Genomic DNA, 144,179 nt, shown 5'->3' on the forward strand with positions numbered 1-144,179 from the left:
GGCCATCTACTCAAGTTCCTAGAAATTTTAGCGACTTTCTGAAAGAAGGCAGTAACAAAGAACAGTTATTTACGCTTCTAGCGGAGCTGCTCATCCAAGAAATATATGATGATAAAGAAGTTGTGAGTACTGTTGGCGAGAATGTTGTGACTTCATCCTTAGTGCTAGATGTGAGTGGTATTTCACCATCATGACATGAGGAAGCAGATGGACGACTTATGTTACACGTCAAACTTGCAGCTGAGCATGGTCACAGAAAAATATGTATTCGAACTGTAGACACAGATGTTGTAGTAATTGCGATAGGTGTGTTTAGCAAGATACAGCATCTTGATGAACTATGGATTGATTATGGATGTGGAAAGTTCAAGCACTATATCGCAGTTCATGATATCTGTTCCCGCCTATGTCCCCAGATCCAGAAAAATCTACCTGCATTTCATGCTTTTAGTGGGTGTGACACTGTGTCAGCATTCTGTGGAATAGGCAAACGAACGGCGTGGAAAGCATGGATGCAGTACAGAGAAATGGATTCAGCATTTCAACATATGTATGAAATGGGTTTTGAGGTAGAGGAAAAGGCTTGCTGTTATTGAGCGGTATGTCGTTCTCTTATATGATAGAATGTCTCCCTTGAATGATGTGAACGAGTGTAGACGGATACTATACACGAAGAAAAATCGCGCAATAGAAAACATAACACCTACGAAGAATGCACTTATTCAGCATATAAAGCGTGCTGCTTTGCAAGAAAAACTATGGCACAATTGTACAAATCATGAATATATGACACCAGATCCAGACAGCTATGAATGGAAACGAAGTGGAGATCAGTATACGCTTATTTGGACAAAAATTCCAGACATATCCAAAAGTTGTAAGCAACTCGTTGCATGCAAAAAGCGCTGCTCTACATGCAAGTGTGTGAAAAAGAGTTTACTATGCTCCCAACTGTGCACATGCGAAGGACACTGCTCTACAGCTGATTTTTCGTAAAATTAAGTTCAAATTCTTCACAACTTTTTTCCTTTATTAACTATTGTAAATGCACTTAATAAATGTAAATGTATTTGTTTCAGTATTAAACAGCTTAAAAATATTCTAATAAACTGAGTCACCTCTGAAACCTATAAATGGACATGAATTGTACACATGTAACGCTTTTCCTTCCTGATTTATGCTCAGCTTGAGCCTTATACGTCGGCCATTTTTGAAACATTGCTGCTTCCGGCAATCAAGCATATGTCTTACCATTCCAAAAACTGTTCCAATCAACTCAGTGACCTCGAAAACCTATAAATGGACAGCAAATTTACACTTGTAGGTCTTTTACTCCCTGATTTACTTCCATAAATAACATTATAGATCCGCCATCTTTAAAAATGGCGACTTTTCATCCATTATGTATTTTACATGTTAAGAAACTATTCCAATCGACTCAGTGTCATCAAAAACCAATAAATAGACACCGATATTGCTCATTTGAGATACTTGCACCTGACTTACACCTACACTTTGTGGTACAGGGCGGCCATTTTGGAAAATGGCAGCCACGACCACCCTAGACCAGGGAAAACCTGTGTCTCGGTCTTTTTCGATTTCTTATGACCTATACTTACTGCGCTGAATAGGACAGACTGGTATCCGGAAGTGAAATAATTTTTCGCTAAGCTATCCCACTAATACCTGCTTAGCACTATATGTAACCCAGTTTCTTCGATTACCTAATATCTTACCTGTTTAATCGAGGAATAATGAAATATTTATAATGCGTAAACTTTTTCTTTATTTTAATTAATCAATCGTCTGTCATGAATCTATTTCTTCTTCTAATAATAATAATAAAAGTATCGGATTCGATTCTGGCTGGAAGAGCACAAAAAATTTTAATATTTTTCATTGTGCATGCTTTGCTTTTAACAGACTTAAATCTGATTTAAACCATTCGCTGAGCAAAACAATACTTTTATTGTAGAAAATAACAGTTTCTGATGAAATCAGAATGGATAGTTGACGAAATTGTTACACGTTAACTTTTACAATAAACGTATTCCTTTTTTTTTTCAGCGAGTAGTTTAAATCAGATTTTTTTAATAGAAAAAATCCTTCCAAAATCATTTACTTTCATTAATCATTCAATTCCTTTACCCTCAGAAGCATAAACGTTGAACGTTAAATTAAAAATCTCAATTCATTTTTTTAAATGATAAAAATATCTTATGTCAGTTATCTCGTTATGGAATTAATTTAAATTTATCATAAACTAATTTCAGATATACGTTGTAAATGAATAAAACATTTTAAAGATTAATAATACGTTAGTACGACTAACACCAAGAAGGATAAAGTGCAGATCGGTTATAATAAGACATTATAAAGGTTTCCTCTATACTTCTCAAGTTCATGAGTAGTGACGAACATTGAGTATGATGGGAAATAATGTTTTTTTATTATATTTTGAAACGGAAAGATCCGTATGTAATACCCTATATAATTGAAGTAGGAAACCTTACAAGAAAATTACCAACTTGCAGTTACCAAACTCAAACAGGCGATGATAAATTGATATTGTTAGTAAGTTTCCAAATAATTTTTAGAAACAATATTCTATACACCAAACATATACTTTCCACTCTCCTCTCTCATGCTTTTTCAATATTTTTTTTTCTTCAGAAGAAAATTACGTCAACTTCCAATAAGATACAATGTAGTTTGCTATTTTATTCACAATTTATTATATAACAAATCAGCAACAGTCTGGTTTCCATCTCCTTGGCAACGTTGCACCATCCCACAGTAAGGAGAGTAATCGGCTCCTGCTACATTTCCCTTCAGTCGAGAGCAAACGGTATAGATATCTATTTTCCACTTTCTGATTGGTTTTCTGCCAAACATCTGCATATTTGAAAAATGTAATAGTTGTCGGATGTTAATAATTATTCAGTGAACTTAGAACAATTATAAAATCACGAACAAGAACAAGGACTTAAAATAATGTAAATAATAGAGTGGGCCGAAAAATTTTTTTCAGATATTCAGGATTGAGTAGTTATCAAAAGTTGTGCATTGGTACGAAATGAAGCCATGTCAAATATGTTAATTTTAAAACAATATTTAACCGGGCCCCCGTGGCCCTAAAGTTCCCAATTATTTGTTCAAATACAATGGTTTTAGGTAATAATAACATTTTACCAGACAATACTATTAATACATAAAACATGAAATACATGGTTTCAATATACGCAAACAACTATTAAGAGCTTAACTAACTTTCATAACTACCATATTAACACACGAAAAACCTTTGTGTTGAGCCCACCTCAGAACTCTCAACTTTAAGAGAATATCACTTTTTCGCATCTGGATGCAAAATGCACAACACTGGCTTTCCGAAGGCGGCGCTTACATTGCTGAATTCAAATAAACTAGAAACAATATGGCTGCGAGCCTCTCTTCCTGTATTTTCTTGACTTCGAATTAAGCATATGATTTTGAATTACAACTCAAAATGCAAAACGATCATTAACCCCATTAAGAAATGAGATATACCCCATTAAGAGCCAAATTAAAGAAATATAAGAACGGTGCTCAGAAGTTATGTGATATTTTCTGTTGCAAATGCCGCGATAGATTAACCTGTAAGTGTGGTAAATCAAATTATATACCGCTTTTGGAGTGGTAGCTCATATTAGACCAGAGAAATCAGAGACAAATGACGAGTTGCAATGTAGGTAAAGCAGAAACCCATAGGCTCAAAAGAAAGCATGACACACAGATCGATTATGATGCTGCGGTACCAATTACAAGAGGGTTACAATCGTTAGCCTCAATCCCGTACTTGGAACATACATTAAGCGCTTCCACCCCGAATTCAGACGATGAAGAGCTCGCATGGAACTATCGTTTAGAGAATAATATCTAAAGTAAACATAAATAAACAATAGTGAGCCCTAAACAAATGAGTACCGCAAAAGATTTTACAGGTATATCGAATAGGTCGGCTGCTAAAATTGTATCCGCTGTTTTAGAAGATATAAATTTACTGAACAAAACTAACTAAGACAAGATAGTAGATAAAAACAAAATCCGTACAAAACTAGCAAAAAAGAAACCGTCTACAGTGTAAAGCTACTAATTTTAAGGGTCTCTATTTTGATGGCCGAAAATACCAAACTATAGTTCTAATTGACAATTGCAATAGGCAAAGCACTGAAGGATATGCGGATTATATCGATTTGACCGATTGGTCAGAAGTAATAGTAACGAAACCTCCAATTTCGGCTAACGTATCAATAGAAGAAACAACCGAAATGATTGTGGTAAAGAGGAGGTTTCAGTTTGTCACGTTCCCCTTCCACACACAGGCTTTGGAGAAGTGTCTAAGGGTAGTAACAGATTCTTCTTCAGAAGTATGCGGTAGTGTTGCACGAGACGGTTATATTCGCACAAAACTGGAAGCACGAAAGTATCTACCAAGCTTCGGACATAAATCTCAATATTTTGTTCCAAGATTCCGCTAAGGAGCTTTAAGTAAGAGGAGGGTGGGTGAAAGGAACTCGCTGTGTAGCCATCTCCACGTGGTGAGTTCTGCTCTGGTTTGGTGTTTGTTGGTCAATTTTTCAACCTTACCTTATGTATTTGTGTCTGTACTATTATATCTACTAAACACCAATCAGGCGAAGAGCTGCACATCAGATCAGAACATTTAAAATCCTGGGGTCAAGTTAAAGTATTAGGAATCTTAACCAATTTTCTATACATACTTAAAATAATGGTATATATATTAAAAAATATAATAATAACACTTTCCGGACCCGCAGGGCCTGGTGAAATATTTTTATCTGCCTCTGTTTTAGGGAAGAAACATAGCATTATACAACTTTTGCACGGTACTCAAACTTAATTTTCTGAAAACAAATATTTCAATAATATTTTCACTACTCACAACCATATTTTTTCAGCATTAACGTTCTTTTGGGCTCCCGGGGCCCGGTTAAATATATTTTAATCCGGCTGTTTTGGTGAGGAAACATAATATAACATTATACAACTTTTGCATGGTACTCAAACTTAACTTTCTAAAAATATATTTTAATAATATTTTCATTGCTTGCTACGTTTTTTTTCAAAATTAATGTTCTTTCGGGCCTCCGGGGCCCGGTTAAATATCTTTTTATCCAGCTCTATTTTGGTGAAGAAACATAACGTAATATTATACAACTTTTGCATGGTACTCAAATTTAACTTTCTAAAAAATATATTTTAATAATGTTTTCATTGCTGGCTACTTTTTTTTTAAATTAACGTTCTTTGGGGCCCCCGGGGCCCGGTTAAATATATTTTAATCCGGCTCTGTTTTGGTGAGGAAGCATAATATAACATTATACAACTTGTGCATGGTACTGAAACTTAACTTTCTTAAAATATATTTTAATAATATTTACATTGCTGGCTACTTTTTTTTTCAAAATTAACGTTCTTTGGGGCCCCCGGGGCCCGGTTAAATATTTTTTAATCCGGCTCTGCTTTGGTGAGGAAACATAATATAACATTATACAACTTTTGCACGGTACTCAATCTTAATTTTCTAAAAAAAAAAAAAAAAAAAAAAAAAAAAAAAAAAAAAAAAAAAAATCGGCCGTTTTCGGCCCACCCTAGTAAATAATCAAATTGAAAATTAAATCTCGGTGAAATAATAAACCAAATTACAGACTAGGGTACAACAATTTTTTAAAAAAATATCCACTGGATCACAGTCTTTCTCAACACGGAAACGTTAAAACAAGTTAAAACAACACGGAAACTTTAGGATAATTCCAATAAAACCCAATATTTTTTTTTAAAGGAATAGTAACACTAAACTCCGAACTTGAACTGGAACTTGAAATTATCTGAAAATTCCGTTATCACATAAAAACCACAGAAACAGAACATAACGAAAGAAAAGGGAATCTTGAGAATCTATATAAATAGGTAGCAGAATCATGTGTGAAGGAGTGTGTTCTGTATAGCATGATATTTTCTCTAGTAATATTGAAACCAGAAGTTCTACCATTTCCGGTTTTATTAGAGATTGGAATAAAGATGGGAAATGTAGAAAAGTATTGAGTGTCTGAATGATTTACAACCAACCAGACTTCCTACATATTAGTTCTGCGCATACTACTTTTTAATTGGAATTGACGTAGTAGTTAGACTCTTAATGTTAGACTCTTAGGCTCTTAATGTAACATTATACTCAGAATATTAGACACTATTAGACTAACTATGCTACTTATATCTTACGTTGTTAGTCTAATCATCTAATAAAATAAACCTGCTTATATAGGTATATCTAATAATCAGCGCTTTTTAAAATTGTTTGAAGTGTAGAATCTCCGTAGTAAAATTGTAGAATCTCCGTGACTAAGAAATATTTTTTAATATGCAGTATAGGTGTTGACGACTAGTTCTACACAGATATATCATTAAATTACAACTTTTGTTTAGAAAGGAAATGTCCATTCTGTGGTAAACTAAGGTTGTTCTGACGTGTGTGCATACGATCAAAAATACTTTGTAGTCTAATGTGACAGCCTCTCCCAGCAGATCAAGACCTTTGATATCGCACGAATTGTGGCGTAGCATGTGTGTGGTTATACCTTTCGTGATATTGTGATGGTCCCATCCATATCTGGTGTTACTACGCCACTAGGCTTAGCGACATCCCCATTTTCCATCGCCACCTGAATCCGAAACCAATTGTTATGATGTGGGCTACCATTAGATTCTATGCCTTTCCCTGCCCCCTACGCAGAAACGACCATTTCAGCAGTCAACAGTTCATTGACGAAGAGTTGATTCTGATCGTATTCCTTTCGATTCAGGCTACATTCCTAGAGTATAATACGTGGTCTTACCTTTTACTTGCTATTCTATACCTCATGGTTGCATACAGTGTTTCTTAGTTTCCTTGAGCGGCACCTTCTCCCGATATGAGAACGTCTGGGAATTGGTTGCACAACGTCACTCACACCCGAGAAGGACATCCGTGTTGTATCCGTTCTGACTCCCCATGATGAGTCCACTGCTACACACCGTCGCCAGATCTATTGTGCTGTGACTAGTGCTCTCAGCGGGTCGGGTCGGGCCGGGTTGAAGACCGACACGACCCGACCCGTGACCCGAATTGACTGACTCGACCCGACCTGTGATCCGATCCGATTGACCTGACCCGACAACCCGACGACCCGAGCTGACCCGACTGACCCGACCAGACAACCCGACCCGACCCGACCCGATCCGTAACTCGACCCGTTTGAGAGCACTATGGTCACGACGCTGGGTGAAGGCCAAAATGCACTCCCATTGGGAATTAAACCCGGACCACGTGTACCGAAGTCTTACATGTTAACCACTAGCTAGATCAAGCGGGAGATTTTATATGCATCTTAATGAATATTTGGCACTTTTGAGATTTGGTTATTTCTTTTTATAACTGATACCAATATCCGACGTGGGAGAAGTTTATTTTTTTCTTGCTTTAGTTCTATGTGACGAAATTTTTCTTCCAGATCAGTGTTCTCACCTGCTCGGACGGCAGGGAGTCTTCTTGGAAGGCAGTAGCAAGAGTCTCTTGGCGGAGACAAAAGGAAATCGTTTAAGCACAATGATAAGGGTTGAGGAAACGGGAGAACACCTGTGATTTTTTTCAACCCTTCAACTTTCATTCCAAAATAGGTTCTTATGATTCTGGGACCCGCGCCACATTGATTTTTCTTTCTCGGTAATTAAAACGTATTTTACAGTATATATAGTCGCAAGTAAGAAGATACATAATATGAATTTTGTAATTTAAAATTTAAAAATACAGTATGATAATTAATTATAAAGTACTAATTTTATTTCATCACTTTCAGCCCAGCAAATGAAATTCAAACAATTCGCATCCTGGGTCTTGGTCATCAATACTGCGTCTTATTCTTTGTCTTGCACAGTCAAGTCTTGGTCGTGCATTTCGTAGTTTTGGTGGTCTTTCATGCTATACAAGAGCCAAGAATGCTCGCCTCATAGGTACAAATGAAGACCAAGTGTGATTTTGATTATGGTCTTTCATACTATACGGAAAGCAAGAAAATATGCTCATCCCTACTTGGTGATCACCAAAACAAGGCCAAGAGCAAGATTACTATGCAATTCGTCTTGCATATCCAATCTTTATCTTGTCCTTGTATCGGTGTCCTTGGGCTTGGTGAAATAAAATGGAATATTCAGTTTTAAGGTCCCTCGATTCTGCACCGAGGCTAATGGATATGGTGACCATGAGAAATGAATCCAATGGTGGAATGAAGAAAGTGGGAGGAAACAGGAGAATCTCGAGAAAACCCACTACACGGCGTTTCTCCACCACAACGCCCACTTAGCACAAGCTGGTATCGAACAATGGACACCATGCATCAGAGATGAATTCTCTACCACTGAGCCACCGCTGCCCTGCTTGGGCTTGGTCGTCCATATCCAATCTTTCTTTTCGCCTTGGTTAAACAACTTCTAGTTTTGTTCTAAATCCAGACTCCATATTGGCGTAGATATTAATATTACAGTCGATTGGTACAGTCGATTAATATTATAATCGTTAAAATCAATCTTCCACATTTAAAAATTAAAGTACACGCAAGTACAAAAATAAGCATTTACCATAAAAACACTAGCTGCAAGTGTTCAAAATAGATTTATGGCTTCTATAAAATCAATTGGAAATTGCTCTTTTTAATTAAGCAGCTAGTGAAAAACAGCAGCTTTCGACTCCAGCCGAGTTTAAGCCCAATCTAAACTCAATTGACCAAAGTGAACTGACCCGACTTGACAACCCGACCCGAGCTGACCCGACAACCCGACCCGAGCTGACCCGATTGACTCGACCCGACAACCCGACCTGAGCTGACCCGACCCGACAACCCGACCCAAGTTGACACGACCCGACCCAACCCGTAACCCGACTCTAGCTGACCCGACCCGTTTGAGAGCATTAGCTGTGGCCACGTTGTGATGCGTCGCAGAGTGGTAAATTTAATTATTTGCTACTTGCACTATCAGATCTCTGCCTGCCAATTTTGGAGGTGCTATTTTGTCTCCTTGATATTTCATTATTAATTGCAAAAAGTGCACGAAATCTGATAATTAAGTTTGTGAACTCGTTTCTTAAAATGCGCATATTGTTGCATACTGGTGTGATCACCTTCAAAGTACTCTAATTGGGAAGCTATACAATGATGACAACACCTTCTCCACTCTTTGGAGCACTTTGGAACTCTATTTCTGGAATGGCCTTCAGAGCTGCCGTAGTATTAGTGTTAATATCATCGATATAATCAAATTGCCTTCCTTTTCTTTTTTGACCCTTGCGTAAAGAAAAAGTCAGGAACGAGATCAAGTGAGTACGGAGGATATACTACCACAACTGCTTGTTAAAAAATTCTAGTATGGACAGTGTGGATTGTGTGGATAGGTGCATTGTCATGATGGAGAAGCCATGTGTGTCTTACAAAAAGTTCAAGTCGTTTCAATCTTAGCTTCTCACGCAATTTTTGCATTATTCTCAAATAGTAAACTTGGGATTGTTTGGTCTCGTGATATAAAATCATGGTGCAAGATTCCATTGACATCAAAAAGCTGTTATCTATTTCATTTAGGTTGATAATCTTGATTGCAGGACCTGTTTTGGTTCTTGAGGAGTCAATTGTCGTCCACTAGGTCTTTCGCCGCTTTGTTTCAGGGTCATACGCGAAAACTCAGGTGTCGTCACCTGTGATTGCTCGGCCAAAAAATTTCGTCCTACCTCTCCAACACATATGTGCACACCTCTAACTTCCTTTGCTTTTGTTCATTGGCAAGGTCTTTTGGCACACACTTTGCGCATGCCAACTTCAATTAAAATTTTCTACACAGTTTTTCTATCAATGTTCACTTTGTCTACTATGAATTACACAGTCAGTCGGTGATTTGTACACACAATTTGACGAACTTTGGCAATGTTTTCGTTTGTTCGACTCATTACACGCCACCCCAATCCCTCGTCATCAGTCACTTGTTCCCTGTTCTCCGAAAATCGTTTAACCCATGTTTGTACACTACTGTTTTCTTCATTTCATGTTCCCGTACACCTGCTCTAACATTTCCTGTATTTCACTGCCATTCTTTCCCAGCTTCACGAAAAACTTCACGTTTATACGGTGTTCAAATTCTGGCTCATACATACACGCGCAAGCATAAAGAATAATGTACGCCACTCTACTTGAAATAAACACGTGTAAACACAAACAGTGTTATGAGACATTGAAATAACAGACTTCTCGAAAAATACAAAACTGCTTGTGTAGTGCTGCCCTCAATCACATTCCGTAAACAGTTCGTAAACTTAATTGTCCGATTTCGTATTAATTATACAGAAGTTGAAACTTAAGAGTTAATTATGCTTTTAGACTATATATCTCACTGAGTGTACCGTAAAGGGGGGGGGGGTACTTTGACATGGTTTGGAAAGTTTATTGAACATTACTCTCTTATTTATTTTTGACATAATATTGCATGTGTGCAGTTACACCAAATGGACCTTCGGCTACAAACCGCTACTAATAACGTTTCCTTACACAAAGTCTTACACCAAAATATTCTGACTTAAATTGGTGACTATGTAGCCCCACGATTTGGGGTTAGTTTGACACGTTACTTCTTTTCATTTTAGGTCAAATTTGGGTGCCTTTTGGGGCTTGTTTAACACTTGATTTTATTTTTAAAAAACTTTTTTGTTAATGGATGATAAAGGCAGATTTTGGGGTAGTTTTGTACTTTTATTTACCCTATCTACATTTGACAACACTTTTAACAAATTCTGAAACTAAAACTTGGCTATCAAACAAAGTGAAACAATAGAAAAATAATAAAAAATTGAAATCGAAACTATAAAATGTGTTTTAATAAGAACTGGTACAGTAACGAGTTCTATTACATATCATCTTGGCAATTTTCGGATTCATAGAAGGATCTCTGGATCCTTTGTTACATATCTCGCAGACCCACAACTTGCATGGCACACAACAAATTCAATCTCTTCCTCGGTAATGGGCGAAATTGCACTTACAAATTGAATAAAAATTGTCGTCTATTTTCCTTTTCTTGGCCACATTGGAACACGCTGGTTCATCCAGTGGGAAGTCATCACTTTGCACTTCAAGTTCTGGAAGTTCTTCAGATTCGATTTCATTGTTGTTCTTGTTGCTTTTGAAAGTAACTGATGCTCCAGGTGCTACGTTCACTTTCTTTCCTCTTCTGTGGCGGATTCTCTCTTTCATCCAAGATCCTTTCAGATGTACCACTGTCATTGCCAGGAAGATTCTTGAGCACAGCCTGCTTATCGAAGGGATAAAGTCCAGTTGTTCTAAAAACACTTTGGATATTTCTTGGAACTTTAGCAGCCAAAGCATGTTTGAGTTTTTTCAATATAACTTGAACTTGCTCCTTAGGTATGATTCCCTTCGGACGCGATTTCTTCCTCCATTTTTCCAAGATCTGTCTCCAGTTTTTTTTTTTTTTTTTTTTTTTTTTTTTTTTTTTTTTTGAAGGGAGCAAATACTCCGACATCTAAAGGTTGCAGAAGAAGCGTTGAGTTAGGCGGCAGACAAATGAAATAGATTCCTTCTTTCACTGCAGCTTTTACAACATTTGGGGAGAAATGAGATCCCAAGTTGTCTCCTATTACAACAATCTTTTATTTTCCATCTTGGTGTGCTTGAATGTGAGTTAACAATATCGTGAAGAACATGGTGTCAAAGTATCACCGAAAATGTCAAAGTTTCCTCCAAAGTTTAAGTAGCCCCCCTCTACGGTACTATATATTGTCGTCCTCCTTATGTCATGACGAAGACCTTATTGAGTTTTTATTTTAGTGTCAGTTTCATCTCTTCTATTATTATTATTATTATTATTATTATTATTATTATTATTATTATTATTATTATTATTATTATTATTATTATTATTATTATTATTATTATTATTGGTTTTGTTAATTTTAAAGTCTCGTTCAGCAGGTAGGCTATGTGAGACATTGACCTACAACTTGACGTGGGATCCATATCACATGAGCTGCCGCAGGGAATCGAACACAAGTCTCCCACGCCAAGGGATCAATTAAGTATCATGATGTATGTATTAAGTATGTATCTCATCTTTGGGTACTTTTCCCTTGAAATGATAATAATATAGTAGTGTTTGGAACAAACTCCTTAAATATACCGTGAAAGGTAAGCTGTTATTTAAATCTATTGTATGTTTTACTTGTTTCTAGTTGTTGTGTCAATAAAAGTAAATAGATCTCTAAAAATAAATAAAGTCTTATTGACGCCTACATATTGTGCTTTTCTAACCTTTCTGGAGTAATTGAAATAATTGAGCTTCCATTATTTCTTCTGGCATCTGCGTAATTAAACTGGAATATTCTACTATCTTATCCACAGAAGCAGTCAATTGTTTCCTCAAGCATACTTCTGTCCCATCGGAAGCCTTTAATTAACGGATCTTCAGCTGCTTCTAGCTAATTAGAGAATTTCCTTCTGGGGGTAGAAGAAATTCTTGCCGACTCTATTAAATTTTCCCTCAATATTGAGAGGTAGAATCTGTGTGCTAATTGAGAAACGAATTATGCAAATATTAGAATGCATGACACTTAACTAATAGTGACTTCCACACTTTATGATTGGTCTGGCTGTCCTTTAAAATTTGATTAGTATTTATCGATATGTTGATATGGCTACATTAAGAGAAAACATATATATATTTACTATAACTGTGCATGAAACAATATTATATTGTAAAACTTTCTGGTAGGTACAATTGGCAATAAAACAAGATCCGGAATCTACTCCCACTACCGGTTTATTTTTATCAGGGCCGTGCTGTGGGGGGGAGAGCGGGGCAATGGCCCCGGGCGCCGAAGTAAGGGGGGCGAAAAATTCGGGAGAGAAAAAGGAAAAAAGATAGGAAAAATTGCTTGGAATGTATGTATGGGGGCGCCGTCGTATACTCTCGCCCCGGGCGCTGATTTTCCAAGGCACGGCCCTGATTTTTATAGAGATACACTAAATAACACTATTTACAGAAAATACTACGAAGTTGTTTTCCTCTAAATTATCAGTTTGAAATTACATAGGCCTTGGCCGTGTGGCCGAGGACAGGATCTCCACAGAGCCACGAAGCAGGCAAAGCAGAGTGGCGAAGGAAACCCCATGCTCCGAAGCAAGCAGTGATGCGGTTAGAAGTCACAGAACCCCAAAGCAGGCTAAACAACTGAGGTAAAGGATACCCAACAGAGCCCTGAAGCAGGCGAAACTAGGAGGAAAAGATAGCCAAGAGTACCGAAGTAGACTAGAGGCTTTAGTATTAGGTTCTCCTTTAATAATAGTAAAATAATGTGGGTTTCTATGTGTCTATCATTAGATTTTATCATAGAAACCAGCAGTGTTTCTTCCAGACACGGCTTTTTTGGGGGGCATTGCCCCCCGGCGTTCTGAGAGTGGTCCCCCGGACGAGACCAAAATAATACGTCTATAATATAATAATAAATATAATAGTACATGCAGTGCCTACGGAATACTACGTGTGCCCCCCTGGAACATTTTTTTCTGAAAGAACGACTGGAAGCGAGTCACTTAGAGCTGAGAAAGTGTTATATATAGGTAGATTTTATACAGCTCTAAGCGCGTATAAAGTCATTTTGTTTTCATTTTCAGCTCGTTTTGGTAATGGGTGAAAATATATGCGAAAATGTATGCACATTTCTTGCAAGTTTTAAAAACACCTTGAATATATATATATATATATATATATATATATATATATATATATATATATATATATATATATATATGTGTGTGTGTGTGTGTATGTGTGTGTGTGTAACCCATATAACACACTGAGAGTGTGCAGGCTTACATAACTCTATAGAATAAATACACGAATAATTGTTTTCCTCTTTTTTTTTTTTATCTAAATTCTGTATTAAGGCATGTGAACGACGGGTGCTTACAACTATTTAAAAATAATTGAACAGATGCCCTTCACAACAGTTTCGAAAATATCACTTCTAAGGTTCGAAGACGATTCTTCCAATAATATTTTAATGCGACTGTCCGCTTTACTTATCCACATGGCTGATCCGTTTGAAATGAATTCTTAAACATACTTAAAATCTACCTGAAACTGTGTTTTTACTATTTCATTTTGATTAAAATGCGTGTCTTAAGATGGGAAAAATATTCAAAATTTATTCCAAAACTAAAGTTTTTTAGAAGTCCCTCAAATCAGAGATAAAACTTCTTACATACACTTCTCGTTAAAAATAAATTTTCCATACGCCCCAGCGTTTTTATTAAATTCCAAATGCCCCAGCGTTAAAATTTTCGACTTTAAGGAGGCTGAAAAGAGGCAATTTCTATAACATTTTAATTTGCAATTTTGTACTCATAAAATGGACAAAATAAGGAAACGATTTAAGCGTTAGAAATTCATTTTTGAAATGGTTAGCAGTAGCACTTGGATCGAACTGGGATTTTTATCATTGCGCTTTGATAGAAATGTATATTCTAATGGGGAAGATAACTTAATTTTTTTTCACAAAGAATAATGATTGAACAGGTGGAAATAAATTTTTCAACATATTATTAAGTATCCCGGTGGAGTTGAACTTTATAATTTCTTTTCGATTTAATTGCGTAACCTAAAGGGCAAAAGAGATTCAAATAAACCTTTCAAATATTTTCAATAGTACAGGGTTTTCATAAAGTCTGGACGGATTTAATTTGCTTATAATTTTCATAAAAATGCTCATAATGAAATCAAATAAAGTGCAAACGGTAGCGGAAGGATTAAATTTTTAGTTGGCAACACTGTTACCGTATCAAAGATGGCGTCGGTGAAAGAGAAAGCGCAATGTGTTCTGTGGTACGCAGAGCTAAAATCACCAATTCTGGTGTGTCGAAAGTTCACCAAAGAGTTCAAAAAGCCGGCACCGACTGAGAGTGCAATCTGAAAGTGGCATGCTAAGTTCTTGGAGACAGGAAGCGTCCTGGACCGTCCTCGAAGTGGGAGGCCGCCAACATCGCCTGCAACAGTGAGCAGGGTAAGGGAAAGCATCATCAACAGCCCACAGAAGTCGATTCCTAGTGGCGTCCAGTTGGAGGTGTAGCGGTGAATGAACTGAGGTGGTGCAGATTACAGGTAAAAATTTAATCCTTCCGCTACCGTTTGCACTTTATTTGATTTCAATATGAGCATTTTTATGTAAATTATAAGCGAATTAAATCCGTCCATACTTTATGAAAACCCTGTACATTATAAATGCATTATCAGCATTGGTAGCTTGATCAAAGTATGTTTTCTGATTAATCTATCCAGTGTATTTCTAATTATATGCCCGTTCCCTCCGGAAAGAAAACCTGCTAGTATATTCACATCTCGGCTGTTATTATCATCAATAATTTCAATGTAGAGTTAATCACTGCTGGAATCATGGTCTGGGATGATTATCGCACGAGCGCCTAATTGCTGTGCCCTCACTTATTTGCTCATAAATAAACATTTTCCCCTCTTTCCACGCTCGCCACACTTCCGCCCTGACCTAAAGCATTGTGAGGCACTCCACATTCACAGAGTGGGTCCACAAAACTAGTGGAACTTCACAGAAGGTTTCATTAAACGGCACACATAAATCTTGTTCAGGACGTATTTTGTATGTATAGGTATTTTTTCTGGTCCAATTATTTAAAAAAAAATGTGAGAGTCTATTATTTCTCCTATGTTTGTCCCATCTCTCAAATGTAGATTGATTCGAATATTCTTGGATGTATTTATGTATAATACAGTCAGTAAAATAAAAGACAGAGAGTTCTCATTCAATATTGCTTTCAGCTTTATTATATATTATTCAACATCCCAGCTGCTGCTAATACGAAAACTAACAGTTTATTGAAAACTATACAGAGATTAATACAATTTCAGTGCACCAAATATTTCGTTCACTCCACTTGACCACTGGGGAGGATATTGAATTTCTCAATCGTGATGTGATTTGAGTTTAGCATCTCTTCAGCAGTGAGGCTATACGAAACATAGACCTACAGCCTAACATGAAATCCGAATCTCGTCGGAAATCGAACTCGTCTTCCGCACTAAGACGTGGATCTACTGTTTAACGTAGAACCACACGCGCTTGTATTGCAAATTGAACCCTGGAATCGCATGCCGAAGACGCATTTGCTTATCGTTTTAACAAAGACAAAACTTCAAAGTATGCATCAAGCTACGTAACTTTGAATAGATCCGAAGTTATTGAACCTCTAGGACTGTTCACCGGCTTAAACTTAACCTACTCAAAAAGACGATAATTGACTCAGAAAGAAGATAATTCTAAACTTTAGGCTAGTAGAAACAAGAGAAAAGTCCATGTTTATGTAGCTTATTACTTAGTAAAATTTGAACTTTTTCGACATTTTGAGATTATCTCTTCATTTGTATTTCGTGGCTATTTATCTAAGTTACAATTTCAACATTTCCACATTTATCTCTTGCTTCGCACACATTCTTAACATAACATTTCAGAGGTAAATCTATTAAAAATGTCATCCAAGAATATTCATTCATTTCGTAAATGCTTGAGAAAGAAAGAAAGAAGAAAAACGTATTCATACACTGTGTTATTAAATTACCAAATCGTAGAATGGCTTAAGAAAATATTTTATGTTTTCCTTCATAATAATTTGTTATAAGGATAAACATTGCACCGAAAACCTGCTGTGGAGCTCCGTCGCACTTGAAGTGATGAGTCAATCTTTCTCCCGCAAGAAGTAGTAAAAAATCCTTCTTCCAAGTCCCTCGTTCCCCCATTCCGCCCCTTCAGCGGGCGTTCAATATACAACTTACAGGTTAACTCCACCCATTTTCTTCCTGTGTCGATAGAAAGAACACAAAAAAAGTTTGCAATTACAGATAGTGTGTGATTACAGTGTAGATATGACAAGGCGTTTAATGGTGTCTTCTGTGTTAAGATACATATTACATAGAATGAAAGTTAGTTTATAAGTGGCTGAGAAGTTATATTGGGTGGGATTTGATCGGTTAATTCCTAAATCTAACTTCAAAACTTGTGTTTGAAACCTGTTATTGTGGCCTATTGATATACTCCCACTTTGAACGATAAGAGTTACGGTATATACTCTAAGGTCATTGATGAAAAAAATAAGACTAAAACCTAGTCTGTAATTATTGAAATAGATTGATATTCAACAATTATGTACAATTTCACACTTTGAACTTTAGTTGCAACCTCATAGTCTAAGCTTATTGGCGGAAAGTTATTTTGATGCAACTTGATTTGCTGATCACTTTTATATCGTCGTTTAAAATTTTTGAAAAGGGTTGTTTAAATTTTTAGCTTGAAAATGAATGATAATGGCTTGAAAATGAATGATAATGGCTTGAAAATCTTGTTTTAATTGTCTTTTTTAGTTCGAGACGACTTCTAATAGTATAAAATCATTTGTGGAAAGTAGTTCTTGGTGCAGTCTAATAGTCTGATTACTTTGAAATTTTAGTTTATATTTTTTGGAAAGGATTTTAAAATTATTAGTTTGAAAAATTTTTCGATCATTGTTGTAAAATTTGTTAAATAATTTCTCAACCTTAGGATTGTAGTTCCGACTTATAGTCTAAAGCGATTGATGAAAAACGGGGATCTAAAACTTGAAACCTGTTAGGTAATCATTACAAACTTTTGATATACCGAATAACAACAACAATCTCACACGTTGCATTTTAAACACAACTCATAATCTAACATTAAAATTTTGAGTCCCCGTATAGCTCAGTTTCTCTGATTGTCTGAGGGACGTCACGTGATCTGATCGCACGGTATGACGTAATAGGGATCAATGCTCTCTTGGGTTTGACACTAGTACGTTGGCCTACCCCCTAAATTTTGTAAGGGGTACTTAGGACCACCCCTTAAATTATGGTAGTAGAAAAATTTAAAAATCTGGCATGGTAGTATAGGACTGGCGTATATATTTCTGTAAGTTTGAGTAGTCCAACTCATTCCTTTATATGGATAAAAGATTATCAAAAACTCAAATTTCTTAGATTTTTACCTATTTTATGATTTTTCGTGAGGCTTTACTAGTTTATATGGTTATATGCAGTGGTGCCCACCCCCCTTATGTCCATGACGCACCCCCCTAACTGTCTATCCGTAGGTGTTCTTCCATGAAAAAATCTTCTTTTCGATTAATTTTACCCCCCCACCATCAAACATATTTATATAGATTTTTAAACCCCCCCAAATATTTCAGTGACGCAGTTTGCGTCATAGCCCCCCCTTGTGGGCACCCCTGTTATATGGATGTGTAGAGGGGTCCATTGCCTTTCATAAAAGACATAGGTGCATTGAGGAACCTCTATTAAATTTTGCTATGGGTATCTAAGAATATTTCTTCAATTTGGCATTGGTAAATTTGGGAATAGACAGAAAAACAATAATTAGTAAATATTTTCTAGAACCTTAATGTATAACAACCGTAAATCTGGGTGCCCCATCTCGTTTCTTTTCATGGGAATAAAATGGCTAAATATTGAAAATTTGTTGATTTTTGAACTAATTTATCCCCTTTGGTAAGGATTTATTATGTTATATCGTTATATTGTTTAGTATAAATGTCTATCCTCTCTTCTAAGAGATGAGTACATAAAAGCACCCTTCTAAAATTTTGATAAGGGTACATAGGACAATCCCATTAATTTGGAATTGTCAAACAATAAAATTTAATAATTATTCTCTACGACTTAAATGTACGATAATTGTAAGCTTGGATTATTCATCTAGTTCCACTTCAAGAGTATCAAATTGCCAAAATTTCAACCTTTGGAAGATTTGGACCTATTTTATGTCCTTTGATAAGACCTTATTATATTATATGGTTAATATGGGCGTGTATAGGAGTCCATTCTCTTCTATAAGACATGGATACTTTGAATATACTTCTCTAATTTTTGGAAGGGTACACTGATATTGATTTATCCCTTAAATTTGGGTATTATAAAAAATGTAAATGTTCTCTAGGACTAGAATGTATACCACTGTAAATTTGGATGGTTCATCTCATTCCTTTTCTTAGGTATATAAGAGTCAAATATTTGCACCATAGTATTGGCACGTGTTCATCAGGTAGTCGGTAATTGACATAGTTCATCTTCTTTGATGAACCTTTAACACATTATATGATTATATGGGTATTCTCTAAATGTTTGAGAAAGGTACATTGACTCCCTCCTTAAATTTGGGAATTGTCAATAAATAAAATTCGGTAAACGCTCTCTAGGACTCAAATATATTATCTTTGTAAATTTGCGTGCTTCTGCTTATCCCTTTCTATTGGTAAACAATTGCCAATATTAATTTTTCTATGTGGTATGTTATTAATCTAATTTTTCATTTTAGATGAGGCTTTACTATAACATATGCTTGTATGGTTAAGTAAAGGGTCAATTTTCTTTTTATAGGACTTACGTATATTGATGCGCTCCTCTTAAAATTTGAGAGGACCCCATTGATCTATTTCTTAAATTTGAGAATTTTCAAAACAGATGTTTGGGGTCCCGGGTTCGATTCCAGCCCCCGCCAAGTGAACTTTGTGGTGGACAAACACCGTGTGCGTGGGTTTTCTCGGGGTTCTCCCGTTTCCTCCCACTTTCTTCATTCCACCATTTCATTCATTACTCATCATCACCGTCTCCTTTAGCCTAACCGGCATAACCGTGGGACGTAAAACTCAAAGATTGCACTTTCATTTTCAAAAACATACAATAGTAAATGTGCTTTAGAACTTGAATATATACTTCTTTAAATTTAATTGATTTTGCTTATGCCTTTTATGGGCGTAAAATTGTCAATAATATATCATAGAAAGTAACACTGGACATTTAGGGAGAAATTTAGATTTTGGCGGGGGGAAAATGAATTAGCATGAGGCACAGATTTTAATATTGTCCTTAATGTTCACTAACATAAATTGTATCATATAGTCATATAGACTGTCTTTCATTGAACACAAGTACACTGAGACAGAAGAAGTAAATTTGGCTCATCCTTAAATTTTGGAATTGTCAAGATACGCAATATTGTTCTCTAAGATTCAGGGAAATTTGAATGGTTCAATTTGTGTCCTTTCATGGGTAAAAATTATCAAAATTCAAATTTGAAGATTTTGATCCATCATTTTAACACTTTGAAACTTAGGGACAACACATAGTCTAACCTTATTGGTGTAAAATCTTAGGACTTGAAACCTGATAGGTAATTATTAAAACTGAACAATAACAAGGACAATTTTACACTTTGGACTTTGGCCAGAATTCATAATCTGAGGCCATTGGTGAAAAGTTATCTTCAGTGGAATATGATTGTTTGATCTCTACTTCAAACTCCAAATTTTGGACTTGAAACTTGATAGATAATTATTGTAATCTGTTGATCTACATAACAATTTCACACTTCGAATCTTAGAGAGTAAAAACGACTCATATTTTAAGATCATTGATGTAAAAATGTTGAGACTTGATACCTGATACGTAATTACTAAACTTGATTGAATGCAACAACAATTTTACACTTTGAACTTAGTCACAACTTACATTGGTAGAAAAATTATTCTTGATTCAATACGATTCGTTGATCACTGGTACGCATTTTTGATGCAATCTGATTGGCTGGTCACTTTCAAGATTTTGTTTGGAATTTTGAAATGTTTTCAAGCTTTTTCCTTAATTTTTCTATCACTGTCTTAAATTTTTTGAACCTTAGGATTTCAGTCACGCCTCTTAGTCTAAATTCATGAATCTTAATACAATCTGATTGGCAGATCAGTGAGAAGTTATTCTTGATGCAATTTATTTGGCTGATGACTTTCAAATCTTTCTTTGAAATTTTAAAAAGTTTTCGATTTTTTCTTAAAGCGTTTTTCGACTACTGCTTAATTTTTTAAATTTTTAGTTTGAAAATTTAGTTTTAAATTTTGTTTCAAAAATTCGATTTGAAATTTTTGTAGTTTGAATATGTTGCTTAGAGATTTTAGTTTTGAAAATATTACTTTGAAATGTCTAATTTGAAAAGTTTGGTTAAATTTTTTGCTCACTTTTAATTTTCTTTTTTGAACATCTTTGTCTAAAATTTTCAAACCTGAAAATTTTTGAACAGGTTCAACTTTTTTGATAAAATGTTTTAGTTTAAAAATTGTTTGCATTTAGTGCATTTTTTTGTTTCAATTTTACTACCTCAGAACTTGAAGATAACAGAAGAAACATTTACAAACCTAAGAAACTGTACCGTTTAGAATAAAAAGTGATAACATTGTTCACAAGATTTGCATCATCATGATGCAATCATACGTGTCAAAATAAGTTTATACGTCAGTAGAATTATGTCACATCCATTTATGATGTGTACATCATTATTCTCATATTAAGTATTGTTCGAAATAGTCTTTATTATAACGCTATCATTACTACTTGTTTATATATTTTTAGTCACAGAAGTGTTTGATGAAATCATTTACCAAGATCACCAATTCACAACTGAATGTACCATATACTATCTTATATATCCAAATTATTTCTACAAAGTTTGGATTAAGATTACTTGTAATTCTTGAAAATGATTTAAAGATGAAAGCCATAGAATTAGAACTATTAAGCTTCTTAAACACCAGGTCTGTATACCTTTTCTATAAAGGATTAGTTGGAAGATGTCATCAAATCCATTTAGTTCATAATACCATGAAATGTCATCAAATCGTAACGTTTAGTGGATTTGTTTTTTGTTTGTTCTATTTTTCATTCCTATTTATCTCCAAAATTTAAAATTCTCACTAAAATATAAAGTGTTATCTACTTATAAGTTCTTTGGCATTTTTTAATCTCACACTAAAACCTTATCAAAGAGAATAAAAACATACAAATTTTTAATTTTTGACAACTCTTTATCCATGAAAGGAAACAAGGAGTATAAACTAAATTTACAAAAAATATATTCGAGTTCAGGCATCATTTACTAAATTTGTTGCTTTTTTAAAATTTCCAACCTTGAGCTTTCTTCTTTTCAACTTGAGTTTTTTTAAAAATTCTAGGGTAAGCCAATGTACGCCTGCAAAAATTTGAAAGAAGTACATCAACGTATCTATTTCCTGTGAAAACAAACTTTGCTTCTGTACTTAATTATATAATCATATGTTGTTGAAAGGCTTATAAGAAGAGAAATTAGGTTAATAACAAGCTATGGTAGGCAGAATGTAATATGAATACAAGCATTTGGGCAACTTTTTACACATAAAAAGGAATAACCAGAACTTCTCACATTTACAAGGTTAAATATGTGAGTCCTAGTGAACGTTTAACATATTTACTTTTTAGACAATTTCCAAATTTAAGAGATAGTCCTATGTAATCCTCCCTAATTTAGAACATAGTGCACCAATGTACCCATGTCCTATAAAGGTTTTATTGTCTAAACGTCTTATACGTAGATCAGTCTCATTAATGCGTTGAGCAAAACTTTGGAACGAATTCTGACTAAGCGACTACACTTAGCACTACTGGTCAACTGCTTATATGTTGCCTGTAATTTTTCTTGGATTCTATGTTGTTTCCTTTATTAGTGGCCACTAATTTCTCTGTAGGTCATCGAATAAATTAATTTCGTTGTGCACTTAGGTGCAAATAACCTTACAGGAAGAAGCTTGGTCGTTCGAAAGACCAAGGCTAAGGTAAGTAATATTTGGCTTCTAGTTCCATGGGGCATGATAGTGTAGCGGTAACGTAATGGAGTTACGATTAATAAAGCTGTCCAGCATAGGTTGAAATCCTGTTCACGCCAAAGTTGCATTTTTTACAAAGTGATAATGAAGAATCGATTTCTCATATTAGACGTGCAATGCTTAAGAATGTGGAAGCAAACACCTTTATCATGATAGAAACGATTTGCGAATGTTGGTTGGGAAAGGGCAAGGGATTTACCAGGATATTCAAAACACTTCAGTGATCTGAAGTAAACACTTTTCGTGTTATCGTTACCAGAAAGAAATATTAGAGCATTTGTTGAACAAAGTTCAGGTAAAGCAATCGGTGGTGTAGTGGTCAAGTACCAGACTTCCAAGCGGAAAATCTGGGTTCGATTCCCCGTCAGGTAATATAAATTTTTCGCATAAAATAATGGCTGCAAACAGAGATTTGTCTTCTGATGGAGAACTTACAAAGCATTACTGGCGAGAATTCGAATAAACAGTGTGTGCGATCTTTATCATACACTGTAATGATATGTATGTTTCATATTTATATTCGTCTCTCTCTCTCTCTTTCTTGACGTTTTCCTATCCTGTCATTGCATTTTTCACTTCTCTCCCCTCTCTGTCACGTACAAAGTTAAAACGGAGCGTGTTTCAAAGTTAAAACGGAGCAAGAGACCGATAGACCTGGTCTGGGAAATGTAATTAATTGGCAACTTCAGTGTCGAGATTTTCGTGCTCTGGGCATAACATCTCCAGTCCTGGTCATCTCTGAAAGAAATACTGTTTAAACGCAATGGAATAAGCAAAATATCTTTTTTATTATCTGGATTACCGAGTCTCAGTCAAATTACCGGGTCACTAGGGGTTTGAATCCTCGACCTAGTGGTGTTCCATAAACATCATCCGACTGACACTATGATCCGTTTGAGCTCTAGCGTGTTCATTCTATCTGTGCAAATTACAACGTTATATCCGTAAGAGATGAAAATGATGCTGGATGTTCGGAACAGATAAATCTTCGGAAAAGACTAGAAAATGGCAACCTCTTTGGTCATTTGAAAACAAAATTTTATTTATATTAGTTCGACACAAATGTGTTTCCATCCTATAATTCAATGTGATTTATTCACCTTGAAATTTGAAACATCCAAGGTCTGCTACATGTATAAGGAACATCTAATTTTCCATTTGAACATTTGTAACTTTTCATTATGATACGGTTTGGAATTTTAATATAGAATATTTCTGATAAAAATTTAACCGTAAAATAGCACATATTCACTTTTATCTTTTTCTCTTTCTTTCTTTTTCTTTTCGTTTTTTGTTTACTTTGCATTAGTAGTCTGGAATGGAAGATATGACCTACTGGGTTTATTAAAATGTAGTTTGCATCAGTACGTCCAATGAACACTAGCGAATTTACAACCGAACCACGCGGAAACAAAGCATATGTGTTAAACTTTTGACATTATCTTAGATGCGTCTGTGAGATCTACAGTTCTACTGAAAGTTGAGTATGCTATCCTTTATTAAAGTAACTTAATGAATGCTTGAAGCATCCTCTATATTTTCGAATAGTCCTGAAAAATATATAAAAAAACAAACGTTATTTCTATATTACTGTTGGATTTCTGGTAACGGAACTTTATAATGTTATGTTCTTTTCTTACTAGGTTTAAAATTCCACATTTTTATATGTTCTCCCTTCTCTTTTTCTTCTTCTCTCGCTTTCTCTGTCTCTCTCTCTCTCTCTCTCTCTCTGCCTCATTTCTGAACCTCTGTGTAATAGACATCCATTGGTTTCAATTTTTCATTGTGTGTGTTTCAGTTTCTCCCTAAATTAACTTATGAATCTTGTTTCGTCTCGGTTTTGTTATTTCATTTTATCGATACTAATACTTGTGTAGTTTGAAATTAGAATTGTGTTCATGTTGTTAGCTAATTTTAGTATGGGAGAGAAGAAAGGACGAGAGAGAGGGGGTCTCTTTACCAGACACGATTATGGGATAAGAAGGTGTATATTGGGTGGCCTAGCTGCACGGAGTTAGTTGTCGAATTTTTTTTGATGCGGAGTGTACATGCCACCGGGCGGGATATCGTGAGTTACAACATATTTTGTAATGTAAAAGCTACAAAAAATTACCTGGGAGAATAGTTTAAATCGAGTCATTTGTTCGGAAGCGGTTGGGTAAATGGAAAACTCGACGAACACGTATTCCATCATTTTCAAGGACACACTTTTCGGAGTAAACAACTTTGTCCCAGGGCTCCCACAGGGTCCAAGACGAGGTCCAACTCAAAATTTTCAAATGACAAGGGGGGTTAATAGCACATCGCTTGAAAGCTGTTGTAAAATGAAAGAAAATGGAGCAAAACTCGACTCTCTACGACAAACCTGTGCAAAATGGCGGCGGGTCAAAATGTAAACAAAAACTTAATTGAAAAGTCACCCTTATAACTCGGAAAGGGTGAGACAAATGTGAAAACAGGAAACGAAGTGTGGCATTATTTTCAAAGTACAACGATTTAAGTTAAAACATCTTGTCCCAGTGCCCCCACAGGGTCGCAAGTGGAATCCAACTAAAAAAGTTCAAATGGCAAGATGGTTTAAGTAGCACATCGTTTGAAAGCTGTTGTTAAATGAAAGAAGATGAAGTAAGTCTCGACTTTCTACGAAAATCCTGTGCAAAATGGCGGCGGGTCAAAATGTAAACAAAAGCTTAATTGAAAATCTATGGTCACCTTGAATCCAAGATGACCGCTTAAAACCTATTTGGAAAGAATAGGCATATCAATCTGCTGAAGCTAGGAAAACCAAATTTGGCACGAATGTTCATCAGTAGGTGACGAAAAGATGCGAAATATTCAAAAATGCGATATCTTGAGTTCAAAATGCCGCACTATGTATCGAACGCATGTCCAGCTCAAACCACTGGTATTGCAGAAGCGAAATGTAATATTTACGTTTATGGTTAATAGTAGATATCCACAAAATATCAAAGAGTATCATCTGTAATCCAATATGGCTGCCAGCGTGAAAAATGAGTTTATATATAAATATGCAATGTTTTGGAATATTGTGAGAAACCAACAAAGTTTGCGCAACTTCATGCACTGAAATGATTACACGTGGTTTAGTACTAATCTTGTAAATGAATGTTTTTTTGTATAGTTGGTATTGCTTGAAATATTGCGATCAAACCAACGAATTTCATACAAATGTAACCAACACGAATACATTACAATAGAGCCCCCGACCTGACTGGTTGAGCAAGTCCTTATGTATGAACTACGTATGACAAAATTAGAAAAATACCCGAATATATTCAACTTTTGTTTAGCACTATGAATAGGAAGTCAGAGTTGTGTGTTCATCGCATATTCGTAATATTCACGTAAATGATATCGAGAGAACCGTAACGAACGTGCATTAGGAACAAAACATATATGTGTTGTTACGGAATGAAATAATAGTTGAAGTGAATCGAAATTCAATTGTTCTTTAGTCTTCCTATTGTTTCTAAATACATAATAGAGAAAAACAGATTTAGATTTGTACTGGTATGAATGACATAGGTTTTAAGCTGCCATCTTGAATTCAAGGTAGCCATAGATTTTCAATTAAGCTTTTGTTTACATTTTGACCCGCCGCCATTTTGCACAAGGTTGTTGTAGAAAGTCGAGACTTGCTCCATCTTTCATTTAACAACAGCTATCAAACGATGTGCTACTTAAACCATCTTGCCATTTGAAACTTTTTAGTAGGACCCCATCTGGGACCCTGTGGGGGCCTTGGCACAAGATGTTTTAACTTAAATCGTTGTACTTTGAAAATAATGTCTCACTTTCTTTCCTCTTCTCACATTTATCTCACCGTTTCCGATTTATAGGGGTGACCATGGACTCTTCAATTAAGTTTTTGATTGCATTTTGACCCGCAGCAATTTTGCACAGGATTGTCGTATAAAGTCGAGACTTGCTCCATTTTCTTTCATTTTACAACAGTTTTCAAACGATGTGCTACTTAACCTTCTCCTTGCAATTTGAAAATTTTGAGTTGGATCCCGTCTGGGACCCTGCGGGAGACCCTGTGGCAGACTTTTTTAATCCCAGAAAGTGTGTCCTTGAAAATGATGGGATATGTGTTCGGCGAGCTTTCCATTCACCCAACTGTTTCCGAACAAAGGATCCGGTTCAAACTATTCTGGCATTTTTTATTTTACAAAATATGTTGTAACTCACGACATTCCACCCGATGGTACGTATAACTTTGGGATTCGTCTAGTTATAATACATCAAATACAAACACAATTGTCTCCTTCGGATCTCAGCGGAGCCACTTCGTGACCCTCCCTTGTCAGTATTCTACCATTATCATATTTTTGTCATATCACAAACATTACGTCCGATCATCCTTCATTCAAATTAATCTGGCACAATCCAATCATTTCATAGTTCGAGAACGAGTGCCACAGGGCTATGTTCTGTCGCACCTATTTTTACCCTATATGTTGCTAATATGCTACAATTGAAACCACCAGTCTATGGTCTTCAGTTTGCTTACGATACGACCTCGCTTTATGTTTCCCTGTGGATCGAATCAACAAAACTTTGAACATTTGATTCGAAAATCGCTCATGATGAATTTTTCTCTGAATGGAAGGAGTATATTACGTCACAGTAGTAATACATTCACGAAGACTGCTTTAATTAGACGAGAGAAGCAGAAGGAATTGTAAACAAGATATAACTAATCACTCGAGAATGTAAGTTGGGTTGCCTATACACCTTTAAAACAACGTCTTTGTTATGATTTCAATGGCAAAGTTTTGTATCAATTTCTGCGGTGTAATCTATATAGCAAACAAATAAACAAACATTGAAGCTTATTTCCAAGATTTTATACATATATCGAATATGACCAACCAAAGTTTGTCATTTTTAATAGTAAACACCTTGTAAAGAACATTATTTTCATTTCGAATGTTTTATACCTTAACTTGAAAACACTCCTCCATGTGTTAAGAAAAAGAAATTAAATAAACAACGTGAGTAATATAATGTTTATTGGTAAAGTGGTGTAGCTTATTTCTTTGCTTATTGTTCTCGCATGACAATTTGCAGTGGTAACGACAGAAAAACATATCTATAACGGTTTATGTGCATAAAACAATAATAAATAACATCGGGTAAACATTGCTTTATCCGTTTACTATTTGGTGTAAAAAGCTAATTGGACATAACGTACAACATTTTCCAACAGAACACCCTCCCGTAAACGTGAACTTGTAATAATGGATGTGAGGTATACTAATGGATGGGTCAGAAGGTAATAAACAACAAACCATAAGTATTGATGAGCGATCTCAACCGCTATTGAGCAAATACTTTCAAGAAAGTTACGAATATAACTACAATGTACGACATTATACGCAGACGTATTACATACACACCAAGTTAAAATCGACACAAGGGTGATCTGCAAGAATACGGAATGAAGAGTGCTAAAATTCTGGAAGTTTACTCCTGTTTAAAACAATGCAATATGTTTTCTCAAGAAATCATCAAAAATCTTAATAAGGGATGATCCAGATATAAACAACTAGTTTAGGGAAACTTGGAAATAACTATGTAATCATTTGAAAGTATCTAATGAACTTTAGTAATTACAATAATATTCTTTGACTCATTGTACTATGCGTTGTGAACATATATTCCCTTCGACAAGTATTTCTTTTCTTTTTTCTTTTTCTTCCTTTTTGAAAAGAATGAACAAGAGAACGGTTTTGTGTTTTCGTAAGTAACCGCTTTTTTTTTTTCGCAATTTCACATTTCCAAAACTTTGACTTTGTTTTGTTTATGGTAGTAACAATAAAATTATATGTAGTTTTCAAATACTGGTAATTACATTTTGAAAAGCTTAGGGTTTTCGAGATTTTTCAGCTTCATAATAAATTTTCCACAATGAAATTATCAAGATTTGTGGTATTCAAAATTAATCATTCTCAATTTTTTTTTTGGGTGGGGATTGTAGATGCAACTACACTTCATGCTTAGTTCTTGAATAAAATCGCCTGACTTTAAAAGAAAAACGTCCAAAAAATTCATCCCCAAGGATAAACCACCCTCGTAGATTTTTCAGGAAAAATGAGTTATACAATATTGTCAGTTATTGGTTAAATATTTATTTATGAAACGTAAACGAAAGTAGCTTGGCTCGTTTTTGAGAAAATGATACGAATAAAATTAACACTTAAGAATAAACTACCATTCGAAGTCTTTTAAAGGACAAATGAGTTATGCATTGTTATGAGGTTATTAAGAAGCAGTTATTTATGAAATATGAACAAAATCACCTGAGTCGTTTTTGAGAAAAGAACGAAAAGAACTCACTTTCGAGGGTAAACTACCTCTTTTCAATTTCTCTAGATAAAGACTTATAATGTTACAGTATAGGGTTGTTGAAAACTTAATTTAAGTAATACAAATAAAATCGCTAGAGCAGTTTTTGAGAAAATAAGAATTTATGATTTTCACCCTGCGAAGACTACAATTACTTTTAGGGTAGGAAAAAAATTGGAAAAAACTTTCTGGATAATTGCATAGAAACCTTAACATTTAATTCAGAAACGTTGAACGTATCTGAAGGCAAGTGTAGGTTAGTACTGACAGACGGACGACGAGCAGATGCCAAGAAGTCAGTTTTTCGTCATCTAGATGTCATGAAATGTAAATCTGTTGAAATTTCAAGTTCAATTTTTCACGATCATCACAATCTTCTCTTCTTTCGTCGCTCGAGAGTAAAACACAAAATAAGAATTTCACAGATTTCTAACTTCAATATTTCGTGCACATTGCATCTTTTAATGCATTTGTTTTCCTCTTGTGATAACAAAACTTTATTTTTATCTTAATACATGTTCTGGAATAGAGGGAGAAAAGCCCCATATTCTACTTGAAGTTATGTACTGAGTTAGTAGTAGGCCCCCGCGTATATTGAGCCGAGTCAGCAAAAATTTTTGTGACGTCAAGGGTCAAAGGTCAATGACCTTGGCCCGGGGTCAATGACCTAGGGGTACCTAGGACCACCCCCTCTAAATTTTGGCAGGGGTACCTTGGCCCACCCCCTAAATTTTGGCAGGGGTACATAGGACCACCCCGCTTAAATTTTGGAAATTGCCAAATTTAAAAATTGGGTATGGTAGCCTAGGACCATAGTATGTACCTCTATCAGTATTGGGTGTCTATGTCGTTCCCTTTCATGGGTAAAAAATTGCCAAAAATTGAAATTTCGGGGTTTTTTGACCTAATTTATCCCCTTTGATGAGGTGTTATTACCTTATATAGTTATATGGGCGTATACAGGGGTTCATTACCTTTCATAAGACATGGGTATATCTGTGCACCCCTTGAGAAATTTGGGAGGGGTACCTTGGCCCACCCCTTCAATTTTGGAAATTGCCCAATTTCAACATTTGGTATTATAGTACAGGACCCTAATATGTATTATGATAAATTTGGGTGGTCCACCTCGTTTCCTTTTAGGGGTACCAAATTGCCAAAATATAAACGTAAGCAATACGTTGTACCACGTGTTTGGTTTTTGGCTCAATTTATCCCCTTTGATGAGATGTTATTACCTTATATGGTTATATGGTCATGTATAGGGGTCCATTACCTTTCATAAGACATGAGTATATTAATGCACCCCGGGAGGGGGTACCATGGCCCACCCCTTAAATTTTGGAAATTGCCCAATTTCAACATTGGGTATTATAGTATTGGACCCTAACATGTATTATGATAAATTTGGGTGGTCCACCTCGTTCCCTTTTAGGGGTACAAAATTGCCAAATTTTAGTACAACCACATGTTTGGTTTTTTGGCTCATTTTATTCCCTTGGATGAGGTCCTATTACCTTATATGGTTATATGGTCATGTATAGGGGTCCATTATCTATTATAAGACATGGGTACATTGGTGCACCCCGGGAGGGGTACCTTGGCCCACCCCTTAAATTTTGGAAATTGCCCAATTTCAACATTTGGTATTATAGTACAGGACCTCAATATGTATCATGATAAATTTGGATGGTCCACATCGTTCCCTTTTAGGGGTACAAAAATTGCCAAAATATAAACGTTGTACCACGTGTTTGTTTTTTTGGTCCATTTTATCCCCTTTGATGAGATTCTATGATTACAGGGGTTCATTTCTTATCATAAGACATAGGTACATTGGTGCATCCCTTTCAATTTTAGGAGAGGTACGTACCTTGGCCCGCCCCTTAAATTTTGGAATTTTTTTGATTTAAGCATTCGGTATTATAGTACAGGACTTCAATATGTACCACTATAAATTTGGATGGTCCACATCGTTCCCTTTCATGGGTACGAAATTGCCAAAATATAAACGTAAGCAATACGTTGTACCACGTGTTTGACATTGGTTTTTGGTCGATTTTATTCCCTTTGATGAGGTGTTATTACCTTATATGTTCACATGAGCGTATACAGGAGTCTATTACCTTTCATAAGACATGGGTATATTGATGCACCCCTTTAAATTTTTGGGAGGGGTACCTTGGCCCAACCCTTTAATTTCGGAAATTGCTTGATTTCATCATGTGGTGTCATAGTACTGGATCCTAATATGTATCATGATAAATTTGGATGGTCCACATCGTTCCCTTTTAGGGGTACAAAATTGTCAAAATATAAACGTAAGCAATACGTTATACCACGTGTTTGATTTTTGACCTAATTTATCTCCTTGATGAGGTCCTATTACATCATATAGTTATATGGTCATGTATAGGGGTCCATTCCCTATCATAAGACATAGGTACATTTGTGCACCCCCGGGACGGGTACAATGGCCCACCTCTTTAATTTGGAAATTGCTCAATTAAACATTTGGTATTACAGTATAGGACCCTAATATGGATCACTATAAATTTGGGTGGTCCACCTCGTTCCCTTTTAGGTGTACAAAATTGACAAAATATAAACGTAAGCATTACGTTGTACCACGTGTTTGGTTTTGACCTAATTTATTTCTTTGGATGAGGTCCTATTACCTTATATGGTTATATGGTAATGTATAGGTGTTCATTCCCTATCATAAGACATAGGTACATTGATGCACCCCGGGAGGGGATTCGGTATCATAGTACAGGCCTCAACATGTATCATGATAAATTTGGGTGGTCCATCTTGTTCCCTTTCATGGGTAAAAATTGCTAAAATATAAACATAAGCAATATGTTGTACCATGTGTTTGGTTTTTGGCCCAATTTCTTCCCTTTGATGAGGTTCTATTACCTTATATGGTTATATGGTCATGTATATAGGTTCATTTCCTATCATAAGATATGGGTACGTTGATGCATCTTTTAAAAATTTGGGAGGGGTATCTTGGCACATCCACTCGGTTTTAGAAATTGTTTAATATAAGCATTTGGTATCATAGTACAGGTCTTCAATATGTACCACTATAAATTTGGATGGTCCACATCGTTCCCTTTTCATAGGTAAAGAACTACCAAAAATCAAATTTCGGAGGTTATTGACCCCTATTTAGCACGTTATATGGTTTATTACCTTTATATGTTTATGTTCCCTTTTAAATTTGGGAATTATCGAATAACAAAATTCGGTAAACGTTTTCTAGGACCCGTTGGTATTCCTCTTATGGCCAAATATTCAAAATTTAAAGGTTATTGACCGGCTTTATTATTGAATAAGTACAGGATTTATTACTTTTTTCATAAGACACAGGTGTATTTGTGTACCAATCTTAAATTTTGGGAGGGGGTACATTTCTTATTGTCATATCAATAATTGGTAAATGTTCTTTGGGTAAATCATTGTGATCACGTGATCAGTTATTGACCTATGATGGGATTAGGAGTCCAGGACATTGGTACATTGAAACTTTGTAGGATAATTTGAGAATGCGTCATTGGTATTGATTATTACAGCCAAATATAAACGTAAGCAAGACGTTGTACCACGTGATTGACCTTGATGAGGTAGTGTACAGGGATACATAGCTAACCTTATTGAAACTTATGACTCATAGTCTTAAGGGAATACATGCTACAACACTGGCAAAGTTATTGTTGATGCAATTTGATTGGCTGATCACTATCTTTCGTGCAATCTGATTGGTTGATCACTATCTTTCGTGCAATCTGTTTGGTTGATGAGTTTTAAATCTTTGCTGTATTCAGTTTTTAAGTTTTGTTTTACATTTAAAAATCTTGATTTTGTTCAACATTTTGCACTCAATGATAAATATGATCAAAACCGTTTATTTGTTAATCGAATAGTTAAAAACCGGATAAAGTTTGACGGTTAACCGTGAAACGTAAAAATTTTTTAGTTTGAAATTTTTTTTTGCTTGAAACATTTTGTTTGAAAATTCTTGCTTTCAAATTTTTTGTTTGAATTTTTTGTTTGAGAATTTTGTTTGAAATTTTTTTGACAACTTTTGTTTCAAAATTTTTTTTGTTTAAAATTTTTTTGTTTGAAATTTTTTTTCGTTTCAAAATTTTGTTTAAAATTTTTGTTTGAAATTTTTTCGTTTCCAAATTTTTTGTTTGAAAAAATTTTTGTTTGAAATTTTTTTGTTTCAAAATTTTGTTTGAAATTTTTTTCGCTTCAAAATTTTGTTTGAATTTTTTCGTTTGAAATTTTTTGTTTAAAAATTTTTCGTTTGAAATTTTTTCGTTTCAAAATTTTGTTTAAAATTTTTGTTTGAAATTTTTCGTTTCAAAATTTTGTTTGAATTTTTTTCGTTTGAATTTTTTTTTCGTTTTAAAATTTTGTTTCAAAGATTTTTGTTTGAAATTTTTGTTTCAAAGTTTGAGTTGACATTTTTAAAAGTTTGTGCACCTATTAGTAAAGAACCGGAACTGTTTAGAACAAAAACCTTTGACAACATTGTGGTGCAATAGTACACGTCAGAACCTGGGGTTGTACTTGAAATGAAAAAAACACAATTCATTGAAATGGATCATTTTATTACACTCCACATACATCCATACCAGATAGTGGTTCTGGATATTGTCGATACAATGTATTTTGAACTTCTTGCACTAGTTTGTCTTTAGCATATAATTTTAATTCCAGTTGAAGTCTTTTAAGGTCTAATGCAATATCAATTGGTGGAAACTCAATGTCCATTTGATCACAAATAAACTGTTTATCAATACAGGTATGCACTAGCCGGAACTGTTTAGAACAAAAACATCTGGCAACATTGTGGTGCACGTCAGAACATGATAATGCAACGTCATCAGTTTTGCATCATATATAAGTATCGTTCGAGTTAGTATTCATGATAACGTCATCATGGCTACTTGTCTGCAGTTTCTAAACACACGTGATGTGATGAAATCATTTACCAAGATTACTGATTTACAACAGAATGTACCTTATAGAATCTTAGCTAGCCAAATGATCCCTACAAAGTTTGGAGTAAGAATCGTAGTGAAGCTTGAAAATGATAAGAATATAATTTTACCAGCAAGATATTTACCCATGGAGGCACCAAAACAAGAAGAACTGCTGCGTTTCTTAAATACTGGATCTATATCTTTATGTTACAAAGGATTCTTGGGTCGAAGTCATCAACTTGAATTTAGTACACAGCCAGATTCGTCAGCCATTGTGATGAAATCATGAATCAGCACATTTCTTTCCAATGACGTCAGCTGTAGTTGTATGAATGTGGTTGGTCGGCATGACGTCAGCAACTGTGATGAAATCATGAATCAGCACATTCCTTACCAATGACGTCAGCAATAACTATAAACCAGCAAATACAGTGTCATCCCACGAAATCATTTGAGCAAGTGCTTTTCAGGAGGAAAGATGTGTACTTCTAACGATAAAGAGTTCATCTTCGCAAGCTATTATCCAATAAATATATTTCAAACAAAACATGTGATGATTGGTATCAGTGCTAGAACATTTGAACCACTGATTCGATTGGGCAAAGCAGAACAATTTGGTGTACAACTGACCTGTGAAGAATGGCAAATATTATGTTCACGAATCGACCAAATGAACGATTATTTTCATGATGAGCTAAATGTGACCATAGTCAAATCATTAGGCTCAAATCATGAAGTGGTGATGCGTACAGTCCTCGAAGAGAAGATGGTGCTGTTTCGTAAAAAGAGTACATTTCATGCCCCTCGTAACATGGTGTATCTAACACAAACTGAATGGAACAAATTTATCAGCGTATTCCAGTGTGTGAAACATGCAGTGGAAGTGTGCAACAAAACAAGTATATTCCTGAAAAAGTACTATTTTGAAAAATGTGTTATGCATATTGTACAACATGTATCTAGATATTGTGATGGTTGTCAACATCGTTCGTGGGTGCATACTTGTATTGATAAACAGTTTATTTGTGATCAAATGGACATTGAGTTTCCACCAATTGATATTGCATTAGACCTTAAAAGACTTCAACTGGAATTAAAATTATATGCTAAAGACAAACTAGTGCAAGAAGTTCAAAATACATTGTATCGACAATATCCAGAACCACTATCTGGTATGGATGTATGTGGAGTGTAATAAAATGATCCATTTCAATGAATTGTGTTTTTTCATTTCAAGTACAACCCCAGGTTCTGACGTGTACTATTGCACCACAATGTTGTCAAAGGTTTTTGTTCTAAACAGTTCCGGTTCTTTACTAATAGGTGCACAAACTTTTAAAAATGTCAACTCAAACTTTGAAACAAAAATTTCAAACAAAAATCTTTGAAACAAAATTTTGAAACGAAAAAAAAATTCAAACGAAAAAAATTCAAACAAAATTTTGAAACGAAAAATTTCAAACAAAAATTTTAAACAAAATTTTGAAACGAAAAAATTTCAAACGAAAAATTTTTAAACAAAAAATTTCAAACGAAAAAATTCAAACAAAATTTTGAAGCGAAAAAAATTTCAAACAAAATTTTGAAAAAAAAATTTCAAAAAAATTTTTTCAAACAAAAAATTTGGAAACGAAAAAATTTCAAACAAAAATTTTAAACAAAATTTTGAAACGAAAAAAAATTTCAAACAAAAAAAATTTTAAACAAAAAAAATTTTGAAACAAAAGTTGTCAAAAAAATTTCAAACAAAATTCTCAAACAAAAAATTCAAACAAAAAATTTGAAAGCAAGAATTTTCAAACAAAATGTTTCAAGCAAAAAAAAATTTCAAACTAAAAAATTTTTACGTTTCACGGTTAACCGTCAAACTTTATCCGGTTTTTAACTATTCGATTAACAAATAAACGGTTTTGATCATATTTATCATTGAGTGCAAAATGTTGAACAAAATCAAGATTTTTAAATGTAAAACAAAACTTAAAAACTGAATACAGCAAAGATTTAAAACTCATCAACCAAACAGATTGCACGAAAGATAGTGATCAACCAATCAGATTGCACGAAAGATAGTGATCAGCCAATCAAATTGCATCAACAATAACTTTGCCAGTGTTGTAGCATGTATTCCCTTAAGACTATGAGTCATAAGTTTCAATAAGGTTAGCTATGTATCCCTGTACACTACCTCATCAAGGTCAATCACGTGGTACAACGTCTTGCTTACGTTTATATTTGGCTGTAATAATCAATACCAATGACGCATTCTCAAATTATCCTACAAAGTTTCAATGTACCAATGTCCTGGACTCCTAATCCCATCATAGGTCAATAACTGATCACGTGATCACAATGATTTACCCAAAGAACATTTACCAATTATTGATATGACAATAAGAAATGTACCCCCTCCCAAAATTTAAGATTGGTACACAAATACACCTGTGTCTTATGAAAAAAGTAATAAATCCTGTACTTATTCAATAATAAAGCCGGTCAATAACCTTTAAATTTTGAATATTTGGCCATAAGAGGAATACCAACGGGTCCTAGAAAACGTTTACCGAATTTTGTTATTCGATAATTCCCAAATTTAAAAGGGAACATAAACATATAAAGGTAATAAACCATATAACGTGCTAAATAGGGGTCAATAACCTCCGAAATTTGATTTTTGGTAGTTCTTTACCTATGAAAAGGGAACGATGTGGACCATCCAAATTTATAGTGGTACATATTGAAGACCTGTACTATGATACCAAATGCTTATATTAAACAATTTCTAAAACCGAGTGGATGTGCCAAGATACCCCTCCCAAATTTTTAAAAGATGCATCAACGTACCCATATCTTATGATAGGAAATGAACCTATATACATGACCATATAACCATATAAGGTAATAGAACCTCATCAAAGGGAAGAAATTGGGCCAAAAACCAAACACATGGTACAACATATTGCTTATGTTTATATTTTAGCAATTTTTACCCATGAAAGGGAACAAGATAGACCACCCAAATTTATCATGATACATGTTGAGGCCTGTACTATGATACCGAATCCCCTCCCGGGGTGCATCAATGTACCTATGTCTTATGATAGGGAATGAACACCTATACATTACCATATAACCATATAAGGTAATAGGACCTCATCCAAAGAAATAAATTAGGTCAAAACCAAACACGTGGTACAACGTAATGCTTACGTTTATATTTTGTCAATTTTGTACACCTAAAAGGGAACGAGGTGGACCACCCAAATTTATAGTGATCCATATTAGGGTCCTATACTGTAATACCAAATGTTTAATTGAGCAATTTCCAAATTAAAGAGGTGGGCCATTGTACCCGTCCCGGGGGTGCACAAATGTACCTATGTCTTATGATAGGGAATGGACCCCTATACATGACCATATAACTATATGATGTAATAGGACCTCATCAAGGAGATAAATTAGGTCAAAAATCAAACACGTGGTATAACGTATTGCTTACGTTTATATTTTGACAATTTTGTACCCCTAAAAGGGAACGATGTGGACCATCCAAATTTATCATGATACATATTAGGATCCAGTACTATGACACCACATGATGAAATCAAGCAATTTCCGAAATTAAAGGGTTGGGCCAAGGTACCCCTCCCAAAAATTTAAAGGGGTGCATCAATATACCCATGTCTTATGAAAGGTAATAGACTCCTGTATACGCTCATGTGAACATATAAGGTAATAACACCTCATCAAAGGGAATAAAATCGACCAAAAACCAATGTCAAACACGTGGTACAACGTATTGCTTACGTTTATATTTTGGCAATTTCGTACCCATGAAAGGGAACGATGTGGACCATCCAAATTTATAGTGGTACATATTGAAGTCCTGTACTATAATACCGAATGCTTAAATCAAAAAAATTCCAAAATTTAAGGGGCGGGCCAAGGTACGTACCTCTCCTAAAATTGAAAGGGATGCACCAATGTACCTATGTCTTATGATAAGAAATGAACCCCTGTAATCATAGAATCTCATCAAAGGGGATAAAATGGACCAAAAAAACAAACACGTGGTACAACGTTTATATTTTGGCAATTTTTGTACCCCTAAAAGGGAACGATGTGGACCATCCAAATTTATCATGATACATATTGAGGTCCTGTACTATAATACCAAATGTTGAAATTGGGCAATTTCCAAAATTTAAGGGGTGGGCCAAGGTACCCCTCCCGGGGTGCACCAATGTACCCATGTCTTATAATAGATAATGGACCCCTATACATGACCATATAACCATATAAGGTAATAGGACCTCATCCAAGGGAATAAAATGAGCCAAAAAACCAAACATGTGGTTGTACTAAAATTTGGCAATTTTGTACCCCTAAAAGGGAACGAGGTGGACCACCCAAATTTATCATAATACATGTTAGGGTCCAATACTATAATACCCAATGTTGAAATTGGGCAATTTCCAAAATTTAAGGGGTGGGCCATGGTACCCCCTCCCGGGGTGCATTAATATACTCATGTCTTATGAAAGGTAATGGACCCCTATACATGACCATATAACCATATAAGGTAATAACATCTCATCAAAGGGGATAAATTGAGCCAAAAACCAAACACGTGGTACAACGTATTGCTTACGTTTATATTTTGGCAATTTGGTACCCCTAAAAGGAAACGAGGTGGACCACCCAAATTTATCATAATACATATTAGGGTCCTGTACTATAATACCAAATGTTGAAATTGGGCAATTTCCAAAATTGAAGGGGTGGGCCAAGGTACCCCTCCCAAATTTCTCAAGGGGTGCACAGATATACCCATGTCTTATGAAAGGTAATGAACCCCTGTATACGCCCATATAACTATATAAGGTAATAACACCTCATCAAAGGGGATAAATTAGGTCAAAAAACCCCGAAATTTCAATTTTTGGCAATTTTTTACCCATGAAAGGGAACGACATAGACACCCAATACTGATAGAGGTACATACTATGGTCCTAGGCTACCATACCCAATTTTTAAATTTGGCAATTTCCAAAATTTAAGCGGGGTGGTCCTATGTACCCCTGCCAAAATTTAGGGGGTGGGCCAAGGTACCCCTGCCAAAATTTAGAGGGGGTGGTCCTAGGTACCCCTAGGTCATTGACCCCGGGCCAAGGTCATTGACCTTTGACCTATGACGTCACAAAAATTTTTGCTGACTCGGCTCAATATACGCGGGGGCCTACTACTGAGTTTGATACTATTGTGACATAAAGGTACACCAATAACTTAATTATTGCGATACCAGGAATATAGTTGCTCTGCAAATATCCATAAACACCGAAATCCACGATGTTCAAATACTTTTATATCAATTGGCTCAATATTAGCATAATTTGTAGTATCGACTTTTCTCTTCCTTTATTCCTCATTATCACATCTCTCTCTTTGTCACTTGTCTTATTAGATCTCAAACCATGTTATACAAAAGTAAAGGAAGTTTTGTACAGAACAAATGGGATATCAGAATTTTATTTTAAATAACCGTAATTCTGCACATTTTAAATATATTCTTCATGTTTGGCATAATTCATCTACCATTGGCTCAATGACTAGTAGTATCGTTGTTGTTCACAGTGATATCTCTATTTAGTCTGAAAACCTTCGAAAACCGTCTACGTTGTCAAATAACTGGAAGTTTAAGTTTACTATATGCTGAACAATACGTTTTCATAATTTTGTCAGAATTTTGAGTTTAAAATAAACACACGTGATCAGAGAAGCTTACCACTCTAATATTTGTCTCAAGAACCTCTCTCCGTAAAGTCTTACAGATATGCTATCTATTCCACCTGGATTGAATGGAGGTGGTTCTATAGGTGTACTTCACTATTTTTCAATGATCGAGTCAGATATAATGCAGATCCAGTCTCACACCAACTGTTCTGCGGCACGTCATCTGACAAAGATGCCCGTGGTGTCAATAATATGTAAAACACAAAATGAAATCCTCACGAGCAATATATTATGTTCATCTATCTGTAAGAGACATATGATGCCTTCACTGTAAAATGTTTCCCGTTCGTGGTGTTCTGCCATCCCGAGGGGATTCATCGTAATAATTGTATACCATTTACTGGTAACATTAATACCTCTAGCGCAAGGTAATCGATTTACGTTAGACACTGGCATCACTTTTTTAATATATAATAACTGTTCCTCTGCAAAAGTCACCTAAGCTGACAATAGCATTGTTTTGAGGTAAAAAGTCAAAATTTTGAAAGAAGCCTTCTTGAAGCGGAAGAAAATCAAAATCGTTCTGTATAACAAATAATTTAAACAATTTGGCCATTGTTTGCATGCTACTGATGTTTAATGTACTGTAGGTTCGCACATTAGGGCGAGTCATTTAACTAAAAACACGAAAGGGCACCAGCAAAGAAAAAACCAACAGAATCACCCAGCACCATCTACCCATTTGTTTTTGAGGAAACTGCTTTGCCCTTTAAATGTAGTTTTTTCCTCCAGTTTTTCTTACATACCGGTACCTCAAAAATTATGGACTTTAATAAAAAAAAAAACATATGAAGTACAAAATTAAACTAGGTATATACGAAATTAGTCCTGTACATTCTTTTCGTAGGATCAATAGTATGTGTATCTTAAATCCTAACTCGGGAACACCTCGAGCAATTTTAACTAAACTTGGTACACTTATTACTTACAATCTGAAAAAGACAACTGAAGACGGAATGAGATTCCATAGCACACATAGGGGGAGTGGAAGTGTTGGCATTTAATAGTGATCAAAAATAATCTATATGAGTGTCGAATCCGGTTTTTGAGGTTTTTAAGTTGATTGTTGACAGCTTCGATGGCCTCTATGTCCAACTTTAGCCCCTAGTGTAAGAAAAAAAGTAGCATACATAGGGGAATTGCGAGGGCTAACATATAAAATTGATCAAAGACCACCAATATTAGTGTCGAATCCGTAGTTTTGGGATTCACTGCTGATGCTGTTTCAGTACAAGTTGAGCCCGCGTTTGTAACCCCTTGGTGTATGCGGAAATGTAAAACTAATCGAAAACAATCCTTATTAGTGTCCTATCAATAGTTGTAGGGTTTTCTAAGTTAATTGTTGACAGTTTCAGTGTGCTAAGTCTAAGGACAAGCGAGGCTAATAGGGAGACGGTGATGTCGAGATGAATGATAATCATGGAATAATAAAAGTGGAAGGAAACGAGAAAACTATGCACGTGGTGTTTGCCTACCACAAAGCCCACACCCCACTTGGCTGGAGCTGGGATCAAACCAGATACAACATACGCCAGACGTGCACACTTTACTACTGAGCCAGCTCAGTCCCTGATAATTTTTATTCTCCTAGATCAAATTATTTACTTATTTTTGTATTGTTATATAAATTCATTGGGTAATTGATCTAGTATCACTGTAGATCAGGCGCGCCCCAACAATTTTTGTTCGGGGATCGTATTCACTACTACAAAACACTACATTTATATAGCATTGAACTAGCATTATTCTGCACCAGGAAAGACGATAAGTAATTAAGTACTGTCAGCTATATTGTCAGAAAAAATAATAGAACTAGATTTCTTTTATATACAGGGCGTTTCAAAACAACACCGAAAACGTTTGGGAGGTGATTCCTGAATTCAAGATAAGGTGAAAAGTATAGACCAACCTAGATGCACAAATGCTTCCTTTCAGAGTTATAGGCTGCCGAAAACATGAAAAAATGAACTTTAAAGGTCCATAGCTCCAAAACTATGGAACCTACTGTGGTTGGGTCAAGATTTCAGTTAGGAATTAGTACATGTCCTATCCAAATATCCAAGTTTCAGAATCCTGTGGCACTTCCACGACAATTTTTATAGAGATGATTGCAAAGTACTTCAAATTATATGGTAGTAAAAAAAAACTCTCTCAATAAAAATTGTTGCGTGAGTACCTTAGGATTCCGGAACATGTGTTTTTGGATAGTGCACATATTAGTTCCTAAGTGAAGTATTGATCCGACTACGGTATATCTCATAGTTTTGGAGCTATGGATCTTTAAAATTCATTTTTTCATGTTTTCGGCAATCTATAACTCCGAAATGAAAAATTTGTGCACTCAGGTTGATCTATACTTTTTGTCATATCTTGGAGTCAGGATCACTTCCCAAACGTTGTCGGTGGTTTTGAAACACCCTATATATATAAAAGGAAGGGAAGAGATGAAACGGAAAACCAAATCTGTAGGCTACAGTAATCATTTCTCTAGGAAACTATGCAAATATGTACCTAATTACGAAGTTTTAGTGGGAGTTCGGATCCAGTGGACCACCTGCGTGGGTGCGCCCCTGCTGTAGATAATAGTACAGCCAATAAGAAGGCGAACAAATAGAAAATCAATTAAAGGGAAATGAAAATGGGATGAAGATAAAATCTGGAGAAGGGGAGTTCATTTAGCTTTAAGATTTTTTATTATTATTACTAACCAAAGAATGCAGACTCATTTGTGCTTTCATTTGTGTCTCTCCATATGTGCATTCTCTTTTACTTCCTTCCTTTAATTTCACCAGAAAAATTCTATCACTTTTATAGCTAACGTTTCTCTTTTCTCTTCTTTTTCAAAATACATTCAAAGTATTTGCAAACACGACCATGCACTTTTCCAGATGAATTTTCCCAGTCCGACGTAATGCACCTAGGGGCAGAGGGTGAAATCCAGGATAAATACGCTGAGCAGATTGTCTAGCTCATCTTTCTTTTTTCTTTTATTTCTAGCATTTTTTGTATTTTAGAAAACGGAATGGCAAGGGAGAATAAACATCTGGGTTCAAACTATACAAGCAAGATGTGTTTATCATTTCATTGCACCATAAACATTTTTAAAAGCCCTTTATTCTATGTCTCGGGAGTATTAGGAAATATTACCAAGTGTGGTCATTTATGACCACTTTACCCTACATACAGTATATATATAAACCGCTATATTGTACGTGAACAGAGTTTCTATGGTCTCTTTGTGAAAGCAATATAATAAGAGAATATTATGAATGGGCCTTTATCCTCGGGATATTTATACGAAATAAAGACATATAAAGAAGCATACGTAATGAATTAATTTTATACTCAAAATAGCAATTTTTTGAATACATTTACGTTAAGATCGTTTTTGGTTTGCTAGTAATTGAGCTATCTTTGACAGCCAAGCACCAACTTCTCTTTTCAATTTATTTGCTCTACTCTAGATTGCTATCATTTCCATTCAAATTATGAACTATTATTACTTAAAAATAATTAAAAAATGAGTTCTTCTAAATGAATATGAATGGTCCTTTTCCAGAAAGTGAATATATCTATTATATAAAAGAGAACGCACAAATCCTTTGTTCCCTCATCACGCTAATACGGCTGAACCAATTTCTTTTATTTTTGGGGGGTTATTAGGATTTGGACCCTAGATGGTTTTTATCATATCACTTTAATTTTTAATTACCAGTGTCTTGAGATAATTGACCATTCAAGTGTCCATAACGTACAAATCCTTTGTTAGTTCATCATAGGTAAAAATAAACGTATTTATATGCAACCCGCATGACCGTGTCACTCGGCGGGTTAACATAAATGACAGGCGATATAATGTTAACATTTACTGCAATCTACTATGGTTTTTATCATATCACTTGAAAGCGAAAAAGTAAAAATTATCTAAGTAACAAAGTTTATTGCGTTCCGGGGTGACCGCAGCGAAGCGGGGCGGGTTAACATAAATGACAGGCGATATAATGTTAACATTTACTGCAATCTTCTATGGTTTTTATCATATCACTTGAAAGCGAAAAAGTAAAAATTATCTAAGTAACAAAGTTTATTGCGTTCCGGGGTGACCGCAGCGAAGCGGGGTGAACGCTGCTAGTTAACTCTAAAAACAGAAAATATGTTTACAACCATAGATAAATGAGAGAAACAATGTAGGCTTATGTTTTAATATTGCAGCATAGAATTCAAGCACTTAATAGAAATATTGGATTGACAAATAATAAAGTTAGAACTTCAAAATCAGATAAATAAAAATTTCAAGTGATAATAAAATATATTTTTGTTTTGTTGTGGAGAACAATCATTGATATTGTGGGTTTTGACGATAAAGTTATTCAAATGTCCTCCTCTCCTTCGATGGATGGAATGGATTCTCAAAATCCAATTTGCACTACTTTTTTACGCATATTTTGTGGCAAATTCTTAATGATACGCTCAATGTTCTTCTTTAGATCATGGATTTTGGTGCTGTATTCTCATACAGATGAGACCTGAGACTACTTCATAGAAAATAATCCAGGGCTAAGAGATCACATAATCTTGGCCAGTGGTAACCAACCTTTTGAAGCTTCTGAGCTACCGTACCATTTCTAAATTCTACTCTCAGCTACCAACCAAAAGAACTAGGAACTTTTTGTTCATTGCCTATAAACTTACATTTCTAGTAAATATCAAATCTAACTACCCAAGTTAGCAAATCTATTATATAAAAGAGAACGCACAAATCCTTTGTTAGCTCATCACGCTAATACGGCTGAACCAATTTCTTTCATTTTTGGGGGGTTATTAGGATTTGGACCCTAGATGGTTTTTATCATATCACTTTAATTTTTAATTACCAGTGTCTTGAGATAATTGATCATTCAAGTGTGCATAACGTACAAATCCTTTGTTAGTTCATCATAGGTATAAAAATAAACGTATTTATATGCAACCCGCATGACCGTGTCACTCGGCGGGTTAACATAAATGACAAGCGCTATAATGTTAACATTTACTGCAATTTGAAAGCGAAAAAGTAAAAATTATCTAAGTAACAAAGTTTATTGCGTTCCGGGGTGACCGCAGCGAAGCGGGGTGAACGCTGCTAGTGTTTAATATACACAAGAAAAATCAACGTGCACAACTCCACGCGTATACAAGCAACTATGAGTTGAGGCTGACAATGGAAGTTACGCAAAAGAAACAAGCAGTTGTTGTCATCAGCTCTACCTGTCGTTAGCGTCAGCTCAGTGGAGGAATCAAGGTTAACAAGATTTACCGAAAATGTCCCCGCCAGCTACTACTAGCTCGCGATCGACGGCTTGGCGATCACTGATCTAGACTAGTTCAGATCAGCCTTTCTTGACAGAACGCGTCTGATTCTTTTTTTTTAATATTTATGTTAAATTCGAATAACTTAAATATGTAGTCGAATTGTGTAGCTCCACATGCTAATTTGCCACAGACTACTGCACATAGATTTAAACAGTTTAATTTCGCCAAATGAATCATTTTGTTAAGCTTGATCTAAGGTATCTGTACGAATATGTCTTAGTTTGGCACAAAAATGCTCATAGTTAAATAAAAATTATAGCTTATCATCATTTTGGGCCATATCTCATTAATCATAGTTTCTATTGTTGTCATTATTAATGTTATGATGAAAAGCTTGGTGAGGATTTAAGTTTGATCTTAATATGTAGCGTAGTTATCGAATTACATCAATTTGAAGAATTACAAAAAGATTCATTTTTCTTCATATTCTCGAAAACTACGCATGAGAATTTGCGCTCATTCTATCATTTTGTTCAGCTCAATGAGATGTATGACTTACTGTGTTTCCTCTTTTTGGACATAATTTTGCCATACGCTAACAATATTGCAAATTTTTTCTATGTTTTGTTAAATTGCTTGACATATAGACATTCACGAATGCTACTAAATATAATTACATCACAATCAGATGAATGAAAGACAGTAGGGGTTATTATTGCAACAGTTTATACGTAAAGATTACGTAGTGTATGTATAAAGGCCTTTAAGGAAATATACTTTAACTGTTTCAAACTATAAAGGTAATTAAGAGAGTTCTGTCGCTTTTTGTGGAGGTCTGTGTTCAATTGGCCCTAACACCGTGAGTAGAATGCGAATGAAGATAAGACGAAGGTCAGTTGTTGGTGTGGGGATATCCAACATAATACCTGGTTGTGGCAGTTCAGTTACACCATGAACTTGCGTAAGGACAGAGTGAACATGTGACCTCCACTGAGAGTCATAAGGGCCAGTATGCTGTACAAGTACAAACTGGGGTCAAACGCTGCAGCGTGGCGGAAGATATGCCAGGCCTTTTGTTGTGTTGATGGGGGATACGGACAAAATCTCGCGGTCGAAACATCGCCGCCCAAAATCTCGCATGGCCAAAACCTCGCCGACCAAAATCTCGCGTGGCCAAAACCTCGCCGCCCAAAACCTCGCGGGACAAAACCTCGCCGCCCAAAACCTCGCGGGACAAAATCTAGGCTTTCCAAAACCTCGCGTGGCCAAAACCTCGCCGCCCAAAACCTCGCGGGACAAAATCTCGCCACCCAAAACATCGCGTGGCCGAAACCTCGCCGCCAAAACCTCGTGGGCCAAAATATATATCTCCCATTCCCCCTCCCATTTGTTGTGCCGACAAAGTGAAATTATAAAAGACATCCTAGGCTCGAACCTCATCTATGTTGAAAATTTTATTGAGATCGGTAGGATGGCTCAAGAGGTATAATGTAATAAACATAGTCATTTAATTTTTATATATATATAGATTTCCAAAGCATGCATTAGAAATTTTCTTGTCATTATTTTAATGTAATTATGTGTTATTACTAATTATATACATATAGTAATATATAGAATATTCTACATTGAAGAAATCGTCCTGAAGAGGTTTTATCCTGACGACATTTCTTTCCAGGCGACACTATGTCTCGCTTAATTTAGACCAGGCGAGATTCTGCGTCGTGAGATCATTACAACGAGGTTTTGGTCAGGCGAGATTTTGGGGCGCGAGGTTTTGGAAGACGAGGTTTTGGCAAGGCGAGATTTTGGCCCGGCGAGGTTTTGGGTGGCGAGGTTTTGGCCAGGCGAGGTTTCGGCCCGGCGAGATTTTGGCTCCCGAGGTTTTGGAAGGCGAGGTTTTGGCCAGGCGGGGTTTTGACAAGGCGAGATTTTGTCCCGCGAGGTTTTGGGCGGCGAGGTTTTGGCCAGGCGAGGTTTCGGCCCGGCGAGATTTTGGGCCGCGAGGTTTTGGGAGGCGAGGTTTTGGCCAGGCGAGGTTTTGGTCCGTGAGGTTGTCGCCGCGAGGTTCTGGTCGCGAGGTTTTGTACCCAAACCGTTGATGGACTGCACAAATGGCATCGTGCATCAGAAACTGCTACCAGTTGGTCAGAGCACCACTGCAACTGTATACACTAACTAACTATCTAACTAATTCTATGGCTTATGGAACCCGGAGGTTCAATGCCGCGTTCACAAAAGCTCTCCACTGACTCCTATCCTTTGCTAACTGCATCCAGTTTCTACTTTGTGTTCCAATCTCTGCGAGATCCATCTTAATATTGTCCTCCCATCTGCGCCTAGGTCTTCCTAATGCTCGTTTTCCGATTGGTCTTTCAGTCAAGACTTTGAAAGTGTTTCTAGTTTCTTCCATTCTAGCTACAGGACCCGCCCACCTAAACCTCCTAGACTTGACGACCCAAAAATTTTGGGTAAACCATATAAATTATGTAGTTCCTCGTTATTAAGTTTCCGCCATTCCCCATTCCCGTTCCTCTTGGGTCCTAATATTCGTTTCACTGAACCACACTGAACCACAAAATTATCTCTCCCCTAAGTGCTCTAATTCCATTACTTGCCGTCCAGGTCATTTGCAGTTGTGAGTTGGCCTAGACAGATGCAACCCAACTTACTTGTAACTTTTCTCGGCACAGACAGCAGTTGGTACCACTGAGTCAAGTCTTTATGCAGTAAAGTTGTTAGTACATGACACACAAATCATTTCTCCATTCTGAGATCAATCTCTCTGGTTCAGAGCATGTTGTCCAATGAACATCATACGTTATTCTCAATATTGCTGTGTATGTAATGTATTACTTCGTTATATACTGTATATTCAAAGATTCAAAATCACTGATCACAAATGAATCAGATATGCTTGAAAGTAGATGAAAATACCAAATCTAGAACAACTGCTGGAAATAAGTTTGTAAATCACTGTCTCCATTGACAGACCTTCTCCAATTCTCTTTATTCCAACATCTTTTTCTTTCTAGGGAAGAGAAGATCCTGCTTGTCACACTGAGTATGCATTGAAATTGAAACGCTTGAAAAAGTTTCAACCTAGCCAGGATTCACCTACCGCGTGACTTTATCTTTCACCCAAACTAATACCTAGTTAAAAGCGTTTTATGGAAAATATAAACAAAGATACTAATGCTTGTGTGTGTCTTAATAACTTACTCGAGATTTCTTTGTTTAACTCAAAAACAAGTTATATTAACGTTCCACTAACCAATAGGAAATACCACGAAAGTTGAAGTTGAGGCTACGTCATCGGTTTCAGGATTGTCCAGGTTTACATTACATTTCTTCTTTACCATAACTTTTAATTTCCAAAGAAGAAAAGACGACAGAAATTATTTTCACATACTTTGAATTATATCAACACGTGTAGAAATAGACCGTTCTATGTTTATGTTCCATAGCTACTAGTTTATTTTCTTATATTCATATAAGGAATTTATAGCAAATTGAGACGGTGGCACTAGTTGAGTGATCTCGGGCGTTCGACTTCTGATCCTGAGGCGCAATCCACTAGGTGTTCGAATTAAGAGCAATGTCGGAATTTTAATAATAACATAAGGTGAACATACAATTTTTGGTCTTCCATCTTCTGTGTTGTCAAATCTATAGTTGGAATGGGTCAATAGATTAAGTGGGTCGAGTTTTCTGAGGGGGTCAGTGGGTCGTGGGTCAACAGCATGTGACCTACTGCTACTCACCACCCACCGTGGCCCACTGTGACCCATCATTCATCATGGCCCACTGCGACCCACAGCCCACAATGACCCACACTGGCCCATCGATCCATTCTGATCACTGCATTGTAGACAGCGTCTTCTGAACAGCATATTTTTTTTCATCCTCGACCCTAGCCATAGAAACTAAAGACACGTTTCTGATTCGTTGCAGTTTTCAATTGTCCAAACCTTCTGGTGTACGTATTGTGCATTATAGTAATAATAGAAAAAAATGTCACTTGGTTAGAATTGAAAAAGAAGAAAATTGAAGAAGCAGTTGAGCTTAAATTTATATCATGGCAGTCAAGGTGAAAAAAACAAGTTATGCAGGGCTTCTAACCAATTCCTACTACTACTTTTACTGTAGATTCTTCTAGCAAGACTGCACACGTAACATAAGTAAATTACTTTTTTGAGTATTATTTTCATCTTACTTTAATCAATAACGTGTTATGAAAATTTAAAAAATAAAATATAAAGATAAAACGATTTCCTTGACCCGGGTTTGAACCCACACCAAAAGCAATCATAAGTACTAGCCCATTGTGCTAGTACGCTGGGCCACGAAGACCGCCAGCAACAGACACTTGATTTCTGATATATTTATGCTACGTGGCGAGAAACCTATGAGTAGGGTCGAGCATGATTCTCAACTCTTGTGAATTTGTCTACGTTTTACTTTCAATGCTTCCATTTCCCTTTTTTATTTGTTTCTGTTTACTTACTTGAAATGAGTATCTCTAAGTGAAAAAAGAACTTGAGGCATTTTTGGACAATGATATTGTGAGTTTTTAGAGCAGCTAACTACTGTAAACAATACATTTTTGAATCACTGTAATATATAAATTATTATTATTATATAAAAAATTGAATGTAACAATGTGTGCCTAATCATCACTGCCAAATTGCAGTCAAATAAAATGGATTTTTGTATATAGTTAGACCTTAATCCAAACTGGGATGTTATCATATTGCTTTCATAATAGTAATATCCGAAGGAATAGTGGGGATCCAAATATTTGCGAAACAAATTGAGTATAGCACAAGCCGTTAAACTTACGGAGCTGAAATTCAGTATATTAACTCTTTATAATGAACAGAACGTCTCCTAGCATTTTTTTAACATTTTCCTTTATGCAGAGGGATGGAACTTTCTATATGTAGTAAATTGATAGTGGCTTAGTTTGTAAATCGAAAACGATCGATATTAGTTGAGAAACAAATTGAAAAATTAAAAATACAGCCTGGCTCGATTCCCGGCGGGAACTTATGTGGTTCGGATTCCACGTTAATCCATAGGTCCACATCTCATATAGCCTCGCTGCTGAAAGGGACGTTAAACTCAAAATCAACTCAACTCAAAAAAGATACAGTGCTTCGCATCTTATATCCATATATGCATACTATGCACTTTCTACTATAATAATTACTGAAGCTTGTTTATTATATATAGGGTTAGAGCACAGAGCAATCAACCCATAAAGTTGTGAGAAAAATAGACATAAATAATGTAAGCTTCTGTAAGTTAGTCTACTTACCTTGATTTGGGACTTTCAAATTTCATCCGTTTGTCCACTGAAAATTATCGATAATTCAACAAGAAAATAATCAGAGCATGATGATGTAATTGAAATTTATCGTAATTTTGCCCATGACAAACACTATACCATTTTATATTGTAAAGGTCAGATCCATCGTTATTGTAACAGAGCGGTGCTTGAGTGATTGACGGTAGAAATTCTCTGATTAGTTAGAATTTCAGAACCTGGTTTTATTACAAGTATAAACTCTTTAGTCGATAGAGAAGAAGCCGTGGATCATGTGTCAGAGTTGATGACGATTTGTTTTGGTGGGTCAGTGGTTCATGGTAGGTGGTGGGTCGGGGTAGGTCATGGTGACTGGTGGTTCAGAGTGGGTCACGGTGGGCGGTGGTTCAGAGTGTGTCACGGTGGGTGGTGGGTCAGTGGGTCGTGGGGCACTTTTTAATTGGCTCACGCCATTTCTGGTCAAATCTGTAAAACCAAACCAACAAAGATCAATATTAATACACAAAACGCTCAACATCTTAGCTATTCATGACGTAATTCTTGCATGATCTGAATAACTCTCGTCTGTCCACAAATCACCATTTGTCATAATTTAACGAAATGCAACATGACTTTTCCGACAACCTGATACTTTAAATGTTATTAATACGCAAAGTTCATTGATGTCGTCACTTATTCACTTACTCTCTTATGATCATGAAAACCTTTAGGGTACTTCCCGTAGATATAGAAAGGTGAAATGTAGTATCCAGGCTTAGTGTAGCGTGCAAGTAAACAAATAACAAGCAACAGGATTTCCCTCCCCAAACCCCAATACAATGGAGTGTTTTCATTATTCAAGAAAAGACGAAATCCAATCAGAAAATTCATAAAATATAAACTATGTAGCCAAGTCTCGACTTTGCAATAATAATAATAATAATAATAATAATAATAATAATAATAATAATAATAATAATAATAATAATAATAATAATAATAATAAAGAAATAACATAATTACAATATGAATTACGTAAACTATATCTTCCAATTATGAAAAGTATTGCAACAACGGGATTCGAACCCGTGTTTCTGCCATACGAGTGTCATAATTTGCCAATCTACCACAAATTCCTCATAAAAAGATAAATCTATAAACTAGTAGTTAGGGGAGATAAAAATAAAACTTTCTTTTTCTACACGTTTTAGATGCAATTCAAAGGTTGCGAAAATAATGTCTGCTGGCTTGCATTTTCGCGGATTCCAAGTTTCACATATCCTCTGATCTTATTGCCCGATACAGATAGAAAATAAAGAATAATGATCTACATATAGCGGAAACTAAAGGCCAACTGCTGTCGGTCCTCGTAGTCGGGCATGCTAGTGCAACATGCAAGTAATGAAAATCATTTTTGGAGTGGGTTCAAAAACTGCCCAAGGATTTTTTTTATTTTTTTTTAATTTTCGTAACACTTTTTTATTATTGAATTAAAATATTATTGAAAATAATACTCAAAAAAGTTGTTTACCGATTAGTTTTTTTAAAATTTTCATAACACGTTTTTTTATTAAAATAAGCCTGCAGATTCATAGTAAAAGTAGTAGTAGTAGTAGTGGTGGTGGTTGTTGTTGTTGTAATAGTAATAATAATAATAGTGGTAGTAGTAGGAACGGGTTAGAAGCTCCGCAGGAGATGGTTAGGTTCTGTTCTCTTGCCCATTTCTTTCTGTACATTTTACATGACCTACTTCAAACAGCTGTCTAGGGTAGCGCGCGAATACGGAAACTCATGGGATTTTCGTAAATGCTGCCGGCTTTTCATCTTTGAAAATTAGAAGTTACGATGAGGAAGAATAGTAGTAAAAAATCGGGAGGAGTTAAAAACGATGAGGTAGCCTTGAAGAACGTTTCGTGATCTTTTCCTCATTCACGAAGGTCTATGTAACTTGTTTTGAGTTAAAGAAGAAAATCGCGAGTAACTCATTGACATTCATAAGGAACGTCTCCTTATACGAGCATTAGTATTTTGTATAGTCTTACATGCAACGACTTTAACTAGCTAAAAGTTTAGATAAGAGATGAAGTGACGCGTTGGGTAAGTGGTTAGCGTATTGAACTTTTATTCGGACCCGGGTTCGAATCCTAGCCAGGTTGAAACTTTTTCAAATGTTTCAATTTCAATACATACTCAGTGTGACAAGCAAGATCTTCTTTCCTGCAGAAAGAAAAAGATGTTGGAATGCGGAGAATTTGAGAAGGCCTCTCAATGGAGGCAATCATTTGCAAACTTATTTTTAGCAGTTGTTCTAGATTTGACATTTTCAGCTACTTTCAAGCGTTTCCTAATTCATGTATGGTCAGTATTGTTATTTCTCTAAACATACAGTATATAAAGAAATAATACATTACATACACAGCAATATTGATATTAATATTTTTTTTTGGAAAACGCGATCCTTTTCAATAGAGACTCATCTTGGAATGGAGTTTCGTTAATCACCTACTTTACAATTTTACCTGCATAAACACCTGGATCAGGGCTACCAACTGTTCTCAGTGCGAGAAAAGTTACGTGTAAGTTGGGTTGCATATGTGTAGGCGTTCTCACAACTGCAAATGACCTGGGTCCCAAGTAATGGAGTTTTCGTACTTAGGGGGGAGATACTTTTGCAGTTCAGTGTACTATAAGCAGTTGAGCCGTGTTTAAGAAAAAACCAAAACTCTGGAGTCAGCACTTCTGAATCGCGAAGAAGTTCTCCTGTTACAGAAGAACGCTAAGCCCTACGTGACTAGGATGACTCGGGACAGCTTTCTACGCCTTGGATGGGAAACACTATTGCATCCACCGTACTCTCCGTATATTGCACCGTCCGATTATCACTTGTTCCATTTCCTGTACAAGGACGCCAGTTCAAATCCTACTAGAGATGTAAAATGCACTTGATACCTTCTTCGCTTCACGGCCCACCACATTTTACCGCGATGGAATCCATGGTCTTCCAGAACGTTGTAAAGAGGTCGTCGATATGGGGACTATTTTTGATCTGCCAGGTACTTCTTAGGTGACATATCGATGTTCGAAAGTGGTGGGTGAAAAAGTGATAGAACGTTTTTAGTTACCTTAAGATAAAAATGATATTATGTATTAGCCTATAAAAAATATATTGGTACCCTATCATGAGGGACTACCCTGTAATGTTCTCTGATAATATCTAGAGTCTAGCTTTTCTGTTTTTTAATCAATTGTCATGATTTAGAAACACACGTGGGGGAGGGTTACTAACTGTGTTTCAAAAATAATTTCAACCGATCAGACGTTTTCCCAACTCCGAAAATTGTTTATTGCACAGTAATATCGACCATCTTGGATTATTTTTATATGTCACCCCTTCCAACTTCGACCCTTGCGGTATCTTGTTCTCACTAGATTTCTTTCAACTTGTAGTTCATATGCCTACTAAGTTTAATTGAAATTCCTTCAGGAGCTTCAGAGTCACGCCAGAATATTGATTCATAGATCTACATCCAAATATATACAGTCACTTTCAGAAGGCGTTTGTGTTCAGTACGGAATGAAATGATTGATTGGATAATTCACAAGTGTTTAAGGTCCCTTTTGATTTATTGGAGTATAATGAAACACAGAGATATTAAAATGGGTTCGATATTTTCTGCTCATAAACGAGTTTGTTTAACAGTTAATTAGTTTCATTACTGCAACTCTGTAATTTCCGTTCGTTAACTATTTTATCGTGTTAACAGGATTTGCTCACAAATTTATGAATTGATACTAGTAAATCAATTATTCTTGCAAACTAGAAGTTCCGTTCATCACGTCAGCAGCAATCATTACTAAACTAATGTTAAACTCTGCTATAGATAGCAAAAGAGCCTTACACAAAGCGTACACTTATGAATTGATGGGCTGGCGTTTATAGTAATACTAACAATTAGGGATATCTAAATGTTTAGATAATTTTACAAGTAAGTTTATGCAAGCCGTCGCTCTTAAATGTTTTGAGTGTTGCATATCGGGCCGTACTGCAACTTAGGAGCCCACCAGGAAGGTACTTTCTATTGGGCCCACTTACATGTACGTACTACTCCCCTCCTATGATAATAAAAGGAAGTCCGAGAGTGTCATGTGGAGATAGTTCTATGAGAGAACTTCCACTGAAGAAAGGTGGTGGTGTGACGAGGGAATAAAATATTATTCAAATTATTATCAGGTGATAATTAATTAATGCACTTTTCAGAATGCAAATTCCCTACTGAAGTCAACAGGTGACTTCCTTCTGGAGCCGCCACTACCACACTTAATACCTTCATTGAGCATGAGAAACAAAAATAATATGATAATATCTCAGGGATTTGACAAAATATTTCAGGGATTTATATATGTTACCTTCAGTTATAGTCACTGATGCTACTTGTAAAGGAGCGTGCATGAATTTCAACGAGTTTAAAAGAAAAAAACTTAAATTTTGTTTATTTCAAGATGAACAGGTAGCAGCCTGTTAGATTCTCCTTTACACTAATAACTGAGGAATTCAATGGTTCTATGGGGCGATACCTTCCCGAGCCCCAACCAGGAAGGTTGTCAGAATACTTGAGTAAAGTTCTGGAATATTTTCTTAACTCTCCATCCTGCAAGAAAAGACATCTGAAAATTAGCACTTTGGGTACTTACCAAACAGGAAAAAGGAAACCCTCTGGCTACAAGTAGGTGGTACAATTTATTTCGTGAATAATATAGGTTGTTGCACATCAATGCTCGATAAACGCATTTTCACAAAACACTAAAATGCCAAAACACTGAAAATGGTGCACCACTGAACACTAATTAAAAATTATATATTTCACACTGATAATTACGATACTTTGAAATTTTTAATCAGATAAAACAAAGATATACGTTATAAATATATACGTATTAGAGAAATTCACCGGTCATAACATACTATATAGCATAGAAAATAAATTCTATTTTTCTCATTCTCTGACAGTTTATTTGTCTTTTTCCTCCTTTTTGTATGAAGACAAGCAAAATAAACCAACTAAACTAAATTATATAGTGATGCACAGTTCCATTGTATAAGACGATAAAGTTCCACTTTCCTGGATAGTTTCTGCACTAGAAAATGAGATTGGACAGTTTATGTGACGATTAAACACACTGGATCCTCCTAAACCATACTAGAGCTGAGTACATGGAAATATGGGTAGTTCCTGGTGGTACCCAGAATGGGTGATGAAGTTAGTGCTCTCAATAGGCACTATAGTGCTATACAGCACAAATACAAATATTCTTACTCTGTCTCCTTCATTAAAAGTTCAGGAGATTCCTGTCCATAAGCGCGGACAGGCACCTAGCTATTTTGAGACATGTTTGTGCAAATTAAAGATCTTCACTTATAAGGATAACACGTTAGTGCGTTGCCCTGTGTAAAAATCAACTTAAAATCCGTTACACTGAAATGTCTAATGTATAAGTGGCCATTATAGCCTACAGTTTTCTGAAGAAAGTTAATGCCAACACTTTCACTTCGAGATCTGTTTGTGTGTGTGAGCACGGAGAACGTTGTATCACAGTTTTAAAATTTTATATATAAAAACACACATGATGATAATAGTTGTAGGATATCAAACAACTGAGTATTGTATAAACACACACACGACTCACGGTATAGAACTTCTGTTCTATACAAATCAACGGAAGTCCACGCAGCTCGTCGTGCTGACGCTTCCGGGTTTCAATAACAACTAACTCTCTGTTTGTCTCTTACCCCATCATAGTTCTGGTACTTGCCGAAAAGAAAGAGACTCGCTCTATTCGGAATTGTTTTTGGAATTCTCAGTAGCCGGAGGCTAAATCCTGGGTGGTCTCTGCAGACATAAGGGCCAGGACCGGCAAAACTGCACAGAAATATCACAACACACTTGATAGGTGCTGCCCTCACTGCAACTAGCGGCAGTTCAGAAAGTTCTTGGACTAACAGGTGTCCATTGCAGCAACAAAGATAAAAAAATACATATTTTGTTATTACACACTATATACAAGATAGAAAACCATCGTACAACATACACAAAGATATAAAAGGTAAAACAGAATATAATTACACGTATATTTACTCATGACACTACATAGTTATAGTATAGGGATTCATTTTTCCATGGCATTCCCATTCTCGTCTGCAATTTCCGTCTGCCATTTCTCCAAGAAGGAGAGAGAAGGAGAATTTGCTGATGCAGACAAATTTTGAAATCAATCAAAGATCTAAATGTCTTTGACGAAAGAAATCACGATTAAAAATCAAAATATGAATTATGACGTACTTTCCAAGAACTTGTGAGCGTAATACGATAGTATTAGTAAAATATATATGAAAATAGTCAAAATAAAATACACAATTTCAAACAAGCAATGCATCTCGGGAAAAGTAGAAAAAGGTCCGCTGACTTACGGCCCAAACGACGGTTGATACTGACGCTCAACGCCAGAGAGTTGAGACATTCTTTTGAAAGGTGTGAAAAGAACACGTATAGAAATTCAAAATACAGCATATCGTTGCTAAAATTTTTATGATTTCTGAAACAAAGAGTACAGTGCGTTGTGCGCTCAATCCTTCCAACTAGGGTTTCTTTTCAGAGGAAGTTCCTACATGCTTCCTATATCATATTCTCTTCCTATTCATGGTTACCCTAGACATTTCTTCTTACTCATAATAGCAAACATTTTTCAACAGACTTCCAGGACAGAACGCTGTCGCCAAGAAAAAAAATTCGCTGTACTTGCTCTCGCTGACTAAAGAACTCCAAGTCTGCATTATACGAAGTAAATGATATTATATTTATATTTTTTTTCTATATCTGGCATCAGAATATTCCAATAAAATCATACATTTTAGCTATTTACATACTACTTCCCGGGTAATGAGATGCATGAGAAAGACATAATCACATAAATAAACCTAAGATAAATGCACATATAAAGGAATAAGATAAAAATCAAATGAATATTAATACTACCGTATTACGCTCTGTGGTGTTTACCAAATATCATATGTTAAATCTTACATAATATTTATAATGAAGCTAATTATAAAGCAATTAATTTAATCACAAAATTAACACATCAATATGTAAATGTGCAATCATCTGCATTTTGATATGCAGATGAAGCAGAAGGCACTCGGCTTCACACAGTCACTAGGATCAAATATGCTGAAAAGTCTGAAAATTCAGATTTAAAACTTTCTTTAGGCAGTAATTTCTTCCCTGACACTGACTGATCTGACATAATACCAATCCTTCATTCCTCTCTTGCAACTATACAATCATCTGCACAAACTCCAAAAAATATTTTAAAAAATTACTGAAAACATTTTCACCTTAGAAGTTTCAAAAACATATGAGTCATTCCTGTATAATCCATGAACTCTCTTGAACATGTTGAGAGAGGACCCATTATAAAAGTTTCTGATATGGCCTCCATCGTATTTTCTCGCTCAAGGAGCCCAAATGGTTCGAAACCCGGCCCTGTATTTTTGCTATACGATTGACAACGATGCTGTAAAATGTAAATTATTATTTAGTTTCAATTTAGGCTGGGCATCATTTTTTATTTCGATTTAGCTGAATACTTCAATATTAGCAAAATTATAAAGTAGAGTGGGAAATCAGGAATCTTTGAAGGATTGATTTACAAAAAATGTCAAAATCTGTTTTTCGCAACTACTTGGGTTCTAACGTGTAACGAGTCGCCTTGAGGGCACCCCCCGGCTCGCTACTCAATGGACTCGTCCCAAGATGATGACGACTAAAGAGAAGCAAGGGAGAGTAAAAAGGAAACAAAAAAAGGAAATATAATTACAATATGTTATAGTCTTGTTTAAATCAAGCTAAATTTAACTGTTTTATATATATTTATTTCCTTGTATCTTTGTCTGTTAGTTTTTTTAAAGAAAAGAGAAAGAAGGAAAGAGTAGGAGTGCGCGAAAATTAGAGTCAATATGGAAATCATTCAAATTTGCTAGCGCGTCACGTGAGGGTTCGTAGTTTCGTGGTATGTGGTTGCCTTCAGCCCGCATACTCTTTCGTGATTCACCAACCGAGACGGATCGTAAATTCGTAGTTTCTTCGGACAGGATGGAACGTGGTTTCGTAGCTGTAGTTTGTCAGCCAGCATGGATTGTTAATTCACGATTGCATGAGTGGTGACGGTTGTGGAACGAAACGTGTACAAGTCTTTGTATGGTGTCATTGTTTGTGTCAGAGTTTAGCTGTTAAGTTAGACTGGGCCAATGAATGTATTGGGCATTACGGAAAAAAGAGTGAAAAGTGTGGAAAAAAGTGCTTAGTTATATGAGTAAGATCACAGTTTCTCAGAATCTAGTATTTCTGTTATTTTTCTTTCTTGTTTTAAACCGAAAGATAATAGAAGTATTGGAGCCGAGGCAGGAATTGAACGGGGGACCAAAAGGAGGTCAACTTGTGCCCGTTTAGGCTTATATGTTACGAGTTTGTTCAAATAGCCAGTGTAATCTTTTGATTACTATAACTTTAGTTGTCTGGTTAATGTGTGGAGCATTTTGCCCCAAAGGACGAACTATACACATTTTTGTGGGACGTTAATTTGTGAAAAGAAAGGAAAAGAACTGAGAAACTATAGTTACTTGCTCTGATGATTATTTTAATGCAGGAAGCTTTGCTCTTATTAAGCTCAACTGTTTATGCAAGTAACTGTTTGCACGCTGAAACTAAGTTTAGTTTGAATTTGGCGAGATTTTTGAAAAAGGGTTTTAGACCAAGTGCCGTTTGACCAATATATTTATTCGCTTCGAGTTACATCTCAGTCAGACAACGAAGCCAATCCCGTTACCGTGACACCACAAGACAAGGTAATAAGAAGAAAGAAAATTTGGGTGAGTGAATTTTTGATTTAAATAGTATATGGGTCACTTTGTGAACAATTGCAGATTGGTTGTGGTTAAGGTCGTTTCCGCTTTGGTTAGGACGCTATTTTCATTTGCATTAAATTGCCACTGTAGGGATCTGTTTCTTAACCTAGTTAAATCCTCCCCAGATTGTAATTTAGAAATTAGTGGAATGATAATCCGGGAGTATAGATCCGAATAATTACGATGAATATTAAGAGAACCGAGATTATTTCCTTGTGGATATGTTTATAACCTTACAGCGTGATTTTGAATCGTTAATACGTTCTTATTGCATTCATTCTTGTTGAATGATTTCCATTAAGATCCTATATCGAGCCATTAAGAGTAAATAATTGGGTTTTTGATAAGAATTAAATACTGAAGGTTCATTGTGCGATATTTTATGCATATTTAAGGTTAGAATTTGTGGAATTAACATACATTATGTTATTATTGAAAGTATATTTGAGTAGGTACAGTCACAGTTAATAAAATAGGACTAGGTACAACTTTAGTAAAGAGTATAATAATTCGAATTGGTAGTTTATTCTAAAGAATTTTAAAAGAAAAATTGAGATATTACTTTCTTAACCAAATTGATTGAAGAATCACTGAATTATTTAGTTGAATTCTCAGTTTTTGTACAGTCGGTAACGAAAGTTTATGAAACGAATATTTACTAGTAAACATTGAATTTTGCTTACTGATTACAATAAAACAATTTTCTTGAATAGTATTCTTGAATTAAAAGTTGATTGTCGAGACTGATTAACTTCAGATTTATTAATATTAAATATTTTGTTAATATTTGAGAAATTACCTTCAGACTTTATTTTATATTCGAGCGAATTTGGATTTGAATCAAAATATTGAGATTGTTGTTAGATATTACGATTACATTAACAGTTAATATATTTGAATTAAATTATTATAAATTTTGAATTGGATTTCTTACATATTGCTACGCGAAATATAAATATCTATTTACATTTTTTTTATTTTTTTTATTATTATTGTTATTATTGCTGCTTTGTGCATTTATATTAATCTAACGTATTAGTACATATGCACAACCAACGATTTGAAATAAATATTGTTATTGAAAAATTGAAATCTGGTTGTTCAATTATTTATGTTTATTTGCATATCCTATTTATTTGTATTTGTCATTAGCATATTCACAAGGAACGTCAATCCGTCTAGTCTGATAAAGCTACTTTGGGTTTATGTGTCTGTTCGGCCAAGACTCTTCTTTCAGGTTTGCTACTCGAGTTTAAATCGATTGTTGAAATTTTTTTTTTCCTAGTAAAGACTCTCGATTTGGATTCGTGTGGCGTGACTAGAGGGAAAGGGTCGTTACAAACGCTTGTCTGGGATTAGCTGACTGTGTTGCCGGTACTCGACGTTCCATCGGCCTCCGTTCCGTTACCTTCGTGGCGTGTGCCTTTTTGTATATATATACACTGCTACTTACGACACGAGGTGGAGGGTTCACTAAAAAAATTACCACCAAGGGCCCACCGGGAAATTTCTCGGTTTCTCGCCTGGCCAGTGTAGCACTGTTGCATATTGGCATTACATGAAACATTTATTTATGAATGAATCGGATAGGGATAGCCGCCATCACCTCTGCAAGTGATAACAGTTTGACTTCATTAACGAACTTGACGAAGTTAGTCGCTCTAATTATCTATTAGAAAAACAATAGAATTCAAAAATTTACCTTTGCTCAAGAGTTATCATGTGGAATTACAGACGAAGGACGCACTAATATTAGAATCTAATAAAATACATTTAGTCTACGAAAAACATACTGGCAATTGAGAAGATTTTCGTACTTAATAGAAGAAACAACGTGTGAACCTTATTTATTAATGTTTATAATTTATAATTGTTAGCATGATTTAACGTGAAGGTTTACGAAATAAAACTCTACGAATACTTCAGTAAAATATACTATTTTGCCAGGTGTGGTGAACTTTTTCTTTCGAACTACGAAAAGAGAGAAGAAAGTAGATTAGTCGGAAAAAATCGAATTCCAGATTTCAGCGAATTTATACGTTTCATGGCATATAGACACCAGATAATGATTTTTCGACATCTGTCCGTCTGTTCGTCCATTCGTCCTGATGTACACTCACCTAGAGTATATAAAGTTCAACGTATCTCAACCAAATTTTAAAGTTACGAATTTTATGTGATCCTTCAGGGGAGATTTTAGCATTTTCCTCCTACCCCTAAAATTTTTAAACGCAAAAAATTTTTAAACCTGTGATTATCTCGAAAGGGGTTCTAACGATTTTGTTTATATTTCATATCAATTTTCTAAAAGCAACCCCATTATGTGGTGTGTCATTTCTCTGAAAAAATGGAGAAGGAGTAGTTTGTTTGGATAAATTTCCTCTCGGACAATTATCTCAAAGCTAGACTGGCGGTTTTATTCATATTTCATAAATAAATATTTCATTAATAACTAAAAATTGTGTAAATTATTCCTTACGAAAAAATTGACACGGGTTAATTCACTTTTAGGGACTAATTTTTTATCAGACTAGTTTCTCAAAAAGGACTGAGGCTTTTTTTAAATGGTATTTCATAAATAAACATTTCATTATTATTCTTATAATGTTGCATAAATCACTTTCATGATAACATTAAGATTTCTTGACAATTTTGTAAAATACCACTCAAGCAATTTTGCTATTATTTTATAAATAGATATTTCATTAATAAACCTAACACATGGTATAAGTTATTTTTTATGGAAGAATCTACAAGAATTAGTTTATTTCTAGGGATGAGTTTTCTTTAGGTGAGAATTTTCGAAAATGCCTTATAATTTTGTTCTATTTCGTAAGCAAATGTTTCATTATTAACTGCAACACTACATTATTTAGTTTAAAGAATTGGGGCAAGAAAATTTAGTGTGGTTTCTCATACATTTTATTTGTTTGAGAATTTCCCATCGTCTAGATTGCTTTCAGTCGGGATTGGCTAGTAATGACGGAGCTCATTCTCCCCAGTTCTATACAACATATTTTTCCTGGATATATTATTAATCATACTCTGGTCTTTATAAAATATTGTGTATGTTTCTTCGGAAATTAGAGACTTACTCTATAATTTGGGGTTGAAATTAGTGAGGTGCCGGCAGCAAACGTTAACGAAACTTCTACTATTCGAGTCGATAAGGATCTTTGTGTTTGTTAGTCTGTCTGACCGTTTGTTCTACAATAACTCTCGTAAAACGTTTCTAATTTTGATTAAACTTGGTATGTGAATTCCTTTCACTTGCGGAAATAACTCTGTTGTTTGAGGTTGCAATCCATTGAGTATAAGAGTGATAAAAGGTAGTTGAATCCACCCCATGTGCAAGTTTGCACAGATATACGCAAAACAAATTTCTAATTAGAATAAATTCAGTTCCTCACTTTGAATCATATGTTACAGGATATTTTGGGTTAAAAATGTTTGATTTTTTTTCCTATTATGTCGTACATTTTCGTTGAGCCTTCTCAATCATCCCATCAGTAGGCAGTTAAAACCAGTAAAGAAAATTGTAGTGGGCTGACTCTCCTAGTACTCTCCTCTAATTTCTTTTAGAGTTCTAGGATAAATTTTCTAAAATTCATTCGGTATTATTACAACATAAAGTATATTTTCTATTGATTCTTTTCTGTAATCCCCAGTGTTTGGGATAAAAATCAGTCAAGAATAAACGGCGAATTGAACCCCCTCGTGTGGGATGGATTACTCGTCCTCATTAATAAAGATGTTCAACGATCCTTTCAATTACATCTGTTCGATTTTGGTGTAATATATTCCACATTTTCTTGAATGTTCCACAATCCTGCAAGAAGCTGAAATGAGTCAAGAAAAAAGTGCTGGTATAACCCTCCCTACTTGAATTTTTTTAAATTTCGTGATAAGTTATATAAACCTCAATCTGTTTTGATACTACTCTTCTTTCATTATTTTCCGTAACTCAATACCCAACGTACTTGGAATTGAAATCAGTCAGGAATCAGTGATGAATTTATATCCTCAATGTGGTATGGATTACACCCCTTGGGTTAAGAAATATGATCCAAGACATCTTTCGGTAAAAATGTGAGATTTTCGTAGAATATGAAGGATATTTTTTGAGGCTTCAAAATCATTCCCGTTAATTTGATTTGACATCAATTCAGGAGAAAGTGAAGCTTCTCCCTATTAAGTTTTTTAAATGTATATTTTAAGATTACCTTCGCAAACATTACTCGATGTTATAAATAATATAATGTTTTTCTTGAGGTTTTCCCATAATCCCTCCCCCTGCAGTTGAAGCTAATCAAATATCAGAATTCACTTAACTTCCCCTATCTTGAAAATTTAAATACAAATTATGTGATAACTTTCGTAGAAAGTACAATTTTGTCGAATACTCTCTTTGCTTTTTACTTGTCTTTTAAAAAGATAACGTTATTTCAATTCTACTGTATATTCTTCATCAAAGAAAAGTACTTAACACTGGCGCAAATCCCAGGGGAATTAGAGGGACATGTAACCTCCCTGGGGGGTCTGTCCTCCCAATAATCCGATTTAAAATGTGCTTTCTGGAGAGAAATGTAATGATTTGTGTCTGACTGCCACAAAGGAAAATGAGATGAAATTGATGTTCCCCCCACCCCGAATAAGCCTCAAATCTGCCTGCATCTCAAAGTTGAAGACAACGTTGCTTCCCTGATCCTCCACAACATTATTTTCCAACTTCATTAATATGTCCATATTTGGACATATCTTTAAAAAAATGGGAACGGTCTTACCCGTCCCCCTCCCTCAATATTGAAGACAGATTTGCGCCGCTGGTACTTAATTATGTAAAAAATACATACTATCCATGTATCTGTGGCTAGAGCAGATTGATTGTATTTAATTTAATCCCAATGGAAAAAAGTAATTTCGATTCACGAACAATACGATTTATGAACAGCATTAAGAAACAAATTTTGTTCGTACGTAGCCCCTGGATTCAATGTGTATACATACACAAAATGGACCATTTATCTTGATTTGCCCTAGTAACTTTTAAGCTAATGGACAAAAGCTCTGAAATTTTACCATGCAAATATAGGCATTGGGACATTGTCTGTCATACTCTGTGATACCACAAGATTAACAGTGTCCCCAACATAATATAAAGTTTTATGCTCTTTTAAATAGCACTACGTCAGGTTATATGCTTGAAATCCACATATAAAACAAAACATAAAATACCACAGTTGTTGCACAGTGCTGCAGACTAACACGAAAGGGCACTACAGTATCACAAACATCGAAAAATAGCAAAATTTTGAAAGTTCTGTAACAATAAATGCAAGTGAGACAGACGAGGTAATGCATGCCCGAACTACTACAGTGTCGAACAGTGTTTCTTTCAGATTTAGAAACAATGTTCCGGGGAGGCACTTAGTATTCCGGGGAGCACTACTAGTACTATTCTATTTATTATATATTATAGACGTATTATTTTGGCCTTCTCAGGAAGGGGCACTCTCAGATTTCCGAGGGGGCAGTGCCCCCCAAAAAACATATCTGGAAGAAACACTGGTGTTGAATATTACGGTCAGTAAGTAAAACAAACTTAAAACGTATTAAAAATTTTACCTTCTTCAAAGGACTTTATTTCGAAAAATAATAGTTAAGTACCAAATCGAAATACATATTTAGTTCCCAATAGACATAAAGTTCATGATGCCGTTTGCAGCAATTTAATATCTCAGATACGAAAAAAATAGTAAAATTTGATATATTGCTTGAAAATGAGGTATTTTTAGAAACGTTCTAAAACAATTTTTGACTCACTTTGCTTCTATAACGTATCAACAATGCTCTTTATTAGGCGTAATTACAATAAGTTCTCGGAATTATTATTTTAAGCAATGTTACGAACTTAACCAGTTTTTATCATATCTCCAGAATGGTTTGAGTTATCAAATTGCTGCAAACAACATTGTAACCTACACATCAATTGAAAACCATCTATGCAATTGGACGAGGTACTTATCTCGCAAGGGACGTATGTGAACCGTGACAGCTAGGTATTTATGATAACTGGTACTCTGATCAACTGTGGATTGTTAATTACCCTGGTGATAGTCACTCGGTGCGGAAATGCCTTGTTTACCCGCAACATATAATACACCTATACCAAACGGTGGCCGGGTGAGGCTGTGCCGAGTTATATCCCAAAAACTACGGGAAAAGCCAGAAAATGAAAAATGTGTGCAGTTAACCTGATACCTACGGCAGGGAGACATTTGACCAAGAATACGGCAGTAGTGTCACATAAATCATCATATCACAACAATGGTATATCATGATCGTAGTATTAGACACAACGGTACTTCTGATGTGCATTACGCAGTTGTCTCACTTGTGTCATCACTGATGTAGAGGTTTGGAAAATTTGAGTGGTTGTGATACTGTAAGTTTCCTTAATTTGTAATTTGCATAGATGGTTAATTTGTAACACTGCATGACAAGTGTGGTATTGTATGTTTCTGTTTTACAAGTAAATTTGAAATATGCAATAACCTTAGGTATGCTATTTGAAAAAAAAAAACTTTATGTTGGATTTGAAACACTGTTTATCTTGTGGCATCATGGAGTGTGTTAGACCATATCCTTCTGTCGATATTTGCGTTGTAGAATTTTTCAGCTTTTTTTTTTTTTTTTTTTTTTTTTTTTTTTTTTGACCTATTAGTTTTAAAGTTATAAGCGTATCATGATAAATTGTCCATGTGGTAAAACTATAGTGGTGCAAAAGTAGATATACAGTTTATTAGTTCTCATTATTTACTTTCTTCAGATAGTCATGGCTAGTAATTATACTATATTTATTACTTTTATTATATTTATTATATTTATTATTTATTATTTTTATTATTTATTATTTTTGAAATAAATATGGCTGGTAATTTAAACATCGACCAACGGAAGTGATTAATCTAACAAACTGGAAAACAGAGAATGCTGAAACGGTTCAACGGAAATGGGCTACAGAATTTGATATACTCCACCAATTTAAAGATTTCGCAGAGCGGTCACCGGCCAGTGTAGCTACCCAGGACAATTAAATGTTAGTTGCGCAGGATTTTATCCAAAGCCCAAAAGAATCAAAGAGAAGAGCTTCTCGTAAGTAAGACATTTCCCACAGATTTCTTGAGTAAATGAGGCAATGTTTAAGTTTGAAAATGTATGTTTGCCAAGATTACTTGAAGGATTATTATTAGAAGACGATCCAGATTTCCGATTACAATTCTGCGAGGTAATTTTGGGTGCTGGAAAGCAAGTTAATGGCATCATTCGAAAAGTGCGTTGTCAGACGAATCGAATTTTAAAATTTAAAGCGCTGTTAATAGGCATAAAACTGTCTATTAGATAACAGAAAGCTCTCATGTAACACTTGAATAATACTTGAATCTATCTGGGGTTACAATTTGGTCAAGCCTTTCATGTAAAGAGATCATTGGGTCTATTCTTTAAATGTAACTAAGTGGCAGATCTAGAAAGTAAAAACTGGAGAGGCTAGTCAAAACCCAGACTATGATAGGTACATGATGAGTTTACTATAAACTTCCAATAAATATATAAATAATAGCTTAAATTATTTTTATCACTCAAAAATGGGAGAGTGTAGGCCCCTCGGCCCCGGGCTAGATCCACCATTGAAGGATCTATTACCTTCGACATTATCTTAACATGCTACGCAACACTGATATTCCATAATTACTGTGATAACATGCTAAAGATACTTCTATTTACAGTAAGATGCTGTAACCGTGCGCGAGTTTTTTTTTTTTTTTTTTTAACTGAATTACCCAATTGTTGAATAAATCGATGAGGGGCAGTTGAATGGTCACTACGATCAGCGGATCACATCCCAATGAACTTTTCGGGGATGTTGCCAAAGATAAAGTACTCTGTATTTTCGAGGAAACTATTCGAGGAATATTGATGACATGACTGATTTCATAAGGGAAGTGTTCCCCCCCCAAAAAAAATATTAATAACAATAAAATACTTCAATTGCAAAGTGTGCTCGAGTTTAGAAACTAGACTGCAGGAATGTGTAAATACTTAAGACTGGCACTTTTAGAACCACAAGGACTGTTCTTAATTGTAATTCCTGTATAACCCTGATTTTGACCTCATAAAACTACTATTATTTTCATAATCAAAAACTTATTATTTAATATACAACTACTGAGAAATAAAACAAGAACTCTTATAACTATACACTTACTTTTGGACTCACTGTATAAATCTATATATATCCCATTGCTATCTATTCCTATTATTATTTCTTTTCCGTAGTGCGGAAATATTTTATAGTTAGCAATTGCTTTTCATTCACAAGATTCATTATTTTAATCTTTGCTTACCCTATTTTATTTTTTAGGCTTTTGTTTCATGTGGCGAAAGCAGACCAAAATACAGCAGAGAGAGAGACATATTTACGCGTTCAATTTCTGTTAACTTGGTTGTGACCTCTTTTGTACAACTTCTCTTTCTCTTTCTCTCTCTCTTTCACTTTCTGCGTAACCTCTTTCTTCTCTAACCATCAACACAACATCAAGTCCCATCCCCGTTTCAACCAAGAAACAACCCACAACACGGAAGTTTCCTAGAAAAGTTAAACGGAGAAAGAGAAAGGACGTTGGGAGAACAAAATAAAAAAATATAAAAGAATAAAGGAATAGCAAAATGACTTCACATTCATTTGCAAGTACAAAAACTTGCATTAAAAGCTTTTCATTCGCATGTCTCTAACCACTTAGAATAGACGAAGAAAGAGGTGGGAAAACAATGCTAATAGAATGAGCACGAGTGTTTTTTTTTTAAATTAACGTTCTTTCTTTGAACAAAAGAAAATTTGAAAAAAAAAAAACAACCACAGTTAAAAATATTACTCATCGTGTTCTGCGTATCAACTCCTGCTTGAAGTTAAATGAAAGGAAAATCTTTAGTTTTAGTCCCATAGTAAGTATTCTATCTTTAATAAGTAAGTTTTATTCCGCATTGCGAAACTACGGTAGATTTCCTAAGTATTCAATCATTAACAAGTGAGTTTCTTTCTGCATTGTGAAATTACGGTAGATTTCCTAAGTATTCTATTCTTACCAAGTGAGTTTCTTTCCGCATTGTGAAATTACGGTAGATTTCCTAAGTATTCTATTCTTAACAAGTGAGTTTCATTCCGCATTGTGAAACTACGGTAGGTTTCCTAAGAATTCTATCCTTAACAAGTGAGTTTCGTTTCGCATTGTGAAATTACGGTAGATTTCCTAAGAATTCTATCCTTAACAAGGGAGTTTCTTTCCGCATTGTGAAATTACGATAGATTTCCTAAGTATTCTATCCTTAAGAAGTGAGTTTCATTCCGCATTGTGAAACTACGGTAGAGTTCCTAAGTATTCTATTCTTAACAAGTTAATTTCGCTCCGCGTTGTGAAACTATGGTAGATTTCCATTGAGAATTCAATCTTGAAACCGGAAGCAGCAGATCTGTCACTTCCGGTTGCAATAAAAGAATAATGTCGAAGATAAAACCTTTTCTTGCGACTGAATCCATATCAAAAGTAGTTTCTCGCTATCATTTAAATATTTGATCTACAGGAATCAATATTTAAAACAAATGTGCAAGTTTTTACTACTTCCTGTTTCAATAGAAGGTTAAGATCTGAAATGTACTCTATTCTTAAGATTCATAAATTTAAATCAGTTGTTCCCAACCTTGTTTACCTGGCACCTCAATTCGTAAACCCTGCATACTTTACGCTTCTCTCCTCCCCCTCCTTTAATACAGCTCATTAGTCATATGTACCTCTGTAATCTTCAATAGACCTAATAATAATAATAATAATAATAATAATAATAATAATAATAATAATAATAATAATAATAATAATCATATTATCTTAATTTATATTTATTTCCAACAAGACCTCTGCATACTATTACAGTGTAGTTTTATTTTTCATAAAGCTACAGTTTTTACTCGATTATTACAAGGTAATCAAAAACGTTTTTGCGGTTCGTGATCGTAAAAACAGGCAGCCATATAGGCATAATGCTCAGGTTAACTCGAAGTAATTTCCATCAGCATCCATCACCTTTGCTAACGTTCATGCAGCTGTGCAAAGCCATGGTCATAAAACTTGGTGCTCTTGGACGCAAAGAGGCCTCTGAGTGTGCGCTTAAAGTGTGCATCATTGTCGAAGGATTTCTCACGAAGTGATTGTCCAGGGAATGGAACAGATGAAATGTGATGACGCTAGGTCGCGGCGAGTATGCTGCATGGTATCCATGTTCGTCTTGTCGCAGGTGGTCTACCATTCTCTAAAATACCTTTGCAGTTAATCAACTCAGGCTCTCATTGTAATTCATGTTTTATCCGTTGCAATTGCTGCAAGTACAAGTCTACAGTGATGATATGGCCTGGTGGTAGAAACTCGTAATGCATCACTTGGCGATTAGTCCACCAGATGCAGAGCATGATCTTGCGTAGATGCAGATATGGTTTTGAGGTGTTGGGCACAAGGTCGGATACGCTTGGAAGTGTCATACTGGATCCACTTTTTGTCACTCGTGAGCACACTTGCCCAAATATGGTTATGTTGTGGTACCGAGACAGCAATGACAAACAAGTTACTAATAGTTATTCGTTGTTTGCTGCAGATAATTTATGGGACACCAATTTGCTCAACTTGTACACCTTTCCTACGCGTTGCAAGTGAAGCCGTATTGTTTCCTCGGAAACCTGGAAGTGTTTGGTGATTTCACGACATGTTAATTGGCGTCCTCCTTTATGACAGCCCTGAATGTCTCATCATTCAACACCTGTAGTCATCTACTGTGAGGTTCATCGCAGACTCCGACCTGAACATCTGGGACCAGTACCTAGTGGTGTGTTGGTTCTCGGTATGTTCCCAAATGAATGACGTATACAACTGCTTGATAAGGACGCTAACAGGTTCACAGTCATACAGGAAACAATTCCGAACGAGCTAATTCGATACCTTCATTTCTTTTCAACACTGGATGAGCAGTGATTGATGTGTGTGCGACATGGCTGTTTTGGAGCAGCTAAATACACTGATGAAGTCCTTTCATGCAGATTTCACGAGTGTAGCCGTATTGATTACAAGAAACTTTTGATAGGGCTGTTGCTAAGGTAGTTAAAATGATGTTTAACAATGTTGTGCTTAAGAATAGTATAAACTGGAGATTAATTAACTTTATATACCTATCCCAAAACAACATTAGTGTGTATAATAATCTGATTTAAGTAATAGTGAACATGTACCGTAAAATTGTTCTATTTGTCAATTTGGGCAACTTAAGAATACAGGGTCACATTGATAGACGAAATCATCGTGTCTATTTGTCGAAATAGTCTACTAATACCCCCTATAATCATCTTGACGCGTGCTCATCAACTACGTACAGATGTATAATATCCCTGCAAGCTTATCTATATAAATAAAACTGAAATTGATCCTTCACGAAAAGAAATTTCTAGACCAAGCGACAAAGTGCTACATTGGTAACACTGATAACAAGAGACAATTACGATAACCGCCTCACGTTTCCGCGCATGTGTACAAATTTTTGACGTACAATTTTAACATCTCAAACAATGATATAATTGCCCCAATGATCAAAACATAACATACTAACTAATGAAAACAAGGCAGTAGATCATTTTGACATACTATAGTTGCTCACATCTTTTATGTTCATGACGGACATATCCGTAATGTTAAAAAATCGACTTATTTCCTTATGTCCACCATTAGAAGGCAATTCATTTGCACACATTAAAGTATATCCAAATTTGAAGACATGCACTTTTGTGTCATTTTGAGTCGCTTCGGGCTCTGTGTGTACCGTGAAAGGGTGACGGCAAAGCAGTTGAAATTGCAAGGTAAAAATAGTATATCAAGAGCCTCTACAGTTAGGAAGACGAAACTCTTTATATCAACACCTCATTAAAAATAAGTGCAGTGTTCCATAGTGTTTAAACTTTCCGCTTCTAAATGTAGTAATTAAAAATCTTTACAATATTTTCGATTTTGTGTATCGAATTTTCACGGGAAATCGGCTGAACTGTTGTAAATGACTTTTTGAACATAATTAACACTTGATTTGAGCAGGGATTTAATCGTTCCATTTTGATTGAATAGTAAAATAAATGGGGAATACACAGTGGTGTAATGTTATAATTTTTGGTAGGTTTAAAAATATAGCGTATACCCATCCTTATATACGCTCGTCTTTCATATATTTACGGTAAGTATACGCTATTAGCGAGTACATACTGAATACACTCCATTACATTCCTAAGTATACGTATCTTAAAAGGGGAAAGGGGTTCAATTATACCTTTCAAATATTCTGCACAAAACTTATTCTTCCCTATGAAGAACGAGCATTCAGCTAGTATTCTATGAAGATGATTGCCTTTAACAGGGTTAGTGGTAATGGGATGCGCCCAAAGGATAATAAGTGCAAAATCACATCAATATGTACGAGGTAGTCATTACAAGCTAGCTTTGTGTTTCTTTTGGTTCTGGGTAGGTCGAAACTGGTGAGACTTGGCAGGTTTGCGTATGGAGGACAAGTGTGATAGAGACGGTGAGTGTTACGTGGAGATGTATAAGTACGAAAAGTAACTCACAGCTATTTGCTAATTATTCACTACTTGCTAGCTTATTTCATTACAATCGCGCAGGAAAAAAACACGCTTTTTAATGACGTTTCTGTGTTTGCTGAGAGATGCTTGTTTGGTGCCTATGTACAGGTAAATACATTGATTAAGCGTTACTCTTCCTCCGTGAATTAATAGATCATACCCTAAATTTTCAAAAAGAAAAGTGATAACGTATTCTTTATCTATCTAAATCTACTAATTACTGTAAATTGATAAAGCTGGTAACTACTGGTAAACAAGCGAGTGAGAAACCAATCCTAAATACACAAGAGGTTGATATTTGTTGTTTTGTGTTATTAATAATTTTAGAATAGATTCACCAAAACTATATTTAACTCTTAGCTACTGCCGTTGGGCCTCTCAGACCCCAGTCGTCATTTATTCCTATCTAAATTTAAAGATAGTCAATAGATGTTGCTGGTTTCTTCTCTATCCTTATAGCAAGGATAACATCCTTGCCTTATACTTTCTGGCGAACCACAATTTATTAACAGAAACGAAAACAAATACCTGACGTTTTGCAATATGAATTACTTGGGATCTGGTATGCCCTACCAGAGAGTAAAAGGTATGTTAACTTGGAGTTCCTCACAAACCGATTAAAACAAAACTTGTACCAAACTTTTGACCATACTTTGTGCAGTTTTGTGTACAACATCTCGAGTTTTGTACATAAAAATATGTACTAAGCTCTAGACCGAGTTTTATGTAATTTTGTGTACCTCGGACAGTCGAGATATATCCACTTAAAAATAGTGGGTATCTGAGCCGGTTGAATGTGTACAATGCTGATCAAAGCGATTGTTATATCAAATATTAGTATTCATTTTGTGCAGTTTCCGTGCACCATTTCCTGAATTTTGTGCACTTCAGATCAGTGGCGGATTTAGAAGATAAAATCTGGGGGCACCTGCCAGACCCCAGACTATATCATAAATTTACTATAAAGTTTCAAAAATATATAAATAATAGCTTAAAATATTTTCGTCACTATGAAAACTGGGAGACCTTGACCCCCGGCCCCGAGCTAGACCCGCCACTTATTCAGAAAACCGAGAAGTAATCACTGGGAAATAGTGAGTATGCTAGCCACAGGAGTTCGCATAACACAATCTACAGCAATAGTTACATCAATCGTTAGCATTCATTTTGCGAATTTTTGTGCATCATCATCCGAGTTTTGTGCACCTCTAATAACAGACGCATCCCGTTAAAACCAGTACGTATACCATTTGCTTGACTACATATAATCAAGACGAAGATAATTGTTGCATCAAATGTTAGTGCTGACTTTGTAGAGTTTTATACACCATCTGCCGAGTTTTTGCATCTCAAATAACGGAAATATAACCACTTGAAAATAGTGTTTATCCCAAGCGTCTAAGTGCGTACAATGCCGACCAAGGCAAAATTTTATGTGAAATGGTAATATTCACTTTGTGGAGCTTTGTGCACTATCTCGCAAGTTTTGTGCAACCTCATACAACAGAAATATAACCGCTGGAATATGGGGCGTATATCTGTTACCCACAGTTAGTACAATGCCGACCAAGGGTATTATTATCTTATATATTAATACTTATTTCGTAGAATTTTGTGCACCACTTGCTAGCTTTGTGGACTTTAGTTAACGATGACATTCCCACTGGAAAATAGTGTGTATGTTAATTGACCCAGTGCGCACAACGTGAACAAAGTAAATATTTATACCAAAAGTAAATATTCAATTTGTGAAATTTTGTGCGCCATGTCGCGAGTTTCGTGCACTTCAAATAACAAAGATACACAAGGTCTGCCCGGAAAACAGTGTCATACATTTTATTGTGAAACGACTGTATGTTGCAGCGCGTTCTGTCCGCCGAGATCGACGGGGGTGTAAGTCAACTACCAAGCGAGTGCTTGCTCAGTGGTCTCCAAGCTCTCGGAGGTAAAGGACGAACGATTTCGTAAATCTCTGTTTCGTCTCTTGTACAAGTCGCAATGCAGTGCACGCTGGAACAAAGATACGCGGTCAAATTTTGTGTGAAACTCGGCAAATCTGCAGCCAAAATTTTCCAATGGTCAGACCTTCGGGAATATGTGTTTACTACAAAGGCAAGTCTACGGATATTAGGTGTTTTCCGAAGGCCGTGAAGAGGTCGACAGCGAAGCAGCGCTGGACGCCCATCCACTTCCTCATACGGCGTAAATATGACTTTGAAAGAACTTTTGCAAACTGATATATAGTCCTGACATTGTCCCGTCCGATTACTGTCTGCTTTGTTCCTTGGTACAATTTCTTAAATCAAAACGCTTCAGCAACCACTAGGACGAGGAAACAACTAACTGACTTCTTTGCCTTTGAGGACAAGACGTCGTATCGTAATGGAACTGGAAGCAGGTAGCTGCAGATAGTCCAACAAGAGGCCAAATTTTGAATGTTTATCTGCTTCCATTTACTGTAATAAATGGTTCAGCGTCATTTGCTCACATGTGATTTGCTCCCATGTGCTAAATTTCTACTCAAGTGCATTAGTTGCAAAAATTGAAGTTATCTGTAAAAATTCCTAAGATAGACTCATCATTTGTGCCCACGTGATTCAATTCGATTCCTTCGATTCATTACACAGGCCTACAGAAAAAAATATTTTCTTGGTGCCTAAAATTTTAGAGCTGATTTTAACTATGTGTGGGGCGCTGAATCCAATAATGTAAGCAGTTTTTTTCTATCAGCTCTACTTTGGTAGATACAGGCTACTGTACCAGTAGTGTTATTTACGTTACAATGTATGTGGAAGAAATATTACAATCCAAAATAAATATGTAAATTATAAATGATGTAACCACTATTTCTGCATGCTTCTTGCAATAGTATACAAAATAAGCAAAAGAAATACAAATATTCTCGTAATAACAAGTTTGAATATGATCTTATAAACTCTGCAACTCAAATAAATCCTACTGTGCTCTATAGAGATTTCTATTTGGAAGAACGGCGCTCTTTTCTCATTAGTGCTGCTATCTGTCGGTACTAAACGGAAACTAGTCATATAGTAGTTCCAGGAACGTCCACTAGATTGCATTGGTATTCTACTTGGCTAGTGGATCGTAGTTGTTGTCTTGCAGGTGGAGTGACATGTTGGAACATGTGAGTTTTGTTCTGAAATCATAACTTGTATCGCGTATACTAAGGCTTTATATTTAACATCCGTGTTAGTGGCCTGAACATAAAATGAGTTCAAGTCGAAGAAGTTGTGTTAACCATCCTGATGTGTTTTGCTACATATGTGGTGAGTACACATTTAAAGACAATAGAAAACATATCAGTGACTTTGTAAAAAAAGCATATCATGCATATTTTGGTGTACGCCTAGGGGACCAAGATAAAACGTGGGCTCCACATATTGTGTGTAAAATGTGTACTGAACACTTGCGACAGTGGACAACTGGAAAAAGAAAAAGTCTTAAGTTTGGTGTTCCAATGGTTTGGAGGGAACCCACAAACCATGTTGATGACTGTTATTTCTGCCTGGTAAATGTTATGGGTATGAATAGAAATAACCGGAACAAGTGGACATATCCTGATCTGCCTTCAGCAAGACGTCCAGTTGTTCATTCCGATGAAATACCAATCCCAACGTTTCACCACTTGCCAGAGCTTTGTGAGACTGAAAACGAACGTAGTGAACATTCTTGTGACATGGATGATGGAAGTGACAGTGATTATGAGGGAATGTCAACAATTCCTCAACAGTTTAATCAAGATGAGCTAAATGATCTAGTTAGGGACCTTAATCTTTCAAAAGAATCGTCTGAATTACTTGCTTCCAGATTGAAGGAGAAAAACGTACTAGAACAAGGAACTAAAATCACATTCTACCGAACAAGGGAAAAGGAGTTTTTACCATTTTTCACTGAAGACACAAATCTCGTATTCTGTCACGATGTTAGAGGTCTCCTAGAACACATGGGTCTTCCAGAATACAATCCAGATGATTGGCGCCTGTTTATTGATAGCTCCAAGCGAAGTTTAAAATGCGTCCTTCTAGACAATGGCAATAAATATGGCTCAATTCCAATCGCTCATTCAACACGACTGAAAGAAGAATATGAAACAATTGCTTTGGTTATGGAAAAAATTAAATATCAGGACCATCAGTGGGTGATTTGTGTTGATTTAAAGATGGTGAACTTTCTTCTTGGACAGCAAAGTGGCTACACAAAATATCCTTGTTTTCTATGTCTGTGGGATAGCAGAGACAAAGCAAACCATTGGTCAAAAAAATAGTGGCCGCAGAGAGACGACATGGTTGTTGGTAAGAAAAATATTATTAACATGCCTATTGTTGAGTGTGACAAAATCATTTTGCCACCTCTACATCTCAAGCTCGGTTTGATGAAGCAGTTTGTAAAGGCGCTAAATAAGGACGGGCCGTGCTTTGCTTACATGGGAAACAAGCTACCTCAGATCAGCACAGAAAAATTAAAAGCTGGAATATTTGATGGTCCCCAAATAAGACAACTCATGAAAGATCCGGCTTTCGTGGAGTCCATGAATGAGACTGAACGTAGAGCTTGGACCTCATTTGTAGAAGTTATCAAGAATTTCCTTGGCAATAATAAAGCTGATAACTATGTTGAGCTAGTGAACCAGATGCTTAATGCATTCCAAAAACTTGGATGTAATATGAGTATCAAAATTCATTACCTGCACAGCCATTTGGACCGTTTCCCAGACAACGTAGGCAGTCTGAGTGAAGAACAAGGTGAAAGATTTCACCAAGATATTAAAACAATGGAGGACCGCTACCAAGGAAGATGGGATGCCCATATGATGGCAGATTACTGCTGGAACCTAAAAAGAGACTGTGCAAAGAAACATTCAAGGATGTCACGAAAACGAAGCTTCCGAAGTGTTGAATAGATCGTTTTGAACAAATTATTTGATTTTTTATTCATAAAAACTATTATAAAATGTAGTTACAGAGTTATTATGTACTTGATGTTTGTGTTTATATGGTTTTCATTATTTTCAAAGTGTTCCAAATAACAGATTTAAATGTCATAGTTTTCTTTTCACTTACAGTAAAACAGCACCTATGCAATTTTCAACGTTGTAGCAGGTCAGTCTTGCAATTCCTATATCTCAAAAACTAAAGCTGTTAGGGGAAAACTAACGCCATATTTGGATTCAGCGTCCCAATTCTACTTCAAATCAGCTAAGAAACACCCGGCACCAAAACCACTGTAAGCCAGTGTTATGAATCCATCTGAGTTGGATGCATTTTTTCTCCGATGAGAATTAAAATATAAGTTTATAAAGAGTATTAAAATATTGATCTTGGAAAATTGCTTTTTTCTTCTTCCACAATAATATATAACGTATTATACTTTACTGCTCATCTACAAACGTTCATTGTAATATAAGTTTTGCAGTAAAACTATTCTAATGAGTTATATATTATTGCGGAGTACCTATGGTGTACTTTTAGTGTAAGAATAAATGTTCAGATTTTGCTTTCTTTATGTGTTTGTCACTTTCAGTAAGTTTATTTCATGTGCTTTATTTCTGTTATTTTATTAATTTCATGACTATTAATTAGAAAAATATAATTAATGTCTTCTTTAAGTGTGTTTATAACGATAAAAAAGTAGACCAAATTTAATTTGAAATTCAAAATTAATGTCATTTATTAGGTTAGTGTAAATGAAATTCAGGTTTAAGCACATACATAGCGTGAATTGGAAAAGAAAAGGATCTGAATTTGTTTGCTGTTCTTTTTTTTTTTAATGCACAAATAAGATATATTTACATGAAGAAACTATACAACACAACAGCTGAAAACTCAAAAGCTAGAAACCTGACAAAGACAAAAGCTAATTTTTTCAGGTTACAAATTTTCTCCTGTTCTTTGGTTTTCCATGTTGATGTTTAATATTGTCTGTATTGCGCCTATCAGAATAAAAGTATAGTAATGAATCAAAGAGTTTCCGTAATAGTTTATCTAGGTAGAATTTGCTGGCTGTTGTATAAGATAATGTGGGTTATTTATAACCTTGTAGATAGGAAGCTATTGATATGGATACTTGCTTGTGTTATGATAGGGTTACGGGGCATTTCAATTATAAGATATGTGCTAAGTCGTTACAACTGGCGACGAGTTTTAGTGAGACCACACAGTAATAATGATCACTTATTTAATTTAACTAAATTGGTGTCTCCACAGTTAGTACCGAGAAATGAAATATGCTGGCTCAAGTTGTTATGCAATAACGTATACATTTCTTTTGAACTGGATACAGGAGCAGCAGCTACAGTCATGCCAATTAAATTATATGAACAATATTTCTATAATTGTTTTACTGACAACATTCTGGGTGAAATAAAGGTTTGAGGTGAGTTCAAACCATTTGCTGGATGGTTGAAGATGGTATTGGTAGACAATTAATTATCACACGCTATACTAAGTCGTCCCTGGTTAGATGTTTTGTTTCCAGTATGGAGACAAATATTTCAAGGTAATGAATTGTTGGAGCGCCGTATTATTAATAGTGTTGTTCAACTAAATATAAGCAAGGTTTTCAAACAAAAGTATCCTAGAGTATTTTCAGGGGAAGTTAACAAGACTATAACTGGATATGCTTGTCACATTCCTGTCAGAGTGGACGCTATTCCAATTTTTAGGAAGCATTATCAAATACGTCAATATAGCGTAGTCGATCAGGTCAAACGTAATGTGGCTAAATTAGTAGCACAGAAGATATGGATACCGGTGTCTTGTTCTGATTGGACTACACCTATGGTTATCGTGTGGAAGAGAAACAGTGAATTACGCTTTGTGTGGATTATAAGGTGACACTAAACTATGTTCTTGAAAAGATGGTATATCCACTTCCTACACCGGAAGACATTTTTAGTCAATTACAAGACATGACGGTCTTTACTGTTCTGGATCTAAGAATGGCGTATCAGAAAATTTTAGTTGATGAGCGATCCAAACCTTTGTTAAAGGTAACAACGCCATGGGGACTTTATCAGCCTCATTGGGCTCACGTACAGTCCACATATTTTTCAGAAAGTTATAGATGAGGTATTGCAGAATGTGCCGTTTGTTTTTGCTTTCCTAGATGATATTTTGATAGCCGGTAAACATAGCAGGATTGTTTGCAACGCACTACTTACGTTGTAGAAAGATTACAATCATATAATGTTAAAGTGAGGTTTGACAGATGCCAATTTTTTTAATCGACAATTGAGTATCTGGGTTACACAATCTCTGCAGAGGGAATACGTCCACTACAGAATCACAAAGAAGCAATTTTGAAATGCAGGACTCCTAAGCATGTAAAACAGTTGAAGTCCTACCTTGGAATGCTAATTTTTTCATAAGAGTGTACAGAACATGTCTATGCAATTGCCTCATTTGTTTCAGTTATTAAGTAGAAAGGTAAAATAGTCGTGGACAGATAAGCATGAAAGAAAATTTACTTTGTTTAAACAATTGATCCATGAAACGAAATGTATTCATCCATTTGACAGTAAGGCTGAAGTAGTTTTGATTACTGATAGCAGTGCTTATGGGGTAGATGCGCAACTGTGTAATAGGAAGAATGACAAACTCATTACTGTCGCTTGTGCTTCAGCTACATTAAATGACGCAGAAAAGAGTTATAGTCAATTTGAGGAAGAAACGCTAGCAATAATTTTTGCCTTACGGAAATTTCATAAATATCTCTTTAGGCGTCCATTTGAGATACACACGGATTCTTTGCCTGCAAAATTAATTTTCGACGAAAAAAACAATATTCCTACTTTAGCGTCTCCTCGATTACAGAGATGGGCACTAATGCTGCTAAATTATAATTATAAAATTTCCTATAGCAAACATGTGAAAGTTGCGGACTGCTTATCACGTTTCCCAGTAGAAGAACAAATAGGTGATTGGCAAGTAGCCCAGGAGTATTTAAATAGTCTTGCCATGGAACCCCCTTTGTATGAGACAATTATGAGGGAAACAGCTAATGATAGAGTGATGTCACAAGTCATGAACTGGATATTATGTGGATGGCCTAAACAACTTGAAAATGGTAACATAAATAGTGAATTTCAAGCGTAGAGTAGTCGACGACATGAACTACATATCGAACAAAAATGTCTCTTTTGGGGAAACAAGCTAGTCGTTCCAATTTCATTAAGGAAAAGAATTTTAACTATGCTTCATGACCAACATTTAGGCTTCAATAGGACTACGGTTGAAGCCCGAGCTCGCTATTGGTGGCCAACCATGGAAAAGGATATTGTAAATCTGTTGCAACAATGCACTCCATGTCAAGGGATGCATAATCGAGTTCCCCAAAATCATTATCATGCATGGATAACTCCGAGACAACCGTGACAACGAGTACATATCGACTCCTTCGAAATGGCAGGATACAAATTTCTTCTAATAGAGGATGCTTTTACCCAATGGGTTTAGATTTGGCAAATGGGCCAAATATCTGCTTGTGAAACTATCGAAAAGTTAAATATATGTTTCGCTAGATATGGCTGGTCAGAAGTGATAGTTTCAGATAATGGGCCACCCTTTGCTAGTCAACAATTTACAGAATATTGGAAGAAACAAGGAGTAAAATTAATGCGCACCCGCAAAGCAACGGATTGAAGGAAAGAGCTGTTCAATTAGTCAAAGTTATGATAAAAAAGAAATTATTGGAGCTGGGTTCCTGGGCATGCACTAACAGACATCTTATTCAATTGATCGATGAAATATTATATGGTTTACGATTTTCGCGATCAAGCAAATTGAAGAATTCACCAACTAGTCTAAAGTTTGCATTTGAGCTAAGACATAAGTATAATATCAGTAACAAATTTTGTCATAGGGACTCGGTCGAACATTCGTTATCAGAATATAGTGATAACAAATTTTAAGAAGGTCAAGCTGTCTGGGTGTTAAATCTACCACACCATTTTCCTAAATATTTGCGGGGTACGATTAATCGTTGTTTGGGAAGATTTATGTATGAGGTAACAGTTCAGAACAGAATTAGAAGAGTTCATAGACATCAATTAAGATTTATGGATTTCCAACTGGAAGCTTCTGATAATGTACCAAAGACAATTAGGAACTCCTTAGCGGACGAGAAGAAATCTACTATCGTCAACAGAAGGTTCAGAAACGTACCTTCGACGAGATCAGAGAGAATAACTCACAATCGACACGTTTCTGATAATTGGTGGATTATACTCATCGATGAAAATCTTTTAAATAACAAGTCAGAAAATGGGTTCCAGGAAGAAAATATAGAACCGGTATTAAGACGTTCTACTCGAGACGAACTAAATACATGTTTCTGATTGGTTGCAGTTTGCGATTGTTCAAACTTTCTATGTATGTTTTGTGTATTGTAGTAATAGAATTGTCATTTAGTTGAAATTGAACAAGAAAATTGAAGAAGCAGCTGAGGTTAAATTTATATCATGAGGGTCAAGGTGGAACAAACGAGCCCTGCTGGGCTTCTAACCTCTTCTTCTTCCTCCTCCTCCTCCTCCTACTACTACTACTCTTATACTATGGATTCGTATAGCAAACCACCGTGGGACGTAAAACTCAAAATTTCATTTCATTTCATTTTCGTATAGCAAACCTTCAAGCGTAACGTAAGTAAATCACTTTTTTGAGTATTATTTTCATTTTATTTTAATGAAAAAAGTGTTATGAAAATTTAAAAAAAACTTTCCTTGGGTCGGGTTAAACCCACGCCAATAGCAACTGTTATTACTATTCCGTTGCGCTAGCACGCTCGGTCACGACGATCGACAGTTTGATTTCTGCTATATGTATGTTACGTGACGAGAAACGGATAACTTCAACCAATCAGAACCTCGTATTTAGCTCCTATGGCTAGGGTCGAGTATGGTTTAAAAATATGCTTCGCAGGTCTCTATCTTCGATTCCCTCCTTGGTTGTATGATGTCTCATCTAATTGGGACATTTGTTTGATATGATCTTTGTTTTTCTTTTTTACTGTGTAGACATGACTTATAATGTCATACACCATGTTTTTTTTAACAAAAGAGACACTGACCAAAGCTTAAAACTTTACTTTATTTTAAATTATAATTTGTAAGAATTTCGATCGTGTCTGAAGAAGGATATGCTAGATATCCGAAACAGTTACAAATTATAATTTAAAATAAAGTAAAGTTTTAAGCTTTGGTCAGTGTCTCTTTTGTTAAAACAATTAATCCAAAGCCATGAATAGTCTTACTAACCATGTTTTTCCAAAATATTTTATTATGCCTGCGCTTCCGCTGCTGTTATCTGTAACTTCAGAGCTTACGAGTATTAAAAAGCAGACAGTACTACTTCTTATTATCTATACTCTCTCTCAGTATTCTCTCTTTGTGTGTGTGTGTGTGTGTGTGTGTGTGTGTGTGTGTGTGTGTGTGTGTGTGTGTGTGTAAATGCCTCTTCTCTCTTTCGATTCTTTAGCATTTCACTTAGCGCGTAACCTGATATGTTTAAACACGCTTTCATTCCTTTTTATTTTTTATTTTAATAAGTTCCTCCACCACAACAAAGAGAAATTACGTGAAAAACACATTAACAATACAACAATTTTACATAATGTGTAGCTATTTTGACAATAGTCTTTTTGTTTTCACATCTTTGTCTTTCCTTGTATTATTTTTCCTTTTTATCTTGTGTATATCATTTGGATGGGTTAACTTCATTTCCGTTGTATTACGTTTCTCACTAGGTTTCATATTGCTTCTTCTATTTGAAAGAGCGTTCCTTTATTGTGGTTCCATTAAACTTTATAAGAAACAATAATTTTTCGTGCTAGAGTATAAAACAGTTCAACGGCTGATAGTCTTAATATCGAAATTTGTCGACTTCATTGTATGCATTTTCAAGCATAATTTCAACATATATGTAATAATTTTTACTATTTTTAAAAGGAGTTTGGCATACGAAAACTTTTTATATACTGTATTTACTATGTCCGTCCGTTAAACCTGCCATATTTTCTTCATGAGAATGCGGGACACCTTAGATATCTTCCACCCCCAGTCGAACTTTCCAACACAATCCAATGAACTGTAGTTCTGATTATGAACAACAGTATAATAGGTCGTGGGTTCCTTGGTTCGATCCCAGCTCGCGCCAAGTGCACTTTGTGGTGAACAAACACCGTGTGTGTGGGGTTTTCTACGGGTTCTCCCATTTCCTCCCACTTTCTTCATTCCACCATTTCATTCATTTCTAATCATCACCATCTCCTTGAGCCTAGCAGGCATAACCGTAAGAAGTAAAACTAAAAGATTCCATTTTATTTTTTTAACAATATAATAGGATGCAGCTACTTTTCTATCTTCGTTTCCTGCAATTAATTGTACAGACTGAAAATGTTTTACAGTCCAACTACAAAATAATCGCCTTAAAAACTTAAAATAATGTCTTAACAAAATGATTTTTCTCCTTGTATCATGTGTAATTGTCAGAACCAGATTTACATATTTCTAAGCCCTGGACCAAAGGACAATTCTGTGCCCCTAGCCTCTCGAAAAGATTATAATTCTTGTTATCTTATTTAATGTCTAGCTGGAGAAAAAGTTGCTTATCTAGCCTGTGCTTGTAGATGTAGAAACACTCAAAGCCATCTTACGTTTATTTGTATTTTTGATATTCGAGAATGTCCAAGATTCCTCCAGGTGCAATGGAAAAAGTAACATTGCAAATTTTGCTCGCTATCAAGTCAGTCAGGGTGGTGTGATAACTTGCTCGAAACTGTTACATGCTACAGCTTATTGTTCATTCACTGATTACAGAATTACCAGCCAATGTCAGAATTTTTGATTTTTCACTTTTCGAATAAGCTGATATTGATAGCAGAAATGGAACGGAATTAAAATACGGGACATTTTTCTGTCCCGACAAAATTTACGGGGACGGAGGACATTCGGGCCCAAAATCGGGACTGTCCCGTTTTTTACGGTACATGTGGCAGGCTTACGCCGTCCGGCCGGCCGGGAGACAAAAAGGTCTCAAGAAATACGTGACTAATCACCATTTAATTTGCTGTAAATGTAGAGAGTCAAAAGTTAGGGTAGGTGTCGCTTTTAGTAATAGTAATTAATCATTTCCAGTTTAAACGTTACTTGCAGAAACGGTAATAGTGAAATGCAGTTTACTGCAAGGTGGATTATTAAACGTAGATCCTCAACTCTCTACTAAAACCGGAAGCGGTTGCAACTTCCAGTTTCAATATTAATCTACACAGTACAAATACGACAACAGATAACTATAAGCAGCTTCTTGGAATTGGTTTAGTGTTCTAAGAATAGGTGCTATCTTCTAACCGTCTACTCGAAACGGAAGTGACAGAAACCAACCACATTCAATTTCCACATTACTCACCTTAGAAGAAAAATCGTAATAGATAGCAAAGAAGACATTTTGTCTAACTAATTAAGCATCCTAAAAATATATTCCATTTCCACGTAATATCGTGATTATTTTCATTTTAATTTGTATTTGGTGATATATGTTTCGGAGGTTGACCCACTTTATAGGAAGTTAGTATCTTATCTTTATAGATACCGTAAACTGGGTATACTTTGGCCTATTTTTCTTTATTTTCAGAATTTCCATTGTAATATCTCCCTAGGTTACAAATGTAATTTAATGACATTTCTCTTTGTTAAAATGCAAATCTTTGGCTTTCTTTTGAAAGCAATAAATAATCAATGTGACCAAAAATGATGATTATAGTTTCAATTTTCTGATGCCATGCAAGATTTTTCATGTTTGGGGTAGCTTTAGCCATTTGTCACAATGACAAATTAATACAAGAAAGTATTATTGTAACACTGTATTTAAGAAACAGAAGAGAAGAAGAGGCTAATATAAATACATTGGGGAAAATTGTCAGTGTTTTTATTCATTTCAATCGAACGAGAAATATCGTTCAATGAACATATTTGTATTCTTCTTGGGTGAATACAAATTTCTGACACTAAAGAACGCTATACATTTCTGAATATTTTACTTAAAATACAGGTTGGTTTACAAATAAATCACTTTGTTCAATTTAGAGACAAACAAAAACATCGTTCAATGAAAATCTCTTTAAGTGTATGGAAACATAACATATATCTAAAAATAAGAGCATCATATTCTTCATTGCGGTAGGTACCTTACCGGTACCATACTGCTCAGTTTTAGGAAGAAAAATCTTGCAATTCAAGAACTGTTAAATATTTTCATTTAGAAGATGGTGAGGGGTTAATCTTTCTTATTACATCTCACCATTTGTACACCATTTTACCTTTAATATCGGACCATTTCCAACACTTAACAAGGGGCGTATGCAAACCATGACAGCTAGATGTTTACGAAAATTGGTACCCTGACTAATTTTGGAGCGCTAATTATTGTGGTGATAATTACTTAGTGGGGAAATTTCTTTTTTATCCGCTATGTATAATACATATACAAAGCAGTGACCAAGTGAAACTGTGCTGAGTTATACCCAAAAACGCCAGAAAATGAAAAATGTATGCAGGTAACCTGATACCTACGGGGGATCACGTGACCAAGAACATGGCAGTAATGTCACACAAGCAGTGTTGCCATCCCAATACAAACATATAGATTTTTCAAATAGAACGTATACCATTTATGCCTTTAACGAATTGGCATAAATATAAAGAAAATGAATAAAAGGTGGGTTATCACATCAGTGTTGACAAATAAGGGAGATATGAGGCTGTAAAGTTGAGAAATTTTGGGGGTCCGTACAAACAAACAAATGTACAGAGAAACAAAAATACGGACCATATTTGCTTTGGACCAATGTTGCCCCAAAAGTTGGGCCAAAGTTACCTCACGCAACTAAACGCTTAATAGTTTGTGTAATTGAACGAACATTTAAGGCGTTAACTTATTAAAATTCGCTAATGTACATGTTTTTATATTCTACTTACTTGAGCATTCAAGATATGTCACTTTAATGCAATGAACAGAAGTTGTGGAACTTGAAATATAATACATGTTTACTTCCTAACCATTGCTTGCATCTTGCTTGCCACGTTCCGGAAACAAAGCACTAGCGCCAATATCCACGTGTTCTCAATGATGCAATACTTCCATCGACAACTTTCCTTATTGATAGAAATCATAATAACCATGTAGACAAAAATCAAATCTCTCTCTTCCTTTGGGCTAAAGTTGCCTTTAACCCTTAACGCACCAAGCCTAAATTATCAACGTTGTTTCCAAGTTGGGGTCTTCTAGGGACCCCAAGTGTAAAGAGACTAATATTCATTATTTATTAACTTTCGTTGATCTCCCACAAAATCATTTATTGTTTGTGTAAAAAAGATAATATTCTTTAAGACTTATCTTCGGTGTTGTAAAACTATTCTTTTTTTCCTCTTCCTAATTACATAAAACTATTTCTTATGTGTCAAATACGCTAGTTATTCGAATGTCTTAGTTATTAAAATTCATGTATGTCTAAAAATTTAATCAACGTTTCTCTTCCGTAATTTTGTACATTCGTAGTTAAATCGTAAAAGTGTTTGTTTATGTTATATAATGTATTATGTCAATGTGTATTTTATATAATAAAGCTAAGAAAGCTCTTTCCTCAACTATCTGTCCATCTCTGACGTCATGAGTACCTGTTGAGACGAAAACATCTAATCTACACGTGCCTGGAGTCAGCAAAATTACCAAATCATCTTTGTTTTTAAATACTCCCTCCATCCCCAAAACAGGGAGTCACACAGAGCCTTTGGAGTCACACGGAGCCATTAAAGTCGCTTGGAAACCTTGGAGTCGGTTATCGAGGTCTTTTTTTGGATTTAATAGCGAAGTTATCAAAAGACAGTCATCAAAGTCGGTCCGGGGAGTGCACGACAGTCAATCGGGCACTTCGGGAGTAACTTGGAAAACGAACCAAACAGTCTATAATTCGGTTTTCAACATATTGAACACCAAACAAACAACAGGAGGAAGCCCAGCAGAAAAAATAAAACTACAGGTACTGTGACGTCAAATATCTTCCTTTCTCTTCCTCACCTCTCACCTACCCACACTCTCTCTCTCCAAAAAAGTTAAAATTCTCATATTTATTTCTCTTAAAATCAGACGGGTGTCGTCCGGTCCCAAGACCTGTTCTATCTTTTAAAAACATCCCAAAAATCTCACTTTGACGACACAGCTTTTATTGAAAATACTTTTCAAATTAAGCCCCCGTAAAACAAGTATTATTTTAATTTCTCAGCTTTTTTTGCACTTTTTTTTTAGCGAACGTATCATTGATCTAAGTATGTAGCAGATATCCCAAAAGGATGCAGAGCACATAAAAATCAAATCTCTCTCTTCCTTTGTGCTAAAGTTGCCTTTAAGCGGCTAAAGTATACCCAGTTTACGGTACCTAACTAAACTACTGGGCTAACAGAAAAAATGGGAAAATTAAATAAACTTAAAAGAAAAAGAAAAAGACTTCAAAAACGCACTAAAAAGCAAAAAATAAAATATTTTTAAAAGAAAACCATATTTATCAACTTCAACAAAAACCCTAAAAAATAGAAAATAATAAAAGCACTAAAACAGAATAATTTAGCAGTTAAAAGTAGAAATTAGTCCTTACTTTTATGAACAAAAAATCAAGCCAAACCTAAGAAATTATAATGTCTCTCAATTTAAATTTGGTATGAATTCGTTTGGCTTGGCACAAACTTCAAATCTTTTATAGCTAATAGTAATAAACTATTTTCTGCTTTTAACTGCTTTATTATCTTTATTTTCTACTTTTTAGCGTTTCTGTTGAAGTCGGTTGATTTTTTTAAAAAATATTTTATATACTTTCATTTATTTACTTCTTTCCACTTAGGATTTTTATTTTTATTTTTATTTACTGATTTACACCATTCACTTTGCAATATACAGCTAACTTTTTACTATATTTTTTAACTTGATAGTTTATATATTTTTACTATTTCTAACTTACAGTAGAACTTTTCATATTAATTTATTCTCCTGATTTGACTTTATTTTTTCACCTGTTTTATCACCACCTCCTTACTCAGTCAAGAGCCACGAGCATTAATTCACAATAATATATGCACCAACACTTATAGACGAGAGTACGTTCCTAGCTCTTCGTAATCATCAGAATTACTTATTGTTCGTGTTCTATTTCGTCATACCAGTAGGTAATTTAATTAATCTAACTGCTCTCTCTTTTAGGATTTAGGATTTTTAGATTTCTGGGCTTTCGGCATCTAAGGCCATGACGTCCGTCGGCTAGCACACTATTAGGGGAAAGCTAAGAACGAAAATGATTGGGGGAGGAAGCAGCCTGGGACCCCTATGTTAGGTATCGCCCCGGCATTTGCCTGATGTGAATGAGGAAAACCTAGGAATAGCTTAATCAGGATGGTTGAGCTGAAAAAGTTTTCTTTACACTTTTTCGACCGAGTGCTCCCAGCGGGAATCGAACCCGGGACCGTTCGCACAGAAGGCAAAGGCGTTAGCGATTACGCTACGCGGGGTAATTTTTTCTTCTTTTGTCCCATTTTCTATTGAACACATGTTTTATTACAGTCTTCACTCTTCCAAATGTAGATGTTTCTAGTAAGAAATCTTTAATATTCTTTTCCCTACGCTGTTCTAGTGTTGCCAGATTGGGCTACAAGCAGTGGCGGCCGGTGGATTGTGGTTTCGGGTGTTGCAGTACGAACGATCAGAGACAGAAGATATAAAGTGAACTCATTGACTAATCAGCATAACTTTAGATGCAAATGCTATGTGACATGTTAAATAAAATTCTGTTTTTTAAAAAAATGCAGAACGTTTAATCCGATTAATCACCTTATTTAATTATGTTTTTAAAAAATAAAAAATGCAGAACACTTAATCCGATTAATCACCTTATTTTAATTAGTGAGTTCATTCTTCTCTCTTTGATTGGAACAAATCTGCCGAATACATGCTGGTTGAACTCTAGTATTCTTATTGTCAGTTATTGTCAGGTCTTTTTTCGTCGGAAAGTATAACCAATGGTGATAATCTTTCCTGGGACATTCAATTTCTTGAAAGTGTCAATTTTTTTTATGTAAAAAAAACTTTTCTTCTTTTACTGACGCTATAGGTACAGTTAATATTAATTTCAGAAGCTTTGTAGATCCACTAAATATTTTTTCTAGATTATTGTGAACAATTCATTCTAGCAAACTCAGTCCCTGACAGGATCCGAATTCCTCTTCAGTGTAGACTGAAGAGAGTTCGTAGCAGAGATTAATGTTATAAAAAAATGTACATTGAACACGCTTTATTCACAATTTATCCAGAAAAATTTAAAATAAATTGTGGAAATGTATCTAGTGCATACAACATTACTGCCATAAGATGTCCTGTAAATTTAAAGCTTTTTTTTTAACACTCTCCTGAATTGCACTTTGCTTGTTTTGTCTAAGCCTTAATTGTAAGTTTTTCCTCAGTTGAAAGCTGGGCAATTTTTTTGTAAGTTATTTACAGAAGTCATGGTATGAAATTCATTCAGAATTTATAGGTTGTGTACAGAGTTAAAGCACACACAATAAAATTAATCTAATAACTAATAACCAAAACAGCTGATACAAAAGAGATACTGGTATATGAATTGCGAATGTCACATATTCATACATAGGGCTGTAAACTGGCCGGCTTTTCATTGGCCTGGCCGGAAAAATTGCTGTTATTTTGATTAAAGCCGGTGACGAGCACAAACTTCTCACCAGCCCCTTTATAACCATTTTTTTGGGTCAAATTTTTATCTAGTTCGAAGTATCGATATTGGAAAGTAGCTGTCATTCTGTAAATTCAAAACTATTACCTTTCACAATCTATCAATGATTAATATATTTTGTACACCTGTTTAGAACATTTTAGAGAGATGACAGGGACTGTACCAGGGAAAATTTGAAATTTACTTTCAAGGAATTTTATACATTTATTAAAAGTGGAAAAGGACTTCTTAAAGCAATTTCCTATAGTTGAAGTAGAGACTATATGTTTAAACAGTGGATTTCATTTTCCAAATCCAAAATTGTCACGTAAAGATTATTATACTTTTGTTCATCTGTTTCGATAATTTTAAAGAAATGGTAGTTACTGGTAAATACAATAAATTGATCAATGCCGATTGATCAATTTCAGTTTCTCATTTATAGCACAATGTATCTATTAATCTTATTAGTGAATGTTCTAAGGACATACAAAATATATGTGTTAATGCACTTTTGTTCACGATAGTTCATTTCCTTTCCATGGATAGGTCCGAACAGAGATACTTCACGCTGAGACCTATATCATAGAGAATTTTGAGGAAGTGCCGTGTTTTTTTATTTTTTTTATTTTACAGAGTTGGCAAACCTATTCATACATCAACACACACACACACACACACACACATGTGCGTAAAAGAAAAAAAAACTTCATTCCAAATCATCCGCCTTGGTTGTTACGGAATGCACGATGAACACAATATTGTAGAGGATATCAGGCTTAGCACCTATTTTGAATTCTCCCTGTATGTTGTTATTTTGTTTTTCAAACAAGAAATTGTAATTAAATAATAAAGAAGAGACTTCCCTATGTTGTCACCTCATCCCAATACAAATTCATGCTTACCATTCTCTTCCTAGTTTCCGTAACTTCACCAAAACAAACTCAGCCACGCCATTTCAGCAATTAAACTTCCCTATTGACCAAGATAATTGTGATGAGCTAGTCATCCACGTGCGGAGCACCAGGAAGAAGCGAAAGCTAGGAAGTAGAACAAAACCAGGGGACACGGAACCCTCGTGGTGAGAAGTGTAACAGAAGCCGCCAGAAACACACCTTGGACCCCTATTCAGAAGAGTCGTCGTAGCAGCAATTGAGAGACGGTCGGCACGCCTGGGCCCTCACCAACCCTTGCATGACAGAGGTGTCATTCCGAAGAGGCCAGGACATCTGGAAGCTGTTGCCCTGAGGTCGAGAGGTTCTTCACTCTCGAACGTGAGGTCCGGGATCGATACCAGACTGAAACACTCAACGGATTGGAAGATAAGGCTTCACCCAATAATTGAAGAGACTCATCATATCGAAATGGCTAAGGTACAGTAAGACCCTTTCCTTTCCTAACCTTTGTGTCTCTGTGATCTCTTCTATTAGAAAACTTGCATTTCATTTCATTCATCCCCAATTAATTACTTCAGCGCTGTACTGCTCAGATCCCCACGTACTTTCTCTCTTGCCATGCGAAGTGCTATCCCCACATTCTTTCAGTTAAGAACTTATAATTGAGCAAATAACTGTGGTTGTAACCCCACAGTACAGTACAGCAAGATGGTGGAGATGTGGACCTTCACTTTGTGAAGATTTTTGAGGCCTTTGCCTAGCATTTACGATTTTTTTCTCCTAATATAGAAATGCAGCTTCTGTGAGACATTGTTATTATAAATTCCGAACCATAAGACTTTTAAATTAACGTCAATCCATCGATTTTTATCATATCGTTTTTTTGTTACAATTCTGTTACATCAAACCATGTCTTTCTTATTATTTATTTTTTGAAGTGACGCAAAGATTGGGTTTATTTTAACTTTAAGAATGTTGTGTTGACACTGATTTTATGTGCATGTTTACTTAGCATTTTCTGCATGTTTCGATTATTAGCTGAACAGTATCTACAGCCTTTTGATGATCTAAACGATATTTCCACTACGCAGTACTTTGAACCTATAATTTGTTCATCACCGATTGCCATTCCAGTTACTAGAAATTTTTATACCAATCTTAAAGACAATTTGCATTTATCTACCCCAGTTTCAAGTATTTCTTATTCTTTCACACCGGACAGTTTAAACATGGCCCAGAATAATAGTGAGAATGTAGAAGGTTCATTGACCTCGATTCATACGATAGTAAGGCCCGAACCATTTTATGCTAAATTAGGAGAAGACATTACACGGTACTTGCAGAAATACGAGGCTATTGCCTCCATCAATAATTGGACAGGCATAAGAAAAAAGCTAATCCTATGTACATTGATGAAGGGTCCGGCTGAATTTCGGATGGACAATACTTCCAAAAAACCCGAATTTGCTAATTGGAATTACGATGAGTTCAAAGCAAAATTAATAGTAGCTTTTGGGAGCAACACCATGCCTCAGTTGACAGAAAGTGAAATGCGTGCTCGCGAACAAGGAGAAACTGAAAGCATATCTGATTATGTTTTTCTAAACTCAACCTCATTTTGAGGGTAGACCCTCAAGCCCCCCCAGCGAAACAAACACAATTAATCATAGAAGGGTTGCAACCTGAGTATTTTAGGGCCGTTATTCGTAAGGAATATGATTCAGTTGAAAAACTGATATCAGACTTAATAACTGAGGAAAAAACAAAGATCTTATTAGAACGGAAAACCAAACTCGAGAAATACATTAAGCGCAATTCGTCAATATTGCAGTCTTCATTAGTTTCTAGTAATACGAATGTTGACCCGATGAATACGCATTCTTGCTCTCAACCTACCACACAGTCCAGAGCTGTTGAGAAAATTTCTGCTCAGAAAAATGCTGAAGCACATGTAAATTCTCAGGTCCCTGACTCCAATGCACTGCAGCAAATACAGCAACAGTTAGAGAAACTTTCTTTAAATATTACGTCTCTCACTGCAAATCAAGGTCAATCGACAAACACAGGAAATGCAAGTTCATCTTTTCGTGGTAATAACAGAGGAAGAAGAGGCCGAGGTAGAGGGGGAAACCAAGCTCGCTACTACAACAATTATGCTCAAAATCAAGGGAGTAATGGTGACAGGGGTAACGCGATTGACAATAACTCGAGTGACCAGGGTTCAAGCCCCGCTGCGGGGACTTCTAAACCACCACGTTCTCCTATTGTATGTTGGCGCTGCCAAGGATTAAATCATATAGCCCGAGATTGTCGCGCATTTTTAAACGAAGAAACGGAATAGTTGGTCGGGACACAACTATTCGTCATTCTGTGTTACAAGTCCCTATATTCAAGGAATCAGAACTCCCATACATTAGTATTAGAGCAGGGAGCGTGTACACTCCATTGTTAATCGACTCAGGATCACAAGTTTCTTGTCTCCCTGAAAATTTAGTTCCTAAAGGAGCAAAGAAAATAGCAATTACTACAAAATTAAAGGGAGTGACGGGCAACACAATTGAAGTATCTCATATTGTTTTTTTGCGTTTCTTCATAGGAAAAAAGAGCTTTACGCATCCGTTCAGAATAATTCCTCGGTTTCCATTTAAGCCTTTGCTTGGTCAGGATTTCTTAACATCCCACAATGTTTTCCTGTATTTTCAAAACAATATTTTTTCAGTTAATAGATTTGGGAAACCACCTGTAAACCAGCTTCCACGTAATAACATTGAGGGTGTAATTTCTGAAACTTTAAAAGAGAAATTAGCGTCTCTTTCTAAAGCTATTTACACACTTTCTGAACGAATAGTGCTTCCAGCGAAAACGCATACTCGAGTTTCTCTCACTAAACGTTACGACATAGGAGGGAATAAGAATCTTTTAGTGCCAAATATTTCTTTGCAGAATAAATTAGAAATTTTTATTCCTTTTTGTGTGTTGTTACCATCTCAGCCTTGTGTATGGGTTACGAATCCTACCTTTAATGACATAACGTTAAACGAGGGTCAAGAAATAGGGTTAGCCGAAGAATTTGAAGAAATATCAGAGGAAGACTCTGCTTATCTAGTAGGTCAAATTCAGGAGGAATTGTCACCGGAAATTTTAGAAAATAGAAAACTGTTTGACAGGTCACAAATTCATGTTAACCCCGAACTTTCTGAAAGTGATAAAGAGAAATTTTATGATCTCGCTTATCGTTATAGTGATATTTTCATGTGGCACGACCAAGATTTTTCTTTTGCTAAGCATTATGAATATCAGATCCAGCTCAAAGACCACACGCCCATTTGCAAACCAGCCCTACGTATACCGTACCATTTGCGCGCTGTAGTTAAAAAACAGCTGGACAATTTATTACAAAGAGGGATCATTTCGAGAACTATATCTCCATGGAACTCACCCATTCTCTTAGTTAAAAAACGAACAGGTGATTATCGTTTTGTTTCTGATTTTCGGGCTGTAAATGTAAACTGTAGGGTGGATTCCTTTCCGATTCCTAGCATGGAGGACGTGTTAAATCGTGTTTCTGGAAAGAAATTTATTACAACGTGTGACCAAAAAGATGCCTTCTTCCAAATCCGCATCACAGAAGATAGCAAACCAATCACAGCATTCTCTGTTCCGGGGAAGGGATCCTTTCATTATAATGTAGTTCCCAGGGATTACTTTGTTCTTCTGCGGCGTTGAACCGGCTCATAAAACTGACATTAGCCGATATTCCATCGCCCCATATATTGAATTACCTAGATGACTATTTTATAGTAGCTGACACCATACAGGAAATGTTAGAATTATGCACATTACTTTTTGATGCTTTTCGCAAGCGAGGTTTAAAATTGTCTCCAAAGAAAACCAAGTTTGCACAGACTTCTGTAGTTGTTCTTGGACATAAAGTAAATAAATATGGTATTTCTGTTTCTGACAAAGTAATTGACACTATAAAATGTTACCAATGTCCTAAAACTAAGAAACAACTCAAATCATTTTTCGGCACTTGTAGTTTTGTGAGACGCTTTGTAAAGAATTTCAATGAAATTTCAGCTCCTCTCTTACAATTACTTAAGCGTGATGCTAAATATAGCTGGAAAAAGCCACAACAGGATGCTTTTGAAAAACTCAAAGAAGCAATAAGGAATTCACCAACTTTAATGAACTTTCACCCCAACAGACCATTATTTCTGTACACGGATGGATGTAAATCTGGGGTGGGGGCGGTTGCTAAGCAACCAATTGATGATAACCCTGACAGTGAATTAGTTCCTATTGGGTATTGTTCCCGGTCTCTAAACGCCACAGAAAAAAATTACTCAATATATGAGATTGAGCTTCTTGGATATGCACTACGTTCTTTTCGTTACTGGCTCATCGGAAGACATTTTTTTCTAAAAACGGACTGTAGAGCGATCACGTTTCTAAAACAATCTAAAAATGTTAGTGGCAAGCTAGCTCGGTGGCTTTCTCAACTAGAACAATTTGACTTTACAATATCCCATGTCTCAGGAACCGCCAATATAGAAGCTGATAATATCAGTCGTTTTGCTTCCAATAAAAGAGATCTCGAAGATGAAAAGTTAAGTTCAGAGGATCCCTGTGTTTTTTTTCTAGAAGATAACACCGATATTAATATTAGCGAAGCTCAGAGAAAAGATAGTGTTCTTAAGCACATTATTGACGGGCTTGAGGGCAAATCTAAAGACAATCAGTATGAAAGACAAGCTTCCTGTTATGAATTGCGCAATAACATTCTTTACAGAAAAAACAAAACACCTATGGGTATGAACTACTTGCTTGCCATTCCCTTGCCATTGCGGGAAACAGTTTTTAAAAAGTGTCATGAGGAGATCTTGGGAGCCAATCACTCTACTTTTAGTAAAACATATAAATTATTAGTTAACAGTGTATATTTTCCTGACATGAAACGTTTTGTATATAGACGCTGTAGAGAATGCCTTCACTGCCAAATGTTAAAGAAAAGAGTTGGTTTGAGTTATGGTAAGCTGCAAACTCACCCTAGTGTTATGCCCTTTTATCGGCTTTATTTGGACGTAGCTGGGCCTTATTGCACTAACAATATTTTGAAACACAAATATTTTGTAGTCTGTGTGGATGAAGCCACAAGATTTTGTATAACAGCTAGTATTCCAGACACCACTGCCAATACTTTGGCATCATTCCTTTTTAATAACGTCATTTTAAAATATGGGTTATTTTATGAACTCTGCCTAGACAGGGCAGCTGCTTTTACAAGCGCCATATTTAAGGAATTGTGCAATATTTGTGGTGTTACGTTGAAATTTGCAGACGTGAAAGCACATTTTTCTATTGGGCTCGCTGAAGTAACAATACGTAATTTGGAACAAAAATTGAAGCTCAACATTGACCCAGATAATTCAGGAAACTGGGTGGAATTACTTCCCAAGGTTACATTCAGTCATAATATTTCTATTAACACAAGTATGGGATACTCCAGTTTTGAATTACTCCATGGTTTCAAACCAAGGTTAATACATCAAGCTATGTTTGACACACAGTGTCAATTTCAAGACAACGCAGTCAGGCTATCTCATCTTAATGATATTCGAGAGCAGGCTGCTGAAAAATTATTCAAAAGGTTCCAAACTTCTGCAAAATCATATGACAAGCGTCATAAACAAGTGCAATTTCAGAAGGGAGATCTTGTTTGGATATATGTAGATAATATGAAACGGGGCCAGACACGTGCTTTCACTGGGAAATACATTGGACCAGGTGAGATACAGGGCAAGAATAACGAAAATAGTTACTTCGTTAAATTCACTACTGGCACAGGAAGACAGAAAATAGACTCCATTACGGTTGACCGTCTTAAGAAATATTACCCTCCGTCGCCTCTGGACGAGTTAGGAGATCACGACCATCAACGCAAGAAGCCTCCCACCAGTGACGATACTGAAGCCAGAGACTCAGCCATTCAAGGAGAGAACGTACGCCCTGAAGAGAACTGTACAGAAAATGAGGAGGACTGGAATCAGCTGTCTCCACGGAATGATGAAGACGAAACAGGCTTACCAACATCTAGGTTTATCACTGAATTCACTGGAAGGAAAGAGGGAGAGGAAGAAAAAGATAATCAAACTGACAATTACACGTGCCTAAATATCGTTAATGCCATTTCTATGCTCCATTTACCGGCGTGGGATGTCACAGCCAGACGTACGCTACATAATGCACCTAAAGTTCCTTCAAAATTTGGTGTGAACACTGAGATCAATTCTAAAGTAGCTTTGTACCATGGAAGCATTGTAGAACTCCAGGGTGATGCCATTGTAAACCCAAGCAACACGGTTTTATTACCCATAGGGGGCGCAGACAGGGCAATACACTTAGCAGCAGGGCCATAATTAACTCAAGAGTGTGCACGCATTGGAAAATTAAAAGAAGGTTCGTGCATAATTACAGAAGGCTTCAATCTTCCAGCTAAACACGTAATACATACTTGTGGACCTAAAGGTGAAAATAGCAAATCATTACAGTCTTCTTACGAGAAAATCTTATTTAGTGTGTTAAACAATGATTTTCGTACAGTTGCATTGCCCACCATTTCAACAGGTGCATTTTTATATCCTAAAACACCAGCATGTCACATAGCCTTAAGAACTGTGAGAAATTTCTTGGAGGAAAATTTGGATTCCATAGATAAAATTATTTTTTGTGTTTACGATGTACAGAATAAACTAATCTACGAACATTTGATGCATGAATATTTTCCTGTGGTGTAAAAAAAAAAAAGTAAGCTTGAGCATATGAGTGAATAAGCTAATCTTATTATTACGATACGTTAGTAATGTATAGTGAAGTATTGATACTCTATTTTTGATAATTTTGAAACTACTCTTTAGTTTCTGTGGGATATTTTCATAGTCCTTTTATTTTGAGTATTATTTATTGTGTATGAGTAGTGGGTTGCATGACAAGTGTTCTTTGAATATGTTTCATATTCTTTCCTGACCTTTTTGTTGGTCGTTTTTTTCACTGTCAGTGAACCTTCAAGTAACATGGAAATAAATAAATAAATAAAAATATATATGTACATATTAGACGATATAAGGAAAAGAATCACCCAGATGTTTCTAGTGCTGTATATAGTAGATAATTTTAATATTGTTTTATTATTGCTCATAGCTCTTCACCATGAAGTTAAGAAGTAAACACAAGAATACTACTTCAAATCTATATTTAATTGTAGAAATAGGCATCATTTCTATTCACTTGGCGCTTCAAAGCTTTTTAGGAATTACTGACCTGCTCATCTTTCTAACCCTAGTTCTCATGTTATTTGTGTTAATAAAAATCTTCCGATTATTACAAAAGAAACCATCATCTCTTCATCGTACTTTTCCAAGATTTTTGCCTGCTACTGCTAGAAAAAAATTGAACGCCTCAACAGAAACTCGCGAGGACTTGCATCACTCCACGCTAGAACTTACTCCTAGAAACATCTCAGCATCGTACTTAAACAATTACATCCCTTATGTGTAACGTATTTTAGCTTGTGGTATCCCAGTCATTTAACTAATCTGGAATAGTGCTACTCTTCATATACCGTTACCGAGTAGTCCGCGGTATATCGGACTTTTCAGGCACTTAGTAGAGGAAATGCTACTAACCAAATTAGTTAATCTAATTGTATCCTCCCATATTGTAACACTCCTACGAATATCAATTTTAACTAACACAAACTTTTACGAATACCTAAACGTAGAGAGATTTTACTTTGCATATGTATAATATATATATTATTTATCTTATATGTTATTCGTTATTTATAATTTATCTTATTATATTACATATATTCATATATTTATTTTATATATCACAATTAGGTTAAGGAATCATATAATTATTGTATATAAGCAAGTTACAATTAATTTTTCTTTCAAATGTCATTTTTTTCCTTCCCACTTAACCCGTAACTTGGGACATATGAATTTTGTCGCAGTTCCCTGGAGGTGGGGTATTTTCTACCCCACGTAAATACTAAGCTCTATTCAATACCTTGTATAAAATTTGACCATTAAATTAGTTTCATTCGTTTCTGGGAAATATATTTTATTAATGTATCATAAAAGTTAACTACTTTTCTACAAATAAGACGTTATTTCCAATAAGTTTTCACTTTAAGAGCATTTTAGACGTACGTTTTGCAGTTCCTGAAGTAAAAACAAAAAGAAGCTTAAAAAACAATTACAAACTAAAAATGAATTCTAACACACTCACTATTAACATGTATGCATCAGTCTATGTGAACAACTAAATGATTCTCAAGAACAATGTACCAGATTTCTTACACTGAATGTAAGCATCCATCACAAACATAATTTCTGCAGTCTCCACATATTGGTGAAGAACATAGAGCACATGTCTGTTTCGTTTTCTTATCATTTCCACGGGGACACTGAGAGCACCTTACATACCTCTTTAGATCCTGCTGGCGTTAGATTGGAAGTTCTTTCTTTAGGATAACAGCTATAGTTTGGCGAATATGTCGAGGAACGTGGCTATTGACCATTCTTCTCATCATATGTGGTGCTGTTAATTGTTGTGCAAGCGATTTAATTATGTCGAACCTTGTTTTCTCTTCATTCGGGTGGACTGACAAGTACAATACAGATGAATTTACTAAAGAAATGTTTAAAAGTGTGTAAAAAACAGTAAGAGGCCATCTGCGAGAGCGACGGGCTGTGGAGTACACGGTACATTTTTCATCAAGGGCATCCACTCCACCTTTTGTGCTATTGTAAAACTCATTAATTTCAGGTTTGCCGGAATCTTCTGATACAGAACTTGTATGATGCATGGATGAAATTAAAATCACAGCTTTGTTCTGTATAGGCACGTGGGATACAAGAGTAGTGTTTTCAGAAAAGCCAAACAAAGAAGATTTTTCTCTTATCCTTGACGGCAGAAACTCTTTGGTAATCTCTCGTTTACATTTCTTCATGGTGCCTACGTATCTTAATTGTTTATTTTGAAGTTCTCTTACAAGCCTCAATGATGAAAACCAGTTGTCGGCAGTTTCGTTGCGATTCGTTCCTTGTATTGGTTTTTTTAAGCCTAAGAACTGACTGTCTCCTTCCTTCTTCGGTCAGAGTTTCTCCATCACTGCCCTTTCCACTGTATATGTATCCATTCAGAAAGTAGTGGGTCTTAGCATCATTTAAGACCATCAGTTTCAGGCCGTATTTTCTGGGCTTCTTTGGAATGTACATTCTAAAGCTACATCGCCGGCGAAATCCAATCAAAGTTTCATCTACACAAGCGTATTCGCCAATAGAGTAAACTTTCTGACAATTCTCAACAAATTTTTGGAACACCCATGATATAGCCGCTGTTTTATCTAACACTTTTCTTTCAGTTCTTGTATTAGCATCATCAAAACGAAGACATGTTAAAATTACATTTATACGTTTCAAGGACATAATACATCTGAATATCTCCCGAGCTGTGCCATCTGTAGCAAACAGTGCTTCTAAATTTTCATCGTTGGATTTGAATATGGCAGTAAAAAATAACAATCCTATAAATGCCTTCAGTTCTGGAAGATCGAGATCTTGATATTCAATCTGATTTGGTTTCTTTAGTTTTTGCCTCACTTGTTGCAATTTAGTGTTTGTGTGACCCAATATGTCTGTTAATATTTCGTCCGTGAACAGCAACTCCCAAACATTTTTCTCATTACATTGTGAAGGAAGGTTTTTAGCTTCACCAATTACCCCTGGTAAATGTGAAATAATATTGTGTCTCCTTGTGCGTATGTTATTACCCGGACCCTTCTTGCACCATTTTTGTCCATCTTTCCCGTAATAATAGCAAGTTTGAGCATCACTCACTTCTTGTAAATTTTCTGAAAAACGCAGTTTCTTCGAACTCATGGTAGTTACTTCATTGTCATCATCAGTGTCGGCTTCAGTTTCTGTATTGCTGTCAAAATCACACACAAAATCAGGATCTGCATCATTGTTATCACCGGTCACTTTCTTCCGCTTCTATAGCACTCTCCACCCACTCACTAAAGCCTGGATCGTCAGTTCGCACACAGTCTTTCAAAGTAGAAGCCATGATGTCCTTCCAAAAGCAAGTGATAACAGAGCAAAATCACTTACGTTACTTTGGACGTGGGGTATTTTCTACCCCACCCGAACTTTACAGCAATATAGCTTAGGTTCTCACGCACCCACAATACACCCGTCACACCTAGCTATCAACAAGCAACTAACGGAAAGGTAGACAGCCGCGCTCCACCTTATGGTGGCGGATAGCTGAACTAATTTGGCAAACGTAAATCGCTTGGGTAGAATCTACCCCACGTCCAAGGTTACGGGTTAACCCCACACTAGTATCTCAGCCATAATCTACATTAATAATCCCATATTAAAATTATTACACTTACCTCCCATCAAGATTGCATAACACCACACTTCCTGATGTACTATAAACTAATTCGTTTTATTTTTCTTTCATGTAAAAAAAAAAAATCTGAATCAGCGCAACCTTGAACTCTATCCCTCTACATCTTCAGTTTCTACGTAGTAATGGGAGCGTCCGCCAGAGGGCAACCTTCGACAACATATTATAATTAATTCATACCTGACCGCCATCTTAACGACATTGGAGAATTACTACAGCATCTTTGGGTCATCAACACTCTTCTTCAGGAGAACACTCCGAATTTTTTTCAAAATCGTCGTGGAGAAATAGAGCAGGGAGTGTAGAGGATATCAGGCTTAGCACCTATTTTGAATTCTCCCTGTATGTTGTTATTTTGTTTTTCAAACAAGAAATTGTAATTAAATAATAAAGAAGAGACTTCCCTATGTTGTCACCTCATCCCAATATAAATTCATGCTTACCATTCTCTTCCTAGTTTCCGTAACTTCACCAAAACAAACTCAGCCACGCCATTTCAGCAATTAAACTTCCCTATTGACCAAGATAATTGTGATGAGCTAGTCATCCACGTGCGGAGCACCAGCTAGGAAGCTAGGAAGCTAGGAGCTAGGAAGTAGAACAAAACCAGGGGACACGGAACCCTCGTGGTGAGAAGTGTAACAGAAGCCGCCAGAAACACACCTTGGACCCCTATTCAGAAGAGTCGTCGTAGCAGCAATTGAGAGACGGTCGGCACGCCTGGGCCCTCACCAACCCTTGCATGACAGAGGTGTCATTCCGAAGAGGCCAGGACATCTGGAAGCTGTTGCCCTGAGGTCGAGAGGTTCTTCACTCTCGAACGTGAGGTCCGGGATCGATACCAGACTGAAACACTCAACGGATTGGAGGATAAGGCTTCACCCAATAATTGAAGAGACTCATCATATCGAAATGGCTAAGGTACAGTAAGACCCTTTCCTTTCCTAACCTTTGTGTCTCTGTGATCTCTTCTATTAGAAAACTTGCATTTCATTTCATTCATCCCCAATTAATTACTTCAGCGCTGTACTGCAGATCCCCACGTACTTTCTCTCTTGCCATGTGAAGTGCTATCCCCACATTCTTTCAGTTAAGAACTTATAATTGAGCAAATAACTGTGGTTGTAACCCCACAGTACAGTACAGCAAGAATATACTTCCACATGAGGGGAAATAATGTTTATCATGTCATACGTTTTGGAAAGCAACCTTGAAACCCGCAAGACATGTTAGCTGGGAGGCGTCCAAAGTACTTGAGGAAGGTCCAATACGTCTACGTAATAACGAACCTGTCTTATACTGTAAAGATAAGTAATTGTTGATTACTGTCACCTATATTTTTAGAAAAAATGATAGAACGATTATTTCTATAAGAAAAGAAAGAGTACATGGTGAGGCGTAAAATAAAATATTTAGCTTACATCAATCATTTCTCTGTTAAGTAAGTGTAGTTCGTTAAAAAAGTCTACAAATGCTAGTGGAGTTTCGAAATTTTGGGGAGGTCCGGACCCGGTGAACCCCCCTCGTGGCTACGCCTCTGAGCATTGCTAACTAGTCCCAAAGTCAATTTGGCGTTCCCCACCATACAGTTTTATCAAGAGTATAAAATATACTTATTTTATAAAAGAAATATGTATATACTAAAATACTATCCGCAGAGGGGGGGCATTCTGCATATTTACTTATTAATATTTGGTTCAAAAAATTACTGTAGAAGAAATCTTCATTATCTATATAAGCTAAGGATTAACTTGTAGACGCGGATCTACTTTCATTTGATTTCTACTCTACTACATACTTTCTTTCTTATTTTGTAATTCTGCTATCACTTTTTTGATTGTCATTATATTTATTTGCTTCAGTATAAGTACCGTAATTTAAAAATATGAATGCATAAAAACAAATTTCATTTGTTAATTGCTAGTGAAATAAAATTCAGAAAGCTTATTTAGCGCGGAAAATCTTCTCATTCACTGGAAACCGTGCTGTGTTGCAGAAGCACTGCAACGACCAGTCCCTTTAACTTCTGAGATAGGGGAAAGGAGACAACATTTGCTCCAATTTCCGCGCTGAGGGAATCTGTTCGTTGCATGCTCGCTGCAACACAATATAAATTAGAGACTCTGTGACGGATTGTTTCGCTTTTTAAAACGGATTAACGAAACGGACAGTTACAGAAATAAAAAAAAGTGTTTTTTAAAGTATATATGGAAGTATTAGAAAGTATTTTTTCTGTTCTTTACTACTATTGCTAATAATATTTTTTTCTTGAAATACTTTGGTCGTTGCGCAACGCTGCAACACTAACATTAGCCGCCCGTGGCTACAAGTAGCGGATTGAGCGATTTTTTAGGTGCCCTCGCTACTAAAATTTCGAATTAGGCGACACGCTACTTTTTGGGCTACTTGTAATCATTTGTGGGCTATAAATATTCCAAATACGCTACTTTTTTATTTTCATGTATAAAATTAAGGTTGTTTTATCTTATCATTGATGAATCAACCGATATTTCTTGTAAGTGTGTGTATTATATGTTGTAAGTCAATGCATAGTATCTCATTTCCTGGGATTAGTTCCTGATACAGTTACTACTGCAGACTACATAATGCCGTTAAACATTTTCTGTCTGGCCTCGATATAAGTATTCAACAATGCTTTAGTATTGCAACTGATGGTGCATCTAACCTATGTGGTAATAATAATTCTCTTTACCTACGCATGAAAAACGATAACCCAAACATAATATTAATTAAGTGCATCTGACATCTGACATTTATCGTGTTCCCACGAGTCAGAGGAATTATCTGGAAATATAGATTATTTGCTCAGAGAAACGTATAACTGGTTTCATAGAACTGCTCTGCATAGGATTCCCATATGGAGTTGACAAACTATGGCAAGGAACCAGTAAATCGTATTCCCCAAAATACGGAGATTCTACTGAAGATTCGTCACTTTTCTCCTAAAATCTGTTTGTCTCACACATGACCACCTTTTTTCCGCTCTACCATTAGAATTATTCTTTAACAGATCTCAGGTTGGTGAGATAGAAATTCAGTGGCGTTATCTGTTGACGATGGACTGGTAATGTTTCTTTTTCCTAATGGCATACCGACAAATGGAGCAGATTTCTGGTGTAAAGCAATAACCTTTAAGAAGTCTGCTGGTGATTTCGTTGTGAAAGAATTGCCTTAATTTGCACTGATTATGTACAGCTTGCCAATTAGCAATGCAGCAGCTGAAAGAGTGTTTTCGAGAGTAACTGTAACGAAAACAAAACTTCGAGACAGAATGGGGCTAGAACTTCTTTCTCCTATTCTACTAGTTAAAATGATGTTTGACGATTGAAATATATATGCTATTATAACATCACACCATCACAAAAATACTCAGATTTAATTCGTCAGTCTATGACAAAGAATCAGAAAGAAACGAAGATGAAACTACAGACATTGTTTTCTGCTAGACAATTTCAAGTAGAGAGTAAGTGATAAATAATTTTGTACTTATTATATTAATGATTAATCTTACGATATACAATTGTTGAGTTAGACAAAAAATGAATATAAACTAAGCTTATTACTTAGCACTCATCAGCATGTGATTTTTATTCCGAGTGATCTGATTGTGTACTCATTAAATTTATATCTTTTACTCATTGATCAAGAATTGTTCAATGGAAATACGACTGTAATGTAGTGAAAAATAGATATCGGTGATAATTAGCATTAAATTTTATGCTTACTCTACCTAAATTATACATATCTTTTCCCAATCTAACCTAACCATAAAGTCAACCTATGTTGTCTTTGTTATCCTATGTTGTCTAACCAGACGTAACCACACAAAATGTAATCTAACCTAACCTAAATATAGTAAAATGTATACAATTTTAAGTTATTTAACTTACATAATTGAAAACAAAAGCTGAGGTCGCTACATCCCTAAGTTCAAAACTAATGAGTCGCTCTAAATAAAATAAAATAAAATAAAATAAAATAAAAAGAAAATCCCTCGTTTCGACAAGAGAGAGAAAACACCGTATGCCCCCGCCCCCATGTATATAAAACTAGTAACACTACAAAGCTGCAATGTAATTTATTTTTATGTTTGGGCTACAAGTAGTTCAAATCCGCTACTTTTAAAGCGCAACTAAGCTACTTTTCAATCTTCCTATCTGGCAACACTGTCTGCAAGTCCATCACACGTTAGACCCATGGTGGAAAGACTACAAGGTGGTAGCATGCGCATGTCGCCTGGAGCGCTGTCGTGGCTGTGACGTCATCTGGTTTGCAAGAGACAACGGGAAAAGGCGCGGCTTTAAGTGACAAGTGGAAATCCTTTGTTACTTTGTTGTTTTAAATGATCTCGAGAATGCCTAACTGCAGTGTACTTCTGTTGTAATTATTACAGAAAAACTAAGGGAACTAATATAAAATAATTTAGATTTCCTCAAAAAGAGGGGGAATGTCTCCAGAAATGGATTTTAGCTTGCAGGCGACAGGACAAAATAAACCTAAAATATGGTTAAGTTGTACATAAAAGTAATAAATAAATGCAATGTTAAATGAAATTATAAAAAAGCTATTTCATTATGTAGTTTCTTTTTAGTATTAATAGTATGTAATAATAGTATAGAAGGACTGCAGTAGCTTGTGTTGATTCTGCATACAAAAATTCAATAGTACGATTTAAAAAGACGAACTTTGAGGCAAGACCCGGATTCGAAATCATGAGGGAGGGAGACCGACAGAGGTTATCATTTCTATCATTTCCTTCTACATAAGAAATTGAGACAAAATTTTCCCCAAAGAGGCAGGCATGTAACTCGAGAAGGGAGGCACGATTATCTAGGAGGCTTACCTCCCTCGAGTTACGCAAATGGAGAGCATCGAACGCGTTAAAGTAGTTCAGGTCCCATTTCATTCTGGAGGTCTGCATTCCCTGTAGCCTCGGTGCTAAAACGGGACGTTGCACTTCAAATTAACTAACGAATGGAAGTTTCGTAATAACGATTAACGGTTACAAAGATATATAACAATGTATTAGATCAAGAGAATAAAGTATCCACCTACCATGTCAGGGCGACATTGTCGGGACATTTTTACACTCAGATTTTGAAATTTTTGTTCATTTTAATCATAACTTTGGATAATTACATATACATATTTAGGGGCCCCTCCACAATTACAAACTTAAAAATGACTTCAGTAAATTTTAAAATATGGTAGATTCTCAACCAATCAAGGAAGCACGGTGGCTCAGTGGTAGAAGGCTCACCTCTGGTGCAAGGGATACTGGTCCGCTTCTCGGTCAAGTGAGTTTGTGGTGGACAACATCGTGTCCGTGAGTTTCTCGGGATACTCCCGCATTCTCATTCCGCCAAATTCCACATAATCATTCACTTGCATTTATCTTTTGTCTTCTTTAGTCCACGGGACAGAAAACAGAAAACTTATCAAGAAAATTAAGAAAATTATGTAATTTTATGGTTTATATGTTTTCTAGTCTAGCTGTAACACCCCCTACATCGTCTACACCTACGCCTAGTACTTTGTTTCTTGCTTGAAATAGTCAAGTTGCAATTTCTTTGTTTGAGGTCCTTTGTATATACATATTTATTTCTATATATTTTAGAACACAATAGCATATGTAACGTGTTACTTCGTACAAATGTTTAATAATACAGTTTGTTATGGCGTAAATTTTTACACTAATATTCAGAGAATTGCCAGTTTCGGCAAACCTTTTGTTTAAATACAAATTCTATAAACAAGCGATCAGCGACTTCAAATAAGATGATTTTTTTATAAATCAAAAATAAAAACTATGTTTAAAATATTAAATATGTGCGTCCCTGCTCAATAAAGTTTTTAACCTCCCCTGAGATTCTGACGAAACTTACGTGAGAGCAACCTCTTAAAAAACTGTCCAAGCATAACGAAAATATACGTACGTGCATTTCTGTTTACGAAAACCATGAATTCTCCCTTCAGATATTCTCAAAATTTTTTTATGGGGTCATCAGTAAAGAATTCTCTTTCAAGCAAAATACTAATAATAGTAAATCAAAACCGATCAATGTGTTACGAAAATATACTTGAGCATGCATAAATGGTTCATTCCCGTTGTGCCTACTTCCCGTTCTGCCTACAGACCCTCCAGCACTTTAAAGAAAATATTTTTAATTATCTTATCTCTAGGCAGAACGGTAATTCCCGTTGTGCCTACTTCCCGTTGTGCCTACTCTTTCGAGACGGGGAATTATGTGCAGGGAGGAATTTTTGTAGGGAATATTTCTTTAGTATTTCTAAAAGCTTCTGTAAAAACAACCACCACCTCTACAAGTTTCATCATACATGGAAAATTGGTTGACTCAGTTGCAAGAATGTTAGACATTGTATGTGAAACAAACATTGGCCATCAAACATGTCTTAAGGATGTGAACTGTGGCACATTTTACGTACTATGAGTCGTAGCACGTTGGAGATGAAATACTGGAAAACCGAATAAATTTTTTTTGTGAAATGACTTGATATTAGACCGAAGAAACTTCGTTTTATGTTCGTTTTCGTTTCAGTTTCAATGTCAAACTGTTTTTTTTTTCAACTGAATCAATTTTCCATTTTCCTGTAGGTATTAAAAAGAAATAATATTCATATTTACTAAAGTAGATGCAAACAACCCTGCTAATAACAGAACTATATCCCAGCAATTTTTCCCAGAAGAAAAAGTAGAATAACATCTAAAATTTATGATGAAACTTGAAGAAATAGTTATTCTTCTTACATAATTTCTTAGAATTACGAAACAGATTATTGCGAATGCAAGACAAAACCCATGGAAAATTTCTGATAAAACTGACAAAATTCAAGGAACAGAATCATAGTTGCAGTTTAATAAAGAGATTTTTTTTTTCAGCGGCCATGCATCTAAAATGTTATATATAATTCTTCACTTTATTGAAATAACATTTTCTAAATACTGAAAACCCAACGAAACACATAAGACTGTTATAGTAATCAGATGCGTAGCTAGAGGGGAACGAGCGGGGCTGTTGCCCTGAGCGCTAATAGTAGGGGTCGCCGAACAAGCAAGAAGAAAGAAAAAATATGGGAAGTCAGTAAACGACGCGTCGCCCTGAAAACGTATTGGCGTCCGATTAAATCAATATTGTTAGTTTGCAAAGAAATAGATATGATAAAAATTTTCTTGCTTGCTCCGCTCGCAACATAAACGTTTCAATAAGAATCACAACAAGCTTTTACTTATTACGTTAAAAAGTTATTATATATGATTTGTTAGTGTCAGTGTGATAAGCAAGGTGCCTAGTAATGACTTATAGTCTACACAGGAGTGTTTTCAAAATCAGAAACGGTCAAAGTATGAAATACGTGTTCGGCGTTTTGTTGGTGATGAGTTTGCTTAGATAATCACGCTTCTCTACCCAATCGGATTACTCACGACGGTGAGAATGAAAACTCTGAGAAATTCGCAAAGAAGGCTCCTTCTGAATTTCCATTACATTTCACAGAATATTTTTACCGTAAAATAATCGAAATTAAAATGCTATTTGTGTGGTCACATACAGAATAAAATCACAGATATTTACGATTATTAGGAAGGCTGGAACCACGTGTAATAGGCTTGATGGCTTACATAGATGTGGTTGCATACTGTTTACATTTTGAACAACGATTATGAGATCTTTATTTAAATTACATTGGGTATATTGACGATATGTGGTATTTAGTATTTACATTGACAGTATAAATGAAATGAAATGAAATTTTTAAGTTTTACGTCCTACGGTAATGCTGGCTAGGCTAAAGGAGACGGTGATGATGAGAAATGAATGAAATAGTGGAAAGTAGGAGAAAACGGTAGAACACCGAGAAAACCAACGCACACGGTGTTTGTCCACCACAAAGCTCACCTGGCTCGAGCTGGGATCGAACCATGGACCCCATGCACCAGAGGTGAACGCTCTACCCCTGAGCCATTGCGGTCCCATTTTTTTCTTTTTTTACAATATAAGTACGACATATTGCGTGTAATACAGAATCATGTATAGAGGACAAAGCACCTGATCATATATAGAGGTGATGCCGGAAAAAGATCTGTGATGTAGAAGACAAAGGCTTTTTTTAGAAAAAGAAAAGAGACCGAATTATGCATCCTCTTGCATTGTTTGTTTAATATATGGCCAAATATATTTTGAGGATGTGAACTGTAGCACCTATTACGTACTGCGAGCCTTAGAATGTTGGAGATGAACTACTGGAAAACTGAATAAAATTTTGTTGTGAAATGACTTGATATTAGACCGAAATAAGTTTATTTTCTTGTAACTGAATCAATTAATTTTCCATTTCTCTGTAAGTATTAAAAAAACACATCTCTACTAAAGTAGACGTGAATAACGCTGCTAATAACAAAACTGTACCTAGTCATTTTTTCTGAGAAAAGCAAGTAAGATAACATTTAAAATATATGATGAAATTTAAAGGAATAGTTATTCTTCTTACAGAATCTATTAGAATTACTAAAGAAAAAATCCCTAGAAAAGATCCCTCCCTGCACAGAATTCCCCGTCTCGAAAGAGTAGGCAGAACGGGAAGTAGGCACAACGGGAATTACCGTTCTGCCTACAGATAAGATCATTAAAAATATTTTCTACAAAGTGCTGGAGGGCCTGTAGGCATAACGGGAAGTAGGCACAACGGGAAGACACCGCATAAATATATAATAATGAAATGCATTAACGACACACTGTGTTATAGATTATTCAGGCCTATACATACTCGAGTGTATTACTTCAGATGTTTAAAAAAGAAAACGACACACTGTGTTATAGATTATTCAGGCCTATACATACTCGAGTGTATTACTTCAGATGTTTAAAAAAGAAAAGAAAGATAAGAAAGAAAAAAAACAGAAAATGTAGAGAGTAGTATTGGCTTGTTCAAGCTTCCAAGTTGTTTAATAAATTTATGAACTGATATTGCTGTTTCTTTTGCTATTGTAAATATCTTCCTTTGAATTCACTTAGCTTAAGCATTGATTACATTACGTTTATATAATTATTGTTTGTACTAAAATTTTTACTTCGTTGAACATCACTATAAATAGAAGAAAAGTTTGCGTGTTAAAAGTACCAGCGAGCAAGCGCTTGTTAAAAGTTCATCTGACTCTCGCTGGCCACGTCTGCGACCAAAATGACGTCATGCGCCAGAGCGACAAGAATGTAGCACTGCATTGCATCCACCTTGTAGTCTTTCCACCATGGTTAGACCACTGTCCTCCTCGATGGTGCTTTAGGTTCTCGTCATCCAACACAGGTGGTCAGTGTTGCCAGATAGGAAGATTGATGCCAGGTAGCAAGGACACCTAAAAAATCGCCCAATCCGCTACTTGTAGCCCAGTGTTGGGCAAATTTCAATTGAATTAACAATTAATAATTAATCTGTAAATTTAATTGTTAATTGCAATTAACAATTAAAGTAAGTAATTGTTAATTGTTAATTGCAGTTGGCCATTAATAATGAAGAATCAATTGCAATTAATCAATTGATTGAAAGTAATTGCAGTGGAAAGTAATTGCAATTGAATTCAGTCATTCAATTGCAATTGAAATTAATTGGCAATTAATTCAATTGCAATTGATTTCTCCAGCAATTACTTTCAATTGATTGATCAATTGCAATTGATTTTCACTGATTAATGTTCAACACTGTAGTTCAGAGAGGGCGTTGGACAATGGAAACTTTAGCTACGACCAATTGACTCACCACCCATTGTGACCCACGACCCACCGTGACCCACTCTGTTGCACCTCCCACCATAAACCACTCTCACTCACTTTGACCCACAGACCCACCAAAACCCATTGTCATCAACTCTGGCCCATGATTCACGCCCTCTTCTCTACTGACTAAAAAGTTTAAACTTGTAATAAAACAAGCCCATGAAATTATCACTCATCGGAGTTTGAATTTCTACGATCAATCGCTCAAGCACCGCTCTATTACAATAACGGCGGATCTGACCTTTCTAATAAAATAAAGAGTTTGTTTGTGTCTGTCTGTCTATCTTTGCGCGGCCTGTGGACCAGACGAGTGGACCGAAACTTTTCAAAATTTGTTCACGGGTAGCTTGGTCTAGGTCCCAGAACAAGACGAAGAGTTTTTTTTTTTTTTTTAATTTCGAACTAAGGGGATCTCAGGGGGACGTTTTCCGGGACCGGCCTAGGGACCAGACAAGTTGACCGAGAGTAACCAAATTTTGGTCACGGATACCTTGGTCCAGATCCCATACCAAGGAAAGGAGTTTTCGACAAAATTTGAACCAGGGGGTCTCAGGGGGGCGTTTACCGGGACATGTAAAAGTAGTAGAAAATGATCGATATTAGTGTCGATTTCATAGTTTTCGAGGTCGCTGAGATCAATGGTGAAACTCCGATCGCATTAACTTCCAAATTCACCCTATTCGGCTGCCGGCCGGGGGTCAACGGGGAGTGGGGAGGGATACCGAAACGTAAAAGTAATCCAAAATGACCGATATTAGTGTCAAATTCATAGTTTTCGCGGTCGATGAGATCAATGGTGACACTACCATTAGTGATGACTTTCAAATTCATCCACCGTTGTATGCGGGCCTTAGGTCACCAGGGGAGGGGGGATTCCGAGACATGTAAAAATAATCGAAAATGACCGATATTAATGTCAAATTCATAGTTTTCGGGGTCGCTGAGCTCAATGGTGAAACTCAAGGCCGCGTTTACGTTCACATTTAGCTCCCATTAGCTAAGGAACGGAGGCATTATAGAGGGGATCAAGAGACATGTAAAAATAATCTACAATGACCGATATTAGTGTCAAATCCGTAGTTTTCGCGGTCGCTGAGATCAATGGTGTTACTTTCATTAGCGATGATTTTCAAATTTAGCCACCATTGTATGCGGGCCGGGAGTCACCGGGGGTGGAAAATTGCGAGACATGTAAAAATAATGGAAAACGACCGATATTAATGTCAAATCCATAATTTTCGCTGTAGCTGAGATGAATGATGCTACTTCCACAGGCGTTGACTTCTAAATGCAGCCCCCATCGGCTGTGGGCCAAAGGCGTTGTTTTTTGAAACTTGGAACCAGAGGATCATAGGGGCTTTTACCGGGATATGTAAAAATTAGTAGAAAATTGCAGATGTTAGTGTCACATTCATAGTTTTCGCGATATCGGCTGGGGGCCAGAGGAGATTTTTTTCACAATTCGAACCAAAGGGGTCTGAGGGGGCGTTCACCAGGACATGTAAAAGCAGTAGAAAGTGACCAATATTTGTGTCGATTCCATATTTATCGGGGTTGCTCAGATGTATAGTGACACCCCCGATAGTGTTTATGTTCAAATTCAGCCCCCATCGGCCTTCCCAATGAAAACACATGTACGTTGTTGGATATATATTCACATAAAATATATCCAATTTTAGAAATGTTTCTTGTTCTCCCGTTGTTCAGTTTGTTTACATTGAAATTTTATCTGATCCGTGCGAAGAACGGGCATACCAGCTATTAAATAGTACGAAATAGTAAAGTGTTTATCATGGACCAAATTACAATGAATTCAATTATATAGATAATTATTATAACTATAATTGATAATTATTTCCTTGTTGAATTATACAGTATATACTTTTCAGTTGAAAAACGAATAAAATTTGAAAGTCCCAAATCAACGTAATGTAGACCAACGTAAAGGAAAAATGTATAAAATTTTCCATTAAATTAAGCGTACCATAAAAACTTAAAATTTCCCTGTAATTAAGCTAAATTTCCATTTTTGTGTCGTTTTGTGAGCTTATTTCCACGTTTTTGCGTCACCGGAAATGGGTCAATGTTACCCTACAAATATGGCGGAACAAACTAATGCTGTTCCCTCAGGAACGATTTCGAGGTCGTTTCCTTCACATCGTCTTGTCGTGTTTTCTACCGTTTACTAAGCCTATTTCCACGTTTTGTGAATCAATGATAGTGGGTCAAAATGGCATTTAATGTGGGAAGAAAAATGACCCACTCTCCCACCAGTATCGAATTTCGAGATCGCTTCTTTCGCATTGTTTAGTGCATGTTTTGTACCGTTTCTGCGCATATTTTCAGGTTTTGTGCGCCACCGAACGTGGGTCAAAGAGGACCTACAAATATGGCAGAAAAAGACATATTCATCCCACATTCAAGAACCATTTTGACCCACTTCCACTGATGCACAAAGCGACACAAACCATGTATAAAAAATGTGAAGGAAATGACATCGACATTCGATGGTGACGGAACAGCATTAAGTTATTCCGCTATACTTGTAGGCCATTTTGACCCATTTTCGTTGTCGCACTAAAGTAGAAATAGGAGCACAAAACGGTACAAAACAGGCACTATACGATGCGAAAGAAACGACCTCCAAATTCGATAGTGGCGGAACAATGGCTCTTTTTCCTCACACCTCGATGGACCATTTGGACGCATTTCTGGTGACGCTCGAAACGCGGAAGTAGGCGAACAGAACACTACAAAATACACAGTAAACGATGTGAAGGAATCGTCCTCCAAATTCGTTAGTGGCGGAACAGCATTAACTTGTTTCGTTATATTCATAGGTCCATTTTGACCCACTTCCGGTGACGCACAAAACGTACAAAGCAGACACTAAACGATGCGAAAGAAACGACCCCGAAATTCGATAGTGGCGGAACAGTGAGCCATTTAACTCGCATTTTAAAGGCCCATTTAACTCACCTCGGGTGATGCAGAAGATGAGAAATAGATGCAGATTTAAAAAAAAAAAGTACTAAGCGATGCGAAAGAAACGATCTAGAAATTCGATAGTGTCGGAACAGTAGGTCATTTTCGTCACACCTTGGAGGCTAATCTTGACACACTTCTGGTGACGCACAACACGTGGAAATGGGGCACAAAACGGCACAAAACAGGCATTAGTCAATGCGAAAGAAGGACCTCGAAATTCGGTAGTAGTGGAGCAGTGAGTCATTTAACTTTCACTTTGAAGGCCCGTTTAACTCACTTCCGGTGACTCACAGGACGAGGAAGTAGGCACAGAAAACTTTTTAAAAAATAGTCACTAAACGATGCGAAAGAAACGACCTAGAAATTCGATAGTGGCGGAACAGTGGGTCATTTTCGTCACACTTTGGAGGCCCATTTGACACACTTCTGGTAACGCACAAAACGTGGAAATGGGGCACAAAACGGCACAAAACATTCACTAGTCGATGCGAAAAGAAGGATCTCGAAATTCGGTAGTGGCAGAGCAGTGGGTCATTTTCGTCCTACCTTCGAGGCCCATTTCGACCCTCTTCCAGTGACGCACAAAACGTCGAAATAGGCGTACAAAAGGGTACGCGATGTGAAATTAACGATCTCTTAATTCGATAGTGTCGGAACTCTTGGTCATTTTCGTCCCATCTTTGAAGCCCATTTTGACCCATTTCCGGTGACGCATAAAACGTGAAAATACGCGCTCAAAACGGCAAGAAACTGGCACTAAACGATGCGAAAGAATTGACCTCGAAATTCGTTAGTGACGGAACAGTGATTCATTTTCGTCCCACCTTGGGGACTCATTTTAACCCACTTCCCATGACGCACAAAATGTGGAAGTAGACACACAAAACGGTACAAAACGATGTGAAGGCAACGACTTTGAAAATTCATTGGTGGCGGAACAGCAATAACTTGTTCCGCCATATTGGTAGGCCCATTTTGACCCACTTCCGGTGACGCACAAAATGTGGGAATAAGCTCACAAAGCGACACAAAACACACACAAAAGATGCAAAACAAAGTACCTCGAAATTCGTTGGTGGCGGAACAAGTTAATGACGCCGTGAGCACTAATATAAGTATATACTGTAGTTCTTACCATGAAGGCTGAGAACTGTACGGTCTAATAATTTTAGCTAAAGTAGAAGCCCAACAGGGATAGTGATGTCAACCGGCTCGGCTCGGTTCAACTGAGAGAACAGCTTGCGCTGCCTTGGTTGGGATGACCCATCGACTGGGCTCAATTGAGCCGATGGCTTGAACCGGCTCGGTAGGGACGAGTCATCGACTCGGCTCGATTGGAGCCACCCAATGGCTTGAACCAGCTCCGTTGAAACGAGTCCATAGTCTGGGTTCGAGTCAGCTTAACTGAGCCGATGGCTCGAACCGGCTCTGTTGGGGTAAGCAATCAGCTCGATTCGGTTCAGCTCGTGTGAGCCACCGGCTCGAGCTGGCTTGGTTGGATGAGCTGTTGGCTCGGCTCACTTCTCTGTTCGGCTCGATAAGTTAATTAGCTGTGAGAGAGCCGCTTGAGTCGTTAACAACCCTAAACCCGGGTCGAGCAGTTTTGAACATGTTTGGCTGGAGTCCTATAACTTTTAACAATTTTTGGCTCGAGCTCGAATACTTGCTCCTCCTCAACTCAAACCTAGAACCTCGTGACCGATGTCCTTGCCTCCTGAAGATTTTTTGACGACTGAGATCGACAGTCAACTAATTTTTAGCATTCAGATACAAACCGCCTTTATTCCATGTTTACACACGGTGTTATAATAATTAGTTATAGTAGTAGTAGCAGTATCATGGATAATTATATTGTCTATGTAGGATACTTGAAGAGAGTAGTACACAAAGGAACTACACGAAGGATTTAGCTCGAATCGTCTAGTTTTGGCTCGACTCAACTGGAAACTCGATCCGAATTGAGTCGAGTTGGGGGAAATTTTTCGAGCCGAGTTTTCGAGTCGAGCTCAAAGATGTCTGCTTCGAGTCGAGTCGAGTTTTAAAGAAAATTCGCTCGAACTCGCTCGTGCCCATCCCTATTGTAGGCATGACGGGCATATAGAATTCTTTCGAGGGGGATAGAATCATAAACATAATATAGTTAAAAAATGCTTAGTTTCACGGCTTTTTTCCCAGGGGGGCGAAGGAATGGTAGTTATCCAGCATTTCTTATAAGTGCCTTTTTTGAAATCTGTAAAACAGTAACAAGTAAAGAACACAATATACACATATCTTCTTATCTTCAGTTTTAATTGCTGATTTCAATTGCAATTAACAATTACAATTAACAATTACAAGTTTCAATTGTCAATTGCAATTAACAATTAAATGTTTCAATTGCACTCTTTGCGATTGACAATTAACAATTAAAAATTTCAACTGCCTGGTGACCAATTAACAATTAACAATTGACGAAAACTTAATTGCAAATTTTATGATTGAATTCAATTGCAATTGAAATCAATTGTCAATTACAAATTGAAATCAATTGCAATTGAAATAAATTGCAATTGATTTTCAGAGCAATTACTTTCAATTGATTGATCAATTGCAATTGATTTCAATTGATTTTGCTCAACACTGTTGTAGCCCAATCTGGCAACACTGCTTGCAGAAAGGTTCCGTGTTGCCGCTGTAATAGTTAGACTGCACCTGCATGGGAGGATAGGGAAGTCATACAAGTTAAGCAGGTGAATATCCCACATGTTTTCGGCAGCCTACAAAGAACAACGAGTGACAATCTGTTTATCCTTGCTTACTCGACACCTGAACAGGGCCGGCCTTAGGTGGTGCGTGGCCCGATTGGAAACATTTTGCGGGGCCCCACGTTTACAACTAACGTCTGTACCAAGGTGTGTAGAACATTGTGCCCTCCCTGCTGGTCTAGTGGTTATACCCATTTTCCTTTATAACGTTTTCCCATCTGCAATATATTCTAGTGAAAACACTCACCCTGTTCATTGCTTATAGCAGTTTGTTTTTGTGAGAAATAACTCAAATGGAAATGCAGATAATGAGTGAATGAATTTTAAAATACATTTCACCCTTTTGTCTTCCAATTTTTCAAAAAGGTTCTGTACCACTATTTCATAGTTTTCTTCTCTTACAAGTAAACTTATCCATGTCGAAATGTAGTTTCTTGACCAAACTTGGTAGAGAAATGTGGAATATTAAGAAACGAACGTAAGACAAGTTTAAAGTGCTTCCGTCAACATAGACGGCCGCAGTAGCCAGAATCCTGATTGATCAGAATAAGCCATAAAAATGTGTTTCAAGTTTGAAAATTTCGTTTTATTTGTAAAACGGGTAAGGGGATGAAAAACAAAAACACATTAACTGACACTGGAAGGAAGTAGACATCTATTTGAGGGTATGTTTATTATGACCGCTATCTTGAAATCGGCCATCTTGTATCTTGCGTGACTTTTTTCAATAGAAAAGGAGCCATGTGATATATCAAATTGGGCTAGGATTTTACGAGAAATACAATGGTGAAGTTTATGTTTCCATAAGTTTATATTTGTAAGACCTAATGAAACCCTCATTGAGACGAATTCGTTGGCTCAAAGATTTCTTAACAGCTGCTTCTCTTTGAAAATAATTCAAATCAAAGAAACCTAATGTACGCTAGTGAGAACATCGTAGATAGCTCTTTATGAAAGGTATAATCAGCTTGAAATCATTATCAACTGCAGACAAAATGAAATGGTGATCAGAGCCATAGCTAGAGACTTTGGCGCCCCTATACTCACCTTACAAAGTTATTTTTTGTTACGTATAAGAGAAACATCTTCTGTTGTTATACCACACTAAATAGCTGCTTGGACAAATCATTGCAACAATCAAAAGCGATTATTACGTATTCTTTTACACAAAAAGATCAGTTTCCAAGAAGCTTATTTTCGACTATTTTTTTTTTTTTTTTTTTTTGTTAAACTTGACAAAACTACCTTTGGTTGTATACAAATCCATTTGGAGAACAGTTATGGAAATTTACAACTATTTGCAACATTTCATATTATTGATAAGAAATGAAATGTCAATACATTAGAAACTATATCCTTCCAAAATGTTCGAAATGAATGACAGGTTTAATTTCCAGTAATAATTGTTAACTTTTGCAATTTTATTCTGTATGTGACCAAACAAATAGCTTTTTAGTTTCGATTCTTTTCATATAAAAAAATTGTAAAATGTAACGGAGATTTATTTCTGAATTTCTCAATATTGATCGATGGGTTTGGTGCTGATTGCCACGAGTGCTGACTGCCACAGCCAATTATTGGTGCTGATTGTCACGACTGGCGCTGATTGCAAATATCAAGGTGCTGATTGCCACGAGCCTGGGATAAACTGTATTTTTGAAAAGTGGAATTAGTCCCTCATACTAGATTTACTAATCACCATAAATTTAGTATGAGGGATTAATTTAGTAATCATCAGAAAAAATGAAATGAAATCTTTAAGTTTTACGTCCCACGGTTATGCCGGTTAGGCTAAAGGAGACGGTGATGATGAGTAATGAATGAAATGGTGGAATGAAGAAAGTGATAGGAAACGGGAGAACCCCGAGAAAACCCACGCACACGGTGTTTGTCCACCACAAAGTTCACTTGGCGGGGGCTGGGATCGAACCCGGGACCCCAAGCACCAGAGGTGAACGCTCTACCACTGAGCCACCGCGGCCCCTAGTAATCATCAGAGTAAATCTATGTGGCATCCTGTAAGTTACAAAGTTGTTCACTAAGTCGAACGACATACGCTGGGATGTTTACAAAGAGATGGTCTTCTGTGTTATATGTATAATTTGCACATTTCGTTGCTTAAATTAATTGTCTTATTGTATTATTTAATGGATCAGTATTATAAATTAAAATTAGTGTGTATTTATTCACCCTAATAATGATTTTATAGTTAAAGGAAAGGCTATTTAAACAATGATAGGAGAACAGTTCTTGGCATAAAGCAAAACAATTCCACCTTTAAAGAACTAGATATTCCGGAGGATCATCTTCGCTTCGAAGAGGGAACTTCCTTTCTTCAGTACGATTGATTAGAACAAGATAAACGAATTTTGTGTTTTCGATAGGACGGTCTGAAGCGAGCGCTGACTAGGGAAGTTCGGGAGAAAGCACTCACCTGCAGAGAAACTAGGCATGCCATTTGAAGGACCAATCCATGCTGATTACAACAGGTAATAAAATTCCTGTACGATTAAGAACTGTTCGAGATATTCAGCTTGGAAGTTTATATCAGAAAATGAGTGGATGCACATTTAAACGCATTAAGTATTCTCTCCCATGGCGAAGCCTGATGGTTTGAACTTGCTATTGCTTGATCACTGGGGTACATTCACAGACAAATTGTCCATTACAAGTTGCATAACGGATGGCAAAGATGTAATGGTTGAGAAGATACCAAAGAACTGCACACGATTGGTACAACCATTTGATGTGTTTGGATTCCGACCAATTAAAGATTATGGCAGGAGATTTGTACATAGTCTGAAACTTCTTCATTCGGACGTTATGATGTGCCAACCAAACAATCAAATAAAGTTCGTGACCGCGGTACATTGCATTGTTTCAGTTTGAGTTGAGTTGATTTTGAGTTTAATATCCCGTTCAGCAGAGAGGCTATATGAGACGTGGACCTACTGATTAACCTGAAATTCAAACCAAATGAGCACCCGTCGGGAATCGAACCCGGGTCTCCCACGCCAAAGGCGTGGACGCTAATCGCTCAGTCACGAGGTAACTCCTGTTTCAGTTTGCGTTCCACAAGTCAGGTAACGAACAAATCATAGGCCTATACCATTTGAATAACTTGTCGAATTTCCTTTTTGCTTTGGTCCTGCGAACTGTTCCCTTGACGGATGCAACACAATTGCAGATATAAAATGTTCATGATGCAAGGAAGTCTTTTGCCTGCGTCATTTCTTCATAGAACAGAAGAACAACAGTGATCAATGTTTACTTCTAACCTATCATTATTGAGGTTATTCAGTTACGTTTGGCCGATTTCGTTCCTTCCCCTTCCTGGGCAGAATGGACTCACCCGACCTGGCTTGTGGCGTCCTGCAGTGTTGTGCAGTGGCTTCCTGGAAGCGGAGTTGTTTTTCTGCGCGGACGACAATAACGCACAAAACAGAACCATTGTTGGGAGTGTTGTGTTATATTTGTTTCCAAGTGTGTGGGTTTCCGCTCTGTGACCAAACTGCCGCCCAAACTAAGCCGGTTTTGGGAAGGCTATGTGCGGCTCTTCATAATGCCTACTTTAGTGTTTCTGTCATTAGAAAACAGTGCAAGAAGAATGGTTGCAACATCAGTTTAAGTGGAATATAAAATGTTATTAAAATGTACAAGGGCAATGAAGCTCCACCATTTGGATCACCAACGAAGTTGCCTAGGAAGCGGGAATGCACCAAGGCACCTCCACCATACAGAGGAAACTTCAAAAAATGGCAATGCAAGAAAATCTGCCATCACAAAGGTGTACGGCTAATCGTCTTGACGTGTCTTTGGGGACTGTGAGCCAGACGTTACACCATCAACTCAAGCAGGAAAAAGTCATGAAAGCTCGCGGCCATCTTCTCACGGATAACCATCAAAAGGAACGAAAGTGTAACGCCCGGAAGCTGTACGAACGGCATCTGGGAAAACAAGGATGGATGTACGTCGTAACGCTCGATGAAGCATGGATTTACCTTTCCGACTGCAGAAAACCGAGAGCCATCATGTACCGAGAGAAAGGCGCCAAGAACTTCAGAAGGTGGGTCCGTGTCTGTAAAGAATCCTTCTCAAAAGGGTTCATGGTCGTTACTGGCTACTGTTATTGAGGTAAACTGAAGATTCGTAGGGTGGCGAAGAACTGAAAAATAAATTCGCAGTATTTTCAGGAGCAGATCATGTGGCTGATCTACGAGCATGAGATTCCAACAATGTACTTAAATTACGCCAATCTGGTGCGCATTCATATGGACAAGGCTTCATCACATATCTCACTATCGTCCCTCGCATTCTACAGGGAGATGGAGAAGGCAAATGATATACAGGTGATACCTTTCAATGAGGTACCTGTTAAATCTCCAGATGCAAGTCCTGGACTATTGTGGATTTGGATTGCTGAAGCGGGCTTTGAGAAAACGGCGTGTGACAACTGTGGAAGGACTTTGGAAAGCTGTGCAAAGTGAATGGGACAAGATTCCCTTCCCAGTGCTTCAGAGAAGCCTATTACATTGGAAATTATGCTGTCGTGCTATTGTTAGGAACCAAGGGAAACACATCGAGCACTTACGGACCTGGCGCCATGGATTCTTCTAAATTTTTAGATAAGTGGAAATTGGCCAAATGTAGACTGAACAACCTCTGTATTGTGAACAGTACAATGACTAATTGTATCTAACGAAACCGTTAGTTATTGCAAAACTTTTTTTCTTTTACTTCCAATAGCTTTCAATTCGTATGTCAATATTCGTTGCTAATTATGTTGTACTTAACGAGTTTAAATGCTCATATCCTCATTTTCTTATATAAACTTCCACGTTGAATACCCCGAAGATATCTCAACCGTACAGAAATTTTATTAGCTTGTTGTAATCAGCTTGAATTGGGGCTGCAAATGGTATGCTTAATTTCTCTGCAGGTGAGTGCTTTCTCCCGAACTTCTTATGTAAGGGACAGCTAGCATTGTTTTCTTGATGGAACTTTCAAGAGCTGCTCGAAAGAATTTGCGCAGCTGTACACAGGTTCATGCTGACATAGGGAGCTCAAGTAAGAACACATAAATCGACCAATTTTGTACGCACCGCTTCCTGACAAAACTGCAAGTACATCATACAGAGACAGGTTTACGTTTGTTAGGAGTTGGTCTGAACAAAACGATTCTAAGGTTCATCACGTTTCTTTCATGCTTCCTGGCGTCAGGTAATGTTAACGTCTAGCAACTTTCTCTCAGCCTCTTGGCAGTCAGCACGCCGTCGTGGCAATCAGCACCTTCATATTGGAAACCAGCTCCAGTCGTCGCAATCAGCACCAATATTTGGCTGTGGCTGTCAGCACCCGTGGCAATCAGCACCCCACCGATCGATGGAGGTGAAGAATATATTTAATGTATTTAAAATTCAATAAATAGTTTGGCTACTCTATATATGTTTGAAATTATAGTAACTACTTAATTTCTTAACGAATGAGAAGTTCTGAATTTAACGTTACTTATTATTAATTAACATATTAAAATACACTAACATCTACAGTCCTATATATAGGCGCGGGGCCCGATTGGGTGGAATTGATCCAATCTGCTTAAGGCCGGCCCTGCACCTGAATATACTAATCTTTGACCGCTTGGTCACTGGTGAGGAAACGTGGGTCTTCTATGACACTCCCAAGCGTATACAAGACATTGTCTCCACGTGATCTTATTCCTCATACCCCAAGACCACTTCTGCATCACGAAAGGCTAGGCTCTCTGGTGGAATTGTCTGCAAATGGTGCATTATGAACTTCTTCCACCTGCTCAGACCATCAATGCTGACCTCAAACCTCAGCTGTTGCAAAAGGTGCGCCATGCATTGCTGCTGAAGCAGCATTGGTGAATCGCAAGGATATGCTGTTCCTGCATGACAATGCCAAGCCACACCCTAAAATGGGGGAGCATTGGCACCCAGGGGTATCATTGGCATAGAGCGGGGTAAAATTGGCAACGTTGTTCTAAGCAAAATTTTCTCTCTCCCTTTAGCTCTTTTTTCTTTAATAGGGTTTCCAACAATTACTTCAACATTGACGAACAGTTAGACAAACACACCACCGTACATTATTATTATTTTAACTATTGCCAATACGAACGATACCGCCATTTTACAAACTCTAGCCTCTTTCGAGGTTCATTACACAGTAGACTGGAGTCACAGTCGTTGTGAGCTGTATTACTTCCTTTCTTTCAAGATGGTCAGATCTTACGAGAAAGGAAATGGAAAGAGAAGATATAAACCTTATACAAATGAAGATCTACAAAGGGCAGTTCAGGATGTTAGAAACGGCATGTCAGAAAATGAAGCCAGCAAAAAGTATAATATAAGCAGGGGAACAATCCAAAATCACTTAAAAGGCCAATGTACTAAAACTATAGGAAAGCTCCCAACTTTGACAAAAGAGGAAGACACAGAGCTTTTTAACACTATGGTGGAGGTTGCTAAATGGGGTTAACCATTGACACCATTTGATATGAAAATAATTGTTAAAAAGTATTTGGATAAGAAAGGGGTAAACATACCCTATTTTTCTAAAAATCTGCCTGGAAATGATTTCATATATTCATTTCTCAAAGGGAACGATATTGTATTGAGAACTGCAAGTAATACTAAGAAATCTCTGTCATCCGTTACACGTACAGTTGTGGCAGATTATTTTACCAGGATAAAGGATGCGCTAGATTCAGTAGAGCCTTCCCTAGTGTACACTTTTGATGAAATAAACTTATCGGACGACCCTGGTTCGAAGAAGGTGTTGGTACCGCGGGTTATGAAAAGAGTGGAGAGAGTTCAGGATCATTCTAAAATGAATTGATCTCTTATGGTGAGCATCACTGCAGGCGGAGAACTGGTAGCGCCATTTATTGTATCCAAAGCCAAAAATCTTTATAAAGGCTGAACAGAGGGTGGCCCTGTAGGAAATTCTACGATTGTACGTACGAACACTGGTTGGTTTGAATCCAGATCATTTGAGCGCTGGTTTTTCACGATCCTTTTACCACACGGCCAGAATACGGACGGAAAGAAATTGGTAGTTGGAGACAACTTGGGGTCACATTTTTCACCTACTGTAATAAAAGCCTGCAAGGAGAATCAAATCTACTTCACGAAGTTACCTCCGAATTCTACACATATTACAAAGCCTCTAGACGTGGCTGTGTTTCGTCCCATGAAGATCATTTGGAGGAAGATCCTAAGCAAATGGAAGAAGGATAGCAGGGTATCAGGATGTTCACCCAAGGAGCATTTTCCACTGCTGTTAAGAAGGCTTTGGGATGAAATGAGACCTAAGGAGAACATTGTGCTATCTGGATTTCGAGCTACTGGACTTGTTCCGTTTAATCCGTCAGTTGTTCTGGAAAAAATACCGGATGCAGATGAGGGACAATCAATTAGATGTTCTCTGGACAAATGTATTCAAGAGATGCTACAAGAGTTAAGAGGTCAAGAGAAGGACAACCTTCGACTTTGGTTGCGAAGATCTCAAACGAAGAAAAACTGTCACGCTTGTTCCTGTCTCTGGAGTACTTTTTCAGGCCAGGATTGGGTGAACTGTTTAAATTGGGTCTGTGGCAATTGTCATGAGAACACTACAGATCCCTATTATGAATGTTCAATGTGCCTCTCTGATTGAGCACCACAAATTCTGTTCAACACTCTATTTTTGTAGTTTTCTTCACTCAATTTTTGTAATCTATGGATGTCAGTTTTCCTATGCACAATTATTGGTTTTAATAAAACCAAAAAATATTGTAAAATATTTTTAAAAATACTTTTAGGTGCCAATGTTGCCTCTATTTAGTACAAAATTTGTAAAAACGAGCCTTATAAATTACTTGTCAAAGTTACCCGTATACGGGGTAAAATTGGGACCAAAAAATATTTTTTATACAGGTACAAATTAGAATTTTGAAAAAGACGTTTCAGGTATGTCAAGGGGAAGGTTCAAATGTTATGTTGACTTTTTTAAAACTGAATCTTCAATAGTTTCAGAAAAAAAATGAAAAATAAAACTTTAAAAACCTGCCAATGTTCCCCCATTTTACGGCATATGTCAAAGAGGACCCGGGAGTCCCTTCAGAAACTTGCCTCTAAGACAGCGTGCCATGCATCATGTTCATCGGACCTTGCGCCAATAAATTACCACCTGTTTCATTCCTTCGACAACCACCTCCGTGAGAGATCCTTTCCAGATGAGGGAGACCTGCAGAACGCATTCACCGACTTCTTTGTATTTACAACTGCAGAGTTTTATCAAACGGGTATTGTTTAGCTGCAGGAACGTTGGCAAAAGTGGTTGATGCTAATTTAGATTACTTCGAAACCTAAAGGTACTTACCGTCCGTTGTATTGCTCTTTGTTTATCACTGCTCTAGAATGGCAAGAACTTTTTTTTGGTTACCTTGTATATTGAGAGTGCAATAAGAAAGAAGAGAGTAATACATGGGACACTGGTTTACACTTTCTATAATTTACAAATATAGATTAATGCAGTAACGTCCTCCTGAAAGGGTACATAGTGCAATAGAACTTGAATAAATGTAAAACCTCGTAAATTTAAATTTGTTGTGATTCATGGTTCTATTACATGTGTAACATACATATTTTCTTGAGAAAACAAATTACTACAGGGTTTTCAACAAACAAGAGAAGCTGAAGTGATACGAATTAGCTTAGGTTTGTAAAGATTTTAAGAACATTTCAAGAATATCCAAAAAAATCCAATAAAACTTCCACAAATTACTACTTTTTTTATCGCAATTGCTTTGACAGTATATCTACTTGGGTCTACTGGCTTTTCACTTCGACTTCGGAATCTTATGTGGTAGCAAATTTCAGGAAGACTATACGATTGAATTTCTTTGTCAATGGTAATTGTCATTGGGTTCATTTTTTACTGCCGTAATAATAGCCCAAACATGGGATGGTTTGGAAAAATGTTTTTTTTTTTTTTTTATGTGCATCAAGAAATCTATGGAGGATAATGTAATACATAATTTCAGAAACAGAATGAAATGAAACTTCGAGTTTTAACGTCCCATGATTACGATTAACATTTCACGAAGAATTGGTGTAATGAGAAAGTGGGAGGAAACAGGTGTACACCGAGAAAGCCAAGAGCACCATATTGTCCACCACAAAATTATTTGGCCGGGGATCGAACTGAGAACCCACACACAAGAGGTAAACGCACTAACGCTGAGCCACCGTGTCTCCCAGAAAGAATATGAGTAGATTGATTTACCAAACATAGAATCTGATGACGAGGGTTTTTTCTGTGCTAGTATACCTTTGCGTTCCTTGAAATAATCATAGAGCTTATTAGTTAATTTACGCTTCCAAATTGTGCAAGTAAATTACCGTTTGAAGACAGAGTTTGCCTTGAATTTCAAGAACCTAGTTGAAAATAGAAATGGTACGAGGTAGAAAATGGAAGATGAAAGTTCGTTGATAACACCTTGCTAAAGGGAAATCACTAATGAAACTCCATAGGTAGATAGATAAAACTAAGAATAAAGATAGAGAGTAAGACAAGACAGGAGTGAATATCGAATGAAATGAGAAACGCAAAAAGGGCTGAAGTGCTATATTTGTCATAAAGGAAAGGAAGTTTCCTTGCAAATTCCTTGCAAACGTGTTATGAATTCATAAAGCACCTTCTCTTTATGTTCTGCTTTTTTCATGTTTGTTCCAAGTCAAAGAGAAGGTTTTGGGACACCTGAGAGGGAAAGCTACGTGATCTCCTCCTTGCCATTCATTAACTTGAGACAACTCCCACGCACAAACTGCAATTCATCTTTCCCTGTTTCTTCTTCTTCTCAATTTTGAACGTTAGAGGAATGTAAGACTGTATTCGACCCAGAACAAAGCTTGTATATACTCTACGCGGCGATAAAGGAAAAGAAAAAACAAATGTTCCGAAATGACTGCATGTTGTTGTTGTTCAGTTTCCGAACAAATTTTGTTACTATTGAAATGTTGCAAAATGAAAAAAGTTTTATTTAAAAAAAAAAGTGTAAATACATTCAGAATATTTCTGATTGTGCCCTTAACCCCTTGAATCGAAGCCGTGTAGGTGGAGTACAAAACCTCGCGAACGTGCTAAATGGAGAGCAATAGAAAACAAATAGTGCAAACAAATCATCGACCACATTGGTAACTAATATCACAATTATTTCTAAGTTAGTGCAATTAAGTTTGGGTTTCCTGTAGTCTAGTGGTTAAAGCATTGGGTTCCTGTAGCCGTGGTCCTGGGTTTGAATCCCAGCCGGAGCACCTGTTATTCTTTTTGCATCCGTAATAACTAACATTATTCAATTCCCCCTGCAGTTACATATAAAGCGGTATTGAGAAACAACTAAACACAAGGAAAAGTATGTAATTACAATCTATATTGAATATTTGAGTAAAATGTGAGGGGTTCGTACTCTCAGCAAAGATGGCATAACGATCGTGCTTTGCTCTTTGCTTGGAAAGGTCACATGCCCTAATGATGTCACAGCAGCACGTAGACTTCGGTCCTCCCCGACCAGAATCATTCGTACGTTTTCGTGGCCATCACCTTGCAAGAACATTTTCTCTTCAACTGTTGCAGGCTAGATTAAGTACAGGCCGTACATAGTGGTAGTCAAGCGGTTAAACCTACAAATGTGAAGAAATAAGGAAAATCGGTGACTAGATTGCCAGTAAATAAGTAACAGAATGTGGCCCGAAAATTAAAGAATAAACGTAACAGAAAATAGTACATTTGACTATTCTTATGGTTAAAAAAAGTTTTATTTATTGAAAGATTACAGGAATGAAAAAATAATATCCCACCGTGTTGTAACTTATCTAGACTTCTTTTGTGACTGTTTTGGTTTTCATGGCATCAAACTAGATCTAGAAAGTTTAAACTCAAATGTGTCATTGTCTTGGCTACAGCTGAGATTATATAACCTATAATAGCAATAAAGGGAAACATTTGATGCTGTGGATCATGCAGAATCCCACAAACCTCAGTTTGTTGTTCTTATCCTTCAATAATATGCAACGTTCATCATTCTAAAGTATTTTTGTTACTTCCTCTGATCGGAACATTTAACATCAAAAGAACGAAAGGAATATTTGAGGCGCTAATATTAAAATCCGCCACATCCATTTCAATCGTTTTGAGTAATCTTGCAAAATGTTCAGCAAAGCTCCATATACACGCATACAAAGTCCCATATTTGAACTAGTGTTTTTATTTTGAAATATTAAACTTTTAAACAAAATTATGTTTCCATGTAATTCCTTTAGATCAAACATATAACAAGCGATATTTAACTCAATTTCGGTTTAAAAAAATTGATTTGGCGGCTTTTGATACTAGGCACCTCATTTCTTGTTTTTCAAGCATCCTCATAAGCAAAATTGCTTTGACACCGTTTCTTGCCATATTATACAAAGTACATGGAGCCTGAAGAGTATGTGATCACAATTTACTCGTAGAAATTACAGGTTACATAGGTATCTCTGATAGGGTTTTTATGATAACTAGAGAACTAAAAAGAAGATCTGTGCAGTTAGGACTCAGATTTGTAGCATCAGTGTAATAACATCTCTGAAAAAGATTCGGATTTTTAATTTCTCGACTTCTTGTCTTATACGTTATGCTAAGAACAACAATATGTATCAGTGACAGTGTAGATCATCTGGAAAATCTCCTTTGCAGTCTATTCGTTGGAATATTCATCTACAGAGATGACAGAGAGAAGATTATATATATAGGATATTGCACTATAGGATATATATAAAAGATTATATATATAGGAAATGTCTATAGGATCTATTTGATTCAATAAATAACTATGCTCCGTCTACAAGAAAGGAAGAGAGGGGAAAGAAGGTCTACAGTAAAAAGCTGAATTTTCAAAAGGCTTAAATGATTACAATTACCAATATAATAGCGTAACTTTCCCATCCCTTCGTATATTTTTATCATATTTATTCTGACGCCTCTGTCGAGAATGAGATAAAGGAAGCATGAAAATATCTGTCCTTTGAGATTTAAGCCAAGGAAAAACTGTTATGAATCCTACCCGCACTTGAATCCACGACACTTTGATGATGAAACCAACAATATACAGCTATACTAAATATAACAGATTTGCGTTAAATCAAAGATCAATATTCCTGGAACCTGTAATACTGACTTGTCAGATTTTACATATCTACAATGAGATTATATACAAACAGCTGTCAGTTGGGTTTTTCTTTGATTGAACACCGCTCATTTTATCGGGTTATAGCCTTTTGCCCAAATCTAAGTAATAGCTTATTTTGTACTAACTTATATCGGATTACTACCTAAATTTGACGTCCAGGCTCAGCGAGCGATGATGTTAAAGGTAAAAAGAAAACGGAAATGAAACACATGTTTTAACTTCCAAGGCCATCCTTCGGCGATAGGGCCCGGGTAAAGTTAAGACAATCTGACAACACCATACGGCAAACATCAAAATGTCTAACAAAGAAATGTTAAACATTACTTCTCGTGAAGTAAGAGTAACGTGTACGGCGAGGAACCAGGTGGTCCGTTTCCAAATCTCACCACGGCTTTGTTTTTTTTCTTTTTTACGGTGAATTCTGACTAAAACTGGAAGTGCCAGAACATTAACTGCTATAAAGTTAACCCAATAATAGATAGCGAGAAACGGGTATCTGTAATCAATTAAATGTGCCAAGAATATATTCTATCTCCAGTCTAATCTTTCTATTAAACCGGAAATGATAGTAATCACCTACCACTTAGATTTCAATATTACAAGTCAGTCAGAAGCCTTGTTATATTCTGGTACGTAACATGCCTGTATTTATTACAGAACAATGAAAGCAGATTGACATTCAAATTATAAGCCTTCCAGTTGGTCTGTCTGCCAATGCTTCGATTCGATGTCTTGTTCTCAGAGACAAAAAAGTCAGTCACTGTTGTTTCTAGCTCCTGCTTGTTGGTGAAGTATCGTGATTTCAGTGCGTCATGAACTAAAACAAGTAGTACTACAAAGAAGCAAGATCAGTGCTATACACATGCCAGGTAAGGTATGCGTTCGATGCCATCAAGCTCCTATTTTTTTGTTGGATGTTTCGAGCTGAGTATGGTTTTCCATTGTCCTGTTGCAACAGAGTGTGCTTATGGTTCACCAATGCAGTATATTTTTGGCGTAGTGTAGCATAAATCTTCTCCAAATGCTCGGAATAAAGGTCAGCATCGATGGTATTATAGTCAGGCACGAACTCAAAGTGAATTACCCCCTTGTAGCTCTACTGCACACATACACAGCATGATTTTATACTCGATTCCGTATTTGACGACAGGGTCTGAGAGTTACCTCTTGATCAACGACTATTTTTGGACATTAGGGTTACAGAAAAATACCCACTTTTCATCGCATGTGACAATCTTTCATGAAACGTAAATCACGAGGAGTTTGCAGCAGTTGTATGCACACATCCACTCTCTTCTGGTCCAGAACTAATGCCAATTTATGTGGCACAATGTGGCAGCTTCTGATGGTTTTGCTGAGTTCGTAAAGTTGACAGACTACAGTGGACTGAACATGCCGTCTGACAATTATCGTGAGCTTTTTTCTTCAATTGCATGTTATATGACTTCAGAATCTGTTAACTTGGAAAGGCTGGATTTTGGCTGATCTTGACATTTTTACAACCATGCAAGGAATTTCTGGTACTAATGAGTTACTGTGCTGTGGTTTACTGCACCTTTCTCTCCCGCCTTACAAATGTTTTAAGTTTCTACTGCAACGTAATACCCAAGCTCGAATTCATACAGTAACAGTACACGTATCAAAGATTGTTCAACATTCATCGTCAATGCCAGGATAAATTGACTAAAAGCACTAACGAAATAATGGTCTCTGTTTTAAATAGTCCTCTTCAATTACTAGGCAGCATTAATGTACTTGCAGTCGATCATAGGTATACACTCGCTTGCAGTTTGGGTTTCAGAAGTAATACAAGACTTACGTCTTAACATTGTAACTGAGATAATATTACTCTGTATAAACCAAACTCCCTTTCGCTATGTACAAATGAGACTTCTATTTGATTAATTATCATGAAGCAGCTATTTAGTTTAACGGTAGAGTGTTGGATTCTCAATCAAAAGGTAGTAGGTTCATGTTCGGGTCAGAATATATATCATATTTATTTTCTGGCACAAATCTTGAAGGAGAGATGTTTTTATTTTCCCCTTATTTCGTAGACCTCGACAAATGTTCAAATTATTATAATAAAATATTTGAGGAGATAGAGAAGTTATAGTATTATATTGGCAATTTTAATCATACTAGGGAAGGTATACTATTATATTGGCAATTTTAATCACACTTGCACCTCTCTAAGCCGTTTGTAAAAGTTCAGATATTTAGATATCCCTTTCCCTCTCTTGGCTGTCTTGAAAATGGAGTATAGTTGTTTAGTGAATTAAATAAATCTTATAGACCCTTTTCTTCCTTTCATCTGTTCGCCGTTTCTGGAGAGAAATGAGGAGTGTATTTACAAAACATGCTAAATCCAACAATGTCCGGTTTTGAACTGAATATGGAAGAGTACATTAAAGAATCTCTTAAAGGAGCAGTTCACTTAGAAATTCATTTTTTACAGATTATTTCCATTTGTAGAGTTGAAAATTCTAAAAGGAACGGTGTTTGTTTGATCGCGATACGTTCAGTCGTTAGCGAGTAACAGAGGAAGAAAGATTTTGTGATGACGTCATACGTGGTCAAGGAGCGAAAACAGTTTTCCATACACAGTGCCAAGCATTTCGTTTGTGAAAGATGGCACGTTCTAAGTGCGGTTTCCTTTTCCAGAACTGATTGCAAGGACTTAGAAATACCTTCTGCATGTAGAAAATGATATCTGATGGTTGGCTTCACAAAAGTTGTTATAATATTATAAAACGTAGCCTGCGAAGCATAAGTTCAGCGTTTCAAAAAAGGAACCAAAATTTCGAAACCAATACCATGTAAAGAGATGGCGGGAGAGATTGCTACAACACCTAAGTACCTTTTCTTTAATCATTCTTCCGATTTCCAAACATAAGTATGTTCATTTTCACGTTTTGTTGCAATTTTTAACGCTGTCGCTAACGGAGCGCGACATATGTGGCAAAAGTAAAATAACATCTGTAAAGTTTGCTAGAATACGAAAAACACTTTACCGGTTAACTTTCTATTATTTGCACCGCTCTTCGCGGAAGAACTCTCATCACCCGTTTTATCATCATTGTCACTTGATACTGAAAAATTAAACAATGAATCACTGTCTCGGAGAGCAGTCATCGTCACTGATTCCTTCTGCAAGCTGGTATATTTCACTCCCCAATTCACATTGTATAGCTTATTTCTAAAGCAGTATCATCAAAATCAAGAGTGACATCGTCGCTATTATCCTCTAATGCCTCGTCTTGACTACAACTGTCAATTGCGTCTTTACGATATTTTTACGTTGGTAACTGGACATAGATCGGCGCTTGTTCAATGGCTCGGATTCTAACCTTTCAATAATATACTTGGAACAACATTCTTTCTCAGTTTGCGTGTAAATAATTCTCCTGGCATTAGCCACAGGCTGATCTAGACGGTAAAAATTGGGGGCGGGGGCAGTCAGTACCCAGATTATGATAGGTATTCAAAAATATCTAAATAATAGCTTAAATCAATTTCGTCACTCAAAAAGCGGAAGGCCTAGACCCCGACCCCTATCTGCCACTGGCATCAGCTTTTCTTTCAGTAAACCTGACTTCTCGAAGGCAGGCTCTTCAAGATGTTTGGAACACGAGTGTTTTTATTTGGTACTTTTTTCTTTTATTGATTTTCTTGAGCCATAATTTATATCGATCTGGTGATTTCTCACGACTTGGAAACAAATAAAAACAAAGATGATACTTTATGTCCTCAGCTTTGATCGCACGAGAATTACAACCGAAAGCACAGCAGGCGATAGGCATTTCTAATTCACTTCACAGACACAGCACGCGCAGTACTAACACGTGTTTTCTACTTCACACTAGTGTTTCTTTCAGAACAAAATCGGGGGAGGGGGGAGAAGCACACTTAGTATTCGGAGAGGCACATTATGTGCACACAGTACTATTATATTTATTATATTATAAACGTATTATTTTGGTGTCCTCCTGGGGGCACTCTCAGAGCTCCGGGAGACATTGTCACCACCAAAAACATATCTGGAAGAAACACTGCTTCGCACAACACTACGGAATTATTGCTTTCTCTCCTCCTTTCTTATACTAATGCTGTAGGAAAAACAACTAACAAAAACGTCCCTAAAGAATTCAACACAAAGCAAGACTGCTAACAAACCCGCAACACGATCTATTAAATCCATTGCACTATTAAAGGTTTATCTGCTGCGTACAAAGGAGTGGTTACTGACTCACATTGAGTTCCTCGTGTATCGCACACGTGACGTCAGCATTTACGATTCATCAAAAACAAATGTATATAGAAGCTGAACGAGACGGCCTATCAAGATATAAAAAAATACGGGTCTCTTATTTTTTGTTCCTCTTTTCATTGGACCAAACTTGTTTTCAACTCGACCTGCTGCTTTAAGTTACATTTTGTAATTATTTTTTGTCAAAACACATTATTTTCTATGGTAAAGTTTGTTTGAAATATCACTTGCAATAGTGTTTCAATGTAAAAGCTATAGTTTTTGACCTTTCTCAAGAATTCTACCACACGGATTTAGCATGTTTTGGAAATACTCTTCTCAAATGTTGCAACAAGTACACTGCAAAGGCGATTTTCCATACTAAGATTTACACTGTCATTGATACATATCGTGGTGATCCGACAAGAAATCAAGAAACTAAGAATCCACATGTTTTCAGAGATAATATTGCACAGATGCTGCAAATCTGACTCCTAACTGCGTAGAGTCCTTAATTTCCCAATTATCCTATCACTGATTTATATGAAACCCACACTTTCTATGAATAAATCGTGATCACATATCCTGCAGAGGCCATGCACCTTGTATTATATGGCAAGGCGCTTAAGGTACTTTTCCTTATGAGGATAAAAAGGAGAATATAGAGTTGGTATTTCTAAAGAAGTAAACCTACATGGCCCTCCTTTACTTGTGTCTGTAAAGGGGTGTACAGATATGCAGAGCAAACGGAAAGAAGATGTATGATCATACTAGGATGATGAACTGTGTAGACAACGCTAGTTCAGCTAGCATATACAACAATGAAATGTTAAAATTTTTGACGGATAACACCTCATAGACAACTAAACCGAATTTAATAATTTTTGGCACATGAATGTACCATAGCCAAAATTAGTATTTTGTAGCATTACTTTTCTAAATAAAAAAACGTATACTGAGAGAGTAGAGATAGTTCAAATATTTATGCCAAAAATACAATATCTCACGATCCCTTGAATTTAGAAACACCAAAATCAGTATATCACTTATTAAAAATAGAAGGAAATAACATTTAGCGTTTAAAAATGTTTATAGGGAAAAAGGGCATTAGCTATATAAATAAAAATGATTGTATGTATGTTTGGCTGCAAAGTTGTCCTAGACCGCTGCACCGAAGTTGAATTTTGTATGTAAATGGATTATGTCCTAGCTTAAGCTTTTATCATGTTATCAGCATAGCGGTTAGAAGAGATGGGGACAGGGATAGGAGAAGATGGCATGTAAAAATAATCAAAACCGACTAACATTAGCACCTACTTCATAGTTTTCGAGATTACTGATGTAAATAGTGACGTTCCCAGTGCTTTCAAGAACAATTGCAGTCCTATCGACATGGGAGATATGAGAGGAAGAGGAAAGGTGCAACATTACTGATTTTTATCATTACATTTTCACTGAAATAGATTTCGTAAGAGGAGAGAAAGAGATTTAAATGTTCTAAACCTATTCTCGTGCGAAAAACGAGCATTAAAAGGAGTAGAAAAAATGAAATGAAATTTTTGAGTTTTACGTCCCACGGTTATGCCAGTTAGGCTAAAGGAGACGGTGATGATGAGAGATCAATGAAATGGTGGAATGAAGAAAGTGGGAGGAAACGGGAGAACCCCGATAAAACCCACACACACGGTGTTTGTCCACCACAAAGTTCACTTGGCGGGAGCAGGGTTTGAACCCGGGACCCCAAGCACCAGAGGTGATAAAAGGAGTAGAATTTAATAGTAATTTTGTTCAGTAACTGCATTACAAATATAAGAAAACAATCATAATTAGCTGAACAGCCCACACAAAGAAGAATCCGTTGCTTACTACAGAAATCAGTACGGGGTATACGTTATCCGTATGCTACACAGACACTGCGTTTAGATGTTACATCATGCCGTTGCATGATGTCTATCAGTCTTCTTTAATATTACATACATATATTACGTATGTTACCTTCGTCAGCTATATGTTATGTACTATGTCCATTCGTATGTGATCATAATTACAACAATCATAATTAGCTGAACAGCCCACACAAAGAAGAATCCGTTGCTTACTACAGAAATCAGTACGGGGTATACGTTATCCGTATGCTACACAGACACTGCGTTTAGATGTTACATCATGCCGTTGCATGATGTCTATCAGTCTTCTTTAATATTACATACATATATTACGTATGTTACCTTCGTCAGCTATATGTTATGTACTATGTCCATTTGTATGTGAGATCCTGACCGCCTATATTGTTTCATACGGAAAGTACGTACAGATGGAACCCTTATACATAAAGTATTATAAAACATGCGTTTTCAGCTAATACGTTTGCTGTACGTTAAGTCCAAAAACAACAGGATTTACAAATGTAACATACGATTTTACGTACGCCACATACATTTTTTTCTCAGTGCACCTATTACTTTAATGTTGAAGAGAATCGTTAATAATTATAATATTTTTATCTGTCTCTTTCCCAAAACTTCTCGCAAACCTTACTATCCAGAGCAGTGTTTCAGAAAAGTACATGTTAGGCTTTAATTGGAGTTAAATATTGATAAAAATCTTAAGATTTACAATTATATTATAACCAGTTAAAGGGAAAATTATTAGTATCTACAAACGAGTTTTACTGTTTTTCCAATGATATTCCTGCTTCCTTCACAATATTTCATAACATTGAGAAAATACCTTCGGAACCTTTAAGTTTTGTGAAACTAGTCCCAAAGCTAGTATCAAATTATCAGTAAATCTATGTCACTTATCCCATTTTGTTTCTCTTTAAATGTCGATAATAATATTGACAATACGAGAGACTGTGAGCGTTTTAATTTCACTCACTGTGCTTTATTGGATTAAATAATCCTTCGTATGTAGTGTAATCCTCCCATCCTCTGATATGGGAATCAAAGCTTCTCTCTCGCACCACATTAATAGGATTTAGCAGCATTTCAAATTAGATTGGAACGCAATCGATCGTGGACACGTTTATTTATTTTGTTTTTCTTTTTGAAGTCATAAGCATAGTCCTATAATCAGTAATGCTACTAGGAATAATCAAGTCACAGCTACAGACGCTTAACTAGTTAATATAGTAATGTAACTAAAAGGTTTGGACCACCACACCAAAGTTTCTCGCTCGAATTTCTTAAACTAAATCATGTTATGCGGTATTTATTATTAAAACATTTATTTCTGAAGTAAGAACAAAATTGTAAAGAGTTTTCGAAATACTTTATCCAGAGAAAAGTCAAACACAAAAGTAAATTCCAGTTGTGATTTTTTTCTTTGAACAATTAATTATGACAAATATCAAAGGTTATTAATGAAATATTGTTTAACGAAATATCAACACAATTGCCTGTGTCACATTTAAGGAAAGTGTATGAAAAAAAAATTACTCATTCCACTGAGAAAAATCCGTTCTCCGGATAGCGGCATGTTGTACTCCAAATATAAGGAATTCTTTTGCTTACAAAAAAAAATCAGTACGAAGCATACGTTATTCGTATGCAACATAGGCACTTCCCTTAAGTGTTACATCATATGTTGCAGGATGTCTGGTATAACAGCCATCCTTATATTACATACATATATGTATGTTATATTCGTCAGTTATATGTTATTTGTATGTGAGATCCTGACCGCCTATATTGTTTCATACGGAAAGTACGTATAAACGGAATACTTATAGGCCTACAGAAAGTATTATAAAACATGCGTTTTCAGTTATACGTTTGCTGTACATTAAATCCAAAAACTACAGGATTTACAAAAGTAACCTACAATTTTACGTACGCCACCTACATTTTTTCTGTGTGCGGATATTTTCATGAGATACTACTTGCGCAGTTATATAGGGTTATTAATAAAATTATTATTCAAGAAATATGAACAAGATTGTTTGAATCATTTTTGTAGGAGAGACGTAGGGAAAAAAAATACCATTTCAAGCAAACTACTGCTTGTAGATTTTATCAGTACAAATGAGCTATACCATACATGGTGTTAGTCGTTTTTTAGAAAATGATTTTAAAAAACTACACCAAAATAACTTCCCATTATGATTGTTTTTTCAGAACAAATGACACCATATTGGCAGGTCGTAAATTAAGTATTTGTTTATGAAATAATAATAATAATAAAAAATAGCCTGAGTCGTTTCTCATAGAATTGTCCGAAAAGAACTCACCCACTAGTAAAGTGAACTTACTGGATCTTTCCGAGAAAACACCTTATCCAATATATTGGGTTTCTTAATGTATGGAATATATGAAACGTAATGTGTATATGAAATACAATTGAAATCATTGGAGCCGTTATTCGAGAACATTGCCATTTTTATTTTTACCTCCAATAAACTACCCTTAATTTCAGAGCAGGAAGAAAATATGAAAAGCCTCTGAAGAACCTTATAAAAACATTGTTTAAAACTGGTGCGATTGTATTATAGCCGCTAATATTAACAGCACTCCGGGTAATTCATCAAGCAAAGATGATATCCAGAATTACTTCCATAGGAATAATGGGAAACCGAGTTTTGATTCTCCATATGTTGTAATTAACTGCATGAATCACCTGCATTAATGAACTCGTAATGAAGTGAAATGAGATGAAATCTTTCAGTTTTACGTCACCCTTTGTGCCGGCTAAGGCTAAAGAAGACGATGATGATGAGAAATAAATGGAATGGTAGAATGCATAAAGTGGGAGAAAACGGGAACCGGAGAGAACCAACGCACACGGTCTTTGTCCAACACAAATTTACTTGCTGCGAGCTGGTATCGAACCAAGGACCCCATACAGCAGAGGTGAATGCTCCGCCACTGAGCCAATGAACTCGATTCCTAACGTTTGCGTTTCCATTATTTCCATAGGAATATATAGGGAACCGATTTTTGATTGCCCATACGTTGATATGAATGAAGAAAACTCACGAAAACCTCGCTTAGGATGGTTAGCTTGAAAACGATTTTACACTTTTTCGACCGAGTATTCTCACCGGGAATCACACCCGGGCAGCTCGCACCAAACGTGAAAAGGTTAGCAACTGTGCTGGTTGGATTGTACGACGTTTGGTAGTAATGAAAACTATTTATGCGTCAATTCTTTATTTGCCTTCCTAGTAATCACCAAATACATCACTTTGCTTATCGGAGAACCAATGTCAACCTGAGTTTGAGATACCTCGTATTTACACATTTTAATGAGTACTAGGGCTGCACTGAAAATTTCGGGAACGACGTACTGAGAACAATGTAATCTGTTAGATTTTGTTGTAGTTATAAACTGTCATCTTTTTTCACTCTAAATGCAAACCCGTATGCTACTCGAAATCTTTGTCGTTGGAAGGCACCAGTTTGAAGTGAGATGGTCGTGATGAAAAATGGACCTGACTAGCGAGCACTTCCATGCCATGATTTATTACGAATTTCGCCAAGGATTAACACAGCAAGAGTGTGTTTATCGTTGACTGCTACTTTTCCTGGTGAAGCCCCATCCCAGACAACAAGTTACAGATAGTTTCAGGAATTCAGTTGTGGTCGGGCAGCCTGAGTGATGAGTATCGTCCATCGACAGCCATTCTGCCCAAAAGCATTGAAGCTGTTCGTGAATTAACACTGATCGACATGTGACTTATCGCGAAATTCAGGAGATCTTAGACATTGGCATGAACTAAATACAAACAATATTGCATAACCATTTAGGTATGAAAAACTTCGTGCACGTTGGATTCCACACAATTTAACTCAACCTTAAAAAACGTCCTATGAAGTGGTGCACAGCTATGACGAAACGGTTCAAGTCTCGACCATATAATTTGGTATGGGACATCGTAACAGGCGATGGAACGTGGATTTATGTATCGAACCGGAAACAAAGTGACAATCTGCTGTGTGGGTGTTCCGAGGTGAACCTAAACCAACCAAAGTTGTTTTTGCATGCAGTGTCTCCAAACAAATGATTGCATCATATTTTGGTGCATCAGGTCATATTGCAACTGTCCCATTGGAAAATCGTAGAACAGTCAATCCGGAATGATACACAACCAGAAGTCTGAATGTGAGCAGATAATCCAACCCCAACCGACGAATTATTCTGCACCATTACAATGCCAACTCGTACACAGCAGCTGCCATAAGCGATTTTCTAGACCAGAAAAACGTTGGTTATGATACACTCGACTTATTCCCCTTATTTAGCCCCCAGTGATTTCTGTTCCCAACAATCGTGGTCATGTTGCGGGGAGGCGATTTTGCACTCCAGAAACCATCCATTCATAAAAACAGCATGTTTCACAGGTACAAACATCGGGGTGACATAAATGTTTCAAGACGTGGTTCTATCGCATGAAACAATGCATTGATGTACATGGGGAGTACTTTGAAAAGCAATAAAAATTTCCTGTACTTTGATGTTCTTGTGTTCTATCATTTTTCCGAAACTTTCAGTGCAATACCCGCAATATGGCAATATACTTTCTTGAAGCTCCATTTATATCGCTGAAGAATTTTACCCCTCCCACTCATCATGCAAAATCTGAACTATTAAACTAGTAATGACGTGATTATTTTTGAATTCATGAATAGCTATGAACATGAACTGTGTTTTCGTTAATAGTGTGAATTATATTGTTTAACTGTTGTGTATTGAATAAAGTGGTAATTTATGTGGTGTTAACAGTATCGACATCTTCATACCGTAGTTATGTTAACAATCCAAATATATTTTGTTTTGTTTATGCAAAATTCAGCCCAAAAGCACATGCGGCGGCTTTTGGTAATGTGGGTGTAGGCTAGGATGGGGCAACACACTCTAATATTGTTGCCAGAACGTTTTACACTATTGAGCCTTGAGATTTCAAAAAACAATCCCTAAGTTTTACTTTTAAAAAAAACTTTGAAACCCACTGCACCCATTGTGGCGCTGCCTATGCCCAAAATCACAGTTTAGGACTGTAAGAGATCGTATGAAGACAGTGTAACGGGTTCACTTGAACGCATAGTTTCCTGGATTTTACCAAGTTTAAAAGCAGTTCTACATCACAATTAGGGTAAATGTCCATCTGTTACTTTGACATGTTCCTGTAAGAGTGAAAAGAACTCTGGTAAAGACAGTAAAGAGGATCACGCAAAAGTTACATGTGTGGGATACAGATAGTCTCCGTTTTCCCTTAAGACTCTATTAACGGAATGACTCTATTAACGAACTTGAGGCGAGATAATCGCTTTAGTTACATATTGCAAGAAACAGAATTTAAAATTTTCCTTACATAAATGAGATAAAAATGTATATATAATTGCTGTTAAAGTCACAATCATCCGTTAAGATTTTAACGAATTGTGGGCCGAGATAATCGCTCTAGCTATTTATTGCAAACAGAATTTAACAGAACAGAGATTATCTCGCCCCAAGTTCGTTAATAGAGTCAGCACTGTGCGCTAACATATGAGAGATACGACCTATGAATATTGACCGTTAAAATCGTCGTTACTCGTTAATTTGTTAACGAACTGAATTAATTAACTAACTCAACCCAGATAATTGTTCTAACTATGTATTTCAAGAAACAGAATCAAAAAAATCGACTCGGTTCAAGAGTTATCATGCGGAGTAACGCACGGACGTAGCTACTAAGAACACAATCTTGTAAGTCTGACTGTGTGATTCTAATAAGCTACAATACGATGATCAGCCCCTTCACAAGCATCAATTATAATGTTCATGAATAGAATGTGTGTAGAGATTTTAATATTGTGGCTAAACAGGTTTGATTGCAGAAAAGGTACTGTACATGAAGCGTACTTGCTTCCTTTCATATGGGACAGGTTTAGTGATTCAGACTACTCCCCAAAAGGACTGGCCAACACATGATAAATATATTCCAGGCGCAGTGAATATGATCCATCTAAAATTAGTTTCACTTAAAAATGAAATACTGTCCTCACTTTCCTTCAAACGTGGTTTAATGCACGCAATCACAAAGGATCTAAACAAGTCAGAAAGGCGTTTGCGTATACATATAAGAAGACATTCCTCATGGTTGATTCTAAGACCCCACGGAAGGAGTCTTCATAGCTGTTATTACTGTAAATATAGCTGCATACTACGTAAACACTTTGTATCTCGAGAATGTTAGGTAGTGCTCAAATTCTGATACTTTTTTTTTTCTGAATTTACCGTCCCCGAATTACTAAAAGAACACTTGAATGTAATCAGGATACAGAAAAAAGTGTGTTTCCTAAAGTTATTTGCGCACGTTGCCTAACTTTATTAACTAACGTAAATACAGTATACTAAATACTGCAGTGTGTGCGCAAGTAAATTAAATATGTTTTAATATGTGTATTTCGAAGAATAGAGCCACTTTTTAAAATTGAGAGGACAATTGCCTCCCCGTAGGTAGCCATTATTATTATTATTATTATTATTATTATTATTATTATTATTATTATTATTATTATTATTATTATTATTATTATTATTATTATTATTGTGGTGTCTGGTTTGGTGTTAATGATAACCTGCCGATTATTAATGTATCCACCACATTATTATTATTATTATTATTATTATTATTATTATTATTATTATTATTATTATTATTATTATTATTATTACTGAAAAGTACAGTACGTTAGTAATATTTATTTTGAAATCAGAAAATCATAATTATAAATAAATAATATATCTGCTAGCAGTTAATTTACTATATATAGTATATATTTTGTTTAGATTAAGAGTTCTTAGTTTTGAAACACAATTAGTAGGGGTAATAATGATCACGTGGAACAACATACGTAATGACATATCACTGTCTGATGGTTTTAATGGTTTATGAAACTTACAGGCTGGAACTTTCATGTTTGGTTAATTGCTGAAAAAGCCGATATCAGCAAATGTCTCGTGTTTCAACTCATAATGATTCAAGTTATTATTAAAGAGGAAATTCAATTTGGAAATCGTTAGCATAGTTCTTCTTCATGTCCTATTGATACTAATTGATACTGGAAATAGAATAGGTTCGTCGTGTTGAATTTCCATTATCAACATATATATACACAAGAAAACCTTCCTCAATAAGAAAAAGATATATTTGTAGAAAAACCAAGAATCAATGACCCTGAATTTCGCAGCACAAGACTAATTGAAGAGATTTTAGAAACTTAGCCGTGATTAGGGGCAATATTGAGTAGTTTAGCCTTGCCCTTGTGGCCTTTGATTGTATCTCAAGGATGAAATTTTCTGTGTTACAGTAGCAACTTTCCTTCATCACTACCGCAAGTAACGACAAAGCAGGGATAAGTTTTCCTGCTAATTCCGAACATAAATATTATTTAGAGCTGCGTACGTTTAAACTTTCCATTTTAGAACTATGTTTCCAGTTACGTTTCGTTTCCTCCTCAATTCGAAATTTAAAACAATTATTTGTGCTGATTCCATACATTTAGCAATATTTCTCTTTTACAGTGTTGTTAATACTGAAATTTACATAGTTAGATATAGTTTATTTTATAACAGAAAAATCTTTAATTGTAAATAAATTATATTCCGCAAAGATGCTATCACTTAACGGAAATGGCAATTTAAAAAGATTCCTTGAGTAACTTAATATATTCTACATTGCTTGCAACTTGACGAATTCATGTTAACATGACCTTGGCTCAAGGAACATCTTCGTTATGTCTCACACTCTTATTGAGACCACGATCTAACGAATGCATGTATAATTTATTGAGAGCCATTGTTACCAGGTTGAAGATGATTACTAATCCAAGTGAACTGAGCTCTCACGCAGGTCTAATGGTCCGCGCGCGCCCCTTTCGTATATGCTGTCTCGGGAGGTGAGAGAGAGTTGAAATTTGAATGCATTACGAGGGTTTAGATTCCAACTTAAACTATAGGTTCATGTTTTGCGTAGTCTCGGTGCTGAAAGGCGTGTTGAACTCCAAAAGAACCAACAATCAAGCAAATTTAAGTGAAGTGAAATGAAGAGATCTGTAGTCGTGAAATGGAGTTTGAATCGCTGAAATACATACATAAATACATTGAAAATTAATACCGTGTACAAATCAACATATCCATTTACAAGGCAATATTTTGTAGTCCACTTCCTATTTATATTGGTAGTATATTTAATATATGTGCTTGAAGTACATTTAAAAAGATTCCATATTGAGTGGGGGAGATTATTTTTAGGGACTTCATACAAGAACTCTATTTTGGTCGGAGCAAAAGAATTCTCATCCCTAGGATCTTTGTGGATCACTGGTAAAGCACTATGCAAAGTATTGCGAAGTTATTCACATGCTTATTTTATGTTGTAGAAGCATAGAAATGTATATCGTTCTTTACGCTTAATGAGCTTTTGACTTGTCAATGAGTTTTCGGAAGTTCTCTCGGTACCACACTACTTTCATTTCAACACTGCGTCCTAAAGACTCCTCTTGCTAGTATCATATTTTTTTCTTTATTTCAGACATAAGATTTAAGACAGTTACCGTAAAGATTTCATTTTCTAAACTTTAGAAAGAAAACAATTTTCCGTTTTCTGCTTCATTCAAATTTAAGTACAAAAGTCGGAATGGGCATCATAAATAAGTTGCTAAGAGTAAACT

The 144,179-nt window shown here is 36.1% G+C and overlaps 1 pseudogene; it reads right to left on the bottom strand.

Annotated features, from left to right (window-relative positions):
* Positions 1–15,366: 15,366 nt before the first annotated feature.
* LOC145685288 (PRADC1-like protein) lies at positions 15,367–68,781 on the bottom strand (annotated as a pseudogene).
* Positions 68,782–144,179: the final 75,398 nt, after the last annotated feature.

Source organism: Thermobia domestica, chromosome 5, assembly GCF_964235325.1.
Source record: "Thermobia domestica chromosome 5, izTheDome1.hap1.1, whole genome shotgun sequence".
Classification (NCBI taxonomy): domain Eukaryota; kingdom Metazoa; phylum Arthropoda; class Insecta; order Zygentoma; family Lepismatidae; genus Thermobia; species Thermobia domestica.